Here is a 142,037-nt window from a genome sequence, read left to right on the forward strand (position 1 = left end):
TTCCATGTGTTAGATTACCGTTACCAGATTTATGTGGGGAATTATATCCTACATCGCTTTGCTATCTATCTTGACTTAATTCTATTATTTTGACCATGTTAAAAAAGGAATCCATGAGGATCAAGCCATGAAATAGGCACAGGTATTTCCGTATGCAGTCAGTATTCAAGTTACTGGAGATGTAACCATTCCGCAAGGGACTAGTAACTTTGTTTTAGCCATACATTTTAACAAAGGTCAGAGATTGAGAAATCCTGATACATTAATCTTCTTATGCAACCGGACTCAGCAGCTAGGTATCACCCACGCCAATAGTAAGCTTTTGTCAAAACCCTATTTTTGTTGTTGTAAACAACATAGAACCTCATGATGTTGCCTTATCCAAAGGTACTGTTGTAGGTTTGGCATTGGATTCAGAATGTTATACTTTTGGGTTCCAAAATCAGGTTATCGGTCTCATCCCTCTCAATACCTGACAAAAGAAAAGATAGTGGAACAAACTTTTTATCATATACCAGAAGGTTTATTCACTATCCTATCTATCTATCCTTTCAGTATAGTTGAAGGTTCATACAGGATTGAAGAATCTATCATCTTTTACCATCCGCTTAATGAGCAGGAGTCACAAGAATATCATGACCAAAAGGAAAAAGTAAGTCCATGCGGGAGGGATCTAACCTCTAAACTTGAAGAATCCTTTGAAATAGGTCAACCTGAAATCTTTCCTCGATTTCGGGAAAGGGTGGGAGAGCAGATATCCTTGGCTGATGGTTACTTTAATGACAGTGAACGTCAACAGTTAAGGGAAATCCTAATGGAATTCCAAGAGATCTTTGCCAAAGATTCCTATGAGTGGGTTTACTAACCTTCATGTCACTAGAATCCAGACTGATCCCAGTCTGCCACCTGTCTGTATCAAGCAGTATAGACTTGCACAGTTCGTATAATAACCCCATCCTAGGAATTCTAAAGCCTAATGGTCAATGGTGTTTATGTGCTGACCTAAGACATCTAAATAAACATGTATATATATACCTGGCTGTCCTGTGCCATGCATAGACCAATACAAGAATCCAAAATACTCACTGCCTTAGATTTTTCCCAGGAATGCTGGACTATTCCGGTACACAAGGAGGACCACTTTATATTGACCTTCACATTTGGGAAACATCAATATACTTTGACCCGGATGCCTTTTGGTTACATAAATTCTGGACATGAATTTGTGGTGTTCATGCATAATGTAATGCCTAATGCATTCGAAAGGGGGACCTTAACCTATGTGGATGATATCTTACTCAAAAGTACTTCTTTTGACAGACATCTTGGAGATCAGACATGTCCTTAATCAGTTAAGAGAGGCAGGAGTTAAACCTTCATTACAGAAAACCCAATGGTGTAGTACCAGAGTCAACTTCCTTGGACATGAGGTAACTGCTGAAGGATTAAATCCACAGAAGAAGAAAGTTGAAGCTGTTCTAAATGCCAAGACTTCTAGCAGGGCCGGCCCTACAATGGGGCCGACTGGGGCAATTGCCCCAGGCGGCACTTCAGAAGGGGCGGCACTTTGCCGCCCCAAGCGTTTTTTTTTTTGTTTTTTTTGAAGCGGAGGAGAGAGAGAGGGGCACCGAGTGATTTTCGCTTACCCGCTCGGCGCCCCTCTCTCTCCTCTGCGGCGAGTTTACCTGTTCGGGCTCGGTGCCGGCTTGTAATGCAGAGCGCCGGAAGTGACGCGAATTTCCGGCGCTCAGCATTACAAGCCGGCACCGTGGCAGCACAGGGAGACTCGCCGCAGGACTGTTTAAGGGTAAGTACCGGGGGGGTAGATAATGCCGCCCCCCCCCCCGGCGTCGGCGGGGGGCGGCATTTTAAACTTCGCCCCAGGCGGCGTTAAGTCTTCGGCCGGCCCTGACTTCTAGCAATGTCAGGTCGTTCCTAAGAATGACCAATTATTCCCATAAGCTTATTGTTAACTATACAGAAATAACAAAACATATTTTAAATAAAGATGAAAGTTGGAACTGGGGGGGAAGCCCAGGACAAAGCTGTAGAAGACTTGAGGAGAAAACTCACTCAGGTACTCAGGTACCCTGCTTAGCATATCTGGAGGCAGGTAAGCCTTTCTATCTGGAAACAGGGTTTACTAATTTAAGCATAAGTGCAGTTTCGTATCAAAAAACGAACAAGGCTATTGCATATGCTAGCAGATCTAGATGTGTCCGTAAAAATCGAAATCAAGTAAAAATGTCTGTGTGTTTCTGTATGGGGTCCTGTCCGTTATTTATGCGTATGGGTGTGTTCTAATGTGAGACATCCGGGGGGAGGAGCTGTGTAACGTAGTGTCGTGTCTGTGGATCCAGGGCTTCCTGACATTACGTTGTGTAGGAGTGTAACATTTCACCCTTCGCTGGCTGGACTTGTTCAAACTTTGAGTTGCTCATTTTCGTTCCCAACCTCTAGTGGCTGCTCTTGTCACTCTGAACCACTCAGAGTGATTATCATCTCCAGCTGCAGTTTATTACCTGATCAAGGCAGCCTTTATAAACCTGCCCAGCCCTTCAGCCTGGGCCTTGACATTGACGTTTGAGGACTACCTGTTTGGTTCCTGATTTGTTCCTGCTTTGACTAAAGAGCGAGTGTATTTTATACAGGAGATCTGGTCAGAGGTGTCAGCAGGGTACGGCCCTCGGCCTCCCGGCATCGGCCCCTGTAATGGGGTCTTAAGCCGGGAGCTGCTATTGGGGGTCCCGTCAGAGCTGGCATCGGGAACGGGTAGCGATCGAAGAGATGGCGGTTCCTAATTTTCCTAACACAGTACGTATGTATATTGAAGATGAGGAGCGTCGTCGTTTCATCACGTTGGAGGAAGTCCAGGTTCAAATCGTTGAAGGTCTGCTTCAGATGCCCAGAGAGGAGATTTTCTGCCTGCAGGATTTCAGCTATCGTGGTTTTTTTGATATTACCTTCAAAACTATTTGGGGAGCGCGGAACTTGATGGAGCGCAGTTTGAATCATGCGGACCACATCTTGCTGAGAGGTATTGTTTTTCGTCCTTCACTTGCGGTAAGGAAAGCATGCATTACAGTACATATGTATAATCCTTTTGTACCGAGCGATGCGATTTGCGCGTTTCTTAGTCGCTATGCATCTAAGGTGGAGAACCCAGAATATGTACGGAATCCGTTTGGAGTATATAATGGCCGAAGAAGGTTCTGGGTAACCTTAAAGCCTGATGAAAAAGGCTACGGAGGGATGATACATCCGCCGCAGAATTTGTCGATCGGGGGAATCAGGGATACCTTTTTTATCCCAGCAGTCCCATATACTGCCGTAAATGCTTTCAGTTTGGACATGCTAGCGAACACTGTATCGAGGAGCAAAATTTTTGCCGTAATTGTGGCCAGAAGGGGCATATGGCATTTGAGTGCCCAAAACCCCGCAAATGTGATATATGCGGAGACATCGGGCATAGGGCTTGGTCATGCCCGGTGTTGAAAGAACAGCGAAAGAAGGCTGCAGAGAGACAGGAGGCAGATGATAAGAGGAGGGAGGCTGAGCTGTCTGCTTATGTGGAAAAACTGGTGGAGCAAGGAGCCCCTGTGTCCGGAGCATCTGTCAGATCGCTGCCGGAAGATAGACCTTCGGTTCCTGTGGTGCCTGATGAAGTGGCTGAAGATGTTGTTGTGGATCCGGTGCAGAGTGGTGTTGCTGTCGTTGAGAGTACACCTTTGATTTTCGAAAGGGAAATTGTGCAACAGCAGGAAGTTTCCATGTTGGAAGCACCTTAAGATCCTTCACTTAATGTGTCAGATCTGCCAGATATTGGCAGTATGGAACAGGAACCAAGGGGGGTGGAAGTTAGATCTGTAGAAGATGCGATGTTGGATCCAGGGGAAGGATGTAGTGTGGAAAAAAGAGTTCGGGAGGTAGGAAAACGTTCTTTGTCTGATTCCCCCCGGTTAGGTGAAGTAGTGGTGAGCGATGGGAGTTTCTCTCCGCTTTCAGGGAGGTTCTCTCCGCTCTCAGTGTGTTCGGAAGACCTGGGCTTTCAAGGAGGCTTTTTCAGCCGTGGTGTCGTGGATTCTGTAAAGAATTCTTTGGGACTGGTGGAGGAGACATTGGTGGAGAAAGGAGCTAAAAAGTTCCGATCTGGGACGTGAGGTGTGTGGTATGGAGGGTACTAATGTCACACACTGGGTAAGCAGGTTAGCGAGGGGCCTCGGTGCAGGGATAGGGTTGTCTGTTTGTACACTGCGATTCATGGTGCAAGGTAGACAGGCACACGGCAGACAGAAGTGCGGGACTGGAACTGGCAAGGCTGATGCTGAAATAGAAGCCCACCGGCAGGGCACACGACTGGAAGCTCACTGGCAGAGCACAGGACTGGACATGCTGCTGGAAGCCCTCAGGCTGGGCACACGACCAGAAGCCCACTCGCAGGGCACACAGGTACAAAAGGAAGCCAGGAATAATTCAGGAACAGGACCAGGGCAAAACAGTCCTATTACTACAATGCCAAGGTCCAGTTTGCAGGAAGCTACAGCCCTTTATACTGCAGGGCAGCAGGTAACGAGGCCAGGTGACAACAAAAGGAGGAGAGCAGAAACACAGGCAGAGCTGCCACTAGAGGCTGAACAAGGAACAGTCTAAAAACCTAAATGCACAATACAGGAGCCAGGAAACCAGGGCAGAATGTCACAACTAATGATTATTAAGTTATGAGGTCTCTCTGTATCGCATCCCTCAATGTCAGGAGCATTAAGAGGGCTGCAAGACGTGTTGTGATTTTTCAGACATTAGTGGATCAAAAAGCTGATGTGTTTTGTCTGCAAGAATGCAACTTGTCTGAACCTCTGCAGGGCCAACTTTGGACCTTGGGTCCTTCTGTATTCTCTTTCGGGGTTAGACGGCGTTGTGGGGTGGCTGTTTTATTTCGGAGTTTTGATTTTCAGGTGGTTAGGGTAGTTGAGGTAGAATGTGGAAGGGTGGTGGTAGTTTTCTTTATGTATGGGGGTTTAAGTTAATTAATGTGTACGCACCGGTAGATAGGAAAGAGAGGGTGACGTTGTTTCAACATGTTAAACTGTGGTTACCAGGGAGGGAATTGGTGTTTTTGGTGGGTGATTTTAATTGTGTTCTTAAGAATGAGGATAGGGTGGGTCGTAGGAGAGGTGCGAATTTGGATGGGTCCAGTAGGGAGTTGGGTCAAATGGTGGAGGATTTTGGGTTGATTGATTCAGTTCGGTTGCATAAGTCGTCTGAGACGTTTTTTTCTTTTTTTGTAGTGAGGATGGGAGTGTATGTTCTAGGATTGATTTTATTTTCTTTTCAAAGTATTTGAGTGGGGTGGAAATGGTTGGTGTGCTTTTGCCTTTTACAGATCATGCTTGTTTATTATGTAAGGTGGAATTTGCGGTGAAAGTTGTGTTGGGTCGTGGGCAATGGAAGTTAAATGTGCTATTGATGGAAGATGAATGGGTGGTTAAATGTTTTGAAAGATTTTTCTTGGGGTTGCGGAGGAAGAAAAGGTGTTTTATGTCGATTGGTAGGTGGTGGGAGTTTGTTAAAGTACAGGTGAGGTTGTTTTTTGTGAGAATGGGGCGGGTTAGGGCAAAGAATGAAAGGAGAGAATTGATGATGTGGCAGAATCGATTGGAATATTTGAGGAAATTGAGGGGGTTTGGTTTGGATGTAAAGAATGAGTTGATAGAAGCAAGACAGCAGGTGAATCAGTATGTTGAGAGGAAAGGTAGGAAGATAATGTTTCAAGCTAGGGTGAAAGTGTTAGAGGAGGATGAGAAATGTACGAGATTTTTTTTTTTCAAGAAAGCGTTTGGTGGTAAAAGTTTGATGGAAAATGTGTTAAATAGGGATGGTGTAGTTGTGGAAGGGTCGGGGGTTGTGGATGTGGTGTTGGATTTTTACAAGGATTTGTATGTAGAGAAAGCAAGAGATTTGAAAGTGGAGGATGAGATTTTGGATGGTGTGGAACAGGGTGTAGATAGTGTGGATGCAGGGGATTTGGTGAGGGAAGTGACGAAAGATTAATTAGAAAGGGTGGTGAAGTGTATGGCTAAAGGGAAGACGCCTGGATGTGATGGGTTACCTGTTGAGTTTTATTGTAAATTTTGGGATTTAATTGGAGATGGTTTTACGGAAGTTTGTGTGGAAGTGTTGCATAAGAATGAGTTGCTTGCTTCAATGAAAGAGGGCGTGATTGTGTTATTGTTTAAGAAAGGAGATAAAAGAGATTTGAGGAATTGGAGACCGATAACGTTGTTGAATGTGGATTATAAGGTGGTGGCGAAAGTGTTGGCAAATCGGTTGAGGATGATTGTTAGTAGTTTGGTTGGAGAAGAACAGGTGTGTGCGGTTCCTGGGAGACAGATTAGTGACAGTTTGATTGTGTTGCGTGATGCTTTGTGGTACTGTATGAATAGGAAGTTGGAAGTGGCTATTGCGACGATTGATTTTGAGAAGGCGTATGATAGGGTGGTACATGGGTTTTTGTTTAGAATATTGGAGAAGTTAGGGATACCTGTAGAAATGTTGCGGTGGTTGCAAAGTTTGTACGATGGAATTAGTAGTAAAGTGATGGTGAATGGTTGTTTGACGGAGAGTTTTTGTGTAAGGTCAGGGGTGAGACAAGGTTGTCCGTTATCACCGATTTTGTTTATCTGTGTGATTGAACCTTTGTTAAAGATGATTAGATGTGATAAAGTAGTAAGAGGAGTAGAAATACCAGGTAGTGGGGGGAGGAGTTTGAAAGTTTTAGGTTATATGGATGATGTTACGGTGGTGTGTAGAACGCAAGCTGGGTTGCGAAGGGTTAAGTTGTTGGTAGAAGGGTTTTGTATGGGGAGCGGGTTTAGAATAAATTGGGATAAATGTGCTTGTAAAGCGTTTGGTGCTTGGAGAGAATTGGAGTTGTGTGGATGGCCAGTGAGGAGTGACGCGATTGAGGTGTTGGGGGTTAAATTCAATGAGAAGTTGGATGGATGTGATAGTTGGGATAAGGTGATAGGGAAGGTGAATCAAAAGTTGGGGTTTTGGTCATCTAGGACTTTGTCCTTTTCTGGAAGGGTGTTAATTGTGAAAGTTGTGATAGTTCCTCTGTTATTGTATTTAAATGTGATTTTTCCTGTCGGGGTGCGAGTGATTAAGATGTTGGTGAGACGTTTATTTTTTTGGAATTCTAGGATGGAGCGGTTGAGAAGACAGAAAGTGACTTTCAAGGTAGAGAATGGGGGTATGGATATGCCAGAGATTGAGCGTTTTTTGATGGTGCAGTATATACGGGTATGTAAGAAGGATGCAATGGTGGGTTGTATGTTGAGATATACGGCGGGTGGCTTGTTGAGGAAGTATGGTTTGTATGAATTGGATCATAAGAAACCAGTATGCTTTAAGGTACCTTGGTTTTATGAGAGAATTGAGCTTGGAATTAGAAGGTATGAGTTGCAAGATGTGACAGTGTCTATGTGGGAAGAAAAGAGGTGTGTGTTGAAGATGATTAGGGATCGTGAGTTGGTTGTTTGTTTGGATGGTTTGACTGAAGGTCAAAGCAAGCAGGTGTGGAAGATGTTGTCTGGTAGAGAGTTGGTTAATAGACAGAGAAATGTGGGTTGGATGGCGGTGCATGGGTGTTTGCCAACTAGGGAGTTTCACAGAGTGAGGAAGTTGTGTGTTTCAGAAGTTTCTCCTAGGGAAGGGTGTTATAGAGTGGAAAATGTGGTACATGTGTTTTGGGCTTGTGAGTATGCTGTGCAAGTGTGGCAAAGAATGGGGAGGTTTGTGAAGGAATTAGTAGGGGTGGAGGGAGTGGGGTTCGAGGAAGTGTTTTTTGGATTATGTGATTTAGAGAAGAGGCGTCTGTTTTGGATGTTGATAAGCTGTGTGAAGGAATCTTTGTGGGATGTGAGGAATTTGTTAATATTTAAGAAAGATTTGGTTGAGGTTGATGGTTGTGTAAGAATGATTCGGGGTCGGATGTATGTGTATTTTTTGAGAGATTTACGGAGGTTGGGGGAGGTTGATGCGGAAGGGGTTTGGAAAACCAAGAAATGGAGGGATTGGGGTGGGGGTTGAGGGATGGATTCGGGTGTGGGTGTGGTTGGTGTGGTGATAGATTGGAATCGGGTGGTGATGTGGGTGGTTGATAGGGTTGCTAAGGGTTTGGTTTTTTTTTTGTATATATAATTGTACATATGGTTTTATGTTGCACTATGTGGTGTGGGATTCTATGGGAAAAATATACCATGAGGATGTTGTCTCTAATGCCGTCCGGAGTATCATCTGAGGGATGTGCGTTGACTGAGTGATATTATAAAAAAAAAAAAAATCTGCTCCTGTTTTGGTTCCTGTATTGTTCCTGAGTTGCGGCCAGTTCCTGCCGTGTGTGCCCCATCCAGAGGGCTTCCTGCCGTGTGTGCCCCATCCAGAGGGCTTCCAGCCAAGAGACTTTCCTTGTTTATATGTTGTTGTACCATCTGCAATACAACTGTTATCAGCATCCTCTGTGATTAATTTCCTGTGCCTGTCTGTACCAACCCCAAGCCATCATGCATCGTGGGGTACAGACAGAGCCCCTCATATCCCCTGCACCTGGGCTCCTATTAGACCTGCTCACCCGGTCCGTGACAAGGTGACACCAGGTTGCGTAGTTGCAAACTCATCTAAAGAAGGGAGGGGAGTGGATGATTGCGCCCTCAAACCTCCCTCCCAGGCAGTCACGAAGAATCATCTAGGGGCGTCTCCCCAGTTGGCTACCCTGCACAGATGGATTCGCGCGTAGCTCCACCAGAGTTGATTTCAAGGGACAATTGCTTTTGCTTTATAAAGTTTATGACGAGGGATATTGGCGACCACTATTATGTGTATACATAGATGGTTGCTCATTTCATACCACAGTTGGTAATGAACGGAAACTGGTAGGAGGTATTGGAATTGCCTGGATTAACCAAATATATCTGTAGGAAACAATATTGGTCCCCGAAGTAGTCAGATAGCTGAACTCTGTGCAGTATATAAGACCATCCAAATGGCAACTGAATATGGCATTAAATAATTTATCATAGTTCACAACACTTTTGTGGAATATCTACCTAGCTGGAAATGTAACCAAATGCTGGAAAATAACAATAAACCTGTCACGCATGGTAAAATTGATGAACTAGTAAACAAAGTTAGGTTAACCATTTAAAACCAGAAAAACCAAAAGTAATTCTAAGATACAAAGTATTGATAAAGAAGGCGATGACTTGACTAACTCATTAGCAAAACGGGCAGCTGTCACTGGAGATCTTTTTAACATTGATGATCTTACTGGACCACTTCATATTGAAGCAATAACTAGACGGCAAGCTAGAAATAAAGTGGACCTTAAGATTGCACAATTTAGTCAAGAATTTCCTAACAAGGATTTAATCACTACTGTAGTCAAAAGAACGATCCAATTATTGGTCGGTTCTATGAGTATCTAAAAGATCCTACTGTCAATCCTATTACTGATGATGATTATAAATATAATGAGGACTTGAGAATCTTAATGCAACATAAATTTCAATTTAGTTTGATGGATAAAGTGCTGATCAGAACATCCAAACATGGTACACAATAATGGATAGTTCCTAATGTTGCATATGCACCCACTTCTGGTCATCGTGTGGATAAGATCACCTATGAGATACTGTGATTATGCCTACTGGCCACATATGCTAAGATATGTGCAAACCTATTGTCGAGGATGTTTGATTTGTCCGCAATTCCAACCTCATGCTCAAACCCGTCGTGCACCACCTCAGAAATGGGGAATGCCTACCTTGGTCTGATATACAAATTTGATTTTTTAGGACCTGTAACTAGATCCTCAAGCGATAACAAGTATATGCTTACATGTATGTTCACAAAATGGGTAGAATGTATTCCATGTAAAGAGAACACTTGTTCTGTGTGTGCCGCATTATTAATTAATCATGCATTTTCCAGAATTCGCCTTCCTCAAAGGATCGAGTCAGATCGTGGAAGTCACTTTACAAGTGAAATGATGACAAAAATTTGAAAGATCATAGGTGTAAAGCGCAAGCTACATATCACCTACCGTGCAGCCCCTGGCATAGGGGTAGAGCCTAATAACCAGTCCATAGTTAAAATACCCAAAAAGTATGTGAAAGAGTCTGGTAAGGAATTAGAGCTACACCTAGTACTGCTACAAAAATGTCAATTGATGGTAGGAAGATGGTTTTACCTATGGTTTTTACCTATGCTATATCGTACATCTGATCATAATTTGATCAATGCTGCAACAACCCACCAATGTTGAAAATCTGCATAAACACCTCTAACATGCATTTAATCTCCTTTTTAATTTTGGTGTGATCTGAAAACAATAGGATTAGAGATAAAATATAGGATGTCTCTTTAAATTCATATTGTGGGTGTGATAGAGTGCCAGAATTTTGTGTATGTGATAGAATATTGGTTTTGCCTAATTTATCTAATTTATATCCCTAACACTTCCCTCCCAGACATGAGCTTGAAGGAGGGCTGCATCTTCTTGGTCTTCCTCATAGTGCAAGGAGGAGGACCACTGTAAACTTCAGGAAGAGGCAAGAGCCACAAGGCTTCAAACATCTCTCCCACTAAAAAGCCGGGATCCAGCTGATCCAAACTGTGAATCAGTGTCTGTATCTATTTACACCATGCAAAATCATTCAATGCTTTAAAAAAAACATAATATGCCCATGTGCACACAAAGAAGTGCAATCAGCCGGTATAAATGTTTTGTCCTTACCTGGAACAGAAGGGCCAGGGAAGTGAAAATAAGCTGTGTGGCATCAGGGTGATCTTCATGCACTTATTTGCTCCACACAGTGATGAGCCCCAATCAAAACTGTGAGTGCGCCCAGGAAACTGCACTGGGGGCTTGAAGAAGGCTCCTCAGGCTTCCTCGGCCTTAAGGCCAGAGGATTAAGTTTCCCCCGTCACAGGTACTCACTTGATCTTAGCCAAAAGACCGAGAAGCGATGGAATTCACAGATGTGTCACATATATTAAAAGAGGAGAAGGAAACATTAATGAACTATAAGCAGACTAAGAATAAGGTAGATGACTGCAAATATAAAGCTAACCTAAGGCTAGGTTTCCACTTGGGTTTTTGTCCTGCGTTTTTTTTCTTGATGAAAAACGCCAAGAAAACTGCCACTGCATTTACCTGCGTTTTGGCGTTTTTTTCTGGAGTTTTTTCTGGCGTTTTAGCCTTTCTGTGGAAATTGCTATTTTTGACCTTAGGCAGTTTTTCCAGCCTTTACAAGTTAGAAGTTTCACCCAGATGAAAGGGATTAGGATAAATGGCAAGTATCTGCCCCCTCCTGATGTCATTTACTTGGTAGAGTTCTACTTAAACGCCCCGGCGGACCCTTCTGTTTCTTTTCTGTGGTTTGTCCGCTCCTCTAGGAAGATTGGCCCCAAATGATGGTGCAAATTGTTTGCTGTTGCTTTTGGCACGCAGGATCCAGTTGGGTATGTTTGTTTGTAATGGCATGTTTGTTCCAAATGGTGTAAGGCTAGGTTTCCACTTGGTTTTTTTTAGCTAAAAACGCCCATAAAAACGCCAATAGCGCCACCTGGCGTTTTTTTTGTGAAAAAACGCAGCAGCCAGATGTTAGCTGTTCTTCAATAGGAAATCGCAGAATGCCATATCCACTTGGCGTTTTTTTGTTTGGCGTTTTTTCAGTCCTCTTTGGCGTTTTTCTGCTTTTTTGGGCTCTGTGGCAGTTTTTCTAAATCGCAGCATGTTGACACTCTGGCGTTTTTTGCAAGGAAATCTTGGCGTTTTTCTCCAATAGAAGTCTATGGGAGAGAAAAAACGCCATGAAAAAGCCATGTGGGTTTATTGCCTTGGCGTTTTTTATGGCGTTTTTTCCACGGTTACAATGCAGAGGATGGACCCGGTATCTGTGTGTCCTACGAGAAATAGGCTGGAAACAAACAGTTTCACACAAAACAAAGTTCATATTGAATTCTACACCATTTGGAACAAACATGCCAATACAAACAAACATACGCGACGCATCAACTGGATCCTGCGTGCCAAAAGCAACAGCAAACAATTTGCACCATCATTTGGGGCCAATCTTCCTAGAGAAGCAGACATTCGGAATAAAGCATGCCTTACAAACCACAGAAAAGTGACAAAAGGGTCCGCCGGGGCGTTTAAGTAGAACTCTACCAAGTAAATGACATCAGGGGGCAGATACTTGCCATTTATCCTAATCCCTTTCATCCGGGTGAAACTTCTAACTTGTAAAGGCTGGAAAAACTGCCTAAGGTCAAAAAAAGCAATTTCCACAGAAAGGCTAAAACGCCAGAAAAAACTCCAGAAAAAAACGCCAAAATGCAGTGGCAGTTTTCTTGGCGTTTTTCATCAAGAAAAAAAACACAGGACAAAAACCCAAGTGGAAACCTAGCCTAAAGGAGATAAATAACAAAAAAGAATCGAACCAAGTCTAGAAAATAGGAAAAAATGTTAAATAAATGAATAAAGGATAACTTCCCTTTTTTTTCACTATGTTGGATACACAGCTGCAACCCTTAGAAACTATCTCCGGGTGTCGTTGTAGTATCTCCTAAAGGAGATAAAGTCTGTTATAATATGAGTGTAAACGTGGAGGAGAAAATAGCTTAGATAATAAAAGACCTCCTGGTCTTGCTACCTGTGGTGTAGCAGCACTTGAGTGTTGTGCACTCTATGCACCCACCTCAGAAATCCCCAAGACCAGCACACGTTTGGACTGCACCTTCTACAGTACAATGTAAATTATTACTTTAATTTTTTATTCTTTTTATTTACATTTAAACATATTTACAAAATCAAGTCAGTGCAGTTCAAGCATTATACAGTTTGATGTAGTTTGACAGGTTATAAACAAATACGTGTAGTCCATATCTTATTGCACTGTACTTAATGTTAAGTGTGATATTTCTCTATGTTAGAAACATTGCCAAGACATCATACTGCTGCGTGAGAGATCTTGACAGCCTGGACTAACCCTGTTAGCAAGTTACATAAAGAATGCGTGATTGGGCATTCCCTTCTGGGAGATGTCTGTCTAGACCTCTACTGATCAATCATATGTATTGCAATCGTCAATGAGCACTAAAAATAATAAAATAAGCAATAAAGTAAGCTAAGTGATGTAATTGTGACATCACTGGCATAGAAACATATTTTCCATATGGCACCAATAACGGCAAAAAATAATAATAAACCTTACATCCCATTGCCCTTTCTCTTTAACTCTTTTAACTTAGAAAGACAGATGTTCTAGTGCTTTGAAAAGTTCCCTGTCTTCCACTGTAGGTTTAGGTAAGTAGTAAGCTTTTTGTAGTAAGGACATTCCCATCACTATGTCTAAATAAATAAAAGGTATCATTACCGTATTTGCTCGATTATAAGACGAGGTTTTTTTCAGAGCAAATGCTCTGAAAAATACCCCTCGTCTTCTAATCGGGGTCGTCTTCTAATCAGACCTCAAATAGAGGTCTGATTAGGAGACTAAGATCCAGATCCCCCGCACCGCTGCAGGGGACCTGGATCCTCCTGTCTCACCCGACTCCCCCCCCCCCATCATACACACACTTACCGGTGCTTCCTGCTGTGTTGCCGGGGCAGCGGGTTGACGTCTACGCGATCCGCGTAGACAACGTCCGCTGCAGCCGGAAGGAGGTGTGGCTAGCAGCGGGGGTTGTCTGCGTCCGTCGCATAGACCTTCCCCGACTGTCAGAGATCAGAGTTCCCCGCACCGGTGCGGGGAACTCTGATCTCTGACAGCCGGGGAAAGTATACGCGACGGACGCATACAAACCCCCGCTGCTAGCCACACCTCCTTCTGGCTGCAGCAGAAGGCGACGTCAACCCGCTGCCCCGGCTGGAAGCACCGGTAAAAGAGGGGGGAGAGCGGGGGAAGGGGGGGGGGAGAGTGTGTGTGTGTGTTAGTTAGTTAGTTAAATGGGGGTATAGGGTGTGTGTGTTAAATGGGGGCATAGGGCATTTCTGGAGTGGCGTTAAGGGGGCATTTAATAGAGCACTCTGCCTCCTGAAATGCCTTATACCTCCCTATATGCCACTCTGCCCCATAATATGCCTTTTAACCCCCTAAATGGCAGAGTGGCATATAGTGGTATAAGGCATTTCTGGAGGCAGAGTGCTCTATACAATGCCTTTTAACTCCCTTAATGCCACTCTGCCTCCTGAAATGCCTTATACCTCCCTATATGCCACTCTGCCCCATAATATGCATTTTAACCCCCTAAATGCCAGAATGGGATATAGGGGTATAAGGCATTTCTGGAGGCAGAGTGGCACATAGGGGGTCAAAAGGCATACCATGGGGCACAGTGGCATATAGAGGGTTAAAAGGCATATCATGGGCCACAGTGCCATATTGGAGTGGCAAGCCTGGGGGCAGATGTGCGTAACTGGGGGACAGGTTGGAAAATACAAGAAATAAAAACAAAAAAAATCTTTTTCTCAATCATAGCTTTTATTAAAAAAAATAGTTTACATGAATTAACATTTACTGGTAAAACTTTTTTCCTTTGGGGTCGTCTTATATTCAGGCTTTTTCTTTTTTTCCTAAGTTAATATTCAGATTTTGGGGGGTCGTCTTATAATCAGGGTCGTCTTATAATCGAGCAAATACGGTAATACTTTTGGGGTCCATTGATGGTGGAATTATCTGCAAAGCAAATATGTGTAATGTTATGTCTTGAAAACTGAGGCTTAATAAGCCTAGTGAGATTACCTTACTAAATGTAATTCAAAATTTGTAGAAATAGTGTTTCAGATATCCTAAAGTGCTAAAAGTTCAGGGAGGTGGCTTCAAGATATTGCACAGTCGCTAATGCAAATAGCTGTTCTACTTATTTTGCAAACTTTCATTTTGCTGGAAGTCTCAACCTTGTAGCAGTCTGTGTCTGTAACATAGTAACATAGTTCATAAGTTTGAAAAAAGACCAAAGTCCATCAAGTTCAACCTATATACCTATTGTGTGCCTACTGTGTTGATCCAGAGGAAGGCAAAAAACCCTAATGAAGCAGATGCCAATTGCCCCATACCAGGGGGAAAATTCCTTCCCGACTCCAAATATGGCAATCAGAATAAATGCCTGGATCAACGTTCTGTCCCTATTAATCTAATATCCATAACTTGTAATATTATTGCTTTCAAGAAACACGTCCAGGCTCCTTTTGAACTCTTTTATTGAGTTTACCATTACCTCTCTGGCAGAGAGTTCCATAATCTCACCGCTCTTACTGTAAAGAACCCCCGTCTGTGCTGGTGTAGAAACCTTCTTTCCTCCAGCCGTAGAGGATGTCCCCTTCTTATAGATACAGTCCTGGGTATAAATAGGTCCTGGGAGTGATCTCTGTACTGCCCCCTTATATATTTATACATAGTTATTAAGTCCCCCCCTAAGCCGTCTTTTTTCCAAACTAAATAACCCTAATTCTGATAATCTTTCTGGGTACTATAGTCCTCCCATTCCCCTTATTACTCTGGTTGCCCGTCTTTGAACCCTCTCCAGCTCCACTATATCTTTCTTGTACACTGGTGCCCAGTACTGTACACAGTATTCCATGTGTGGAATAACTAGTGACTTGTACAATGGTAGAATTATTTCCTTGTCGTGGGCATCTATGCCCCTTTTGATGCACCGTCTCAACCTTGAATCAGTCTTCTGATTCAAACTCTTTGACTCAAAATATGAAAGAAAAGTTGGCCATTGGTGCAGCAGATGATCCAAACCTTTTACTAAAAAAGGCCAGCGTGTAGGGCAATGCTTTCTAATGTTTGACTTGAACAGCCAACATTGTAGATATGAGGGGCTAGTGCTTTCACTCTTGACAGAGTTGTTTTTGCCAATCATCCCATTGCAGTTGTCACTGCTAAATCCTACACTGATAGACCATTCAAGGCCTTTGTTATGTATGGATGATGGAATGCAGTTGAATATGTTTTCAGCTTTGGCATTATTGCACACTGGCATGTCTAGAACTCCAACTGCTACTTTTTACACATGATATCATTGCTTTCGTCAACCAAAATACTGTATGGCCTATTTTCTGTCCTGATTAACTTGTACAGATCCCCTGAACATTCAGGTTCCAGTGCCATGTTCACAATAGCTACTGTCTTGGGTTATGAGCAGGCATCGATTTTTACTATTATGTGTAAAAAGTGAGGAGACCAGTAGGAGGAGTGGAACAGTGAACAGAAAAAGTGGTAAGCTCTGATCACTTTCCTGTTTGGTGTGGAATCACAGCTGCAGCCCTTATACAACACTCTCCGGGTGTTGAAGAATTTCAGCAAAAGGTACGATAGGGGGCGCTCGTGTATTCCGTTCCGTGTAAATGAAATGAAAAAATACAAAAGAAAAATAAAAATAAATAGTGCAGGTGTACACGAATATGATGTGCCCCGCGTATTGCAGATTTTACACTCACAGTGTTTATGTTGATCAATGCGTCAAACGGGTGTACTCTCGGGGTCCGCGTGTGGGGTATGTCACCGAAAATGAGACAAAGGAAGAACCAATAGTGTATATAGTATAAAACACTAGAGGCGCAACAAGTGGAGTAATACTTACACTAACAACAGTGTCAAGGTGCCCGTAGTGGTTGGTGACGTTTGGTCACATGTGTATCCTCCTCTGTTTGGTGGATCCGATAGTAAATATAAGTGGGAGTGTGGTGTATCCAACAGCCACTGTCCACATAGAGATGTATGGTAAAAAATATATTTATTCCGAGGTAACAGAAAGCTGGATCTATACCAGATGCAACTTAAAAAATGAACAACTTAAAATAAATAAAATCAAAAAACAATAAAAAGGTATTAATACAGATAAAAATAATAAGATAAGTCCAAAAAAGTCACTCAACGCGTTTCGCCATAGCAGGCTTCATCAGGAGTATTTTCTACTCGTGTGAGCTGGTCCTTTTAAACTGTTCGGCGCCATCTGCTGTCTGTGTTTGGCGTCTGACGTCAGGACGTCTGTTTCCGGGTTACTTTCTTCATTTGCATGTAGAGGTCGCTGTTCTCCCTCAGAAGTTGTGTTGTGCCATAGGATAAGAGGTAAGTAAAGAGACAGTGTTTTTATGGTGATAATAATCTGTTTTCTCTTTGCAGGTCGCTGGATGAAAAGCAACAACCCCAGACCGGAGGTGAATTGCCGGACCGAGGATGGAGGGATAGCGGCAGCGTCGGCGTGTGGAGCAGGATCACCGGGCGGGGGGGGGGGGTGTCGGAAACATTTTCCTGAATAGCTTGCCTGTGGGCTTACATACCTGGAATGGCAGGTTATGCTCAACAATGAAAGATGTTAAGTACACTTCAGCTCCGTCAGATTTTGGTTTTCTGCTGAAAAGAAATTAACTTCCTAATACGTAGTGGTCCCTAAAAGAAATAAAAGCATAAGGTGTATCCTTATTATATTTTCTTATGTAATAGAAAACATACATACTTTGTTTTTGTGATTTAATCTAATAGAAGTCTGGTATATGCAGAAAATGTGACTGTGACAGAACGACCTGTCATACAGGGGCCCAAGGTACTCAGAGATGGCTCCAGCCTGGCTGCCAAACAGGCAGGAACTCCATTGTTAAACTAATCCCATTAACAGGATGGCTACCAGGGGGATATTCAGTAGCTAAAGACGATTAAAGGTTGGGTTGTCTACCTGTTTATCAATGTTAATTTATGTTAATGAAGTTCTGTGGCTATATCAGTCTGTTTTACAACAATAAACTGTTCATTCCTGCTGTACTCAATTCAAGGTAGTTGTGTGTCTACTTATTGGGTACACATAGCAGGGTTCCAAGGTGCGCATTCTGGCTGGTGCTGGAAGTGATTCCGGGACAAGAGGAGGATACATGTGGATGATCTCTGGGAGTTACTAAAGCTCTCTTGGTGACATTAACCTTGTCTTTGGTGGTCATTAACCTTACCTGTGCCCTGGTCCTCCTCTGTGGTAGACGGTCTCGGGAGAGCGAGTGACCCAGCGCACGTCCTTATTTAACACAAAAGAGAAACATCAGTTCCAGGATGTCTGTTGGGTTTTTGCGGGTGTCAGGGAGACGCTATGAAAATGTGGAAGACTCCCGGAACTTCCGGGAGAGATGGGATGTCTGGTGTTTGGTATATTCTACAATATATTCTACGTGACCGGCCTCTCTTCTTCAGAAATGTGTCTAATGAGAGCTTTGACTGATAGTATTGTCTTTTCGCTTCCACAGTAGGAGGTATGAGATTATGCGGATAAAGCATCTTTGCCTTTACCCTGGGTTTTTTTGTTTCGCCATATAAAATGTGTTTTTGATAAGAGTTAATGTTTCCTTCGGAACATGAATTGTCGGAACATGAAGTCTCTGAATAAAAAGAATGTGAGGGATCATATTAATTTTAATGGTGGCTATTCTTCCGACACACAAGATGGTCAATGGTCTCCACAATTCTAGGTCTTTCTTGACCTCTGACCACAGTTTAGGGTGATTTCAAGATAATACATTTTGAGGGTCCTTAGTAAGCTTTATCCTGTTGACATAGTTTTTCAGTCAAATTGTGTCTTGCTGGAGTTGTTTTTGCAATAGGACACTTCTGAGAATATTTTCTCCAGGAGCTGTGGAATAGAGTTTTGTGGGTTTGAGAGGGCCACTATAACATCATCTGCAGAAGGGCCAATTGCCGCCCCCTGTGACAACCTCACCTGTTCAACTTAAATAATGGAGTGGATGTTGTTCATGCAATTGGCCAGGAGTCTTACATAGAGGATGGCATCAATATTTAATAGAAAGATCTCACTAAAGTTTGCTGAAATGTTTGAGGTCTTCCCAGGTTTTGGGAGTGTGATATTTGCGAACTTCCAGTAATTCCCCTGGGTTGTTGACCAAAAAAAAATACAAATACATCTCAAGTGGGGTATGAGTGTTGGTTTGAAAGTGTGATAATAACAATTTGTGAAACCGTCAGGGCCCAGAGTTTTGGAGTTTTAGAGAGCAAGTACAGAATCTTGGATTGATTTTGCCTGCATTTCAGCCTATTCACTAGTATTTTCTCTGCTTTGTTATTTTGAGAGTAGACTTTTATGTAATATTGGCCTAATTCTTGCTATTTGTTCTTCTATCCCTTTTTTTGATCTGTAACATGTGTGCTTCTCTCTGTTGCATGTTTTGTTGAAGGTAAAGTTTCATACATTACTGCAATTTAATGTTAAGGTCATCTAGTTGCTGTGTTCTTAAATTTTTTGAAGGTGGGCACCTCTCTGAATGAGTAGTGCTCTTATGACAGCTTTGTGTGGGGGCCAGAGGGACTCAGCCAGCCTCTCCCTCAGTTCAGCCTTGAAATTCAGATTTTTCAGTAGCAAATCATTCAAGAGCCAAGCCTGTGACAATTAACACTTCTACCAGGGCATGGTCTGACCAAGTGATATTGCCCAACGGGATTTTTGCACATTTTGTAAGAGGAGTTGCTCTAAATATTTAAATGCTTCTATCACACCTCCCTCTCTCTTCTTTTCCCCAGGCTATACCGGGCTAAGTCTTTCTGGAACTGGCTCCCTATATGTGACAGATAGGCACATTATCTATGGTTCAGTGGCTTGAACCATCAGAATATTTAACAAAGGTTGCGGTGTGTTAGATTCAGGTAATCCAATTAAGCCTCTTCAAAAATTGCAGTGGTGAAGTCTGATTACCCCAGAGAAACATAAAGAAAACCAAAGTCCTACTCTAGCTGGAAATGGATACCAAGGTAAAGATTGGTGTTCACTCATTAATGGTATCCAGACCCAGAACTTACACCTAAGGTACTAATTGGCTAATTACACTGTTGTGCTTGCTCTTGTAATGCAATGCTATCCTGCTATTCACACCTATGCTGGTAATATAACAAGTTTGCAGACGTGAGACTGAAAACATAGACACGAATTAGCTTAGCGTGCTAAAACAGGATTTAACAAATAGTTCTTAAATCATTAGCATTCTAGTAAGTTATAATTATTGTCTTATTTATATAGTGCAAACAATTTACGCAGTGCTTCTTACAATACATAAATTGTATATGCCAAAAGAATTGTCAGAATTGCAGTGGTAAGTATCAAAGGTAGTCCAAGAATGGAAAAGCGGTGAACCAGCACCAGGATCATGGGCAGCCAATGCTCATTGGTGAGCAAAGACTGGCCCATGTGGTCAAATCCAACAGATCAAATTGATGAAAAACTTAATGCTGGCTCTGATAGAAAGGTGTCAGAACACACAGTGCAACTCAGTTTGTTGCCCATGGGGCTATGTATCTGTAGACCAGTCAGGGGCGAAAGCGTCTACAATGGGCACGTGAGCATAAGAACTGGATCACAGAGCAATGGATGAAAGTGGCCTGGTCTGATGAATCACGATTTCTTTTACATCACGTGGATGGCCAGGTGGGTGCGCACTGCTTATCTGGAGAACACATGGCACCAGGATGCATCCATAGAGGCCTCACCTTGCAACTTACAGGACTTAAAGGATCTGCTGCTTACATATTGGTGTTGGATACCACAGCACACCTTCAGAGGTCTAGTGGAGTCCATGCCTTGACGGGTCAGGGCTGTTTTTGCAGCAAAAGGGGGACATACACAATATTAGGCAGGTGGTCATAATATTATGGCTGATTGGTGTATTTTTCTGAGTGGATATGTGAAGGAAACAAAAAAGTTATTGATTAGTATTCAGCAACATTTCCCGAGTATAGCAATGCCCCGCATGTAGTAGTTGAGGTTTTTTCTTCTACTTCTTCATATTTCTTGCAGGTATCAGGATAAATATCCAGATTATCCTTTTCTTGTACACATGGCAGGGTTTTTGCTGAAGTTTTTTCCCTGGGTGTTGGGGCAATTTTTGAATTGTTTTTCGTATCGCTTCTTCTCTGGGTTTGGTGGCTTTTTTTTGTGTCTCTCCTTCCTTGCATGATAGACTTGACAGTGTCATTGAAGGGGGTTAACGCTGCGTGATCACTCTCGTGGAGTGACTGGGCAGTGTGGGGACCGAAGAAACAGTCACTTCTGGCCCTGAAGCTGCAGATGTGCCTTGATAGCCAGGAAATGTCCTGGCGATTGTCGACATAACCCTGCACGATTGATCCTGTGGGAGCAATCAAAGGCTCATGGAGGCTCCTCCTCACTGTTGCTGGTCTGCCTGGACCTGTAGGCAGACAGCTTCAGCAGTGCCCCTCCCCCTGAAAGACACGTATTAGCCCCTAAAATGGCATTAAAGGGGTTAATACTGCTCCTGCGATCGGGCACCAGGGGAATTTTGGGGCTGGTCCTCATGAGCAATCCCTGACAGCCCCTTTCCCTGAAACTGCCGTGATTGCTGGTAAATTGGCGATTGTGAGGTTGCTATTGCTGGACCACCTGGACAAACTTTTTTTTTTCCATGCCTTGATTTGTGTTTGTTTCATCAATGATATGTACAATCAATGGTAACATTTTAGTGTATTTCTAATTATATATTTATATCAGACCATTTACTAGATATGACCATGTGGTGGAGCTCTTAATTTGCACAAACACTATGGAAATATATTATTTCATTTAATTCACTTTAATGCATAGGATAAAATTTTAAATTCCACGGTGTCCCCCTTACAGATGCTTGTGGACATTCTGCAGAACCCTCATAATACATTTACCCCTTTCTCCACTCCCCAGATATTTGTGTTCAGCAGCCAATCAGTGGCTTACAGGTTGTGCATACTTACAATGTAGAAAGATAATTTTCCCAGAGTATTCAAATTCACTAGAGTGTCAGTTTATGTGATGTTTAACTTATTTCAATGTGTATATATATATATATATATATATATATATAATATAATATATATAGACCATACAGTGTATGGTGGACTATTAGCACAAGGTGTAATTTATCGTTTTATGGGTGCTTCTTGCCCTACCTGGACATCGTGCATAGCACAGAGGCACAGGGACATTTTTTAAAGGTCACATGTTAAAAGAAAAGGAGTTACAGAAGTTCAGGGCCGTCTTTTATGCGGGGCAATGAGCCTGCAACAACAACAGTCCCCAGCTTACCTCTATGTTCATACCTGGTAACTTGTGGGCTCCGGCTAACTGTAGCCTTCCCTTGTGGGATGCTGCCAGGACTGCCCACCAACATCAGTTGGCATTCCTGCTGACATTGCGGAAAAACCCAATATTTAAAGGGGAACCCGCAACCCGGAGAACCAGCGCTTCTTCCGGTATTCTCCGGTCCCCAGGTATGTATATGTTGCTTGCACACTGTGAGAGTCATCTCTCTTCAGGGGCGTAGCTAGAAACCTCAGGGACCTGATGCAAAAATTGCCCCTGGGGCCCCCAACAGGTGGTCAATGCTATCATTGCCCCCAAATAACTTGTCTGTGTCTTCTTTGCCCCCCCCCTTCCAACATGCACTCTGGCACACATATGTAAACACACTTACACAAAGTACACATTCAAACACACACTCCGTCTCGCCTCACATACATGCTCACACACACACAATTACACATCCATGCTCACATTCAAACATACAAACAAACAACCCCCCCTTACCTCTCCTGCAACTTGCTATCAGTATCTGTAACTAGGGCTGCAACTAACGATTATTTTAATAATCGATTAGTTGGCCGATTATTTTTTCGATTAATTAATCGGATAAAAAAATGACATTTTTTTATTTAAAATAATGTAATAAAAAACTTTCAATTTACACTTTCATCTGTTTATTGCAATGGCCTCTCTCTCTATTCACCTTCTTATATTACTGACATAATAATAAAAGCTACAAGAACTCAAAACACAGGTTTTAATACAAAGTTATTAGTAAATATTAATTCATATGTTAACTACCGTATTTGCTCGATTATAAGACGACCCCCCAAAATCTGAATATTAATTTAGGAAAAAAAGAAAAAGCCTGAATATAAGACGACCCTATAGGAAAAAAGTTTTACCAGTAAATGTTAATTCATGTAAACTATTACATTTTTTAATAAAAGCTATGATTGAGAAAAATATTTTTTTGTTTTTACTTCCTTGTATTTTCCAACCTGCCCCCCAGTTACGCACATCTGCCCCCAGGCTTGCCACTCCAATATGGCACTGTGGCCCATGACATGCCTTTTAACCCTCTATATGCCACTGTGCCCCATGATATGCCTTTTAACCCCCTACGTGCCACTCTGCCTCCAGAAATGCCTTATACCCCTATATGCCACTCTGGCATTTAGGGGGTTAAAAGGCATATTATGGGGCAGAGTGGCATATAGGGAGGTATATGGCATTTCAGGAGGCAGAGTGGCATTCAGGGGGTTAAAAGGCATTTCATAGAGCACTCTGCCTACAGAAATGCCCTATGCCCCCATTTAACACTCCCCCCCACCCCACACACACACTTACTGGTGCTTCCAATTTCCTGCTGTATACCGGGGCAGCAGTCTTCCTTACACTGCAGCCGGATGGAGGCGTGGCTAGCAGCTGGGGTTGTCTGCGTCCATCGCGTAGATCTTCCCCGACTGTCAGAGAGCAGACCGGCACCGGTGCGGGGAACTCTGATCTCTGACAGTCGGGGAAGATCTGCGCGATGGACGCAGACAACCCCCGCTGCTAGCCACACCTCCATCCGGCTGCAGCGGAAGTTGTCTATGCGGATCGCGTGGACGTCAACCCGCTGCCCCGGTATACAGCAGGAAATTGGAAGCACCGGTAAGTGTGTGTGGGGTGGGGGTGGGGGTTTAAATGGGGGGGGGGGGGGTAGACAGAAGGATCCGGGTCCCCTGCAGCGGTGCGGGTGATCTGTATCTTAGTCTCATAGTCAGACCACTATTTGAGGTCTGATTATAAGACGACCCCGATTAGAAGACAAGGGGTATTTTTCTGAAAAAAATCTCGTCTTATAATCGAGCAAGTACGGTATTTTTCATATTTAATAAAAACTGAGAAAAAAGCCTTGTTTATATTTTCTTTTATTTACCAAACTGCCCCCAGTTATGCACATCTGATCCCCAGCTTGCCACTCTGCCCCATATATGCCGTATACCTCTTATATGCCAGAGATTCCACTGTGCCCCTGATATGCCACTGTGCCCTCGATATGCCTTATACTCCTTATATGCCAGTGATATCCAACTGAGCCCCCTGATATACCTTTTACCCCAGATATGTCTTATGCCCCCCTGATATGCCTTATAACTTCCAATATGCCACTCGCCCCCATTTATGCCTTATACCTCCCTATATGCCACTGTGCAACCTGATATGCCACTCCGCTCCCCATAAATGCTCTGCACCATGATATGCCACTCTGAAATTAATTATACCCCCCATACACCACTCTGCCTCCTCCCCCCTCCCATACTCCGCTCTATGAAGCTGCAGGGAAAGTGCCTGTCAGTAACGGAGGTTCACAAAACACCAGGGAGTCGGGAGAGAGGCAGAGTGGCGTATGGGAGGGGGAGGAGTCAGAGGGGTGTATGGGAGGGTGGCTCCCATACACCCCTCTGACTCCTCCCCCCCTCCCCACGATATGTCACCCTGCTGTTTTCCTGCTTCCCCATGGTGTTAAAAGGGAAGTTTGCTGGCCCAGGGTCCAATAAATATTAAAGCGTCCCTGACAAAGTTCAAAATAAATTTTGTATTCATTACCAAATTATGTTTCGTTTCTACACTATTTGTGCTGCTACAACATAAAACACCTAAATTCTAAAAATCCCACTAGCCATACAACCTTATTTTGCTGTCTACTTGGTAACACAGTTATACAAATACACCTAGTACAATATAGTACAATATCGCTGTCTCTGTTCTATCCCATTGTTCTTTAGTGATGAATTATAACTCGTGGTCAGCATTAGCAATACACCAATGATCGAACAGAACCATTTCTTAGTTAGCACACTCATCGCGGGAGGCGGAAGTGGAAGGTAGTCGCAGATCACATGGTGTATGGCAGGCGGTGCTGTCATGTGACGGTCACATGATGCTGTGTTGGGCTGGTTGTGCAGCTGCTCAGGGAATCTGCTCTGTGTTCGGCCGCATCATGAGACCCCGGGGACCCGCGGTGTTAGCACTTATCCTTTTTATCACGGGAATTACCGGCAGCTATGGGCAAACCGGAAATGGAGCCCCGAGCGAGCTCTGCGGGTGAGTGGGGGTCTCTGTAACCTAAAAAATACTGACATATGCAGATACTTCCTCTCTCAGCGGCACTGTCATCTGCGACTATCTCAAACCAATGACCCAATAACCAGCCTTAAAGTCTATAGGGGTGTCTATGATAAAAGCTATAGTACCGAGCTATGCCTATACACGCTGCTAATGTATCTATTATTTAACCGTATTATTTGTGTTTACATGTATATCAGACTACACCTTGTACAATAAAATACATATATCGTATAGCCGAGTATAAAGTACTTATGCTTAAAACAAGCTTTTTATATCTAATATTTAACTAATCCAGGTTACATGGTTTATATACTTACATGATGTCACAACACAACTGGTGCATCAACTAAATTAACCATTTGCTTCCTGCGTTAATGTAATTTAATCACAAGAATTTGCATCCATCAAATAGTCTTCTTATGCGTGTACTACCTATATTTCTTTTACATATAGGATTCTATCTTTTAAATCGCTTTTTCCCACCTATGTTTTAGTATTTATCATTGTATATTTATTGAACAATTTTTCCTTCATGTGCTTTGAATTATGTTATCATTTAATTTGCGGGGCACACCCTGAATTTGCTGTGATCAGGACTAATCGTGTGTATATGTGTGTATATATATATCACACACACACATACACAAACACACGTAGTGCACATTTAAAGCTTATTGATTGAGATGTTGCATTAATGTCATATTGCATATTATTATGCATGCACACACACACACACACAATCAGTAATTAACATTATAATGTTGCATATTCTGCTGTAAACCTAATGATACGTTTTCTGTCATGTGGTCAGTACAAACCTGTATATTACATTACATTTATTTATATATTTATATATAGCGCCAGCAGATTCCATAGCGTTATTCCAACAGAGTCAGTACAATAATTTAAAACCACCCACAATAACAAAGCTGATACAAAAGTAGGAGAGGGCCTTGCTCTCATGAGTTTACAATCCAGTATAAATATAGCAGCTAAGGCTGATGGTTTACACGTCCTTAATGTCACGGGTAAAGAGTCTTCAGAATAATACAATCATATGACCACATGCAGTCAACAGACAGAATGCAAACACAGAGCCAACTATTGCCAGCTGCACATTTAGTGACAGTGTCCACGTTATTGACATAACTATTGGCATGTAGTCATGCACCTGGTACTGTAACCCGGTAGTGTATACTGTCATTTACACTACTGTTTAAAATTTTGCGGTAACTTAGCTAAAAAAGACAATTTCTGGGTGTGTACCATATTTGCAAATGGGTTTTCTAATCACGTATCCTTTTAAAAGTAAACGTGGATTAACTAACACAATCGTGTTGTTGGAACACAGGAGTGATAAAGGGCCTCTGCACGCCTATGAATATTCTCCATTAAAAATCAGCCTTTCTAGGTACAATAGTCATTTACAACAACATCTATACTTTATTTCGGATCCATTCGATAATATTTTAATGGCCAAAATGTCCTTTTCTTTCAAAAACAACGGTAGACTTTTGAACGGTAGTGTATACATTAATATTGGTGTTTGGTCTGTAGCATCTCACTAAAGTCATCGCTTATATTTCATTATACATTCTCACTGTGTTATTTGTTTACATGGCCTCTGGTATTTTACCAAAATATTCTGCTTTTGCCAATTATGTAGAAACCCATCTGACTAGCAAAGTCAATGTTGTGGGTATGGAGAACACTTATTTTTATGATATTAAAGGATAGTGTGTGTATATATGTCAATCCAAAAATTTACACTTTGTGTTTGTATTGTTTATGTTTAATGAGAGTTTGTACTATTCTCAAATCTTACTATTGATCACCATAACTAAGTTACAACCCATAGTTGTATTGAAAGCTCAGTATTTATGCATTTTGCAAGACCTCAGGTCACATGATGCACAGCAAAAGTTGACTAATTATTGCAATTCAGACTGTTTTTAGAAGCTGTTTAAGCTGTGCTTCCCTGGAGTTCAATGGGCTAGATGTGGTATTTCTCTTATTAATATAGTCTTTCTTTATTATAGTGCTGACATACAGCGCTGTGTACAGTGTAGAGCCACTTAGATGTGTCATTAAGGTGTGACAATCCCTACTTGCTTGTTTTTAGGTGTTTTGGCTTTTCCTTAAGATGCTGTGACAACCCTAAACATGCGAGTGATCTAATCTCCTGTAGCTGTTGTAATTTTAATGAAGGGAGTATGGGGAAATGCCATTACAGTGCCGCCATATTTTCAGCAGTGGCGTTTATTGCACTCCCCTAGACATCCAACTGGTTTGAGCTTCAGGATGGCATTCATGGAAGGCTGCTTAAAGGTGCAGTTTTGCTAAATAAGTAATTTCAGCCTTATCGCCTATATTGTATTTATTAATGTAACATTTTGTTTTCTTAGTGCCGCAAAAGAAACAGTACGATACTGTTAGCTTTTTAGTAAACACATTGTATATGACAGCTTTAAAAGTGCTTCATGTATGTTTTGTCAAGAATAGCTTATCCCATTATGTAACATAACTCTTCTGTCTTCTTTGCTTGTGGTAAAAAATAAAATAATATGGTTAAAGGTACAAAGAGAGCTTTATAAGTTCTGCCATAACGCAAAGAATGAGGCTTGTGGGAAGTGGATGGTACCCAGGTATGATGTCATCAATCACTGTGACCACTTCCATTCCAAGCAAAATGCTAAGTGTAACTAGAAAGAAAGAGCACACTTTTCAGCGCTTTGTGTTTCTTTTGACCTTATAAGTAGTAGTAAGTAGCACATACAATCGATGTTTTACAATTCTACCCATATGTAATTTGCAACATTTGCAATGCCCAGCACTGGGGCATCATTGTACGTTGGGTATCACTATGTAGTGTCATCCATCCCTGGCAAATTGAAGGCCGAGCATGAGCCTCCTGGCGGCAAAGCCCTGCAATGCCATGTGCCTTCTGCATTACACCACATCCCCATGGGGTGCAATATTTAACCTAAACCTGCCAGCTACGAGGTCAGCGGTACTTTTCATGTTACTTGCATTCTTATTTGAGGACACAATAGAAAGAAAATTGTGGCTCTGAATATCGTTTTGTTTGGACACCGCAGTTTTCTTACTGGTGGTATCTCTTTTTATGGTTTACATGAAATAAAAAATCTTTTTTTATCCCAAGACACAAATGCTTGTGTCTTGGGATGTGAGGACAAGTACACGTAAAATTACATTACATTCGCAGCTTGCTTACGTTTCCATTAACTACTCATCATCTCCTTGTTGGCATCACTGTAGTTTATGAGCACACTCACAGATGAATGAACCTTTTGCGGGAGCGTTTGTATTTTGTATTTCTTTTTTTTTTTTTTGTAGGAAGGCCTGAGTAATTTATGGTTGAATCAGAAAGATTTCTTCTTTTACGATTTTATCTCACAGGTATAACAATCCATTATGTGTGGCAAACTCGGCTCTTTTTTCCTTTCAAGAGAAGTTAGCTGAGGTTTGCTATTCATATTTCCTCTCTTAATGGCTTGAAGCATCTACAATTTATGGTTTAGTGAATAACTCTGTTGCTTGGCTTTTAATGGTAGTTGCTGTACCATACACACAACTCGCTGAATTGCAGCCGAGTACAAGCGTTAAACTATTAGGCAACACTGTCTTTTCCGTCAACCCACCAGAGATGTGAATTTAAATGGAAATGCAGCTCTCTGTAAAATAGAGCAGTTCCCTATGCAGCGGCGCTTGTGGCTGATTCATCTTTCATGTACAAACAGCAGTTAGCTCATTTCACACTGAACCACATTAGCTAATGAGAGCAGCAGCTCGTGATCATGTTGTATGTCAATTCCCTTCCACTTTGAGTAGAGGATTGAGCATAGTTTCCTTTTAGGTTTATTGCTTGAAGTAAAATTCTTGTAAGTTACTTTATTGTGTATTATTTGACAGTGTTCTTTAAAGGGATGCCATCAATTAGGTTTGATGGCAAGGTATCCCACTCACACCTTACATGGTGTATCCATAGTGCTGAAAGCACAACTCGGAGAAATGTTCTTGACTAAGGGGAATTAAGTAGACTTAATTCTGATGGGAATTAAATAGACTAAATCTGATGGGTTTTACAGTGTAAGGATACATGTTTGTCTTGCACCATGCCGTTCTTGCTATATACACACACACGCACACATATATATATATATATATATATATATATATATATATATATATATATGGTGTAATGTCCTTTGGATTTGCACTACTGGGCATTGGCCCACCTCGCGTTTGCCCGGCCTGGCCGTTATGATTTTATGAGAGAGCTGTTAAAAAGTGTTGTACATATCACAGTCTATGCCGACATTGTTTGCCATGAGCCTTTATAGCCACCCACAGACAGATATTTAGTTATTGCTGGTGTAGAACAAACACAATCACATGACCGAAGGCATACTTCATTCTGGAACCAGACGATGCCTTATAATTTTTAGCGCTTCCTGATTTTTTTCTTACTATGAAGACATATTTGGACTCATTGGAGTATGTTTTGGGAATATTTCTTGTTCTGGGAACATTTCTCTTATACCTTCTTTACGCCAGCAGTCTCTGGCTGTGTCTTGTCTGCTACTAAATATAGCATGTTGATAAATGACCTAACATCTCCAGAAAAGATTCAGTAAGAGGCCTGAGATCTTTCTATTCTTCTTCTTATTATCTTTTATTTATATAGCCCCGACAATTTACGCAGCCCTTCTTACAATAGGGCAGGGGCGACCTTGAGGTGCGGCCCGCGGGACCTCGAGGTGCGGCCCGCGGGACCTCGAGGTGCGGCCCGCGGGACCTCGAGGTGCGGCCCGCGGGACCTCGAGGTGCGGCCCGCGGGACCTCGAGGTGCGGCCCGCGGGACCTCGAGGTGCGGCCCGCGGGACCTCGAGGTGCGGCCCGCGGGACCTCGAGGTGCGGCCCGCGGGACCTCGAGGTGCGGCCCGCGTGAGATAGGCAGCCAGGATCACAAGAGCCCTGCTGCTTACTTGTGGGAGGGTCTATTCTCTGCTCCAGTCCCACCTCCTCTGTGGGGAGAACGAGGGAGGCCGCGCCCCCTGCTGAAGTCTGTGATCGGCATTGAGAGAGCTGTAGTGCAGGTAAGGGGGTGGGGAGGGTGTTTGAATGAGTATGTCTGATTGAGGGAATGAATCTGTGAATGAATGAATTTGTGTGTGTGTGTGATAGCATGGATGTGTAAGTGCTGGAACCTAGGCATGATGGGACTGTGATTGCTGTTAACAATCCCACTCCTATCATGCCAAGTCAGCCAGTACATGCTGAAACCTAGCTAGCTGCCCCCTTGTGTATTGATGCTGCCAGCAGTATGGGGTCTGCACTTGCAGCCACCCTGTACCAGCATGTACTGGCGGACTTGGGATGATAGGAGTGTGATTGCTAACAGCAATCTGCTAACAGCAATCACAGTCCCATCATGCCTAGGTTCCAGCATTTACTGGTTGCCTGGGTATAAAAAGAGTGTGTTTGCTGTTAGCAATCCCACTCCTATCATGCCAAGTCAGCCAGTACATGCTGAAACCTGGCTAGCTGCCTCCCTTGTGTATTGATGCTGCCAGCAGTATGGGGTCTGCACTTGCAGCCACCCTGTACCAGCATGTACTGGCTGACTTGGGATGATAGGAGTGTGATTGCTAACAGCTATCAGCAATCTGCTAACAGCAATCACAGTCCCATCATGCCTAGGTTCCAGCATTTACTGGTTGCCTGGGTATAAAAAGAGTGTGTTTGCCGTTAGCAATCACACTCCTATCATGCCAAGTCATATTGTTGCGTAGTTATGCTAAAAACTGTAAAGGCGACGGTTCTACTTGTTATCATATCTGGGAACTATCCTGTGTTTGATCCGGAGTCTCCTGGTGAAGCTCAACTTCTCCAGGTCTCTAGGTCACTTTCTTCTTTCCCTGGGCGGTGTTTGACCACGCCCACATGCTTATGTAAGACTGAGGCTAGCTCTGCCCCATATATAGCTAGCCTTGCCTCTACGTATGGCTAGTCCCACACCCTCATAATCCCCCCCAGAAGAATGAGTGAGAGTTCCAGGAAGCCTATCTTGTGTTGAGCCTGACCAGAATATATAGCAAAGATGGCATTTGGCTCTTTGCTATGTGATGAGTAGTGCATGTGCTCTTAGAACCCATAATTCTTCCTCCTTTTTTTTTTTTAAATGTTTTTTTAAATTCTGTCCATATTTTTTTTTTTACATACTATGTAAATATACTTCTGGACAATATAAAAATGACTGAATATTTGACGTACTAAAATGATCTGCCTAAATGTAGCTTAATCAATCATCCTTGTCCTATAGTTCGTTATATTAAAAAAACTAAAACGTGTTTGAACAGCTAAAAGGGAATGTTTTTTTTCCCTCAATTCAGAATCCATGCTAAAGACAACTACCATTGATTAATAAACCACTTTTATGTAAAGAATGATGTATTCATGAAAGACAGCGTTTGTTGTAGCCCGTTTAAGCTGTTTGTGTCATCTCCCCAAATACCTTTTATTGGAACATTTTAATTTGTATGTTCGTACTGTCTCTATTGCAAAGTGTTGACACACAAATCAGCCTTTTAGTGGGGTGTGTGCGAATGTGAGCTTGCTTGATAACTGCACCACAAAACTTGGTATCCTATATAAAACTAATCCACTTTGTTTCAGCTGTCCCTAATAAAACATAGCAAAATCTGACAGGTTAAGTCTTTTATCTTTCTCATGTACCCGTCCCAGCCATTCCCAGAAAAGCATTTTTATTATGCGCCACCAAATTTGCGCAACTATTTGGCTACCATGGACTATAAAGATTGTAAAGCTTTACCTAATGGTCTTAGTCTGTCAATTCTAGTTTTCTAATTTCAATGTATGTGCTCTAAGAAACACTGCACAAGTTTTTGGTGGTATATACATAAGATACAATAAACTTTTAATGAGAAGAATAAGAAGAATCTGTTTTTTTTTTTCTCTCTCTCTGTTTTTGCAGGTAAACAGTGAATTATTGTACGCCACACTGCTTGCTTTAACGTCTAGATTTCTTGTTTGTATGAATTCCAAAGAATTGACTATATATATATATATATATATATATATATATAATACTTTGTGTCTTATTGACATTACCAGTTATTTCTTTATGATGCAGGCTTATAACCTCTTTTAATATAGTGGTTGAAATACTACCTGTCAAATATGTGTTTTAAAGAGAAATAGGGAAGTGAAAAGATTGTACCCTATCTGTCTGTTGTTGCACAAGGACATTATATGTTTTGCAAGGTTGCCTCCGTTACTGTTTGTGACTTTTTTATGCTGCAGCATAATTCTTCTCCATTTCTAGTTAAATGTTTATTGGAATCCATGTTGCGTGAGTGAGTAAAATAGCTATATATTGTTGGACAGCTATTGGTTGTTTGCCGACAAAAGAATGCCTGTATCAATTTGTATGGAGCAAATTGTAGCGGCAAAATAGACTCCAACATGTGTTAAAAACTTTAAAATAAGAAACAAAACATAAACCACAGCTTCCTGCCTCCTAGGTTGTCTAACAATTCTGGCCACAGGGGAAGCGGCCAATCAGTGGCTCCTGTAAAAAAATAAAAACAAAAAAACAAACAAAAAAAGAGAATGTAGCTTCAATCTAAGTAAAGCAACAATGTGTTTGCTTCACTGCTGCTTCAAATGTCACTGAGTTGTAAAAAAAAATCTACTACTCCAAAGGAATCATCTTCTTTCAGGCTGTGGCACTGCAGGGGTTAAGCATTGAGCAGGATGCAAACCCCTTTGTTATTTAATGGTATTTTCTTACCAATTAACACAAATCAGGGGCATTTTATGGGAATTCAGATGCCATTTGCTAAAGACTGTAATGACTTAAGGAGAAGAAAATAGGAAAATGATTCAGATCAGCGGTTGCTGTGCGGATTACATAAGTATTCTGTAAGCCATGTGAAAGAACACATTGCCATGGTACCGGCAACTTGAGTATTTATAATTAACGCTTCATTATCGAGTCAAGAAATGCCGGTTGCTTTGGTTAACGCATTATGGCTAAATTGGTTTCACTTCAATAGTGTTTCTTCTATCACAGAGGTCGTGTGACTCTAGAAAAAGTCATTTTAGGGTTAGTAATCAGACTTATCTTGTCCATATACATTGCCAGATGCTACTTTTCTATATTCTTCTCAGAAAGATAAAGAATAACAATAGATATTTGACTACTAACTCTTATTTTTACACGCTATATAAATGTAATGGAATTTACGCATTAAAAAGTCTATACATATATAGATATATACATCTATACATATATTTATCTTTATAATTTTATAACAATGTAATGTGACTATACATTAGTAGAGTATATAGGTGTACCATAAGGTATACAGTATTCCTTATGGTACACCTCTTAAGGTCTACTAGTGCAAAAGAATAACCAATCCACCCATCGCACAATGACGGAACGACAAAGACAATACAATAAAGATGCTCTGACATATTACTCTAGAGGGAGAAGGAATAGTAGTATGTTTCTTTGTGAAATAATGATACTGTATGTAAGTTCATTTTGTTAAGCTAAACCTTAATAAGGAGGCAACTCATAGGGATACCAGACCCTTTATAGGAACTTGCAAGGAAGTGCTTTGGAATCCTACTTAACACCCTGCTTTATTAACTATAAGACTTCTGAAATATGAGAAATACACACTATTAAATTCACAGCTAGTAATGCTGTTTCTACTGTTGGTGTAATTAAATTCACAGCATGTTAAGGGTGATAATTCAATGCAAAAGGAAAAAAAACACCTTTCCCACGCAATGCATTTTTTATTTAGATGTTTTAGGGCTCAATTCTGTGACCCATCTAACAGATGGTATAAAGTAAGAATGCTTTTCAAAAATAGACACCCTATTTTTATCATTTAACAAACTGTAAAGTAAGTGAAGAGAAGAAAAATGTAAAATCAAATCAATATTTGGTGTGGCCATCCTTTGCCTTCTAAAGAAAACATCAATTCTTCTAGGTACACTTACACAAAGACAGGTGTTTTGTAGGTATATAGTTAGGGGTATGATTAAACAATAAAATCAAACAGGTGCTATTGATCATCAATTTAATATGTAGTTTGTAACACAATCATTAGCAGAAAAAGCTGTGAAGGAGGAATAAAACTGGGGAGGAACAGCCAAACTCACTAGGTGAGGTTACTGAAGTTACTGAAGACAGTTTAATGTCAAGTTATACGCCATGAGAAAACAACAAGGCTTTACTGCGTCTCTTTGAGGCAGAAATACAAGGCAAACAGACACATCACGCTTACTTCCCTAAACAATCGAAAGATGTCCAGCTCAGCATTGGCAGAAGACAGTGAGACCCTGGTATACCCATCTACTCTCCAGAGATGTCTGGTTGGAAGTGGTCATCATGGAAGATTGGTGACCAAAAAAAGCCCTACCTCCGACTTGGCCAAGCAACTCAACTAATTAGGAAAACACAGGAACTGGGGTGTCCTTATTGTTTTCAAGTAGCCAATCACTGTTGCTAAAATGGGATTATGGAGGGGGTTGTTGTACTTTAATTTTTAATGCATATTAAAGTACTTTTAACATGTGTTTTTTTGCTGGTTCATCAGCATAGGTCACTAGACTGGCTTTACCTGTTATCTGAGCTATACTACTATTTTTTTAATGTTTGTGTTTAAAACTTGTTTTACTACTTTGCTGAACTTTGAAGTTGCTTTTTGTGTCATGGAAACACCTGCACTTTTAAAAACAAAGTCCTAGCAATTGTATAGCACGCTAAAGCATATATTGCATATAACTGAATTATATATTTGTGTGTGTGTGTATATATATAATCTTATCAATGCAAGAAAAAGTTTGATAGATAAAGAAGGTTGATAGAGAAAACCAAAACTGATTACAGAGAACGGGCAAATTATTTGTTTGCTCAGATCGGAGATCCAATAAACCTCTGAACACAAAGGTTTACTAGCTATTGTGTGTGCTATGTATACACCGTAGATACGTGGAGCTTGTCTGAGTAGCAATGCTGCCTCATTTTATTGCATTGTACAAAAGAACTGCTCGTTTAGGATTGGGCTGACCAAGGGTAACATGAATTGTTACCCTAAAGGGAGACATTTAGCCCAACACTTAAAATAGGAGATGACATTGTTTTAAATACCTGAAACTTAATCTGTCTAAATGGAATTTATCTCCACTCCAGTATCTGAATTATCTGTCTCCTTTAACAACAGGACTATCTCTCCAATTAACCTGATGCCTTGGGGTTATCGTCAACTGAAACCTCTTTCATCCTTCTCTAGAGCCTCTTCTCTTGTATCTACCCATTGCTCATCAAATCGCAAAACACACTTCTTCAGGGAAGCATACTATTTTTGCAGCTAGATTTTATCGGCCTCTAATACAAGACCCCACACTATCTCTCCCCTTTCTCCATACATTATGTTTCTCCTCATTCCATTCCCTCTCGAGTGCAAGCTTGGAAGCAGGACCCTCTAGCCAATCTGTCAATTCTAGTATTGTAAAAAGCACTGTGTACATTGTTGGTGCTATTTAACTCAAATAGGTCTGACTATGAGACTAAGATCCAGATCCCCCGCAGCGATGCAGGGGACCTGGATCCTCCTGTGTTATGCCCACCCCCAATTTACCGGTGCATCCGAGTACCCGGTGCTTAGTCCGGGCAGCGTGTAGAGCTCTATCGCACCGGTAAGTTTGGAGGAGGGAGTTTTAAACGGGGGGGCATAAGGCATTTCTGGAGGCAGAGTGGTCTGTGAAATGCCTTTTAACCCCCTTAATGCCACTCTGCCTCCAGAAATGCCTTTTAACCCTCTATATGCCACTCTGCCTCCTGAAATGTTTTATACCTCCCTATATGCCACTCTGCCCCATAATATGCCTTTTAACCCCCTAAATGCCAGAGTGGCATATAGGGGTATAAGGCAATTCTGGAGGAAGAGTGGCACATAGGGGTCAAAAGGCATATCATGGGGCACAGTGGCATTTAGAGGGTTAAAAAGCGTATCATGGGGCACAGTGGCATATAGCGGGTATAAGGCATTTCTGGGGCAGAGTGGCAAGCCTGGGGGCAGATGTGCATAACTGGGGGGGCAGGTTGTGAAAAAAGGAAATAAAATAGGAAAAAACCAAAATATTTTTTCTCAATCATAGCTTTTATTAACAAACAATTGTTCACATAGTTTACATGAATTAACATTTACTGGTAAAACTTTTTTTCCTATAGGGTCGTCTTATATTCAGGCTTTTTCTTTTTTTCCTAAATTAATATTCAGATTTTGGGGGGTCGTCTTATATTCGAGCAAATACGGTAATAAAATACAATGGATATACGCATTTTTTATGCAGATCCTCTATAATTATAAGCTATTATTCCCTATGAGCGTAATGCGACTTTTATTATGTCCTTTTTTTAGTACGGTCCATTGATGTTTTTCGATAAGGACATGCCTAAGCGGGGGTGCAGAATACGGATAGCTTATTGAGCTGCTTATGTAATACGTTTGGAGAAGACTCTGATGTTAATGCGGCTGGACCCCATTATACAAGGGGCGGCAAAATTAGTTTTTACCTAGGGTGACAAAATTCCTTCCACAAGCCCTGTTAATTGTTTAGATGACATATAATGCAACGTTTAGTATTTCAAAAGTCTACTTGTGACTTTTTGAGATGTTATGATTGAATATAGGCCGCACTTTTTCCCCCCACTTTAAGTCTTTAAAGTGGGGGTGCGGCCTATATTCGGGGTCTATCGCCCGACGCCCGGGACATGCAGTTTTGGGTGCCGGGCAGGCAGCAGGGTTAGGATACAGATCCCCCGCAGGGTGCAGGGGACCCGTATCCTACTCTCTGATACGCTCAGACAGCCTCCCCTGCCAGCACTTCCCACGGGGGGAGTACCGGCACGGGAGATTGTTTAAGCGCATCGTGCAGACGTTCACCGGCAGCGTGGCAGCATATCTCGGGGAGGGAGGAGGAGGACAGTGGCAGCATATCTCGGGGGGGGGGGGAGGACAGTGGCAGCATATCTTGGGGGGGACAGTGGCAGCATATCTTGGGGGGACAGAGTGGCAGCATATCTCGGGTGGGGGAGAGTGGCAGCATATCTCGGGGGGGGGGGGAGACAGAGTGGCAGCATGTCTATTAAAAAAAAAATTTCTTTAAAAAAAGCACCAAACTAAAAAGGTGCGGCCTTTATACGGGGGCGGCATATATCCGAGCCAATACGGTCATTTTCATTATATTTGTACTGTCACTCTGGCCACCTCTTGGTTTTTTTTGTAACCTGTTGCATTAGTTATAATGAGCATGCCATCAGTGATTTGTTACACATGACATCATTCTTTACCAAAACCTTCTTATTCTTTTATGAAAAACATCTTATTTTGCATTTTTGTCATGTATGTTGTCAGGGAAATAAAAATGTTACTTTGTGCCTGTAATGAAATTAACGGATATCTTCCTTTTCCTCTGTCATTTTTGACAGGTACACTTGGGAGGCGATTGATACAAAAGAACATGTTCACTATCGAATTAATGTGTGTGGCAATCTGCCTGCAGAACACTGTGGAGGCAGCCCGGCTGCTGTTTGCGCTCACAATATTGGCAAAAACACCTTTGAGATAGTTGGTAAGTCCTCAATTAATCAAGTTATTTCAAAAAGTGTTATGTTTTAGCAGGTATGTCAACCTGTGAATGTTACCATCCTGTACACTAAATAAACCCATGCAATGGTGTTTACAGATTAAAATGAGCAATCTCATTTTCTGATTGCCATATTTGGAGTCGGGAAGGAATTTTCCCCCTGGTATGGGGCAATTGGCATCTGCTTCATAAGGGTTTTTTGCCTTCCTCTGGATCAACACAGTAGGGACACAATATGTATATAGGTTGAACTTGATGGACTTTGGTCTTTTTTCAACCTTATGAACTATGTTACTATGTTACTATGTAATCTATATATACGCTATATGGGCAAAAGTATTGAGACATACCTCTTAAATATTCAGGTGTTTCAATCAGACCCATTGCAACATCCGAACAAAATTAAGCACCTAGCCATGCAGTGTGCATTTACAAACATTTGTGAGAATTAACCCCTTCAATCCTAATTTATATAGATTTTCCATACTTTCCCAGCACCAGGGAGCATACTATAAGGTGTACATTGGCTTAACGGGTTTGGGGGTTGTGAACGGGGACAGGAGGATTATACTGGCTAGATGTTATGCTAGGGCAATGGGATATAGGGTTTTTCAATTTTTTTTTTACATTTTTTTTTTTATATATATATTTTTTTTTTTAAAAATATATATATTTTTTTTACACAAAAATGGTTAGAGGTCCTCTTAGGGACCTCCTGAACATGCCAGTGATGTCACAATGACATCAGCTCACATTATTATTTTTTATTATTATTTATATTATTATTTTAATGATTTTTTTTATTATATTTTAAATGAATTAACAGGGTTTTTTTTCTGCTTCTCCGTTTCAGGATGGGAGGGGGGGTGAGAGACATGGTTTCTCACTCCCCTCCCCGCGATCCCCCTGCACCGATCACACTGTGATCTCTATGCAGGTCCTCACAGACGTGCATAGAGATCGCAGCGTCTGTGCCTCATCGGAGGAGAGGATATCTCGCAGTTTGAAATGTAACAGCTTTCCATCTTTCAGTTTTTTATTGTTAATGCCATCCTGTGAATGACCGCAACGTCATTTACAGGATGGCACTTGTGGTTCTTCTTCGGAGCAATCACAAGGCTATCGGGGTAGGGGGGTTGTGTTGCTACATGCCTCAATATAGAGGCATGTCAGCAACACAGTTTATGCTTAGGAAGCGATTCTGATCGCTTCCTAAACTGTTTTAGCCCGCGATCTTTGATGATCGGTGCGGTGACGGCCATTTTTCTTCCGGGGAGGCTTCCGTGGATGCTGCAAAGCCACCGATCGCGGCGAAAAAATGGGAGGTGCAGCTATTTCACGGCAGCCCGTACATGTACGTGGATTGTCGTTAAGGGGATAATTGCCGCTGTCTCTGTAAGGTAACATTACATCTAAGCCTATGAACTTCTAGTTTTAGATTATTTTCTTACATTTCTACTCTGAAATAAACTATACAATTAGGAGCAGACTTCTTAATTTCCTGTTTTCGGGAGTCTTCATTCATTCCATAAAGTTATACCGTATTTGCTCGATTATAAGACGAGGTTTTTTTCAGAGCAAATGCTCTGAAAAATACCCCTCGTCTTCTAATCGGGGTCGTCTTCTAATCAGACCTCAAATAGCACCGCTGCAGGGGACCTGGATCCATCATACACACACTTACCGGTGCTTCCTGCTGTATTGCCGGGGCAGCGGGTTGACGTCTAGACAACGTCCACTGCAGCCGGAAGGAGGTGTGGCTAGCAGCGGGGGTTGTCTGCGTCCGTCGCGCAAACCTTCCCCGACTGTCAGAGATCAGAGTTCCCCGCACCGGTGCGGGGAACTCTGATCTCTGACAGCCGGGGAAAGTATACGCGACGGACGGATACAAACCCCCGCTGCCAACTCCACCTCCTTCCGGCTGCAGCAGAAGGCGACGTCAACCCGCTGCCCCGGCTGGAAGCACCGGTAAGAGAGGGCTGAGAGGGGAGGGGAGGGGAGAGTGTGTGTGTGTGTGTGTGTTAGTTAAATGGGGGTATAGGGTGTGTGTGTGTGTGTGTGTGTGTGTTAAATGGGGGCATAGGGCATTTCTGGAGTGGCGTTAAGGGGGCATTTAATAGAGCACTCTGCCTCCTGAAATGCCTTATACACCTATATGCCACTCTGCCCCATAATATGCATTTTAACCCCCTAAATGCCAGAGTGGCATATAGGGGTATAAGGCATTTCTGGAGGCAGAGTGTTCTATACAATGCCTTTTAACTCCCTTAATGCCACTCTGCCTCCTGAAATGCCTTATACCTCCCTATATGCCACTCTGCCCCATAATATGCATTTTAACCCCCTAAATGCCAGAATGGGATATAGGGGTATAAGGCATTTCTGGAGGCAGAGTGGCATATAGGGGTATAAGGCATTTCTGGAGGCAGAGTGGCACATAGGGGGTCAAAAGGCATACCATGGGGCACAGTGGCATATAGAGGGTTAAAAGGCATATCATGGGCCACAGTGCCATATTGGAGTGGCAAGCCTGGGGGCAGATGTGCGTAACTGGGGGACAGGTTGGAAAATACAAGAAATAAAAACAAAAAAAATATTTTTCTCAATCATAGCTTTTATAAAAAAAAATAGTTTACATGAATTAACATTTACTGGTAAAACTTTTTTCCTTTAGGGTCGTCTTATATTCAGGCTTTTTCTTTTTTTCCTAAGTTAATATTCAGATTTTGGGGGGTCGTCTTATAATCAGGGTCGTCTTATAATCGAGCAAATACGGTATATCCCCAGTTAAGTTGCTGGTTATTGTTGATTGGTTCAGGCATCCTTTCTAAGGTAAGGGCAAGGAGAATAGAGACATTGGGCAGAGGAAATTGAATAGATAATGCTGGATATGCCACATTGAGACATTACATTTATTTTTCAAGGTAAAATTACCAAAATATGTCTTAAACACAAGAAAGCAATGCCAAGTAATGTTTTATAGAAATGTAACATTGTTTTTGCTGACTGTGCATATTTATTCCCCCATTATATGTATGTATGATACAAAATATATTTTGTTTTACAGGCGAGTCACCTGCACAGGTTACAAATAACCTCATTGTGTTTAACACGACTCGACAATGTTCACTCGCTTCTCATCATATTCAAAGCAGCATCAATTTAATCTGTGGGAAAACATTGGTGAGTTCTCAACAGTATCGCACTATTTTCAAGTAAGGGTTTAGGCAGCACAGGTAGCTAGCTGGATGCCATACGGTTTTCTAAACTGGATATGTTTTCAGAGAATAACATATTTTTATGTATAGTTTTAAAAATGTGGGTTTTTTTTATATGGCTTTAAATAAAAGTTTAAAAGTCATGTATATCAAATGTATGGATGTGTTTCTATACATAAAACCAATGTGTTCTCTTCACTTGTTATTTTACACAGAAGGAAAACATGTTTGCTTTGTGTGTAGCTATAGTGTGCCCATTTGTGTATAGGCAGGAAACACAACCAAAATGAGGATCGTAAGAAATTAGATTTACTTTTTTCAGATTTTTTTCAAAAGCCAGAAATAACTGACCAAAATAAAATGCCACGTTATCTTCCTTGATACTTGTTTATTTGATGTAAGTAGATGTTCTTCCCTCTTATTTCTTATAACTTTGCATTAATCTTCTTAAAAAAGCCAGGATCAGGAAATTTGTTGAAACTAGATGTATATTTATTCTGTACTGACTGTTTTGCGTTACAGGGTACGCCTGAATTTGTGACCTCTGAAGAATGTGTGATTTACTTTGAGTGGCGAACCTTTGTTGCCTGCAAGAAGGACATATTTAAACCAGCTAAAGAGGTGTGTACGTTTATTTGATTAATTTTAATGTTAGTGGCTAGAGAGCTAGGTGGTTAGAGAGCTTTGCTATCTATATATGAGCATTAAACACAGATTCATGGGAATTTTAGTCCAGTAATGGCTCTGGGTCTGCATACACCCACCAACCAGCCCTGATGTAGGATAAGACACTGCTGCTAGGGTGGGATCTTTGTCTTCTGGAGGCTACCATTTATATCGTTCATGTGTTTTTGTGTTTCTGGTTTTTTGGTTTTTTTTCAGTTCCATGATGATACACAATACTGAGTCTGTTCTGCCATAGACTTTTATTAGTTAGACTTGGTGGGTGAATAAGACCAAGTCCCTCTACTGTTTACCATAAGGCAGTATGATAAAGAGTCAGGGTGTTCATCTAGTGGATTGTTCTACAATAACAGACATAGAACACATAAGAATAGCTAATAGCTTCCTGAAACCATTATATTATCCCAAAACTAGAACTGTTAAGTGTAAAATCATGGTTATTTCTAAAGCTGCACATTTTATTTATTTTTTTATCACTTGAAATTTATTGAGATCAGACATAAAAGAGAACACACATAGTATCCGTACATCCGAGAAGCGAACAGAAAAAAGAAAAAATAACATATATGAAGCTGCACATTTTTGTACACTCTCGTTGGTCGTATCATTGGTAATTTCAATATAACTCTTTTCACGTATGTGGCTTTCTTTTAAGCCCTTGGGTTATCTTGATTCGCACCAAAGAAGTGGAACGGCATTATAAACACTGGACAAATGTGTAAAAGGTTATTTGTTAAGAAGAATTGTTAGTTTAGAATAATTGCTCTGACAACTGCGTCTGTGTTTTTGGTTAGGTGCCCTGCTATACTTTTGATGAAGACTTTAAGAAACACGATCTAAATCCGTTGATTAAGGTTTCTGGTGTATATCGTGTCGACGACTGGGACAGTGATGCTGACCTGTATATAAATATCTGTCGAACAATTGGTAAGTACCTTGGTGTAAGCCTGTTCGCTCAAGCTAACAATAAAATGTGTGGCACTAAGTTTGTGTTTAAATGCAGGCTTGTACGAATTTTTAAAATAAGACACAAGGAGTTTGACTGCCCATCTAGTCAGCCCATTTTACCTGCTTTAAAAACTCAGACCTTAATCCGTCCTTGGTCTGCTCTTTTATTCAGGATAGCTTGATGTCTATCCAGTCCATGTTTAATTTCCCTCACTGTAGTCTATACAATTTGCCGTGAGGCCATTTATGTATCGCATTCTTAGTAAAGTAAAACTGCCTTACATTACATCTAAGCATCTGGCCCTCTAGCTTTAGGCTAGGGCCTCTTGTTCTAATATTTCGACTTTAATTTTTAGGAGCCACAAAGGAATATGTCCATAGCGATTGTTATAAAGTAGGTTAGATTAGGTTACCGTTTTAGGAGTTTGATGTTGAGTATCATTTTTTCCCGTGCGGACAAGAGAAGACTTGATGATTAAAATTTCAGAATAATCACTCTGCAATGGAAAAATAAACCCAAGTCATCCCCTTAATAATCGAAGTAGCACTGTAATGTGGTGGACAAATAACAAGTAGCATCACGTGGCCAAGAGTCTGCTTTTTATGGAGCTTTGTAGCCCGTAGACTTGTGATTTTGTTTGCCCTGCAAATCAGACGATAGGTTAAGGCAGCATTGAATAAGTTGCTGTGTATATTTCACTGGTGTACACGTTTATTATTTTTCTAAAGTTATGGGGGGGGGGAATTTACCATCTTGCAAGATGGTTTTATTTTGCTACTCCTGATCTTCCACTCAACCACATGGCAAACCAGGCATATTGAAGGTTATACATTGGATCACTTTTCCTCATTATGTCAGTGCCTTGTCATTGCTGCTGTAGACAGAGCCGATCGGTAAAGGTGCCGTCGGTATGAATAAGCTCTGTTTTGTCCTCATATTCAGAAGCCTTATAATTTAATGTATGCCCCAACATTTTGTTTCTTAACAGGTATGTCAAAGGGAGAAACCTCCTCTTGTCCTGCTGGAAGTGCTGCCTGTCTCATTAAGAATGGCAAGGCTTATGATGTTGGCCGACCCAAGGAGGCGCTTAAAGCAAATGTCAAAGACAGGTACCAGTTTGCCATGAATGTCAAATATTTAATTTGAGAATTTTTTATCACGCATGGTAGATTAAGATGTAATTTTGAAACTCCAATGATCAAATGTTAATTGAAGTGTTTAGTCGTACTAAATTGCATATTTCCCATATGATATCAGGGAAGGAAGTGTTGCATGTGAAACATTACTTGGAACCTAAAAGAATTTTGATACTCGCTCATTTTCCTGTTTTAGGTCTAATAGTCAGTGGTTGTATAGTTAAAAATATGGACTCATGATGTTATAGCTTTTTTGTTTCAAACTGCATATGATTATTATGTTTGATTATGGGTTTTCTAAATTAAAAGTGTCCTCCAGTAAACTGGACAATTCTGTACCACTGCCGGACATAATGGAGATGCTGCTGAGGAGACGGGGATTATCCGTAGTAATCTGACTTGTTCAGTCAGTGAGTTCTGTATGGTTTTTTTTTTTTCAATGCACATGTATTTTCTTTATTTCTCTACCTAGACTTATTCTACATTATGTTACCGAAGACACTGATTTAAGCAAACCAGATTTTTGTAACGGCCACCAGCCTGCTGTAGCCATAACGTTTATCTGTCCTTCAGATCGTACAGAGGTAAGTTTAGCATTCCACTTTATTCTTGTGTACCCTAATCCGAGATGCCTGTGTTTAGCATGATAGCCTTTGTGTGCTTATTTCATCATTTTAGAAGACAGGCCCAAGGTTGACTGCAAACACCAACTGCCGCTATGAGGTTGAATGGATAACAGAGTACGCGTGTCACCGAGATTACCTGGAAAGCAATAGCTGTACGCTTACAAGCACACTCCGCAATATTTCTATTGACTTGTCCCCACTCAAACAGAAAGCAGGTAAATATCCACATTTTCAGGGTGGGGTTGTATTGGTTGAAAATAGTTAGGTTTTGGTTGTTCCCATATCAAAAAACATATATACATGGCCTGGTCCCTCTCTCTACACTTTTTTCAATAGAATTTTAGTTGCGTAAACATTTAGCTGCTGGAACAGATCTGCCACTACTTCCAAATATATATAGTTTTACAGAAAATGCTGGTGTGTGTGTGTGTGTGTGTATCCGTATCTCTCTTCTCCCCCCCCCCTCCCCCCCTCTCTCTCTCTCTCTTTCCCCCTCTCTCTCTCTCTTTCCCCCCTCTCTCTCTCTTCCACCCCCTCTCTCTCTCTTCCACCCCCTCTCTCTCTCTTTCCCCCCCTCTCTCTCTTTCCCCCCCCTCTCTCTCTCTTTCCCCCTCTCTCTCTCTTTCCCCCCCTCTCTCTCTCTTTCCCCCCCCTCTCTCTCTCTTTCCCCCCCTCTCTCTCTTTCCCCCCCCTCTCTCTCTTTCCCCCCCTCTCTCTCTCTTCCCCCCCTCTCTCTCTTTCCCCCCCTCTCTCTTTCCCCCTCTGTCTCTTCCCCCCTCTATATAATATATATATATTTATATTATTGACAGTTCCTCTTTTAAGCTCCAGAAGCCAAAAACCCTCAATATTCTGATTGTTTAAAACAATGCAATCTTTTTCCACCTGGCAGGAGATGTCTCTTCATACTCTGCCAAAGATTCGAGTGGTGAATACATGTATTACCTGAACGTGTGTGGTGAGACAAAGGCTGGTGCTTGTGAAGGGGATGGTGTTGCTTCCTGCCAAGTCAAAAGTAACAGCAAGAAGGCAGCAGGTTCATACAAGAATCAGACCCTCAGGTACGTTTCTATGCTGTCAAATATGCCATTTTATATATGACACTACTTCTAGTGAACAATGTATTGAAGAAACAAATACAGTACATTTCACATGACTTCTGGCTTTATTTATAATAACGTCCCTTAAGACTAATATTTACACCTTCTGTCTGTCATGCCAGACATTTTTTTTTATGTCTTATACATTTAATGCAAATAGGGTTGTTTTGGGAATCCTGTGTTTGTGAGGTGAGCTGTTGAGAGGATCTAACACTTCTTTTACTAATAGAGATTCTGTATTGCAAAGCCAAAAGTGAGATATGGCTACAATAATTAAACACAACACTTGCCCCAAGTATGAAGTTGCCACCTCTACTGGGGAAGAAATGCACTGTTGTGGCTTCAATATAACTGGTATTGGCATGTTTTGCTTTGTTAAGCTTGACATTGGTAGCTGTTGTAACATATGGTATAATACTGAAATGTAGGGCACAGTGGACATTCATTCTTCTCTGTTCCAGGTATTCAGATGGTGATCTTACGTTGACATATCCTGGTGGGCAAGCATGCAGCTCTGGTTTTCAGCGAATGACAATCATTAACTTTGAATGCAATGAAACGGCAGGTGAGAGACGTTTCCTCTTCCTCCTCGCTGCTTTGAGTTGGCTGTCGTTGGGATTGTTTCGCTTGTAAAAATAGAAGTGTTTTTATATCCTGTTTTGTGTAGAAAGCTCCTTTTTTAGGGTCCTGGTATACAATTAAAGTAACTACTATGACTTTGCACTACATTCCCTTTAAAAAATAGACTCCTAGTTCCTTGGTGTGGAAAGCTGTAGGGCTGGTGGCAGTATTGGACGCCACTTAGTTCAATCGTGCCACTAAGGCAGGCTGCGTATGTGTCACGGTTATAGAAAATTAGTTTAGAATAATGCTGTGATGACCAAATCCATAATATCAGTTACTCTGTTTGAATATGGATTTATATCTGCATGTGTTCAATAGCAATACAACCCTTTGTTGCAAATGACAAGTGTGTGTTTTTGTTACTTTTAAAGTGAATGAAGGAAAAGGTGTTCCAGAATTTGTTGCAGAAGTTGACTGTACCTATTTCTTCACTTGGGAGACCAAATATGCATGTGTTAAAGAAAAAGAAGACCTTATGTGCCAAGTCACAGACAACAAAAAACGATATGACCTTTCTGACTTAATACGCAACCCAGGTAAGCGGGTGTTATTCCCTTTACTCTGTAAACTGTGTTTGTGTACGGCTGTCAGTTTACATTGGGTTTTCAGATGCCATGAAACACATGTATAGCAATGTATATTCACTGACAGGCAGGGATTTAAGGACATCACATAAAGCTTCTGACGACATTGATTTCCCTGCCCTTTCAAAAGTTGTTAGCAATATATAAATTGTCTTTGAACGTATATAATTGTGTGTTAAGCTGCAGGAAAACTGCAGTTTGAAATTCTGACATACAGAATGTTGTAAACTTAATATAACCACAATGCACGTGTAGTGGGGAGAGAAACGTTCAGTGCTTGAATAAAATAGAGGGATGTATACAATAAAAGGATACACAGGGCATCCAGTTCTGGATCAGAATTTTTGTGTTGGTGCGTGGTAGTTTGGTTCGAAAATTGTGTGTTTTTGAGGCTGCTTTGATGCCTTTCCATGCCTTAGAACCACATTGTATTCTTGCTGCTGTTAAGTTGAGCTTGTCTGCTCATATCTGTTTTAGAATCTGTGACCGACAAAAACTGGGAAGCTGTTTCTGCAAGAAAAACCCACTTTTTCATCAATGTCTGTCACAATGTGTTACAGCAAGGGGATGCAGCTGGTTGCGAGGAAGATGCAGCCATATGTGCCGTAGGTAAGGATGAGTTTATATGGACTACAGCTTCCTCTTCTTGTGCAAGGATAAATTGTGCTTTAAGAACATAGTGTTTGCTAAAAGGATATGTGTTTAAATGTGGTTTTATTCATTTTATCATGCATGTTTAGTTATGCCAAATCTATCAGTACTTAAAGCCTTCTCATGCTCTGCATATTGTTTCTGGGTGAAACATTCAGCACAACAGGTCCCTCATTACATTACATTACATTACATTTATTTATAAAGCACCGGCCGATTCCGCAGCGCTGTTACATTCATTAGAGTCCCTCAGAGTTTAGTCCTGAACCCTGCTATTAGGGGTACAAGCATTGGGAGCACACAAACATAGAAGCCCCAGTGGAATTGCCGGCAGCAGCGGAGCCCACCGGCTGCCAGAGAGAATGACCCGGGTCCCCTGCAGCTCTGCGGCACATCCTCCTCTCTGGCAGCCGGTGAACGTTGCGCAATGTGCGCAGACAACCTCCGCTGTGCTGGCCAAAACTTCCGCTGGGGTTCTATGGTGGAACACCGGAAGGTCACGTCACACTGGTGCTCCATCGTAGAAGCCCCGGCGGAAGTGGAGGACAGTAGCATAGGATGTCTGTGCGCATCGCGCAGACGTCCACCGGCTGTCAGAGAGGAGGATCCGGGTCCCCTGCAGCGCTGCGGGGGGATCTGGATCTTAGTGTTATTAAATGCTCAGAAAAAACCCTCATCTTAAATTCGATAAAATCGATTCAACTAATCGATAATAAAATCTGTTGGCAACGATTTTCATTATCGATTATTATCTATTTTATCGATTTAGTTGTTGCAGCCCTAAAAAGTATTATTTAGAATATCTCCCAGTGACATTAAACTGTCCCTTAAATGAATAGACAACAAAAGAATAGTTGGAGAAAAAAATATCCTTAGGTTGATTAGACAGGCTAGACCATTTGTATCCAGATTAACTGGTCTTTCTTTTTGGCAAATGCTGGGTCTAATGCTTCCCTGGTACCCATTCTTTGCATGTTTTTCTTTTTTGTCATCTAGATTCTAAAGGGAAGAAAAATTTGGGGAAGTTTATGTCTCCCCCTAAGAAGGTTGGTGATCATATTCAGCTTGTATACACAGAAGGGTCTTCCTGCGGACAAAACAAAACGATTCAAACAAACATCGCGCTTGTGTGTCGTCCAGGTATTTCACATTGTTTTATATCTTATGGTGTACTACCCATATTAAGGGGCTGAACCCCAATCAAAAATTCTAGTCGCTTATGAAATAGAGCATGAAACTAAATAACTTCATTCCACAGCTTTACCTATGGTTCAGTGTGTTCAAGTTTCCATCTTAGGTCCTTTAGACATGATGTATGTTCTCAGTATTCTTCTGCTTGTTTTTAGGGGATCTGGAGAGTCCTCCTGTTCTCAAGGACACAGATCGAGACGGTTGTCTCTATGAATTTGAATGGCATACAGCTGCTGCTTGTGTTCTGTCCAAGGCAGAAGGAACTGATTGCAGAGTTTTTGACTCTCAAGCAGGTGAGGAATTTAATTTAGCTTTTTCTTTCATACCACTATACTAATGCTAGAACATATCTTTTAAAGTGAATATGTCCCAAGGTGTAAAAAAATCTGCTGGCACTCTATAAATAAAACGTAATGTGATCATTCTTCCACCAGCCCTACCTGGGAACTCTGTGCGTTTACCAAATCACTCTCCTCTTTCCCTGCGGCATAGGAGTGATGTTTAGCTGCGCCCACTCCACACCAAAGTTCCCTCTCATAGCCAACACATTTAATGCTATTTATTGCTAACCCTACCTTTGTGTATGGCTAGCCCTACCCCCGTTGCACAGCCACTCCATCGGCAGAGCCTTGGGAAGCCTACCATGTTTCGTTACGACCCAGGATTCAAGTCTCCAGCCATTGTTCAATTCACCCATGATGTATGCAGTTATCACACTTTCCTCTTTCTTATTACAAGAATTTCCGAGTTTTTTTTTTTTAATTTTACATTAAGATTTGAAAATTGCTGATTGGATCTTTTTAAGCTCTGATTCTTCACGATAATTAGTCATTCTGTGCTCCCACACATAAGTGCCTTTAGCTTATGATCAACTTTTTGTCCCACTTGTTTGTTTTTATTGTGGTTTATTGATATTATTTGATGACCCTTTTTTTTATTTTTATTCAAACTTGATGCAATTTATTTTAGTTTGTGGCCATGAATTCCGTACTCTATTAGTAAAGGTAACAGTTAATGGCCTGATTTCCTGCTGTTAAAGAAAAAAAATAATAATAAATTAAAAATGACCAGCCATGAAGAAGTCTGATTTTTAAAAAATTATAAAACACATTTTTTTACATTTGCTTTTTGTTTCCAGGATTTTCCTTTGACCTGTCACCTTTGACGAGAAAAAGTGGGAAATACATTATTAGCGCTGCAGACTATGACTTTTATATCAATGTGTGTGGCAGTGTAATACAAGCACCTTGTGAAGACAACTCTGGGATTTGCCAAATTGCAAAAACGTAAGAAGCCAGCAGAATAGTCAACTTTATGTAGATTGGAACTAAACACTGTAATCCTATTAGCTTTTAAATGCTGCCTGATTGTATGGCACAAGGGACTTTATTAAAGGAACAGCTATCTCATGTTTCTGGTACTTTAAATGAAAATTGCGGTTTTCCCACCGCTCCCCAATCTTCATAGCTTCCAATGGCCTGGTGATAAAGTTGCACAAAAAATGTTAATATGCTATCTAGTCCTTTTCAACATACATTCCCCAAGTAGAACTTCTTGCCAGCCTTCTCCTGCTATGTTCTGTAGAGTGCCTCTGTTTGAAACACTCTGCAAAACTGATGGCTTCACAAGTTTCAAGTTAATGGTACTCATGGATGGCTACTGGGGGGCTCAAGCCTGACCCCCAAGCATGATGTATTCCCCTCAAGTCAGCTCCAGTGCTGGCTCTGCTGAACACAGCACGTAGGGGTCTGTTTGTGTACAGTATTCACATTGGTTTCAATTTGAGTACTCTCCTGCCACTGATGGGCTGCTTAAGCTGTCAATCAGCGACAGGAATACTGCCATTGATTTCATCGAAAGTTCATCAGTGAACCCAACCATGCCCTGTCTACACCATATGAGGCGGTTAGATACCCTCTGGAGCCGGGTCTGTTTAAAAAAAAAAAAAAAAGAGAGGCTTAGCAACTCTACAAAAATACTTTTAAAATAACGAGTTGACATCTGCCAGTTATCTTTTTCATGTATTCTTCTTATTATTATTTCTGCAGTAAGGATGATCACTGGAACCTTGGTGTCGCAAATTCGAAGCTATCTTACTACGATGGAATTATCCAGCTCAGCTACAAGGATGGCACACCATACAACAATGAAAAGAAAACTCCTCGTTCTTCTCTCATTACGTTCCTATGTGACAGGCAGGCAGATATAGGGCAGCCTGAATATCAGGTAAAAATAGACTCTAGTTTAATTATTACTAACTTGTTATTGCTTTTGTGGGGGGAGGGGAGTATTGAGAGCACATTTAAATGCTTTATTCATTGTTTTTACAGACAGAAGATAACCAGACATACAACTTTAAATGGTACACTAAATATGCCTGCCCTGAGATACCTGTGGAATGTGTTGTTGTGGATGAACATACAGATGAGCAATATGACCTATCTGGGTGAGAGTTTGTTTTTTACAATCTCACCCCTAACACTGTTTGTTTAGATGTTGAAATATAAATTACTGTTATGATGTTAGGCTGTAAGTCTCAATCTCATGATTTTAGACTTTATGGATTTGTTGTCCGGGAGACCCAAAGCTCAAGAGTTTTTCTCAGTGGAGCACACAGAGCTATTCATCTAACTATACCTAAATTGGTCAATTTTGCTTTGTTGTCTTCAAAGGAACACTCCAGCCACCATATGTACTTAAATTCACATTTTATCTTTGTGGTCCCTTTACATTATCATGGTGTTTCCATTGCGTGGGGGATTCTGCACAATGTCCCCATATATATTTGCTCCTCTCCCCACCCTTAACTGTTTTCTGTTTGAAAGATGTGCTTTGACGAATACATCTCCTTGCACTTGATATACTTACCTTTTGGTCAGATGCAGTGCTGGCTCTGCAGACCTCTATGCAGGGGCGTACCTAGAGTATTTGGCACCCGGGGCGGATCCTGTATGTGGCACCCCCCCCACACACACACTTTAAAACTGCATAGCTTCTACCGTTATATACCGGCGCAGACACTGAAGGTGGTACAGCATTACTGTTACAATCATATACTGAGGCAGACATTGACGGGGGTACAGCATAACACTTATCACTATATACTGAGGCAGAAATTGACGGTGGTACAGCATAACACCTACCACTATATATTGAGGCAGACAATGACGGTGGTACAGCATAACACCTACCACTATATATTGAGGCAGACAATGACGGTGGTACAGCGTAATCCCTATCACTATACATTGAACCAGACATTGACAATAGTGCAGCATAACCCCAATCACTATATACTAAGCCAAACATTGATGTGGTGAAGTCCTACCACTTCATTAGTAGTAGGGATGCACCAAAACGAATTCTGGACTGAAACCGAAAATGCAGCATTTACCTGGCCGAAACTGAATATGACCCCCCCCACACCATAAAAAAAATCTAACACTTATTTAAAGTAAGGTAACACACCAAAATAGGACAAAACAATTAAATAACAATATTAATATTATATATATATATATATATATATATATATATATATAATTAACAGCAATCACATTCCTATCATGCCCAGGTATACCCAGATTCCAGGAGGCACTCGCAGACTTGGCATGATAGGAGTATGATTGCCCTATCTACCCCTTCTCACTCCCTTCTGCCCTATCTATCCCTTCTCACTCCCTATCTACCCCCTATCCCCCGTCTCACTCCCTTCTCCTTATCTACCCTCTCCCTCTTTGAAGTTCACTTACCTTTCAGGAGTCCTGCGGTGAGGGTGCAAGGCCTCTGTCTCCCAGCTCTGCCACTGATGGGAGTTATGATGTACTTTAGAGCATAATTATATAATGAAAAATACATTGGAAATGGTACAGCATAACACCCATCACTCTCACACACTTACCAATCCACACACTTACCAATCCACTCTCACTGTCACTCTCGCTGAATGCTTTCCTACCTTTCCTCTTTTCTCCTTACAGCTACTTTTCCTGCTCGTTGCTCCTCTTCTTCAGTTCTTCTGTCTTCTTCCGGTTCAGAGGGCACGGACAGCGGTGAGCGCGGCTTCAGTGTTGTGCGCTGGGATCTGACAACAAACCCCGGCGCACAGCAGCTGTTGCCGCGCGGATCGCAAGGGAGCGGTATCGTAAGGTCTTTAACAGACCTCCGGCTCCCTTGAGTGATTTTAAGCCGGGTTCAAGGGAGATCCTTGAACCGGCTTAAAATCACTCAAGGGAGCCGGAGGTCTGTTAAAGACCTCGGAATACCTCTCCCTTGCAAGCCTGCTCCTCCAGCGGCGGACATTACTGTCCATCTCTGGAGGGGTGCCGGCAAGTTGGTACCCCCCTGATGAGCGGCACCCGGTGCGGACCGCCCCTCCCCGCCCCCCGCTAGGTACGCTACTGCCTCTATGTACATATGCTCTCATTAATATCAATAGGAGTGCTTTGCTGGCACTAATGGGCTGCTTAAAACAACTACTTAGAGTATGAATTGAGGAGGGAGGAAGCAACAGAAGTGCTTTTTGATTTATTTTCACTCTTGAATCATGTATATTATACTACCTTCAAAGTAATATGTATTATTCTTTAGCTGGCCTGTCTCTTTAAGGTTTATTTTTTTGTAACTTAATTATTTTGAGCAAAATGAGCAGATCATAAAATCTATAAATTAAAGCTACTGACCCCTAACTATATGTCATGTATTTAAATTGTAAAAATCAGAAGTCGGGGGGGCATGCCCAGCCAATTAGCCTAAATATTAAAGGGCCAAAGCGCTCTTTGTCCTGTCTGATGCCCATACCCTAAAATGAACAGTATGCAAAGAGCCAAAAAAGGATCACAGAATCAAGCACTGCTTTAAAGTCCTGGTATTCTTGTACAATAAATTAATCCAATAATTCTAATAAAATCATGTTATTGTGTGTTACCTATTATATGAGTTGGGATACTGCAATGGTGTCATACTCTGTTCTCTAATGCTTCTTAGGTTATCTAAGGCACTAGGAGATCATGATACAAACTGGTTTGCAATGGACACCTCCACCACAAAGCACAAGAAATATTACGTCAATGTGTGCCGATCACTGCTCTCAGTGCCAGGATGTGACCATTTTGCCTCGGCCTGTCAGATGGAGTACAAGACTGAAGGTGTACGTAATTTTTTTTATTTTATTTTTGTTTCCTGAAAGATTATTTCCCAGTATGTTTGCATTTCAGTAGTAGAAAATTAGTAAAAACAGACCATTTAATTCAGGAGCCTTACATCCCTATGAATAAGGGCCTGTACTTTGTTTTACATTTGTTTTACATACTACTAGACACAAGTAATCAGAAAATAAAAACCTATAAACTCATATAAATTTTAATTTAGGAGGTGCCATGTAGAAACTCTTATATGGAAAAACCGTAAGCTCTCCCCGAACCCTCTTTTTGAGAGATATGCAGTTAGAAGGTGTCTGAGAAAGAAACAGAGAAGGCAGAAGGACTGATTCACTAAACAAGTTTTTGTAAAAGCAGAGGCATACATAGAGAAGCAGAGAGAGCTTTAAAGAAACGACTTGCATCTCAGTGGTATCTCAATGGAGTCCACTGCTTTTGACCACTTTACTACCTGGAAAAAAATTCTGATGTCAACTCAGAACTTTTGCTATTTAATTTGCTTAATTGACACTGTTATTTTCTAAGGCCAAGAACAATTTGTAAAGTTTTTTTGATTTGTTTTGCAGGTGAACTTTTCTTTTTAAATTCATAAAATGTAGCCTGGTTGAGTCACTGGTCTTTACATTTTCCCCCCATAGTGCTTCACTCACCCTATTTTCTGCACTATGCTATGTAAGCATTTCATTGATAGTTCACTTTACTTTTATTGTCAATATTTCAATGCCGGTAGATTGAGTGCTGAATTTTTGCTCTGCATTATGGTTTTCCAAGTAAGAAAACAAGTCGTTAAAGTAATTTTGTACTGCAATTTGCGCTTCTTGTCTTTCCACTTCGATTAAGTGCATTCTAAATTGCAGGATTCGTCCTATGAGGTAGCAGCCATTAGTAATTTAGGGGTTGCAGAGAAAGGCCCCATTATTGAAAGCCGTGGCCGAATACTTCTAGAGTACTCAAATGGATCTGAATGTACCAATGGACAAGGCGAAAAGTCCTTTTATTCAACAAGGATACATCTTATTTGTGCAGAGAGAGCTATTGTAAGTATATGCGATTGTCCATTAAAGTTTTGTAGTGCGATTAGATCCTTAAAATGGCATAGATATTATATTATAGAGTTTTATATATATTTATATATATATATATATATTTGTGTTTGTTTATAATAAACTGCCCACTTAAAACCTGTATGTTTATATTTGTTTTCTAGTCAAGCAGCCCAAAGTTTATCTCTAATCAGGATTGTGTGGTCACATTTGTTTGGGAAACAGAAGCTGCCTGCCCGGTTATGTCGACAAAAACTGGGAATCAGGTAGGAATAGTCGCCCGTTAGTGATGTGAAAGGAAGAATCCGCCGTGCTGTTCTGTGTGTACATATGACATTTGCAGCTTTTTATTCCATGCGGTGCAGATAAGCCATTAAACCACTAGGGGGTCTTCAAAGATAAGTAGAAAATGCTACATAAAATGTATTAACAAAGCAACAATATAATATAGTGTGCATTTCAAGGGTATAAAATTACCTTTATGAAATAAACGGAAATACCATGTTTCTCTCTGTAAATGTAAAAACAAAAGAAAACACTTGTGTGTGCCATTGTTACTAAAGAACAGGGTGAGCCCATCTGCCCCTTGGCCCCCCCTTGCTAGCTCACATCTGCATTGATACACATCTACACATACACAGTCACACTAACATATACAAACACTCATGTTGGCACACATTTACATGATGAGGGCAATGCTATAACACCTACTTGTGCATAATGGGGATTATAGTACACAACCTCTAGAGTGCCAGAGGTTACTTTACTGACCAGCACAAGAGATGAATAATTTGGGAAATGGGAAATTTGTTCTATTTTTTTAATTTTCTGCAGCTCTAGTAATAACTATAATATATATACGTCTGTGTGTATGTAAAAATGTATTTGTCATTTATCTACCTTTCTCAATATAATCTCTGTAAAGGCGGAAAATTTCTTGTGCCTGATATAGATGTTGCGCTGCATATGGTACATACTGCATACTAAGGATATGTTTGTGATTTAATCTCTGCCATAAAAACTAGGTGGAAATAAATTATGCTAATTATGTGGGTTGGGTAGAGTGGGTGGAGATTTGGGACAGTGGGTGTGGTAAATTTTCAAGCTGTGCTGCAAAGTGTCCCTGGAATTTGTTGGCAACTATGAATAAAACTCTGCAAATACAACAAGACAGATTGGGTCTTTGATAACCATAATATGTGCTTTGATTCCCATAATATGTGCTTTGATTCAATAGTGGTTATTGCTCGTAAAAGTACTGGAAAGCTTTGTCGCACTCTAAGGGGGGTGTAAAAGGCAAATCCAGACAGTTGCTGTGTTTGCGCCTCAAGCTTGGAAAAGCTTGGTTGAAACCTTTTTCGTGGTATAGTAGAATGGATATTTTGGGGATGGGCTGTTAAATGTACATTTCTTCTCTTTAGACATGCTCTGTGGAGGACCCACACACTGGCTTTATTTTCAACCTCCAACCACTGAAAAATGATTCAGGATATGTTGTTTCTGGAAATGGGAAAACTTTTAAGGTAAAACAAAACCCATTAATTGTCTTTATTTTTATTAACTTATTTAGATAGCATGCTACTGAAACTTAATGGACAGCCTAGGTTCTCACCTGCTGCAAACTTCTTCTGATTCTGTGTTTATCACTCTTCAACCAGTAAGGTTTATATATCCACATTAAACAAGGACATCTAGAAAGCCAACATTGTTCCTCATCTTAAAATAACTTCTCGGCCCCAGTGTTGAGGTGAGAGAGCTGGGCGTGAACGGTTTCAGGACATATCCTCCATAAACACACGTCCTTGTGAGACCCAACAAGGCATGCATAAGGGCAAGGAAAAATAATGAAAGTAGCTTCAATCTTCATTTATTCTTCATTTTTCAGCTTAATATCTGCGGCCCTGTAAAAGAGTGTGGTTCGGTCAATGGCAAAGCCGCAGCTGGATGTGAATATGAAAAAGAAGTAGCTACAAGACCAGTAAAAATTGATCAGTCTCTGGAGTTGTCTGCTGGAGGCCAGATAACCCTTACATATCGCGGGGAACTTACAGCTTCATCAGGTGAATAAAAAAAGGTTTTCAATTTTTTTATGCAAACAAAAATCTAAGCACATTTATTTACACCATTCACACATTTAAAAATGTAATTTAAGGTTAATCATTAGAACGGTTTTCTTTGGTGCTCCAGTCGATTTGGTATTGTTTCACTAAATGGATTTGTTAGTAAATTCATTGGGTACTGATGCTTAAAATCTTTTTAGGGTATTTCCAGTATAAAGAGTTTTGCTGTCTAAACATGGCTCTGAGCAGAGCCATCGGTTAGTGAAGGACTCTGTAGCCCCTCGTAACTGCTCCAGTAGCGTACCCCAGCGACTCACATATTGAATTGTGGAGTTTTTACATAGGATAAAAAGTGACCATCACCTGGAAAGAGTTACATTTTTGAATCGGTATTTTCCCACAATATATATATGGGACACCTGACAATGATCTCTTATTTGTACTGATCACCAGTAATCTAGCCTCCTCATGCCCTGCATAGCGAGATGCTTCATAATTTGACAGATTAGCATTTCTGGTGGCATGAATTGGCCTTCAAAAGAAAACTATAATCATTTTGTTTTGTGTTTTACAGGGCAATGGGACACATACACTATACAATTTGTTTGCAGTGAGAACCTTTTCCCTGGTGAGCTTTCGTTCCGAATGGAAGCGATTAACAGTAATAATTATGATTCTTACTTTGAATTCAAAACTGCCTTGGCCTGTCTTCCGAAACAAGTCAACTGTGACGTCACAGGTAAACCCAGGGGGGGAAAAAGAGAGTCTAATTCATAGACAAGAAATTAAATGTATTGAATTTGCCTCTACTTTATGTTGTAGATTCTGCTGGAAATGAGTATGACTTGAGTGACTTGGTTAAAGATGGAGAACCATGGGTGGCTATTGACACTTCGGACAAAGCAAATACAAGAGATTTTTATCTCAATGTCTGTCAGCGTATACCGTATGTCCGTGGATGTCCAGGCAAGTTTTTTTACATTTTCATCTCTTCCCAGGTCAGGTAAATGTACTACAATATTTACACGCATAAATTGTATATTAGAATGACCTTGTTTCTTCACAAGCAGCTTTATGAATATTATTTGATATATGTAACGCATTGTACCGTTTACTGTATAAGATTATGATTTAATTGTCCCCCAGGTGGTGAAATCGGATCATGCATGAAGACGGCAGAAAATAAATTTTTAAATCTTGGATATATCCAAATGAGCCCACAAGCTTCTGTTGATGGATCTCTTAGTATTGTTTACATGAATGGTGACAAATGTACAGACAAACAGCGCTACTCTACCCGGATCATCTTTCAATGTGATCACAGCATAGTAAGACTTCAGTTCTATAATAACCACAAATCCGCAAGCTGAGTTATTCACTAATCCACCGGTCTGGTGTGATGTGTAATACACAACAAAAATGCTATTTGTCATATGACTAGCTTGGTTTGAGTGCCTTTTGTCAGTGGATTTTGGTTTAGGGACATCCCATGTGAGTTTATTAAGAGATGTAGGCAGAGTGTAGAAAATAAGCAACTACAAGCAGGTGGGTAAAACCTTCTAATGTCCATGAGTCTCATACATTAAAAAAATAAATAGTTCTTACATAATGTTTTCCTGCAGTAGTTGCATATTAGCCATTTCCATGCAGGGACAGACTTGCCTACCGGGAAACTGGGAGATTTGCTGGTGGGCCCATTGGTCCAGGAACTGGTGTAGCAGCACTGGGGCCGGGGCAGCTCCACGGCCTCCTAATGTTATTAATGTCGTACCAACCACAGTTGTAGGGCCCCCTGCAGGCAATCTCTCTTCTACTGCCCAGAGGAAGCTGGAATGCAGCTAGGTCACGCAACGTAACGTGACCCCTCTGCATGCTGGCTTCTCCTGGCCGGTAGAAGAGAATTTGCTTGCACAGTGCGTGAGCTCCACAGAGAAAGCTGTAGGTAAGGGGATGCGGAAGGGCGTATGAATGAGTGAGCGAGTAAATGAATTAATTAGCGTGTTAGCATGGTTGTACTTTGGGGTAGAGATTGCACAGGCAGGCTTTTTGGGGGCAAAGATTGCACAGGCAAGCTGGGGGCAAAGATGGTACAGGTAGGGTGTTTGGGGGCAAAGATGGCACAGGCAGGCTGCTTGGGGTCAAAGATGGCACAGGCAGGCTGTTGGTTGGGAAGTCAGGGAGACGGGGGTCTGTTCACTTGCTACTTATTAGGGCTTTTAGGGATTTTAATAATGTGATATTCTGTTATCGTTAAGGAACAATTTAATATAATTAAAAAATGTATAGCTATTTGGATGACAAATATTGTGACTCAGGTATGTATAAGATGTGTGGCGTGTGGGTATAAGAGCTCGACCATGCGATAAAATATGTGGGGCTGCTTTTCATTTCCAATCCCGACCTGTTTCCATGCGTTCTAGCGCTGTTATTTTACCCAAGTCTACTAGACAAGCACTCCGACTCCTTATAATACTGCCCATTGTAAACAGAATGTCACAATCAAGCCTGATGCTGTGCCTAATGAAAACCAGTGGAGGAACAGACTTTATTAGCATTGCCATAAGGCGCAATGCCAGGTCAATTTAGTGTTTGAGCAGGAAAGCTTACACAAGATATCGCAGGAGGTCTGCAGTTAAAGGATGTTTCTGAAAATAAAATAAAAACAGGTTTTATTTGTTTTAAAACTAAACTTTATTATTCTATATTTACTGCTTAAATAAAAATTAGTTTTTCCACAGGACTTCTCCTTTAAGAAGTGTACTCTGTGGTTTATTATCGATAGTCTTCATAAGTCACATTAGGTTTTGTTAGGACCATAATCATGAGGAATATAGTATCTGCACGATGTGCTCAAATGCACTGAAGTACTCTTGTTCTTTATCTTTGATAACTATGAGGATTATAGTAAAATGTTTGAAAATGCTTAGATATTGACATATTTGCTTTGTTCCTCAGGGTTCCCCTGTTTTCCAGCAACAAGATGGTTGTGAGTATGTCTTCTTTTGGCGGACTCCAGAGGCTTGTCCTGTTTCAAGGGCAGAGGGTAAGTTTAAAAAAAAGTGTGTGTGTGTGTAAGTTTAAATTTTATAGTATAAATGCATAATATTTGCTAACTGTGCCTACTCTTGTTAATTTATTTGATTTATTTGCATTGTTCCACAGGTGACAACTGCCAAGTAAGGCACCCGAAGTATGGCCATATCTATGACTTAAAGGCTCTCGGTGACAAAGACATTGAAGTAAAATCAAATGATTTCACTTACCAGTTTAGGGTCTGTGGTGGGATTACTTCTTCTCCGTGCGTGGTCAAAGCCAATGGAACAGCCGTATCTTCATGTCAGGTTAAGGGCACCGATGCCAAGATAGCAGGTAACACTGTCTTTATTGTCTACATAGTGAGGCAGCACATTTAATCAAAAAGACTTAGACATGAATTGAACTCTTGTTAGACAAATAGTTTAGTAGATCCATCATTTTATTATTTCATATTAAGGTTTAGTTATAGTAAAACAAGCTTCTTGTTTCTATGGCAAAAACCTATGAATGCCTACTTTTGCATCCCACGACAATTGTTCCATCAAAATATGTGAGAGGCAAAAGTACTATGAATGATATTTCTAGTGTTATATTTAGTGACCAATTGTTATATTCAGCAGAGTGGATCAGGTTCTCAGCTCTTTCAGCAAGGTATAGACAGATTTAGTTGGAAACCTTTTCTTAAGTCCCTACTTTTAAAGCTGGTGTGATTTTGACATTGATCTAGTTGTCAGTTTGTCCCCTTTATATTCGGTAGGTCGATCTCAGTTATTTTTACTGTTCCCCGTGTGTAACGTTTTAACCCCTTTGCTGTTTACCAAGGATCCAAATACAGAAAGTTGTTTTTTGTCTTTTTCTATCAGGTTTGGTGAACCAAAAGCTCACATTTGAAAACGGACTTATTTCAATAAATTATACAGGGGGAGATGTATGTCACAACATATATCATCGTTCAACTGCTATCCTGTTCTATTGTGATGGCGAAAACAAACAGGTTGGTTTTGTCACCTAAAAATGTATACAGTTGTGGATCAACACAAATTATCCAGCATTAAGTAAATATTAAAATCAAAGTTATAGGGCTGCAACTAACGATTATTTTAATAATCGATTAGTTGGCCGATTATTTTTTCGATTAATCGGATAAAAAATTCAATTTTTTTGAAATTTAAAATAATGTAATAAAAAACGTACAATTTACACTTTCATCTCTTTATAGCAATGGCCTCTCTATTCACCTTCTTATTTTACTGACATAATAATAAAAGCTACAAGAGCCCAAACACAGTGTTTCTCAAACTAGGTTTTAATAAGTTATTAGTAAATATTAATTCATATGCTAACTATTTTTCATATTTAATAAAAACTATGAGAAAAAAGCCTTGTTTATATTTTCTTTTATTTACCAAACTGCCCCCAGTTATGCACATCTGACCCCCAGCTTGCCACTCTGCCCCCATATATGCCTTATACCTCTTAAATGCCAGATGCCACTGTGCCCCAGATATGCCTTATACTCCTTATATGCCAGTGATATGCAACTGAGACCCCTGATATATCTTTTACTCCCAGATATGTTTTATCCCCCCCTGATATGCCTAATATCGATATGCCTTATACCCCCTATATGCCCTGAAATTCATAATACCCCCCATACACCACTATAACTCACCCATACAGCACTCTGGCTCCTCCCCCTCCCATACACCACTCTGGCTCCTCCCCCTCCCATACACCACATTGGCTCCTACCATACTCCACTCTGCCTCCTCTCCCTCCCATACACCACTTTGGCTCCTCCCCCTCCTATACTCCACTCTGCCTCCTCCCCCCTCCCATACTCCACTCTGCCTCCTGTCAGCAACGGAGGTTCAGAGGACACGAGGGAGCCGGGTAGAGAGGCAGAGTGGGAGGGGGAGGAGCCAGAGTGGTGTATGGGAGGGTGGCTCCCATACACCCCTCTGACTCCTCCCCCCTCCCATACACCGCTCTGCCTCTCTACCCGGCTCTGTTACTGACAAGCACTTTCACTGCAGCTTCATAGAAGCCTCAGCGTAAGTGAAGGGCAGTAACGGAGGCTGTCTGTGCAATGCAGACCCCCACCAGTTGACAGGATGATTCTCTGTCAGCCGGTGGGGGTCTGCGCGATGCGCACAGACAGCCTCCATTACTGCCCTTCACTTACGCTGAGGCTTCTATGAAGCTGCAGTGAAAGTGCCTGTCAGTAACGGAGGTTCAAAGCACCAGGGAGTCGGGAGAGAGGCAGAGCGGTGTATGGGAGGGGGAGGAGGCAGAGCGGTGTATGGGAGGGGGAGGAGGCAGAGCAGTGTATAGGAGGGGGGAGAGAGACGGAAGTGAGAGACCGGCCGACAGTGAAGGGAATCCAGGTCCCCTGCAGCGTTGCGGGGGATCTGGATTCTTGTGTTATAATCTGATCTGTTTGAGGTCGGATTATAGAAGGAGAGGATTTTTTCAGAGCATTTGCTGTGAAAAAAACCTCTTTTTATAATTGATAAAAATCGATTCGACTAATCAATAATTAAAATCGTTGATAACGATTTTCATTATCGATTATTATCGATTTTATCGATTAGTTGTTTCAGCCCTACAAAGTTATGTATATTACTCAAAGGTTGGGTAGGGACCTGGCCAAAGGCAGCACCCTAGCTACTCCACTATCACTTACCTTCATGTCATTATCCTCTATGCTACACTGGATTGTAGGAAAGCCTCCATATAGTCCTCCATATAGGCTGGATACAATGGAGGTCACTGATCTCCCCATCTGGCCCATGGAGCAGGGAGTTTGCGCCTGGTTGTGCGGCAGTGGTTGCCTCTACTCTGGTACTAGTCGGCCTTGGCCAGAATACTCCACTGGATATCAGCTTTACAGAGAATTAATGACTCCCTTTTCAACCAAATATTTCCCAAGCAATTACAGAAATGGGAAACCAAATAGCATACACTTCCATGAGTCGTAATAATTTTAATAATGCTACTTTGTGCAGAGCTATTATTATTATTGTTTTATATAGCACCACCAAATTCCGTAGGGCTGTACAATGGGTAGACCGGACATAACAAGTAGTATATAACATAACAAATTGACTTACAGAAACAACAGGTGAGGAGGGCCCTGCTCAAACGGCGTTACCCTGCTCTCTGACGCTACCTCTCCTGCTGCTCTCACTTATGGTGGCCTTCACTTCAGCCACACTCCCAGACCTGGAGACAAACAGTGAGGTGGTGTTGGTATTCTCCTCTCTCCTCGCTGCACATTTCAGTGTCTACCACCAATTCCCTCTCTGTCTTTCTCATCTTTCGAAGTACACTCTGTCCGCCTTTTCTCCCCAATTGCTCTCCGTGTTGCAGTGATCTAACTCGCATTTCTTTTATCACTTTGCTGCCTGGCTTTCCCACTTTCTTTCCTCCACCATCCCTACACTAATCCTAGGAGACTTCAATATACCTATTGATGACCCATCCTCACCTGCTGCTTCCAAACTACTTTCACTCTCCTCCTCCCTCGGTCTCTCACAATGGACTAACTCCCCAACGCACCGTGGTGGTCACCAAATAGATCTAGTTTTCTCCCACATTTGTTCCATTTCTCAATTCTCTAACTCTCCCATCTGTATGTCTGATCACAGCCTGCTCACATTTAATCTCTACATACCACACACACACCCTCCCTACCTAAGAAACCACCACAAACCTACCGTAATATCAGCAACCTAAACACTCCACAGCTCTCAGATACACTATGGCCACTCCTCTCAGATATATCCTCCTCCTCCTGTCCTGACACAGCCACAGATCAGTATAACCATACACTAGCCTCAGCCCTAGATATGGTTGCCCCTGTAACTGTACGCAATCCCCCACGCCGTCCATCTCAGCCATGGCATTCCAAGCAGACACGCCTCCTTCAAAGGTGTTCACGTACCGCTGAGCGCCAGTGGAGGAAGTCTCGTACACCTGAAGACTTCGTTCACTACAAATTCATGCTCCGCTCCTATACATCGGCCCTCCATCTCTCCAAAGAAACATTCATCACCACTCTTTCCCATAACCCTAAACATCTGTTCTCCACATTTAACACCCTTCTCAGACCCACAGCACCTCCCTTGCCCTCCAACTTCTCTGCCCAAGAGCTTGCCACCTACTTCAAAAACAAAATTGACATCATTAGGGATAACATCCCCCATAGTGTCAATCATATGGTACCTCAACCTCCCTCTTCACCTCAATCGATCCTTACCTGCTTTAGCCCAGTTACACCCCTCGACGTTTCCAATGTCCTGTTGTCTTCCCACCTCACCACCTGTCCCCTCGAATCTGCACCTTCACATCTCCTGCCACCTCTCTCTAGTGTCCTTACCCCAAGCCTAACCCACACCTTTAATCTCTCCTTGTCCTCTGGTGTATTCCCATCCTCATTCAAACATGCCATCATCTCCCCCATCCTAAAGAAACCTTCACTTGATCCCACATCCCCATCAAACTACCGTCCAGTTTCACTTCTCCCGCTAGCTTACAAACTGCTGGAACGATTAACCTACAATCAACTGACAAACTTTCTCTCTTCAAACTCTCTACTTGACCCTCTGCAATCTGGCTTCCGTCCACAGCATTCAACAGAGACTGCACTGATTCCTCACAGCTAAAACAAAAGGCCAATTTGGTCTCACTGGTTGTTCTCTGGGACCTCTCAGCCGCCTTCGACACAGTCGACCACTCTCTTCTCCTACAAACCCTCCGTGCTCATGGCATCCGTGACATGGCTTTTTCATGGCTTAAGTCCTACCTTTCTAACCGTACTTTTAGTGTCTCATTTACTGGAACTTGCTCCTCTCCCTTACCGCTATCTACTTGTGTTCCTCAAGGCTCAGTTCTTGGGCCTCTGCTATTCTCCATGTACACTTCTTCACTTGGAAAACTTATTTCTTCCTTTGGTTTCCAGTACCACCTATATGCAGATGACACCCTACTCTATATTTCTGCTCCTGACCTTTCCCCCTCTCTTCTAACTCACCTCACTGACTGTCTATCAGGAATTGCATCATGGATGGCGTCAAGTTACCTAAAGCTCAACATCTCTAAGACCGAATTCATGGTAATCCCACCATCTGCTATGTCCACTTTTCCTGACATCTATATTACTGTTGATAACTCCACTATCCATCCAACAGACCAGGTTCGCTGCCTTGGTGTCACCCTCGACTCTGCTCTCTCCTTCATCCCTCACATCCAGTCCCTCACCAAATCCTGCCGCCTCCACCTGAAAAACCTCTCCCGAATCCGCCCTTTCCTCACACAAGATACCACCAAGTTACTAATCCACTCCCTTGTGATATCCAGCCTGGATTATTGCAACTCCCTACTAACCGGTCTCCCCCTCTCCCGCCTTTCACCGCTTCAATCTATCCTCAACACTGCAGCTAGATTAATCTTTCTCTGCCGCCGCTCCTCATCTGCTGCTCCACCATGCCAATCACTTCACTGGCTCCCCATACCCTTCAGAATCAAATTTAAACTTCTAACCTTGACCTATAGAGCCCTCAACAACTCAGCACCCCCTTACATCTCTACCCTCCTATCCAAATACATCCCTAACCGCCCTCTTCGTTCCTGTCACGACTTGCTGCTTTCTTCTACTGTTGTTACCTCTTCCCACTCCCGTATTCAGGATTTCACCCGTGCCGCTCCCCTCCTGTGGAATCCCCGTTCAGTCAGACTTTCTGCCTTGTACGCGACTTTCAAAACCTCTCTGAAAACCCACTTGTTCAGGGAAGCGTACAACATTGCATTACAGTACTCCCAACCATCATCCTAATCACATCCATCGGAACAAATGGCTTCAACACATCATCTCAACCAGATCAACTCATCCCCATCCAAGCAGTCCTCTCCTATTGTCTCACTCCCCTCAACCACTGACTAGATTGTAAGCTCGCAAGAGCAGGGCCCTCTTCTCCTTTGCACCAGTTTGTTATTGTATGTGTTATTGTATGTGTTTATAAATTGTTCTAATGAATGTAACAGCGCTGCGGAATCGGCCGGCGCTTTATAAATAAATGTAATGTAAACGAGCTTAGAGTTATGATACATATTAAAGGAACTTTGGGTTACCTGACAGTTCTATTTTGTCTTTTTGAGGTGATGTAATAATAATCGCTCAAAATATTTTCGCCTAAAAGCTGCTGTTAAATAAAAAGCACACTCATCTTTTAATCACTCTAGAAACCAGTGCGCTATAATTTATTTGCATTTAAACTTTAAGGACATTTGTCTTTTTACCTTGAGCAGAATTCTGCTTTTACCGAGTGAAGTAATTAATTGCCTTTGACAGAGAATGAAAGCTGGGTATTAACAAGCCTTCATCTAATTCATGTTTTGTTTTGCTGTTTTTTCTCAGCCAGTGTTTTTGAAGGAAACGCCAGACTGCACATATATGTTTGAGTGGCGTACTCCCCTTGCATGTCTGCCTTTCAAACCTGTTGACTGTTCAGTGAGGTAATGCACTCAATCTGTTCCTCCTTGTGACGGCTAAAACATCCACACATGTTTAAAATGTATAAAAATAAAAAATATGTAAAGATACAATTCAGGAATGTCTATAAAGTTGACCACTATTTTCATTGACAGATTGTTGCGTGTGTGTTATAAATCCACTTTTATGCAAGTCTTGTTACACAATGCACTACCCATACAAGGGCTAAGTCTCACTCTGGCTCAGTTTTATACACAAACCAAGCCAACTCTCTATTCCCATGTAAGTGAGGACTCACTGCCAGAATGGTAGGGAGGACCTAAGCTCATCCCTTTTGTGTTCTAGCCTGCTGTCACCACCCTTCTGCCGAGCTAGGCATCATATTAAATCCTCCAATAGTCGGTCCCTCTTTTGTGTAGAATAGTGGAATTGATAGTTGTTTAGTTGTTATGTAAAGTAATATTTAAAAGTTAGGTGTCCACATTATGTGTGTAACTTCCTTTTTTTTAAAGAACTACATGTTTTTTTCCCTCCCATTGACTTATCTCTTCCCGATTGCTAAATTCCATATTGTTTGGCTCAGCCAGCCTTTGGAAACCGATTACATAATTCTTATTTTGTCATGTTAAGACACAGATCTGGGCTTCTCTGAGGAGGGCTTTTAAAGTAAATCTTTTAAATCTGGACAAAAACAAAGTTGGTCCGCTAAATGTTGGACATTAGCGCTCCAAAACAAAGTATCCACTTAAAATTGGAGAGTTTTGGAATTAAATAATAATGGAATAACCTTTTGTAAATATTTTTTTTTTCAGGGACACATCTGGAAATTCTTACGACCTTTCATCATTATCAAGATATAATGAAAACTGGGAGGTGGAGCTTCCATTAGGCTCCACCAAAAAGTACCGTTTGAATGTATGCAAACCTCTAGTTGAGGGGACAGGTGAGAACCATTATTTTAAGTAATGATGCATAAAATCGTGCCTTTTTCTTTGGCAGCGTAAACATTTTACAGATAATGGTAATATTTCCCTGTGCCAACAGAGCAAAAAGAAGGGGCTGATTTATGTCATGGTAATTCTGTTTAGTTTTTTTAAAAACAGTTATAGTTTTTGCATAATTTTGTTGGATTCATTTAATATCCCTAGATGAGCAATCATAAGGTATGAAAATAGTTTACAAAAAATAATTTAGCTTATAAAAGTCATCTTAGTGCATAACTAAGATCTCGTTAGATCCCTGTCACCTTGCCGAGTAGTCCTCCAGATATTGTGTATTGTACTGTGTTAGTTTTCGTATGTTTTATGGAAGAATTACCGGTGGGATTGTATACAACAGATAAATGATATCTTTGCCTGTTTATACAATACTGTAGGGGACTGAATTGTAAGATTTTATGTTTTTGTTAAAAGATAAATGAAAAAAAATAATTTAGTTAGGTGACTGTATGTAAGCAGTTAGTATGTGTTCTAGCCTACTTATCATAGTCCAGTTTATAGAATGGCTAATTTTTAATCACCCAGCTCAACCCTCTGACTAACAAAAGTCTGTGGAGGAAGAGATGACTTAGCACCGCCATAAAGAATCGGCTCAGTGTAGTGACTGTGCTGGGAAAGTTGCCCAAAATATGACATGGCTGTCAACAATGGCAGCCTCCAGATCTGCAGATGAAGGAAGTTTATTGGAACAAAAGGAGATAAAACCAAGTTTTTGTCAGTGTTAACTCTATTTTATGCTCAAGGAGAAACATTTTAATTATATTGGTGTTATATACCATTAATGTTACATCTGCTTCTCTCAAAACACCCTACCTTACTTTAGCACTGCTCTATGAATATAAATGCCGCACATTTTACAATATGGTTCCTTAAACTTGGTTTAATTTTCTCTCTTTTGCCCAGGACCCGCTTCATGTCCAGATGGTGCAGCTGCCTGCCTCTTGGAGGGATCAAATTCCACAAATCTTGGGGAACTTGTAGATGGATTAAGGTGGGAAAAGGATGTCCTGGTCCTAAAGTATACAAATGGAGATCTGTGTCCTGATGGAAAAAGGAGGAAAACAACCACGATACGTTTCAAATGTGACGAAGAAATTCTTGTAAGTATTTTATGTGCTCAAGTAGCTGTAAAACACAGCCTAATGTATCCGTTTGTCTTAGTCTGTCAATTCTAGTTTTCATACCCTTTGATGTATGTGGTGCATACATTGTTAATTGGAACAGTTTAGGTAGAATGTAAATATTGATAATAGAATTGGTGTATCAGTGATAGATGTATGTAATCTACAGCACAAATGTTGCCTGTTTATTAAGAAAAGTGGATATACCCGTGTTAGCCATATAGGAAAACTGAGACTTGAGTTGAAGTTGACACATTATATATGCCAACACAGAAACAAGAGTTGCCCTTTAGTAAGCCTTTGAGATGTCTGAGGTCTCATCTACTCTGATACTATCTTTGTAGGACAGCAGGCCTCAGTTCATCACAGCTTTGGAGGATTGTGAATACACCTTCATGTGGGTTACCGCCTTAGCATGTCCTTTGAAGATCACATCACATGACAAATGCAGAGTGACAAACCCTGCCTCAGGTTAGTAGCTGGTTGGCTAGTGGAATTTTGTGTTGTGCAGCCTTGATTCTTCTAGTAATGTTGAACTATACCTGCCATTGTGTCCAAACAATCACTTCCTGGCTGAGGAAGACTGTATTCTATGCGTTGCTGGAATTTTTTTCCTTCTTCTTTTTCAAAGTCAACAGGATTCACTTTAACAACCAATATATTGCTGCCTTTTCTTTCCATACCTTTCCAGCTGTCAGTGGGTTGTGGGTGTGTTATGTATATAGTGCCATCAGATTCTGTAGCACTGTTACAATCAGAATCAGTGAAACAATTTTAACACACACAAACTGGTACAAAAGAAAAATAGGACCCTGCTCTTGTGAGTTTACGATCTAGTCATCTCAGTATTCCCGTGTTCTATTACTTTAGGTCACACCTTTGATCTTTCTTCATTGACTACTAATGATGGATATGTGATTAAAGATAGAAAGCGTTCTGTTCAGCTGAATGTCTGCAGTGCAGTCAAAAGTTCTTGTGACGCCGGAGTAGGTAAGAACCGTGCATGGTTTTTTAAACTTCTGTCAGTTACTTAATTTTACTGATTTTCTAAGAAACTTATGGTGCTTTTTTCGATTTCTTAAAAATGCATTTTTCTGAAAGCATTTCTGCTCAATTCTTGATATTATAGACTTGAAAACAAGTGCTTCCTGGGTGTTTTATTTCACAGCTTTTGGTGGTTTCGTGGAGACAATGTATTTTGCTGTACTGTCACAATAATCCTCACCAATAAATACATTTTACCCCCTTAATGACAATACCCGTACATGTACGAGCTCAAAATGCATTGTTTTCAATAGGTTTAGGGACTGCCTTTTGTCCTTAAGGGGTTAAAAAAAAAAACCTAAAAATGTAAATCCCCAAATTAATAGACTGTTCAGAAAATATCAATAATCCCTAAAATGCCATTATTTTATTTTTAAGTATTCACAGCAGCTATTGAAATTACTCAATAAAATAAATAGGTATTGTTGGGTATTTGTTTGGACTAAATATTTTAAATGTCTCAGTGACCAAAGATCCAACAAAACTACAGTTTCTATGTCTCGTTTTGTTGTTACTTATACAAAGCATACGTACAGCACCAATTGATGACATGTAAAAACAGGACAATGGAAGGTAGGTGCTGTATGCTCTTGATTCTTGAACCAACAGAGGAGAAAGAGTAGGCATGGTGGAGGACATACGGTAGAGGGTGACCTTGCCCTTATTCCCTTCTACAACAGCAAGGTGAAGCATTCTGGTAGGTATCGTTCTGCCTACCGCCAAACACTGATTTGTCATCAGACTTACAGATGGTGAAGTGTGATTCATAACTCCAGAGTACACATTTTCAGTGCTCCGGATGCCGGTGGCAGTGTGCTTTATACCAGTTCAGCCGATGCTTTGCGCATGGTGATCAGGGGCTTGTGTGCAGTTGCTGTGAGCGGAACCCCATTTCTTGAAGCTCCTGACGCACAGAGTTTGTGCCGATGTTGCTTCCAGAGGCAGTTTGAAACTCTGTAGTGAGTGATGCTACATAGGACAGGTGTTCTTTTACACACTATGTGCATCAGCATTCTGCAACACCGCTCCGTGAATGTGTGGTCTACAGCTTCATGGTTGAACTGTTGTGAAGTGAAAGCATCTACGAGTAACAATGATAGCCCTTACAGTGGACTTGTTCAGACCTAGCAGGCAGACATTTCATGGACTGATTTGTGGCAAAGGTGGAATCCTATGACACAGCTGCACCCATTGTGACTTTAAATGTGGCACTAACACCTAAATGCAATGATTAGGGTTTGTGCCCACATACATTTTGTCTCATGTACCCACTACATCATACAAGAATTCCAGAGCGATCCTCTGATAGTTCTGTCACCTGATTAAAAGGCATATTCATGGCACTCTTTAAATCAAATCTTGGAGATGCATTGTGTAAAATAAGTATTCTCTAATCATCTTTTTAAAACTTACAGTGCTGTGCGTATTATTGGTAAGAAAAATAAAGGTGGACTTCTGTTTCCTTCTTTTTGATCGCATCACATTTTCTTTCTAACTGATGATAGGATAAAGGTAAATTATTTTTGTTTTTGATTTCTTTCCACGGGCAGGTGTGTGCATCACTGAAGGGGACAACCACATCAACGCTGGAAAGTCTCAGGATAAAATCACCTACGTGGATCAGGTTTTGAATCTAGTTTATCGTGATGGTGACCCATGCAGTGCCAACCCCAATCTGAAGCACAGAAGTGTTTTTAGCTTTGTGTGTGCAATGGATACCAAGCTAGGCAGTCAATCAGTCCTTGTGTCATTTGATGAGCAAACCTGCACATGGTACTTTTCTTGGCGCACATCTCTGGCGTGTGAACAGGAGGTATGGGAATTTCAATGTATATTGTTTGTCCTCCATGTTCAGGGGTGCAGCCCCAATTGCACCAAAATCACTTCTTTTCCTACAGTTTTTGGGAAAGCATTGCTATAGTTTAAAAAAAAAATCATCATTTTACAGTCAGAGACATAGAGGGATTCTTAAATATAGTGAGACCGAATGGTTTATATATAAACACCAACATTTCTTTGGACTTGTAAGACTTTCAAGGCATAAGCAATATATTTCTGTAGTAGGTAAGATTACATTGCATTTAAAGGACAGGGTAATGCATACCCAAGTTATGTAAACACCACTTGTCAGTATGGACACAAGGATGCTCATACATAATGTGTTTCATGCTGAATGAGCTAAGTTCTAAAGTTGTTACAACTAACCACATGCAACAAAAAACACTTTTTTTTCTTTAACAGGCAAAGTGCTCCGTGTGGAACGGTACATCTCTCATTGATCTAAGTCCTCTGAATCACATGGGTTATTATAAAACACAGAAGACTGGTAATGGAGAAGACAAGTTTGATTTCTATGTCAGTATATGCCAACCTCTTAACCAAATTGCAGGTGTGCAGTGCCCTCCAGGAGCAGCAGTATGCATGGATCATCATAAAGGACAACCAGTTGTAAGTAGATTTTTAGATATGCAAAATAAGGGAATTCAGTACAGCTGTTTGTTTCAGAATGTAGGATGTTTTATTTTGTTTTCATAGTACTTGCATTATAGTACCTTTGTTGCTGACATCACTGGTTGGAATTTCCCAGACCAGTCCCATGCGATTTGGATCAAGATCTGTACACAATCTGATCTGTGATCAGATCCCCTCTTAGACGTCTCTTTTCAAGTGAAAACAAGTTCAGTTTTTCTAGTCTTTTTTCATAACTAAAATTCTCCATTCCTCTAATTAACTTTGTAGCCCGCCTCTGCACTCGCTATAGCTCTATAACATCCTTCTAAAAAAAACTGGTGCCCAAAATTGCACGGTATATACAAGGTGAGGCCTCACCATTGCTTTATAAAGAGGTAAAATTATCGTGATTTAATACTCCTCTTTATGCATGCCAATACCTTACTGGCTTTTGCAACCGCTGGCTGGCACTGCACTTTGTCTATGGTCTATAATTATACTGAAGTCCTTCTTGTTTGCAATGCCCTTAAGAGTGTAAGTTGCATGCTTATTTTTCGTACCATTACCTTACACTTCTCTATATTGAATCTGCCACTTATTAGCCCAGTCCCCTAGTTTATCCAAATCATTCTGAAGAGATGCTACATCCTGGTCAGACTTTATAATCTTACCTCATTTTGTGTCATCAGCAAACAGACAAGTGACTTCCAATATCTATTTCAAGATCATTAATAAATAAGTTAAAGAGAACTGGACCCAAGACAGAACCCTGAGGCACCCCACTTACCACAGTTGTACAGCTTTAAAAACTTTTACTTGAGTCCGCCATTCCAAAGAGTGATTTAAGGTTTCCGTAGTGCTGAATTGCCAATCGGCAGGTAGTGGCACTTCTTTGTTATATACAGAGGAAAAAAGGCATTTAGTATTGCTGCCCTTTCCTGATCCTCGCTAATTAACTTACCATCTCCAGATTTCAAAACACCTACATTGTCACTCCTAAAGTTTGTGGCATTAATGTACTTAAAAAATATTTTTGCATTTGTTTTGCTCTCCTTGGCTATCATCTTCTCATTGTTAAATTTAGCCAGTCTAATAGCCCTTTTGCAAGTTCTGTTGGCATCTTTATATATATGATGCCATTGAGCCCTCTGACTTGTGCATGTGATTGTAAGGGATATAACTAAACAAACAGACAAAAAAACAAACACAAACAAAATATACATATGATCGCATTATAAATAGACAAACAACTGAAATTGGATAAACAAGCCGTGGTCTTTTATTTAGCTTGTAATACAATTACCAATAAACCATAACTTATTCATATATACAAATGATTTGTAACATATTAACACTCTTGGTCCAAACCCAGCGTGCAACAAACTTTAACAATAATCCAGGCCATCCGCCCTAAAGCCAGAAGGCATACTGAACCACCAGTTCACCTATTTATTTATTTATATAATTAAATATAATTGAATATATTATTTTTATAATAAAAAGGGCAACCTTAACCCCAATAAAATCCATGACAATTAAAAAGAATCAAACACTATACGGCAAAGAAGTTCCTCCATCTTCTCCTTTGGGGTTGTTTCCCGCTGCTGTCAGTGGGAACTCCTACCGACGTCACGGGACCGCCCCCTGATGTCAGTGGGCAGTCCTGGCCGCGTCCCGCAAGGGAAGTTCTCAGGTATGGTAATCTGACATGCAGAATCCTTTATATGAGGCATTAACTCTGGTTTAACATAAAAACACACACCCCCTCCTTTCTCAATGCCTCTCTACCTCCTGAACAGTATATAGCCTTTTAAATTAACTTCCAGTCATGGGTTTCCGTAATGCCAATTATATCAAAATGTTCCACATATGCAAGTATCTCTAGTTCTCCCATTTTGTTAGCCAGGCTTCATGCATTAGCTAGTAGATAATTTAGTTTGCCATCAGTTATTTTCTCATGAAAACAATCTGCATCAGGTGCAACCTTATTCTTTATGCTACTACTATCTTTAACCCCACTAACCACCCTTCTATCTACGCGAATATCCTCCCCTCTTGGTATAAATGCTGTATCTGGAATATCTAGAACAGCATAATTTGTAGTTATGGATACCTCCCCCATTACAAGGCTCTGGCCATTTAAATGTTCTGTATTTATGGAACAAAAGGTAACCTTTGGGCTGAGTACAGCTCCATTGTTGTTGTCCATAACATCAGTCACCTGCCTACAATCTGAGCTTCCCACCCCTTCTCCACCTTCATTGGTTCTATATAAGGTATACTCCCTCTGTTTACTTCCTATAATATTTAATTTTCTTGGTGCCTCCCCCCCCCATTACCTAGTTTAAATACTCCTCCAACCTTCTGGCCATCCTAACCCCTAGCACGGCAGACCCTCTTACATTCAGGTGCAATCCGTCATGACTGTAAAGATTGTACTCAAGTACAAAAACAGCCCAGTGCTCTAAGAACCCAAAACCCTTCTCCTTACACCAAGTCTTCAGCCATATATTAACCTCCCTGATCTCCCGCTGTCTTTCTGCAGTTGTGCATGGCACAGGTAATATTTCAGAAAATATTACCTCGGAGGTCCTTTTGCTTGCTACCCAATTCCCTGAACTCACTCTTTAGGACCCTCCATTTCCCACTAACTTTGTCATTGGTGCCAACATGAACGAAGACAGCCATCTCCAGCCCCGGCCAATAATCTGTCCACACGATCAGCAACATGCCAAGCCCGAGCACCTGGAAGACAGCAAACTGTCCAGTTAATGTGATCTAAGAACACTCTAATAATTGTACTCTCCACATTGAAATACGGCTGTATGAGATTTACAGAATATAAATTGCTCTCTTGTCAGTGACATACTATCAGAAACTCCAAATTGTTAATATTAAATTATAATTTATAATTATGTATTATCTTACCTGTTCCAAATAATTGCAAGTATTAGCAACCGTTGCAAAGTCCATACATACGTTTTAGAAATCTGGAATCATTGCCCTGATGCTAGATTTTTCATTACAGGATCTTATGTGAATGCGTGAGCACCTGCTAAATATTATGCTTTTTTTTTGTTGCCTTCACAGGATGTGGGACATGTATCCAGCCCTCCTCAGTTTAACCCAGCCACTCAGAATGTTCTAATTACTCTTGATAGTCCAACAGCATGTGATATAAACCCACAGATGAACTATTCTTCCATCATCATATTTCATTGTAAAGCAGGGACTGATTTGGTAAGTCCAGAGCGTGGCAAAAAATGTACTTGTGTTTTGCTAGGCCAACTATACTATACTTCTTCTAGCTGGGCCTAAAAATTATTGCTATTGTTTGATTGCTGTTTAGACTGATGGACTGAAAACAAATTAGGGCTCTTCTGGTGATATGTTTTCTGCAAGATCCATAGGTTTCTGAACGATGACATGTATTCTAGAGACAAAATTTACCATGGATTATGAAGGCATCCTGGTTGAGTGTTTTCTTTTGAAAAGGGACAATTTGGCCCTTTTAATAATGAATTGTTAAATCAAAGGGTGATCTTGAACTTCTTCTTGCTCGTTCAAGAGTGCATTTTGCGAGCAAAATGTGCTAGGTGAGTGAGTTTATTCAATCTCACAGTATAGTGAATAAACTCAACTTTTTTTTTTTATTATAAAGTACTGTGTAACTAGGGTACATTTACCCAATAAACTTGGTAGAAATATAATATCCTTTTTTATAGAAAACCGGTCACAAACGCTGCTAAAAAAAATTCACTTTTTTTGTTTTTGTTTTTCAGGGAAAGCCGAAAATTGTAGAAATGGGTGCCTGTAACTTTGTATTTGAGTGGGAAACCCCAGTAGTGTGCCCAGATGAAGTGATTAATTCAGGGTGTTCTTTAACAGATGAGCGCCTCAAGTACACGTTTAACTTGACCAGCCTTTCTGGGGTTGATTACAGGGTAAGAAAAGCATTTGTCGTATTCCAGAAATGTTGCTAGTAAGATCATAGATCACTTACCCACCCAAGCACATTCATAAAGGTAATGAATACCAGATGTATACATTTTACACGGCTGATTTATATTTAGCATATGTATGTGGTCCTTACAAAGGAATACCAATAATCGGCAAAAAAAAGAAAAGTGTGTATGTATGCAGGTCCGTTTGCATTAAGTTAGAATTTAAGAAAAAAATTCTTGGGTAGTAATGTCTGGTCCACATCTATATCTTCATATGCATTTTACTACAGTAAATGGTATCAAAACGTGTTCATAAATGGGGAAAGACCACATACTGTAAATGAAGAATCGGAAGTATTCGTAGTCATCTGTCCTCCTGGATGTAACACCTTTACCATCCTGGTCTTTGCAGGCTTCTGGTCCCAGCACCTATTACATTGGCATATGCTCAGCAGCACCAAACGTGCCAATTGGTAAATGCAATGGAGCTGTCTGCCTTACATCAGCAAATGAAGTTGTCTCTTTTGGCAGCGTAAAAACCATGAAAATGAACTATCAGCATCAAGAAAAGACTCTAGTACTGCAGTACATGGGGGGAGACCCCTGCCCACCAGGTAAAAATCTGCTCAGATAAAGCTCAGTAATACCAAATTGTCATCAAAATGGTTAGTTTTCCATATATGTTTTAAATCAAGTTAGGATTACAAGAAGTATATTTTTATATTATATTTTAAATACATCTTGATATTTGCTTTTAAACATTACTTGGCAAACATCATAAGATAAGTTTTAAATACCAGAATTGCAGCAACCCCATAGACAGTCTTTGGGCTATGGGTTCAAGTAAGCAGGGGATTGGGGATTACTCTAGCCTTGGTGTAGAGTTAATCTAAATTTTATTAAAGACAGGAGGTGAATATTTGCATTACATCTTTACTACAAAACCTCCAGCAGCAAAGAAATGGTTAACAGAAAAAACAACCAACCAACCAATCAGGAACAGAACAGAGTCCATAAGTAACTCCTCAGAACCTCCAACTTCCTCTTCTTTGATGTTCTAAAGAGGTAGCACAAACAGAAACATTAGTCGAACTCGAAACAAACCATGGACCACACGAACCGAACTTCTGAGAATAATCTGGAAGAACCTCCCAGTGTAATCAAGCTGTGTGTGAAACAAAGAAAAAAAACATTGTTTTTACATAAAAGCGTAACCTTTTTTTTTTCCGTAGAAAATCTCATAGTGAAACATACAGATAATCAAAAAAACAGCGGGCCATAGGAAGGGAGAAAACAGGGAAATAATGGCAAGACAGGAGGCTTCATATATTGCCGTTTTAAAGCTTCTCCATTAACGCAAAGAAGCATGCGCACAAGGATGGTAATAAAATGTACGAAAGGTTGATTCCCTGGACCAATTTGCTGCGGAAAAAATATACGATAGAGAGCTGCCCAAGTCAAAAGCCGCTGTAGCCGCACCCCTTACCGAGTGTGCCCCAAAGGATCCATCCACTTAATCCACCTGGCAACCATAAGAGCCTACAAAAGTTTGAAAGGAGAAACATAAGAAATCGGCAAAGGGCTCAGACAACGACCGCATATTCTCCGTGGCAGAGGTGACGTCCAGGGAAATAGGCAGTGGCGTCGCTATAGGGGGGCAAGGGCAATTGCCCCCCCAAGGTTAATCCTTGCCCCCCCTGTTGCCCCCTGCCGATTTTTTAAAAAAGTCGCAATGAGACTTTAAATCCCGTCTTTTTTTTAATGCGGAGGAGAGAGAGGGGTGCCTAGCAACCGCTCGGCGCCCCCCATTCTCCTCCACAAGGCCTCTACCTCCGTCGCGGTGCCGGCATTTCATCCTGAGCGCCGAAATAGGACGTCATATTTCGGCGCTCAGCAGTGAAGCAGCGGCCACCGCAGCAGAGAACAAAGACAGAAGCCTCGTGCTCCTGTCGCTGGACCTAAAGGTGAGAGAACTACAAAGGGGGAGGGTAGATAGTGAGTAGGGAGAGGGGTTAGAAAGTGATAAGGGAGGGAGAGGGGGTTAGAAAGTGATAAGGGAGGGAGAGGGGGTTAGAAAGTGATAAGGGAGGGGCGTCCAACATGCGGCCTGCGAGCCAAATGCGGCCCGCGAGACCTCTAGGTGTAGCCCGCATAAGATCGCCAGCCAGTGCAACCGATCTTACGTGGGCCGCACCTCGAGCATGTACTGGCTGACTTGGCATGATAGGAGTGTGATTGCTAACAGCAATCACAGTCCCATCATGCCTAGGTTCCAGCACTTCACATCCGACCAGTAAATGCTGGAACCTTGGCTTGATGGGACTGTGATTGCTGTTAGCAATTACACTCCTATCATGCCAAGTCAGCCAGTACATGCTGAAACCTAGCTAGCTGCCCCCCTTGTGTATTGATGCTGCCAGCAGTATGGGGTCTACACATCACTTACAGCCACCCTGTACCAGCATGTACTGGCTGACTTGGCATGATAGGAGTGTGATTGCTAACAGCAACCACAGCAACATCATGCCTAGGTACCAGCATTTACTGGGTATGATAGGAGTGTGATTGCAGTGTGGACGCCAGGGCTGGCTTGGGGTATGCAACCTGTGATCTATGCGTGTAATTTAGGGGGTTTTAAATATACCTTTTAATGACGTGTTTTTTTGTGAATTCCAATTGATCTATACCTGCAAAGCTGGGGTTGTGTGTTTTTCTGTAGATCCATATCTGCTATGCTATCTTTCCATACATTATTTATGTATACCTGCAAATACAGGGTTAATATGTCTTATTCAGTTGATTAATACCTGCAATGCTGTTTCCATGTATTTATTTGATCTATACCTGCAATGCTACGATTCATATACTATTGTATAACTGCAAATACAGGATTTGTATGTCTGATTCTGTTTATTTGAGATCACAAGTGAATTTGAGTTGATCTATACATGCAAAGCTTGGTTTGTGTGTTAATGTGTTGATCTATACCTGCTATCGGCAACTGGGGCTAATGTTAATATATATGGGCAGCAGGGGCATCAATACACAAGGGGCAAAAACACTAAGGGGGGTATAAACGACAATGCAGTGTGAAAAATCCATCCTGATGTAGACGTCTGTGACGTAGATTGTGTCCTGCTGTTTGTGTGTTTTTGGTTATCAGTGTAGCAGAGCCTGTCCTCGGTGTGTGTGTATAGGTGTTGGTGTGGCAGAGCCTGTCCTGGTGTGTGTTCGGTTGTCAGTGTGTCAGAGCCTGTCCTGGTGTGTGTGTGTGTTTGGATGTGGGTGTGGCAGAGCCTGTCCTGGTGTGTGTGTTTGGTTGTTGGTGTGGCAGAGCCTGTCCTGGTGTGTGTGTCTGGGTGTCGGTGTGACAGAGCCTGTCCTGGTGTGTGTGTCTGGGTGTCGGTGTGGCAGAGCCTGTCCTGGTGTGTGTGTCTGGGTGTCGGTGTGGCAGAGCCTGTCCTGGTGTGTGTGTCTGGGTGTCGGTGTGGCAGAGCCTGTCCTGGTGTGTGTGTCTGGGTGTCGGTGTGACAGAGCCTGTCCTGGTGTGTGTGTCTGGGTGTCGGTGTGACAGACCCTGTCCTGGTGTGTGTGTCTGGGTGTCGGTGTGACAGAGCCTGTCCTGGTGTGTGTGTCTGGGTGTCGGTGTCACAGAGCCTGTCCTGGTGTGTGTGTCTGGGTGTCGGTGTGACAGAGTCATCCTGTTGTGTGTGTGTGTCTGTGTGGCAGAGCCTGTCCTAGTGTGTGTGTGTGTGTGTGTGTGTTTGGTTGTCGGTGTGGCAGAGCCTGTCCTGGTGTGTGTGTCTGTGTCACAGAGCCTGTCCTGGTGTGTGTGTCTGGGTGTCTGTGTGGCAGAGCCTGTCCTGGTGTGTGTGTTTGGTTGTCGGTGTGGCAGAGCCTGTCCTGGTGTGTGTGTCTGGGTGTCGGTGTGACAGAGCCTGTCCTGGTGTGTTTTTGGGTGTTGGTTTGGCAGAGCCTGTCCTGGTGTGAGCCTGTCCTGGTATGTGTGTTTGGTCATCTGTTTCCTGGCACTTAACTTACAGTAGGAATTATTTAATTTATATTTATCCAGAGATAAAATGCCCTCCTGAAGTTGTAGTGACTTCAGGTGACTAAACGTTCAAGGCCCTGAAATCATTTAGTGGCAAAGTTATTTATTGCATTATAATATTTATTTCAAGGATTAGTCGCACTCAATTGTGGCTTCAGGCTTCCCATGTTGAATGATCAAGTATTATTTTAGCCCAATAACAAAAGTATAATTCCATAGCACATTACTTTTGGAAATTATTAATGCCCCCCCCAGTTTGACTGTGGTATCTTGTGTGCCCCCCCCTATATATTGTTTCTAGAGTCGCCACTGGAAATAGGGATACGACACCGTAGAAGAAAAACATTGAAATCAATACCCTAACGACATCTGGGGAAAGGAAGGAGACCAAACAAAGCAAGAGAGCCAGCTTTGCTGGAAGTTAGCGTAACAACAAGGCATCAGTATCCGGCCATCATTCTAAAGAACGGAGAGCATTAGAAACCTCCCAAAAAGTTGCATACCTCGAAGAAGGAGGTCTAGAAACCCGCATCCCCCTGAGGAGATGACAAACAGTCTGATCTTTCCAGTCACTCATCCCCATGTCCGGAACATGCACAGCTGAACCGATGTGATTTCCCTAGTGAAAAAAGTTGCGCTAAGAAATTCAAAACCATCACCGCTGGTGCCGAAAAGGGATCCACGTGTTGTTCTAAACACCAGCTCCCCTGAAGGTAAGATCTTCTAGTGCCCGGTGCTCAAGAGTCTCAGAGAAGGTCTCTAGCCTCCACTAATTAGCCTGACGAATTCCAGGATCCCCTGAAACCATCCAGGCTGCCAATGGCTGATTGAGGAGCACCAGCTTGCCCTCCGGGTCAGGGAGGAGATCCTGAGACATAGGGAGCAAAAGCGGGTCGGCACATGGCAGTTCCAGTAGCAGAGGAAACCAGGGTTGTGTCTTCCAGAATGGAGTGATCAACAGCAACGTGACCCGCTCACATCTGCTCACCTGGTGTAGAGCCCGGAGGATCATCGAGAATGGGGAAAAGCATACGCCCCTGAGGTTGGCCACACCTGGAGAAACGGGTCCACTGCAAGAGACAGTGGATCCAGCACAGTGGATGCGAACAGGTCTAGCCGCAACGGACCCCAAGCTTGATCTAGAGCTCTGAAGACGTGGGGTTGTAAACGCCAATCGCTGGTGTCTCTCAAGTTTCTGGAGAACCAGTCCACCACCAGGTTCTCCTTCCCCGGAATGTACTCCGCTCTGATTGAAAAATTGTTGTCCAGGCAGTATTGATACAGGTCTGCGGTCAGATCTGACAGGAGACTTGATCTCGAAACAAAATTTATTTGATCTCCTGCTGATTTTGTACATTTACCCACTGACAAAGACATGATCAGTCTATGATTTAAATGGTAGGTTTATTTGAACAGTGAGAGACAGAATACCAACAAAAAATCCAGAATAACACATTTCAAATAAGTCATAAATTGATTTGCATCCCCTGTCAATCAGCAAGATGTCTGGCTCCCAGGTGTCTTATACAGGTAACGAGCTGAGATTAGGAGCACACTCTTATAGGGAATGCTCCTAATCTCAGTTTGTTACCTGTAAAAAAATAAAAATAAACACCTGTCCACATGTCCACAGAAGCAATTAATCAGATTCCAAAATCTCTACCGTGGCCAAGACCAAAGAGCTGTCCAAGGATGTCAGGGACAAAGATAAAGTGCAATGTGCCACACAGTAAAAATAAATCAAACACCCACAGTGTAAATGCAGCTATTCTAGACACTCCTCTCAGTGTCCAAATAATACAAATCTCAAGGCAATGGATAGCGCAGGGTCATATGTGGGGAAAAAATCAAATCATAGTGTAATACATAAATACATAAAATGAGTGTAAATAATAAGATGCACTCACAAGGTTCATGAGGTATTTCTGTATAAAGAAGTGTACAAAATAGTGCAGCATATCAAGGTAAACACTGTGCCTGCTGTGGTAAAGCAGCCAAACCAGATCCCTTGCCAATTTGCTCCTGATGAAGCTGGAAACGTCTACATCCGGCGAAATGCATAAAGGGGCTTGATTTTCTATTTTAATCCGGTTTGATTCAGAGGAGAACTGTATAAAAGTGTTGTGGTCAGATGAGACCAAAATCTAGCTATTTGGCATCAACTCAACTTACCGAGGAGGAATGCTGCCTATGACCCAAAGAACACCATCCTCACCATCAAACATGGAGGTGGAAACATTATGCTTTGGGTGTGTTTTTCTGCTTAGGGGACAGGACAACTTCACTGCATCAAAGGGACAATGGATGGGGCCATGTACCATCAAATCTTGGGTGAGAACCTCCTTCCCTCAGCCAGGGCATTGAAAATGGGTCGTGGATGGGTATTACAGCATGACAATGGCCCAAAACACACGGCCAAGGCAACAAAGGAGTGGCTCAAGAAGAAGCACATTAAGGTCCTGGAGTGGCCTAGCCAGTCTCCAGACCTTAATCCCATAGAAAATCTGTGGAGGGAGCTAAAGGTTCGAGTTGACAATAGAGGATCTGCAAAGAGGAGTGGGACAAAATCCATCATGAGATGTGTGCAAACCTGGTGGTCAAGTACAAGAAACGTCTGACCTCTGTGATTGCCAAGACAGGTTTTGCCACCAAGTACTAAGTCATGTTTTGCAAAGGGGTCAAATACTTATTTCACTGAGTAAAATGCAGATCAATTTATAACATTCGAAATGTATTATTCTGGCTTTTTTTGTTCTGTCTCTCACAGTTCAAATAAACCTACCATTAAAATTATAGACTGATCATGTCTTTGTCAGTGGACAAATGTACAAAATCATCAGGGAATCAAATAATTTTTTATTAATTCCAAACAATTTATATGGAAGCCTTGTTTCGCCTCTGTCTTATGCAACCCCCTCTCAAAGATTTTAGTTTGTTTTACAATTGTTCACGTTATAGGTCACATTAAAGGTGTAAAAAGTTGTGACATGATTTCTTTGTCTCATTCTTTAACATCGCAAGAGCCTGGTGTTCTTAGGGGTTTGTAGACGTTTTATATCCACTGTATGGCCGCATTTGCGTTACCCAGAAGACAGACCATGCGTGGCACCGAGGTAGGGGTCCACCTGGGTGCTTTCAGACATGGCCTTGTCAGCCATGGACAGTATCTGAGTCAAGGGGCCCGCTACATCCAGCATCTTTCCCACTCCTAGTCATAAAAGTGACAAACGTGGAGTCTAATTCATGCATACTTGTCACCTTGTCCAGGAGCGTAGGAAACGGGCACTCTGCATGCAGCTTTTGGCGAGCCTCTTTCTCCAGTGGCAGCAGCAGCCAGAACCGGAGGACCTCCGCAATATGGGACAATGGTGTCCATTCGGAGGACTTTGGGTGCCTTAAGGTTTGTGGGTAGAACATAGGGAGACCAGCGGAATCCAGAATTTCCTTCGAAGATCCCTTGGAGGTGGAAGGAATGCAATCCACGACCATCTCGTGGACGTAGGAGGGCTGCGCCACAGGTGACCCCTGTCTTGAAACCTCAGCGGAGCATTCGTCGATCACCTCATTTTCCTCCTCAAGATCCTCCGCTTCAACTCTGGACGTTGACGGGTGTGAGGGAGCTAAGGACGAACCTTTAACCCTTTTTTTGGGGGGGCCTTGCCCTTAAGCCATGGCTTGGCATCTGTCCATTGACACTTGCAAGGACGGCCGTTTCGCTGCGACTCCTCAGAGTCTGATCCTTCCAAACGTGGAGATCTGTTGGTGGGCGGAGATCTTGGGCCAGAGCAGCTGATAGGGACTTGACCAATGCAGACTTCAGCCATGCCTGGAGCGCAGCAGGCATAGGTAACTCGTATCTGCAAAACATGTATAGAGAGAGAAAATTGGTTTCTGATCACAGCGCAAGGGTCACTTGAAGGCGCCAAAGAGGGTCACTCAGACAATGACAAAGTCTAGCCTAACGTGTGTAGCACACTAATATGGAGGGTGCCCATCTGGAGGCTAGCAGCAAAGAGGAAGTTGGAGGTTCTGAGGAGTTACTTTTTATGGACTCTGTTCTGTTCCTGATTGGTTGGTTGTTTTGTTCTGTTAACCATTCTTTGCTGCTGGAGGTTTTGTAGTAAAGAAGTAATGCAAATATGAAGCCTCCTGTCTTGTATACTATTAAGTGTTCGCTAATAGTGTCATATATTAGAATCAACCTAGGTTTAATTTGCCATTAACTAACTGTCATGTTACAGTGCCAGATCACATTGGGCCTCTTGGTATTATGCAGGCAGTACCGAGGTACACTTAGCTAGGATCAATTTATGGTTTCTCCCTTAAACCTTATAAAACAGACTTCAGGTTCGCTCACAGCTAGATAATGTCAGAGATTATGTATATTGCTTAAGCCTAGCATTATATATGACCTATTTATGTGATTTCAGTGACTGAGAAAGGTGAGCTGTGTGTCCTTCCATTTAAGTCCAAAGGAAAAACCTATAATACATGCACCAGTGAGGAGCGTGGACGAGCATGGTGTGCAACAACCTCTGAGTATGACAAGGATGGGAAATGGGGCTATTGTGTTAACTGTAAGTGCCATGATCATCATCTTTTAATAGATGATGTGAACCAAATGTGTGATTTTTGCGTTTGATAGAAATTAACAGTTAAATATGAATTTAACTTTGGAGGATTGGTAAAATCCCCATAATATTGGTTTACCATTTGCAGGAGAGTTGGTCAGACACAATTTATGTAGTGTTCTTATTGCCATAGTAACCTAATCATTGACTGCTATGGGATAACATCACCTAACCCCCATTCTGTTATGTAGTGGTGTCAACTTGTTTTACTTTAAGTTGGGAATTCCTGTCAGTACATCTATTAGACTATGGGTTCCAGCTGTATCTTATCCCAATCTACTAGACAAATATCCTAGCTCCTGATTATACTGCCTTGCCATAAGCAATAGAATGTCTCAATACCAATCACCCAGCCTGACACTCTGCCTAGCGAAAGTCTAAGGCGGTACAGACTTCATTAGCATAACCGTATAGAATCATCAGAATGGTGCTCGAGAAGGGAGTCAGCCAAAATAATACATGACCAGCATCAATGGCAGCCTCCAGGTCTGCAAATACAGGATATTTATTAATACAAAACAAGATAACACCAGGTTTTTGTCAATGCTAACCTACATTACTGTATGCAGCCTTGGGTTTTATGTTTAAAAAAAAATGTTTTAAGAAAAAAAATATATTTCTAGGCATGTCCCCTTAATTAGTTTTAGAGAACTGTTATGTAAGTAGTGTAATTGCACAGTGTCCAGATATTTCTTTAATTTCTTTCAAAAGGGAGTTTATCATTCATCTTTTCAGTATAATATTGCAAATGCTGGAACACAGGCTTAGAGCTAGCACCAGAACATGCAATTGAGCCAGTAATTAAATACCCACGTTATCACAGTGGAGCACAATTTGTAACTTGTTCATAGTGTTAACAATTTGTGTTTGACATATATTCATCTTTTTCAGCATCTGAAAGAAGACAATCAACCATCTTGTTTAAATGTGATGAAAGCTCTGGAAACGGGAGCCCTGTGCTATCAAGTGAATCTTTGGGCTGTTCAGCTACCTTTGAATGGAAGACTCAAGTTGTTTGTCTTCCAAGAATGGTAGCATGCAAGTTCACAGAGCAGCAAAACACCTATGATCTAAGGATGCTCTCCTCCCTGACAGGTTCCTGGTCATTTGTTCATGAAGGCAGTTTGTAAGTAACTATAGAAACACACATTGTTACTGTAAACAGCCATCATAGTGAAGAGGGACATATGTGATCTGAAGGGCTAATCCAGTTTTTTGTTTGTGGACCGACCAGGGGTAGATCTTTATGTATATGTGGTTACATTAAAATGTTTGAACTAACTCATCTCACTTTTTACCTTAACCAAATCTATGTGTTTCAGCTGTTTGCACCGAATTAATGTGTTATTCTGTTTACAGATTACAATAAGGCATGCATGCATGTAAATAGCTCCAAAAAACATACTGATTGGCAGACAAAAAGCAAAACCTATATGAAGATACCTAAATGCATTATTTCAGTTATAGTAACCTGTAATAGGTTCACTTAAAGACTCAAGCATTTACAATCCCATTACGTTTCCATTTTTATTTATAAGGATTTAATACATTGATACACTGCAGTTAAAAAATAGAAAGTGTATCAATTACATTATAAAGGAAGTTACATATGTAATGAGGTTGGAGTGCATGGCTCTTGAATTTTAAAACGAGTCTTTAAGTCTTTCATGTTTTTCTTTAAAGCAAAAAAAAGATGGCTGGATAGGCAATGTGAACAGAGTTTTTATTATGCAGGCGGTCTGACATGACACGTGTCAATTTTTGTACATAGTTACTACCTGAACCTTTGCCAGCGGGTGAATCACGGTCCCCCTGGTTGCTCTGCAAGTGCTAGTGTGTGCAGAAAAAGCCAACATGGAGATGTTAAGGTCCTGGGACAAGTTCACACACAGACATTCCGTGTAGAAGGTAAATGTAGCCCATGTTCATCTACAGATTTGGATCACACATGTCAGAAAAGCCATCCCAGTGATCCCAATGTTCTATAGGGCATGTCTGAACAATGTCTGCTTCACTGGAAGTAAATGCTTCAAACAGGATAGTGGACTTTCTCCTTGGGGTAATCCAGTTTTCACTGTACAGCCTAAATGTGAAGACTGTATGTCTTTTGGCAATGCACTATTTTCATTACACTGTAGACTTAATGCGTTGTTTGCTTCTATTCTGTCCTGTTTTCTTACTTGGCACTCAAACTCGGTTAGATTTTCCTAGAGCTCTGTTTGCCATAATGTAATTTAAGCAACCGGAAGTTGGAGGGCAGATGTGCCTTAAAGGAGATATTCCACATAGAGGACCTCTTAAAATCCCCCAGATAAATTCTGCATCATGCAGAGAGAAGTAAAAGAAAGCAATCTGTCATTTTGTGTCTCTCTCTAATGCTCCCTGCCGCTTAAAAACTTTGTTTAAAATTTATTGAAATGCACCAGTTTAGAGGACTGCATTGGGAGGCGGGTCCCGTGGGGGCGCGGGCGGTCTTGCTGGGGCTGCGGGCGGGAGTGGGCGGTCAGGCACTGTACCTGCGGGTCCAGGTAATCCCGCGCAGTCCCGCAAGGCTGCCTTCTCGCTGCTCCATTACAGTGTCTCCTATCTTGCTCCGCCCAGGAACAAGGAGGAGTCACGTCACGTGATGTCACTTCCGGTGACTCCGCCTTGTTCCTGGGCGGAGCAAGAGAAGAGACACGGTGAGGGAACAACAGCAAAATTGTATGTTATTTAAAATAGTGGACAGCGCCTTTAAAAAGAGATTAAGGCGTTTATTTTAGAATTATTTATTACATTGAATTCTCAAAAAAAAAATGTAAATTATTTAAAATGATTGTAAATAATCCATTATGTGCATGTATGCATTCAGAATATCCTGAAACCAATACATCTAGGGGTAATAGAGAGCAAACGCCTGTAGCATATAAACATTGTGTATTAATTGTCCAATCTACTGTATTGCATTGATTACATTTTTGTTAAACTTTTTAGTCTTAAATCATTTAAAGAATAATAGAATCCAGGTTCATGTTTTTATATTTGAGTGTTAGATTTCACTTTATACAGCAGAATATGATGATTCCTCTGCCTTGTAGACTCCTTTTTAATTTTTCTTTATTTTTTATGGCTCCATAAGGTAACACTGTTTTCGTGAGATATTCAAATGGAGATCAGTGTAAAGGTGGCAAAAATCTTTCTACCACTTTAGAACTAAAATGTTCACATACAGTCGGCATACCAACCCTCCAAAGGTAAGTTTAAAAGTAATGCTTGGTATGTAATTACTGATTGAGGCTTCCAAATATAAGGTCACTCTATGGTCTAACTTCCCCCCATTTTCCACATGGCATCACTTAGAGGTGGAGAGGCCCCTGAGCTCCAGCTCTGAGCCATGTGCAATCTCTGAACTTTGCAGTTGTACACCAGAAATAAATTCTTACATACATACAGACATTTGCAACGGCCAAACTACTGGAGTGGTGTTGGGTTTTCTGTTACTCTAGTTTTGCCATGCTAAGCCAGGCATCCAGAAATAACATCGCTATTACCTGTCTCGTCTGGGATGTTAGGTTTTCTTTCCCAACTTTTCCAGCCAAATATCATGTTTGTAAGTGATTTGCATTTGGTTCAGTATTTATTAGATGAATTAATTAAATTTGCCTTGTGTTCTAGATTTGATGAAGACGCTTGTGAGTATCACATTATGTGGCAAACAAGAGCAGCCTGTGCCATAACCCCAAAGAAAGTGGAGATGGTAAATGGCATAATTCATGTAAAAGATGGAATAAATGTTAACCTAACCAACATTTATTTCAAGTAAGTGAAATCTTGGGTTATTTTTCTAGATTTTAGTTTAATTTTGATTTCTTTTCTATATAATCAAGGTTTGTGTGACACAAAATGTTTCGACACATTTTAGTACTAAAGGAAAATCCATGAGTATTAGTAAAATAAAAAAAGAAAATACAGCTTCTAGGCAACAGCTGCTGTGTCCATGTTGTAGCTTGTTCAACAGAAACCATTTCCATCAAAATGTTTACATATATTAAAATTATCAATATCCTAATGTCTTCCACTCTTGCTTGCATACAGGACTAGTTGTGTTGTTTACATATTATTATTATCTTTTATTTACAAACCGATACATTAGGTAGATACAATACAAACAGCCAATGTTATATATTATACTTTTCTCCTGCTATTAGGTAGTTTTTGAAACCACTCTTTAGTCACAACAGAAACAAACCCTTCACTGAGCCTGTACAGTAATCTTTCTGGTGCAACAACTGTGTGGTCATTTGGTTGTCCTTAGGTTATTAGTCATAGTGCAGAAATATTGTAGGGTACCCTCCTCGTAAATAGTAACACTAAAATCCATTTGCTTGAGGCGGATTAAAGTGTCCCAAACCCTAATACCCCCCACAAGCTTAAACAATTGAAGCTGCAATGATTTATTTCCTCGATACTTTTGCAAATAAAACTAGACTCGTTAAATTGGTTATTTTTGAGCTTGAAACTTTAATAACAATAGTGAAACTGATTGTGGTGTTTTGTGCAGATCATATAATGCTACAGGCGATGTACTTCGGAATGAAGCTAATGATCAGTATGTGTACGAAATTAAACTTTCTGGGACAGGAAACTCACCTCAACAGACATGCAATGGAGCCAGTGTGTGCCAGATAAAAACCAATGGCAACTTCGCCAGGGCAGTGGGTTCTTCAGAAACGGTAAAATACTACCTTAATGGTGAGTACTTAACCTTGTGAGGCAAACAGTGCTTATGGCAGCGCCAAATCTTTCTATTTTATCTGACCTATCTGTGCATTTTATTTCAGATGATGACTTGGATGTTGTATTCACTTCAAAATCAAAGTGCGGTAAAGATAAGTCAAAGAACGCAACCTCCACCATTATCTTCCATTGCAGCTTAATGGTGGGAGAGGGAAATCCAGAATTCTTTCATGAAACAACAGATTGCCAATACATCTTCACCTGGTACACATCGGCAGTCTGTCCTTTGGTGTAAGTGAACATTTAAGAACTTGTACACTATGACGTTTGTGTTGGGAAAGGCACAATAGTACCGTGCCATAATCATTCCAATATAGTGTCAAGTTAGATGTACAGAATTAAACCAATGTTCTGTTGCTGCTAAGTTATCTTTGTTTTTTTTGTTGTTTGTTTTTTATCTTTGTTGTTTGTAACTGCTCTGACCCACAATGACATTTTGGTCCTTTAGTGGAGCACAGCAATCTGGTTGCTCCCCATGTTTATATTTAATACATTTCAGAATTGCATAGGAAGCTCTCAAAAGTAGTATGCCAGACAAGATTATTTTTAAATATTTATTTAAAAAATATATATATAAAAAATATATATATATTTCTCAATTTTAGTTTTTCTGCAAAATCGCCTTGTATGCATTTGCCCCTTTCCCCACCCTCGGCAGTTTGCCCTGCACGACTCTGCATCTCCTGACATTAGACTAACTTAACATCAGTCAGTTCCAGTACTGAAGTGTAGTGGTGGAGTGTCGGAGTGGGTCTAATGAGACACACCATTTAAATATGTGGAAAGCGTTCCTATTGATTTCAATGGTAACTCTTGCCATTGAGTGGCTGCTTCAAGCAGTGTGCAGAGCTTTAGCTTCTATGAAAGGTAGGCAATTTTTCTTTGAAGTTTAATGAATGCATTAACGTTTTCACAGAGGTACTTTTAATATTTCCTGGGACACTAAATTGCCAGTTTTTTTTCCCTAAAATTAACAATGCTGAATTCTCTATGGGCACAATTAATTACATCCCAGGCTCTCCGGTCTTTTGTTGACCTACAATGAATTTTGTTAATTTTGTTTTAATTTAAAACAACCTTTGCTGTGGGCTGTGTTTTTTTTATGTATGTCATATACATGTTAATTTCCTACTTTTATTTGCATGGCAGACCACAAGGTGTAGACACTGTTAACAGCCCTGAAGACACAGATAACAATTTCCAGGGTCTTTCTGGGAGAAGCCAAGCTGTAGGTGCCATATTGAGTGTACTACTGGTGATTCTTGTTGCTTGTTTGGTCGTGTTGCTGCTTCACAAGAAGGAACGAAGGTAAATAGTTAATGCTATAAACATGACATTAATGAAATATGTGAGAAGTAGAAGCAAGCTTCAATGGCGTTTCCTCATTTGGTACATATTATTATTAACTACGGATTAAAGTTTTGCTGGATTCTCTCAAGCTGAACCACCATAATAATTGTATTCTCAAACATTGCCTTTTTGATTAAATTATTTTTTAGAGTTTTATAAGCGTTCTCTGCATAAAACTAGTCCGCATCCTGATCCATTGAGTTCATCTGCATTTGTCTCCACTTATTTATTATCACATATCACATAGCACATTGTTCGTTTCCAGTCTATGGTACTAAGATTTTGTTAACCATTCTTCATTTTTGGCAATCCTTTTCCTACGGTTACTCGAGAGCTCTTTGACATGGCCAAGCAGCCTTCTGGGGGACTTCATGTCATTCCTGCTACCATTAAATTATTCATATTGTAGTGGTAGCCCAAACTGCAGATTGTCCTCTCTGTCCGTGGTAGTGGACCTTGTTCCTATAACCCAGTTAAGTGCTAATAACAAGTTCCACTTCTTATGTGGTTTGTTAATATAACTTTTAAGATGGATTAAAAAGTGATTGTGTTATGATTTGTTGATAATGTCCTAACATGCAGCTGCTAAAATATGGTGTGAGAGCATTTTAACAAATATTAAAATATTAGTGTACAATTTATTTTTGTTGATGTATATTTTTGTTTGTAGGGACGCTATAATGTACAAGATATCCAGCTGCTGCAGGAGAAGTTCAAATGTATCTTACAAATACAGCAAGGTAATGAATGTCACACACCGCTTCACCGATCTTTAGTTCTCTGTATTATTTTTTTAACATAGGTTATTTAGAAAAAAAATCTGTAGACAAAAAATGACAAAGTGGATCTATCCCTTTCCTGTCCTTTACAGTTTATAGTTCAGTATACTAAATAAACCTATATAGTGGAGAAAAAAAAAAAAATATATATATGTGTGTGTGTATATAATCTATATATAGTAATGTAAATGTACACAGCCATCTTCCTGTTTACATGATTTATGGAAGCCGGTTGATTAAGGTTATCAAGACATGAGTTTTTTTAGTATTTCAGGCATTCATGTTAACATAACCAGCCAGGAGTTAAGGGTACTCCGAGAAAGAAGGATTTATGTATTTTACTCATCTAGAAACGTCTAGCGCTGAAATTGAACCCCTTTGCCTCCTCTTAATGATGCAGATCAATACAGAAGATGATGCAGATGAAAATGAAACTGATTGGCTCATGGAAGAAGTGTCCTCTAACCACACAAAACCCCATCATGAGAATGGACACGTCAGATGTACTAAACCTGGAGCCTTTACTTCGCTGCACATTGATGATCTGGACAGTGAAGATGAAGTTTTGACAGTACCAGAAGTCAGAGTTAATTCTACAAGGAGCAAAGAGAAGAATTCTAACAGGCCAAATAACCAGTACCGTTCTGGTAGTGATGAGAACTTGATAGGGGTGTTAAATGGAATGAAAGACAAGAAAGGAAAAACCCGGTCCAGCCAAAGTGTAAAAGGGGACGGCATGAATGTAGCTTCTTTTCATGATGACAGTGATGAGGACCTGCTTAACATCTAGAGACGTCGGTTACCTTTCCTTTATTCCTTTGTGCCTAAAAAATAAAAAAAACTTTGAATGGACAAAGCTACCGCAACCAAAAATATGTAACTAAACATGAGTTTTCCTGCGGGAGATGGGGTTTGTATTTTATGTGTTTATTTTGCTTACTTTTGACTTTATTGGAAAGAAAAATATTATTAAAGAAAGGGAAAAGGCCTTCAATTTACCATGATGAATAGTGGCTTAAATTCCCTTGCACAGCTCATTGGTGTTTTTTTTTGTTGAAGATTCTTGAAATGATCAGCTTGAAAGATTTTGGACAATTCAGTAATCTGTGGAGAACCCGATGGCCATATGTTGCTGTATGTTTCTTACCTTATCATGAGAGCTGGCGTCTTCTTGTATTATTGACTGTACCTTCTAATTCTAAAAAAAAACAGAATCAAGTTTTTTTAATTCTTTGCTAGGAGTGACACAACAATCAATTTAACTACTGGGATTTTTCCAATTCCTCCTTATTTATTCACTTGAAGTACACACAACTCAGGTTGGCTGAATAAACAGCAGCAAGTTCTTCCTGCCGGCAGGGTCTTCTTCAAAAATCATATTAATTGTATGGGACTGATCCAAGAATCCAAAGTAAATGCACTCTTCTTGTACAACAGGTACTTGAGCTTGAGTCAGGCCTTGCATTGTTTGATAATAATTTAAGCTTGCATTGTTTGATAATAATGACCTTGTGTTAGCATTTGAAGCATTACATGAAGAATTAACATATGCTACAAAAATATGTCTGTGTATATATATATATGTATGTATTGTATGTGTATATATAGTCTGGAATCTGCTGCTCTGCGCAACATCAAACTGTAAAACAAAGGTATTGAAATGCATATGTATTGGAAAATATGTTTAAAAACTTGAATTGGATTAGCGTACACCTTAATGGGACAGTGTTTTTGTCCCTGTCAGCTTGTCTGGAAGTTTGGCTATATTTTAGCTGACAAACCAGTGAAAGCTGTATTATCCCACTGTATGTTTAAATACAATATTTACATTAGCCTTAATTTGCACACATGGGGGACCTTTGTTAGGCAGTCAGCAGGGGGGGCAAGATGCAGTGGACTTGATACATTTTCCCTTGCCACTTAGGCCAATGGGCTCCCCCCACAGCAAAATGTCTCCCACCTCTATTTTGTTTTAATTAAATCCGTTTTAGAGATGACGTAGTCTTATGCCACTTTTTATCACTTGAAATTGGCTTGTTCAATGGTCCTTAAAGAATGTTGTGTAGTTCACAGATTCTGCTAGTTTACAATAGTAATGTAATGAAAGTTTATGTAGCACTCCAAGCTAAACAAGTCTCGAATGACCTGTAAATGCAAAAAAAAAAAAATAGGCAAGCATATGAAAGTGGAGCCCTTTTTTTAAGGTCTCCATGTTTTCCACTCATATATCCTAAATTACACTTTAAAGGGTATATATTTCCTCATTTGACAAATCTTGTTAACACATCTATTATTTCTAGTTATTTATTTTGCTTTGTTTGAATGTTAAAGGGACATTAGAGATTTTTTGGTATTAATGGCAGACACACATTTGATGAATACGAGGTGTAGAACGTATTATAACCGGTACTTGTGTGATTCAGAAGTATACATAACCTTAGCGAAAGAGAGATCTGTCATTTAAGCCTGAGTAATTATGTTCAAAATAAGTAATGTAATAAAAATCCACCTATGGGAGCAGTTGTTTTCCGTTCTCAGGTTATGTATGATTATTAATTTATCTAATTTAATGAACACCCTCCCTTATTAAGTTGTCCAGACAGCCTTTGCAAGGAAAAGAGAGAGTACACCCAAGGAACTAATTGGACGTGCTAGCTTTATCAACTTTAGCCAGGGCATATTCAGGCCTGGTATTTTACCTTTAAGAGGGACCATCTACAATGGAGTAGCAATCTTTGGCACCAGTCTCTCATCACATACACCTGTGCATTGTGTAGACTGCAGAAATGTATGGATGGTCGTTCTGATGGAAGCTAGCACAGAACATATGTTATACGTGGTACAGGTATCTGTACTAATGGGCCATTCCTAGATCTACAGCATCCATAATCCACTGCTTTTATCGCAGCTTTCCTGAGTTAAATGAGCCCTAACTAAATATCTCCAAAATAATGAAACTGACAAAAGGTATAGGATATATATTTAATTATATTATAGTCCACTAAGGCGACTGTTCCCCTTTAAGGTTTCTGGGAAAATGTGATTGTGGTTGCTCTTAATGTATAACACATTATTAATGGTACAGCTTTTTTTTTTTTTTTAGGAGGCTTATTCAGCTGCAATTTAAATGCAATTAAGCAATTTCTCACAGGTTCTACCATGAAACGGAAACCGCATTTTATCAATTTAAATGCATATATCCTACAAATTATGTAAACAAATTTAACCAGAAAAGTATTTACTTACTTACTTTAGCATAAATGCTGTGCAAGACAAACACGTTTTGGTACTGCTTAAACATACCTGTTTCGTCAAGAAAGTTTATAAAAAAAACACTTTTGGGTGAGCAACACATTTTAAATATGCGGGTGTATGCCCAAAAACACGGTACATCACATGATGGTCCATTCTTGTACGTTCCAGATCATTTCTTTGGGTTTATTGAAACAATTTGTTTTCATTTATGTCATGCTTGATCCAAATGTAATATAAAACCATTGAGCAAATTCATTAAAAGCAAAGTTGAAATGAACTAGCTTTTTTGTGTCAGGAGATGTGTATCCTACCAATGAACATTTACTTGTACATCACTATTGGAACTATTACACCAAAGATTGGCCCTTATGTGGTCTGCCAGAGGACCAAAATGTCTGCTTCCTATATTTTTCCACCACTTCCACTGGCTCTGCACCAACCGGTGCATCAGTGATACTAATTTAGATTGGCCAAGAAATTGATTGTCCGAGCTGGTGAAGATATGCTCTCTGCCCGTTTATGTAAGGTTGTTAATGCAAGCATTGGTCCCCTCAGTCAGGAGTAGGTGTCTCTAACTTCTGCTAGGAGATGAACCAGGAAAAAAAATATTGGTATAAATGTATAGCAACTTTCAACCAACCCTTCCAGCCTTTTTGTTTGCACATAACCCTTATTATAACTGGTTCTAAAACTGTCTGCAAACCGATATAGTCCATATAAGGGTGATTAAGAGATCTGTGTAACTTGAAACGTGTAAGGCGTTATATTATTATGACACTATCACCCCTGAGTTACTGTGGCTTTCTACAATAAAATAATCACTTTCAGTAACCTCACTATGTGCTGCCTGCTTTCATCTGATTGTTTATTTATGAAGTTATATGGCTGAGATGCCAATGGCTGACAGCGCTAAGACAGTTACATTACCTAGCAATGTGTCAAGTGGATATCAGCGTGAACAGAAAGGGTTAATATGCGTTTTTAAATTCAGAGCTGGGCCTGTCAAACTGCCGCTGGAGGCAACATGACCACAAGCACTGTGAGTCATAAAATGGTTTTCCACGCCAGAACAGCTGCATACAAGCCAAAGATCATTATGTGCCATGCAGGGCTGTCTTTAACGCGGTCAAAAGGGACAGCAGCCCCTTGAGCCCACAGCAACTGTGGTCGCAGGGGTCCCCCTGATCATTCCACATGGGCCCAATGCTTGCCTCTGTGTTGCATGCGCTGCGTAACCAACATCTCTTGTACCACCCAGGAACCCAGCAGAGTCACGTGACCCTCCTGTGTTCCTGCTTCCTCAGGTTGCTAAAAGAGAAGCTGTTTGTACAGAGTGCAAGCATTGCTGAAGGAAGTGTGAGAGCCACAGACAAATTTGCAGTTCAGGTAAGGAGGTGGGAGAAGATGTATGAATGAGTAATTAAGTGAATATTTGTGAAAAGATGTGTGAATGAATGAGTATTTATGTGATATCATGGTTGTGTAAGTGAGAGGCAATGATAGCACAGACATATGCTGTATTAGGACCCAGAGGGCAAGTCCTATGCATCCAATTTGGGCGCTAGGCAGGTCCTGTGGATGTATTCTAGATCCTGGGACACGTCCTGTGTGCAATCTGGGTGCCAGGGGTGGCTTTTGGGGTTTACAACCTGTAAGCTATGTCTGCAATTTAGGGTCTGCATGCATTATTTATTTGATGTATACCTTCAACGCTGTTTGCTTGTGATTTTTCACTTGATCTATAGATGCAAGGCTGGGTTCGTGTGTTATGTAGTTGCTCTGTACCGGCAATGATATGTTTCTCATGTTATTAATACCTGCAAATCCAGGGTTTGTATGTCTTATTCATTTGCGCTATACCTGCAATGCTGTGTTTCTATGTGTTTATTTGATCTATACCTGAGCTACATGACTGAGAAAAAGAGAGGTGCAGCAAACTGAAGGAGGGGACACCAAAGGAGTGACCCTCTCAGGGTGCATGAACACCTAAAGCTGGCCCTGGTTACGACTGACACGTCCGTTTCAGGTCACTCGGCCCTGCCCACGCAATTAATTTGCTATGCAATCTGCTTAGTATTGCACTCCTCCCCTATGTTTGCTCAGGGTCCAATCAATATTAAAGGAGGCCTAGTGCAAATGACATAACCACTGTATTCTGGAGCAGTGGAAACGTGTTCTCTGGAGTGATGAATCATGCTTCTGGAAGTCTGATGGACGAATCTGGGTTTTTGAGGATGCCAGTAAAATGCATAGTGCCTAATGTAATGTTTAGTGGAGTGATAATGAAGTGATAATGGTCTTGGGCTGTTTGTCCAGGTTTAAGCTAGGCCACTCATTTTCAGTGAAGGGTAATGTTAATGCTACATCATATAAAACCGTTTAAGACAATTGTATGCTTTCAATTTTACGGCACTAGTTTGGGGAAAACTTTTGCCTGTCCCAGCATGACCTCACCCCTTGTACAGAAAGCAAAGTCCATAAAGACATAGTTTGACAAACTTGGCGTGTAGGAACTGAACTCCAGTCCAGACCTAAACCCCATGTAACGCATTTAGAATGACACAGAATATGGATTATGAATCAGGCCTTCTTATCCAACATCAGTGCCAAAGATCGCAAACTTTTTTTTTGTCCTGAATAGGCACAAATTAACACAGGCACACTCCAAAATCTTATGGAAAGCCTTCCTAGAAGAGTAGAGGCTGTTACAGCCACAAAGGGGAGGCCAACTCCTTAATAATGTCCATGGTTTTGGAATGGGATGTTCAGCAATCTAATGTAAGTGTGATGATCAGGTGCCCACAAACTTTTGTCATATACAGTGGATATAAAAAGTCTATTTTTCACCATTAATGTGACCTATAACGTGAATAATTCAACTGCAAAACAAACTGAAATGGGGGGGGACACAAAAACTCACAATAACCTGGTAGCGTAAGTGTACACACCCTCTTATAACTGGGACTGTGGCTGTGTTCAGAATTAACCAAGCACATTCAAACTCATGTTAAATAGAAGTCATCACACACATGCCATTATTTAAAGTGACTCTGATTAATCACAAATAAAGTTCAGCTAGTACGATTTACCCTACACACAGTTGCTTGGAACCTTCCCAGCTGAAAGAGCACTAAACGGCTTGTAATAGTGCGGAGACGGGGTAAACCAATGAACACATTCTCTAATGATATTTTTGTTTAGCGTTCATTTTCATTTGTTTTATTGGGGCCCTCGAATTCACAAATCTAACCACAAAAGTAACCAAGTAGCATTTCTCGCTATTGACCTTACTGATCCCTGAAGAAAATAAATCAGGCATGACTGTTGGGAAGAATAATTGTACTTGAGATTGCATGGGTGGGGACATCCACACTGGCATAAAGCAGACAAATGTGAAGCTTTACTGTAGTCCATAGTAATGATAAACAGAAGGGTGATTTGCTCTGGTACATTTGTTAAACATTTTACAAGTTAACCTTTTTCATGATTAATCTAACAAATGTAGAGGATACTCATTAATACAGGCAAAAGTAATCTAAACATGAATTAAATGGAAAGAATGTTTTAAGTGTGTCTTGAAGAGCTTTCCAACCTATATTTGAGCGGTTTCTTCTGCGATCTGATGTCACAGGTTCAGTGAGAACCACGGGTGAGCCTGTCCATTACATGAGAATGGATGTTTCTTAGCCAGGGGGGGCTGATACCAGCACAGGAGACAGGCAGGCGATAGTCTGTAGTGTTTCTCATGGAGATATTATACAGGTGTATATGAATAAAGAAAACTTAAAATAAAATAGGGCGACTGTTCCAAACCGTCTTTTTGGGACTGAGTAAAGTCAGAAGCTTAATTTTTTTTTTTTTTCAGTGACATAACTGATGAGTAGCATTTTCTATGTATCTTAGAGGCTTACAATTTCAAGCAAGTTCACGTAATTACAAAATATAAGTAGTAACAAACCAGTTTTTTTTTCCAAAGGCTAGTGAGACAAGGCCTGAAAATGCTGTTGTTTTAAGCTGCATTTTAATAAGAAATACTTTTGTACTTACTTTTCACCTACAATAGAGAAACCTAGCGACGTTGCTTTTTTGATCCATCCTATAATTGTGAAGCAGAATTCTCCAAGCGTTGGATTGTTCATCCACTAATAGGGAACGTGAGCTGGGTTTAGACCATTGTGCGACATGTTAGGTTTACCTCACTGATATTGTGTTGTCGCAATAATAATAGTTGTCGCACCTACAATAGAGAAACAGGGTAAAACCATATTCTTAGTCATAAATGTTTTCTCCCTCTTTGACATGACCTAACATTAAACCAAGCTAAGGGTGGCCTGGCCTTACCTCTTTCGTGTCCTGGAACGTCTGAGACTTGGCCGTCACTTTCTCGGTTGGGTTAGGGCCCTATATCATGACCCTACAGCGTTGATTAAGGTTAACGGGCTCGTGTCACGCCAGGTCACTCTGTCGAATGGCACTAGGCAGGTCTGCCCACTCTCGCCTCTGCCCTTGGCAAATGCTATCCGGGCAAACGCTTCCATCTCGGGCGTTTCTGTGGCTGGGGTTCAACATAAACTGGCGGTTTACGCAGATGATATGCTGTGTATCAATACTGACCCTATGGCTTCCCTCTCCCACTTGCTACAAGAGTTGCGAACCTTTGGTTCGCTCTCCAATTATAAAATCAATCTCGCTAAATCGGAGATGCTGTGTTGCAATGTCCCGGCGGACTTGCTGGCGGATTTGTCGCATCATTTTCCGTTCAGGGTGTGTGCCCGTGCCCTTACTTACCTGGTTTGCAGATTCCTGGGGACCTTTCCCTTCTTTTTTCGCTGAACTTTGCCCCTTTACTTACCTCTGTTTCGTCCGACCTGCGGAGGTGGGATTACACACACGTCTCTTGGTTCGGTAGGGTGGCCGTTGTTAAAATGAATATTCTCCCCAGATTCCTATACCTCTTCCAGACCCTGCCCATTTTTCTCCCTCGTTCGTTTTTTAAGACCTGTCACCGGGTTTTTCGCTCTTATGTTTGGTGCTCTCGGTCCCCTAGACTCTCCCATGCCCACTTAATTAGACCAAAACTCAAAGGGGGTTTGGGGTTGCCGGATTTGGAGAAATATTGGCAGGTGGCCCACCTCCGCAGGATTGTGGAGTGGTCCCTTACGGCCCCTAAACAATGGCTGGAGATTGAGGAGTCGTTGGTGGGTATCTCTCTTTCTTGCCTTCCTTGGTTGCTAGATCCCAAAAAGCATTTTGTGGCTGGGGTGTCGCTTGCTGTCGGCGCTACTCTGCGAGTGTTTACCAGGATTTTGAAGGAGGGTGGTTTGTCCTCTAATCCTGGTCCCCTCTATCCGATTGTCCCTAACCCTGACTTTCCTCTCAGTATGTCTGTCCACCGGTCCCCTTTGCAGCCCTCCCTCCCGTGGCGTGTTTTGCGGTTTCACACCGCATATGTGGGTGGCAGGTTTGTATCCGCCGAGATTTTTTATGGTAAACAATCCCTATCTCCGGCCGAACTCCTGTTTTATATTCAGGCCCGCCACTTTGTGTTGTCTATCCCCCAAGACTCCCCTTTTGTCCCGGTCGTTGTCTGCTTTCGAGACACTTTGCACCTCCCCTAAAGAAGCCCCGCACCTGCTTTCTGTACTCTATGCTGTTGGACTCTGCCTCCAGATCGAAACCCTATTTTTTGAGCTTGTGGGAGGGGGATCTTTCGGTTGCGCCATCCCCCCAAGACTGGGATTGGGTTTTTTTTGCCACTCATCGGGGCTCCATCTCCAGCAGAATACAGGAGTGTTCATACAAGCTTTTAACGAGGTGGTATAGGACTCCCGTGGACCTTCACAGGTTCTTCCCCTCAGTCTCTGACGTTTGTTGGAGGTGCGGTTCCGACAGGGGGACGTTGTACCACATATGGTGGCTGTGTCCAGCGATTCAACCCTTCTGGCAGGTGGTGTTACGGGTAGTGGAGCGTGTGGGTGGCATGGATCTGTTGGCTAAGCCAGAAGCAGCCCTGTTGCATCTTACCTCGCTCTCACCGCAGGCTTATAAACGCACACTCACCGTACATCTCCTCAATGCGGCCAAGGCCGTGATACCCGTATTTTGGCGTACCCCCACCCCTCCTTCGATCCCGTTGTGGCTCCAGAGGATGCAGTTTCTTGAACACATGGGGGACTTGGTGTGGTCATCCAGGGGTAGAGGTTACCAGCATGCCCGGCGTTGGTTTTGGTGGCATGAATTTGTTGCCTCCGCGGACTTTAGGGTCATTCTGGGTCAGTGCCTTCCAGCTACTCCTCCCCCCAGTTCTCCTCCCTAGTGTCTGTTCCCTTTCCATTCTCTCGGTCTTCATGTGTTCTAGATAACAGCAGGTCAGTTCCACATTGTTTCTGCTGTCCCACTGTGCTATGGTTTTGTCGCCTCCTCGCTTTAGGCGCATATACTTACCCGGAGCAACTGATTGCGGAGCTGTTTGGTTTGGTTTGAATTTGTTTTCTCTCTGTATTTTTTCTTTTCCTTGGCTCCGTTTCTTCGATGTCCTCAACTCATATTGCCACCTTTTCTTATGCCTTGTTTTACGCACCGCTCTACCTCTGGTTGCTGAGCTGGACATGCCAGGTGGCACCCCTGCTTTTCTCTATTCAGAATCGGAGAACTCCTGTTACGGTCTAGTCTGTATCATTTGCACCACTTTAATGTTTTTACTGTGAACCTTTGTACCTTTGCGTGGTGCGCTACTTACTGTCATTTATTGTATATGCTTGTGTATCGTACATGTTCTCTGTATTTTACACTGTTTAATAAACGGAGAATGATTAATTAAACCAAGCTAAGACCTTTACAAGAGTGGTTTCATGGAAGCGCAAACACAACACTATTTTTGCTCAACATAAACTTTTGGAACCTTTGGCGTTTTTACCTTTCAACAGATTAACATGCATAGTTAAAGATGTTTATAACCTACAAAAATGAGAATACCACAATGTAGCTACTTCTATTTATGAATAAGGTAGTATGAATATACAAACAAGGGAGTCTAGAAACTAGCTCATCTACTTTTTTGGAATGCTCACAATTATGAAGATCATTTTGTGAAAAAAAACCAAAGAGATCATAATTATCATGAAATTAAACATATTTTAGTAATATAAATGAAATAAAATATATTGATTAAAACAATGAGAACATCAAAGTCCCAGATCCTATGAAACGGGTACATTTGTTATACAGTTTAGTTGAAGGTATAAAGGAACCCATATTGATAACCCATATTGCCCAAGGGCCCAATGGAGACTCAGACCTGATAAAGCACTCTCAGATTAATGTATGATTTCAAGACCTGTTTTTCCTGTTACTCTTTATCCAGAAATGGTTGAAAAGCTTTTGAAGTCTGCCCAGTCAAATTTAACCCACTATTTTTTCTTTACTGTGCTCATTTGTTCTTTTCTACATTAAACTCACCAGTTTAGCCATTGATGAAGCAAGTTCACCTCAGCCAAACATCTTGTAACTGGTGAGCCATTAATATACTTAGACATAAAGGAAACAAATTCAAGTCTTGGGCGCTACAAACTCTACAGCTTAAGTTGGACTATTTCAAGCAAAGATGACAAGTTTCGATGACACCCTGGAGCACATTGGAAAATTTGGCTTGTTCCAGAAGCAGATATTTTTTCTGATGTGCATGATTTCTGTTGTATTTTGCCCAATCTATGTGGGTATTGTTTTTCTAGGGTTTGTGCCTCCATACAGATGTGTGGAACCTGGACTTGTGGACCTACAGAGGAAATGTGGATGGAGTTTAGAAGAAGAGCTTAATTATACATTTCCAAGACCGGAAGGCAGCACAGACTTCACTTATACCAGTCAGTGTGTCCGGTATGATGTTGACTGGAACAAGACATCTCTCAGTTGTATAGATCCCTTATTTGATATTACAACACCTAGCAGTGATGGGTTGTCGGTTACTGACTGTAAGGATGGATGGATTTATGGTACTACAGGATCGTCTATTGTTACAGAGGTACATTGTAATTTTGTATACTACCATTGATGTGTAAAATATATAGCTAGATTATTTCCTTTAGATGATAGCCATTTGTCCATAAGGGAAATATTTATTGGCACTAAAACATCTGCTAGAAAGCAATTAAGTTCTAAAGGGCTGTCATTCTTTCGCAATGTGTGTATAGACTTACTTGGCTAGCCTCCAAAAAAGCCTTACATAGAAACTCCAAATTTTGGTACAAATGGCCATACAATGTTTAATCAAATACATTAACAGGATTAAGAATAACCAGTACACTAAACAATATAGCATACAATCATTTAAATTGTATTGTTTTAAATATGACAGAACTGTTCCTACAGAGCATATCTGTAAGTTGAAAAAGTATGAGGCAGAATTACTGTGTATCCTCCAAAAAAGATAAGAGTAAAAATATGAGTCTACCATGATATAACTTGAGATCAGGTCTACAATTATTCAAATCTCTATAAGTAAAGTAAAAATAAGGATGGAATGAAAATTGATTCCATAAAAGTTTTGAAAATATATATTGTTTACTATTTAAAAATCAAATGTGTATATTGTGACCTATGTTTCATGGAAAACACGCATTTGTGGATGCAGTTTAACCTAGTATGTGCTGATTCATGGAAGATGGATTTGTTTCAATCGTTCGTAAATCTTGGATTCTTTTTTGGATCATTGTTCATCGGATACATTGCTGACAGGTACGTACCCAATGTGTACTATACCATAACGTAGGTATCTGCTAACCACAAGTATATACTCATGTGTGTTGGCATGCTGATGATGCTGCTTTGGTAGATTGAATCTGTAGCATAATGCTAAGAAGGCTGCACAATGCCTTTCTGATTGGCACATGCTGTGTCTAACTTGTGCATTGCCTGTCCTCATATTTATAAACAAATATTATCTTCAATTATATTTTTTATTATAAAAAAAGGTTAAAGTGGGTGTGAGTTCCCTTTAGGGAAGAATTGACCTTAACAGGTAGAGGCATCTCAGGACAGGAGCACTTGAAATCATTGCCAAATAATGCCTTTGCCAACATCTGTGGGGTGCATTTGCATCAGGATTATTTATCCTATTAAATGTATAAACTTTATCATTTGTTAAAGCTTGTAATTGTCTAGTTTTACATGTAATTAGGATAGGTCAGAATACTTTTACTGTCATTTATTATGGGTTAAATAATGAACCAGCTGTTGCTGCCATATTGACAAGATACAAAATGCAGTCCACTTGTAGGATTCGGCTTTTTGTTTATCCTCCTTTCAATAACATTATGTGAACATCCTAACGATGATAATAATTATGTTTGTGTTTCCCTCCAGATTTGGCCGTAAACCTTGTCTATTAATCACTCTTTTTACCACTGCTGTTTCTGGTGTTCTCGTGGCCTTTGCTCCAACGTACCCTTTGGTAGTATTTTTCCGCTTTATTCAAGGGTTAGTCAGCAAAGGCTCCTGGTTGTCAGGCTATATTCTTGGTAAGTGTCCCTGGCAAAACACAGAAATTAAATATAAGCTTTTCTTTATTGCCAGTTTTGAAATGTTACTCATTCTTGTGCTTACTCTTCAGGCTGTAATGGTGATTGTGAGTAAATGTGAAAGGTTCAGAGTACATTGCATATCATTATGATTAAATTAATGTGCACAGACCATAAAGTGGTTAAAAAGACAACACCATAATATTTTTATTTATTTATTTAAATACTTTATGGAATTTGGATAAGAGAAAAAATGTTTATTATTAATTTATACTGTTTGCTTTGTAGCACAGAAAATAATATAATTTAGGTTGACAAGTCACATGACAACCTATGGAAAGTAAGTGGAGATTTAGAATGCCCTATGCAATAAACATTGCTGATCCTATCTTTTCATCCCACCATACAACTATGTACGCCCTTTTATTGTTTTTCTTTTTTACAATTGCGTAAAATACTGGTAATAGCCTAACATGATAGGATTAGATCTTTAAAGAGGGATTTGTTTAAACCAAATTAATATTAAAAATATATAATAATGTGTGGTTAAGGATTATTTATTTTCTTAAGATCATGTCTGTGTTGATTCTAGCATGTTAACTTGGGTGATAGGTAGAGCTGGAGAAAAAAATATGCCTGTGTCTGAAAATAGGCAAAAACGTATTGCCCTTGGGAACTTTAGTGATAGGTACAAGTTACACATTGCCTGATATCCCTGTTAATGGAGGAAATGTCCCCTCATGTCTATCTTCGTGGATCGTTCATTCACAGAACCTTAGTTTCAGATTGGGAGCCTTCTCAATGATCCCCTTAGCTAAAACACTCAACTCTTTGGTGTAAGAACTTCCACTGAGTAGGAAATGCTTTACTTTAAAATAAAAACTTTTATATAAATGTTATAAATATAAAAATGTGTCTATTTTATGAATCTTACTGTAATTATTGAATAACATTTACTGTATGAATAGATATATATATTTACACTGTTATGCTATCAATAACCACTAACTATCGAGTGTAAAGTCAGAGTCCACACTCCTTGTTTTCTGCAATTAACAATATTTATTAAGAGAGGCTAAACAAACTTATACATATACATACATATACATACATACATACATATACATACATATACATATACATATTACAAATTACTATAAGTTAGTATATGCTGTTACCAAACTATCTATTCATTGATTGAATGGAAATAACAAAGAAACAGCAGGATAAGCCTGTAAACACGTGATACAATTACCACTCCCTTGTGATCATCTCCACGCAGACTCAGAGAGAGAGAGAGAGAGAGAGTTGACAGGACTTTATAAACACAATAAGTCCTCCTTGTGCTGGACACTCCCCTGGTAACCTATCTTCTCCAGTGACCCTTAGAGACCAAGGTGATAGAAAAGGGAAAGGACATTGACATTGCCAAAAATGGAGAAGCCATGTGCGAAAAACTACACTTTAGGAAAGTGTTGTATTAAACTAATTTTTAGACATGTTAAGGAACAGTCGATTGTTATTATGCCCTGATATATAAAACCATAGAGTTCAAAGAGGGTGTACTTTCTTTTTTACACAACTGTACGTGCTGTATCATGTAAAGAGAAGTTAAATATATATATGTTACATTTTATTTTTCTCCTCAATGCTCCCTATGACTTATAAATACATTAACATGTTTATTAAGATATTGGTTGCTTAGCAGCAGAGCTGTCATTCTTACAAAACCCCCTAGGTATAAAATCTCAGCAGTCTTACAATCACTCCTAGTCCTCTTTAAAATAAAAGACCTCCACCCGCGGATAGGCCCCTACTGTGCAGTGGCGTCGCTACAGGGGGGCAATTTCCCCCCCCCTAGGTTATTCCTTGCCCCCCCTGTTGACCCCCCGCCGAATTTGGAACCACCCAACGGATTGCCCAGGACACTCCCGCAATGGGACTTTAAGTCCCGGGCAGCCTCAAACGCCTTTTTTTTTTTTATGCGGAGGAGAGAGAGGGGCGCCTAGCAACCGCTCGGCCCCCCTCAGTCTCCTCCACCAGGCCTCTACCTCCATCGCGGTGCCAGCGTTTCACGGTGAGTGCCAGAATATGACATCGTATTCATATTCCGGCGCTCAGCATGAAGCAGTGCGCACCGCGACAGAGCAGGAAGACAGAAGCCTCGTTTTCCTGCCGCAGGACTTAAAGGTGAGTGAACTACAAAGAGGGAGGGGTAGATAGTGAGTAGGGAAAGAAGAGGGAGACGGGTTAGAAAGTGATAAGGGAGGCAGAAGGGGTAGAAAGTGATAAGGGAGTGAGAAGGGGTAAAAAGTGATAAGGGAGGGAAAAGGGGTAGAAAGGGATGAGGGAGGGAGAAGGGGTAGAAAGGGATGAGGGAGGGAGAGGGGGTAGAAAATGATAAGGGAGGGAGAGGGCGTACATAGTGAGAAAGAGGGTAGTAAGAATATTGAAATAAGTAAAGTGTGAATGAGTGAGTATGAATTAATGTGTGGAAGAGTTGTCTGAATGAGGGAGAGCATAAGTTAATATGTGGATGAATTGTCTGAATGAGGGAGAGCATGAGTTAATATGTGGATGAATTGTCTGAATGAGGGAGAGCATGAGCTAATATGTGGATGAATTGTCTGAATGAGGGAGAGCATGAGTTAATATGTGGATGAATTGTCTGAATGAGGGAGAGCATGAGCTAATATGTGGATGAGTTGTCTGAATGAGGGAGAGCATGAGTTAATGTGTTTGTGTATATCATAAATGTATAATTGTGGAAGGGCAAAGATGGCACTAGTAGGGTATTTGAGCCTTGGGGACCAAGATGGCACAGGCAGGGTGTATATGGGGCAGCAGGGACTAATATTAATATATATCGGCAACTGGGGCTAATAATATATTTATCAGCAGCAGGATCTAATATTTATATATATCGGCAGCAGGGTATAATATTAGCGAAACTGCCAGTTCAGCTGTAATTTTGAAATCATGTTTCAATCAGTCTATACATCAAAGAGATAAGTACTCATTATGTAGTTAAAAATGCATGTCCATCACATAAATCAATAATAAAGGGAGGGGCATTAATAGAAATAGTGGTGGCTGGAGGCGATCATACAAGGGTGTGGGGGCACCACATTAATCTATACTAAAAGGGTGCTGGCTGGAGCATCAATACACAAGCGGCAAAAACACTAAGGGGGTATAAATGACAATGCAGTGTGAAAAATCCATCCTGATGTAGATGTCTGTGATATAGATCGTGTCCTGCTGTTTGTGTGTTTTTGGTTATCAGTGTAGCAGAGCCTGCCCTGGAGTGTGTTTGGGTGTTGGTGTGGCAGAGCCTGTCTTGGTGTGTGTGTGTTCGGGTGTCAGTGTGGCAGAGCCTGTCCTGGTGTGTGTGTGTTTGGATGTGGGTGTGGCAGAGGCTGTCCTGGGGTGTGTTTTTGGTTATCAGTGTAGCAGAGCCTGTCCTGGGGTGTGTGTTTGGGTGTTGGTGTGGCAGAGCCTGTCCTGGTGTGTGTTTGGGTGTTGGTGTGGCAGAGCCTGTCCTGGTGTGTGTGTGTTCGGGTGTCAGTGTGACAGAGCCTGTCCTGGTGTGTGTGTGTGTTTGGATGTGGGTGTGGCAGAGACTGTCCTGGGGTGTGTGTTTGGGTGTCCGTGTGGCAGATCCTGTCCTGTGTGTGTGTGTGTGTGTGTGTGTTTGGGTGTCCGTGTGGCAGAGCCTGTCCTGGTGTGTTTTTGGGTGTTGGTTTGGCAGAGCCTGTCCTGGTGTGAGCCTGTCCTGGTGTGTGTGTTTGGTCATCTGTTTCCTGGCACTTAACTTACAAAAGGGATTATTTAATTTATACTTATCCAGAGATAAAATGTCCTCCTGAAGTTTTTGTGGACAAAACGTTCAAGGCCCTGAAATCATTTAGTGAAAAAGTTAAGGTATTGTGTTATTTACTCTATAATATTTATTTCAAGGATTAGTCGTACTAAATTGTGGCTTCAGGCTTCCCATGTTGAATGATCGAGTATTATGTTAGTCCAATAACAAAAGTATCATTCCAAAGCACATTACTTTTGGCAATATATATATATATGTGTGTGTTTTTTTTCAGTGGTATAATTTAATGGTGGAAATTATTAATGCCCCCCCAGTTTGACTGTGGTATCTTGTGTGCCCCCGATATATTGTTTCTAGAGTCGCCACTGCTTCTGTGATGTCAGAAATTGGCAGACAGCCAGAGTAGAGTGGTACAGAGGGAAGAAATAAAAAGGCACTGCACTACAGAAAAAGTGAAATATTTGAAAACAGCAATATGTTGTTTTTTTTAACATGTATACAAGTGTATATTACATAATAATTGAAATGTTTAGGAAAGTTGGTTAATTACCATTAATGGTAAGTGTCCTGTTCCACATTATTTTTCCCAGGCTGTAGATGGTATACATTTCCTAACCATTTTTTTTATATTTAAGTTGCAGAATTTGTTGGCTTGTGCCACAGAAGAACAGTAGGCATTGTATATCAGGCGGCTTTTACTGTTGGACTTCTAATACTTTCAGGAGTCGCATATGGAATTACGAATTGGAGATGGCTGCAGCTGGCAATCACATTACCAAATTTCTTATTCTTGACATATTACTGGTAAATATATGTCTTTTTTATTAAGAAAATAAGTACTTTAATGTCAAGTGTATTGGTCAGAAAAATTTACTTATTTATTTATTTTTAATTTGTCATAGTCAACAGCATTATGCTTTGAACGGGCTGGTACAGATTTCTGCTGGTGCTTCTTGGTCTTTTGAATAAATATGAGTGAATAAAGAAGAAATGATTGGGTGCTAGATGACTTTGGTTTTCCAAGACCTCATTAAAGCCCTGCTTTCCATTATTCTTCACACACCATCTTCCCTTCTGCATTGGGTCTTGATCTGACCAAACCCCATCTTCAAAGAATAACTGCTGTTATTTTTACTAAACTTGGCCGCCGGCAAACTCTTCGTAGGGGAAAAAAATCTTCGTATTCCGCGAATATTCGCCCGTTCCTGTGTTTGGTTCGGGCGAATATTCATGTACATTCTTCGTGTTCCTTTTTTTCTTCTTTTTTTCCGTTTTTTGTAGAAGGGGTTAATACGGGGTTAGCGCGGTACGGACTACGCAGCAACCTTCATTGGTTAATGGCAGACGAGCCCCCGGCTGGTGACCAATAGAGTCGCTTGTCAGTGGCGTCGCTACAGGGGGGGCAAGGGTTATTCCTTGCCCCCCTGTTGCCCCCCCGCCGAATTTGGATCCAGATGTCCCGGATTCAATCCGGGACAGTGCACCTCACTGAACGGGGCTGTCATCACCCACGAACGTTATTGAGCCGCGCTGGCCAGCTGACTCAAATCTATTTCGGATCGACTGGGGTGTATTCTTAAAATGCCGCCCCTGTCGATTTGAAATTGAATTGAGTCAGCCGGCGCCGCTCAATAACATTCGTGGGCGGCGTCAGCACGGCTCAATTACCTTTGTGGGGCGGTGCCAGCCCCGTTCAGTGAAGTGGGTGGAGAAAGTTGGCAGCGGGAATTCAGCAGAGTCCACTGTCAGGCCGCGTGTCTTCAGTCAGGTAAGTTGACAAACTGGGGGCATGGTTGGCAGTGGGAGGCTGGGACAAAGATGGCTATGGGAAACTGGTGAGAAACTCTGTCCCCGGTTTCCCATAGGCATCTTTGTCACTAAATAGCTCCCCATGGTCCCATGTTTAGTGACAGAGATGCCTATGGGAAACTGGGGGCAAAGGCAAACTCTGTCCCCAGTTTCCCATAGGCATCTTTGTCAGTAAATAGCTTACCATGTTCCCATGTTTAGTGACAAAGATGCCTATGGGAAACTGGGGGCAAAGGCAAACTCTGTCCCCAGTTTCCCATAGGCATCTTTGTCACTAAATAGCTCCCCATGGTCCCATGTTTAGTGACAAAGATGCCTATGGGAAACTGGGGGCAAAGGCAAACTCTGTCCCCAGTTTCCCATAGGCATCATTGTCACTAAATAGCTCCCCATGGTCCCATGTTTAGTGACAAAGATGCCTATAGGAAACTGGTGGCAAAGGCAAACTCTGTCCCCAGTTTCCCATAGGCATCTTTGTCAGTAAATAGCTTACCATGGTCCCATGTTTAGTGACAAAGATGCCTATGGGAAACTGGGGGCAAAGGAAAACACTGTCCCCAGTTTCCCATAGGCATCTTTGATCCCATGTTTAGTGACAAAGATGCCTATGGGAAACTGGGGGCAAAGGCAAACTCTGTCCCCAGTTTCCCATAGGCATCTTTGTCAGTAAATAACTTGCCATGGTCCCGTGTTTAGTGACAAAGATGCCTATGGGAAACTGGGGGCAAAGGCAAACTCTGTCCCCAGTTTCCCATAGGCATCTTTGTCAGTAAATAGCTTACCATGGTCCCATGTTTAGTGACAAAGATGCCTATAGGAAACTGGGGGCAAAGGAAAACACTGCCCCTAGTTTCCCATAGGCATCTTTGGTCCCATGTTTAGTGACAAAGATGCCTATGGGAAACTGGGGACAGAGTTTGCCTTTGCCCCCAGTTTCCCTTATGCATTCCAGGTATGCTGGAAAAATGCAATAACTCAATTATGCAACCATTGTGAATAATATGATATTGTAGAATGAAGCTATTTACACAAAACCATGTTGAATCCATTGCCTTATGTCCAGCTGAGCTTTCTGTGTGTAATTGTTTTGTTGTGTTTTATTGTGTGAGCTCTAAATACCAAGTGGGGGTTTATCTATGCCTTTAATGCTGTGTTTTTATGTGAATTCCAATTGATCTATACCCACAAAGCTGTGCTTTTGTGTTATTCTATAGATCCATATCTGCTATGTTATGTTTCTATACATTATTTATGTATACCTGCAAATACAGGGTTTGTATGTCATATTTAGTTGATCATTACCTGCAGTGCTGTTTCCATGTATTTATTTGATCTATACCCTCAGTGCTGAGTTTACATGTGATTTGCAGTCGATCTATACCTGCAATGCTATGTTTCCATACATTATAATTGTATACCTGCAGGATTTGTATGTCTGATTCTGTTTTATTTGATCTATACCCTCAATGCTGAGTTCACAAGTGAATTTCAATTGATCTATACATGCAAAGCTGGGCTTGTATGTTAATGTGTGGATCTATACCTGCTATAGGCAGCAGGGTCTAATATATATATCTATCTATATATCTATCTATATATATATATATATATCTATATATATATCTATATATATATATATATCGGCGGCAGGGCCTAATATTACTATATATAATAAATAATATATTAAAGAAACTGCCAGTTCAGCTGTAATTTTGAAATCATATTTCAATTTCAAGTGATAAGTACTTATTATGATAGTTAAAAATGCATGTCTAACGCATATATGTGATGGGGCCATCACATAAATCAATAATAAAGGGAGGGGCTCGCTGGGGGCATTAATACAAATAGTGCTGGCTGGAGGAGATCATACAAGGGTGTGGGGGCACCACATTAATCTATACTAAAAAGGGTTCTGGCTGAGGCATCAATACACAAGGGGCAAAAACACTAAGAGGGGTATCAACAACAATTCAGTGTGGAATTTCCATCCTGGTGTAGATGTCTGTGTCATAGATTGTGTCCTGCTGTTTGTGTATTTTGGTTATCAGTGTAGCAGAGCCTGTCCTGGTGTGTGTCTGGGTGTCAGTGTGGCAGAGCCTGTCCTGGTGTGTGTTTGGGTGTCATTGTGGCAGAGCCTGTCCTGGTGTGTGTGTTTGGGTGTCATTGTGGCAGAGTCTGTCCTGGTGTGTGTTTGGGTGTCATTGTGGCAGAGATTGTCCTGGTTTGTGTGTGTTTGGGTGTCGGTGTGGCAGAGCCTGTCCTGGGGTGTGTGTTTGGGTGTCGGTGTGGCAGAGCCTGTCCTGGTTTGGTTGTCGGTGTGACAGAGCCTGTCCTGCTGTGTGTGTCTGGATGTTGGTGTGGCAGAGCCTGTCCTGGTGCATGTGTCTGGATGTTGGTGTGGCTGAGCCTGTCCTGGTGTGTGTGTTTGGTAGTTGGTGTGGCAGAGACTGTCCTGGTGTGTTTGTCTAGGTGGCGGTATGGCAGAGCTATATCCAGAGATAAAACGCCCTCCTGAATTTGTAGTGACTTCAGGGGACAAAACTTTCAAGGCCCAGAAATCATTTAGTGGAAAAGTTAAGGTATTGTGTTATTTATTTGTGGCTTCAGGCTTTCCATGTTGAAGTATTAGTCCAATAACAAAAGTATCATATATATATATATATATATATATATATATATATATATATATATATATATATATATATGATTTTTTCAGTGGTATGATTTAATGGTGGAAATTATTAATGCCCCCCCAGTTTTGACTGTGGTATCTTTTGTGCTCCCCCTATACATTGTTTCTAGAGTCGCCACTGTCGCTTGTACAGACTTTTAAAATCCTGGTCCAGCAACTTGGCCGGCAGAGACCACTGGTCTCCCTGCTCCAACAGTTAAAGGTCCGTACAAGCGACTTTATTGGGCGTTCATATGGACTTTTAACTGTTGGAACAGGGAGACCAGTGGTCTCCGCCGGCCAAGTTGCACCAAGTTAACCCCTGACGGCGAACCTACCGATTTCCGCTCCGGTTATCTACGCAGCATCGCAGGGGTTAACGGGAGCGGAAATCCGTAGGTTGGCTATCAGGAGTTAAAAAGGCTGTGCGGGTGAGCCTATTGGACGCCTGCAGGGTCCATTTGGTTGATGCCAGAGGAGGACCCTGCAGGCGACCAATAGAGTCGCCCCTTAACCCCTGACGGCGAACCTATGGATTTCCGCTTCCGTCAACCCCTGCGATGCTGCATAGATAAGGTAGACTAGATGGGGAAGGTACCAGAGAGATTAGTAGAGGAAGACAAAGACGAAGATTCTTCGTGTTGTGTGTCTTTGTCTACGTTTTGCCGCTGCCACCGTTGTTTCTTCGTTTTTCCGGTTTGAACAACGAGAACGCACTATTTGTGTTCGTTTTCATGTTTGCCCGAAAACGAATGCACAAGTCTAATTTTTACCAAGGTTTTTGTAACCGAAAAACAGGAGCGCAAAATGAAACATTTTTTTTCCTTTTTTTCTTTTAACCCCTTCAGGACCGGCGTTCTCGTACTGCGTCTTCCCTTGAAGACTGCAGTTTTATTTAAATATTTTAATTCCGTGCTCCTGATTCGCTTCAAAGCGATCACGTGCACAGAAATGAGGGGGAGTGGCTGCTAGTGGCAGCGGTCAGTAGTAGCCAGCCCCTCGCGATCCCATTGTTCAGTGCGACGCGGGACCGTTTATTGGCGATGACGTACCTGGTACGTCCCGGTCTGGCGGTGACGTATGACCAGGAAGTACCGGGTATGTCCCGGTCCTGAAGAGGGGTTAAACTTCTGTATAGCGGCCTGCATTCAAGTTGATGGTAATAAATTAGCAGTCATTATTGACTGTGGAAGAACATCACATGCTAGATCCAAAGTAACTTCAACTTCAACAATTAGTGGAACTGTTTTGAATTTTAAACCCCAAAAGGCACCTGCCTGTGTCCAGTGGCACATTGTGTTAGCTAATCTAAATTAAGGCTTAAAAGGCTAATTGATAATTAGAAAGAATGTTTGCAATTATGTTGGACAGCTAAGTGACCTCAAACTTTTGAACTGTAGTGTATATCTGCATGAAACATATTCCCTATCCTCACCCACATCAACCTTTGTTAATGATAATACAAGTATTAACTGTTAAAAAAAACAAGTCATTTAAGGTTTCTTTTACGCAGTATGTTATTGGATATAAAAGAGCCAATTGATGTTTCACCTTTCTAGTGTCCACATTGATACCAAAATTTTCCTGCTATAGGTGTGTCCCAGAATCCCCCCGGTGGCTTCTATCACAAAAACGCAAAAATGAAGCAAAAATAATCATCCAACATATAGCAAAAACCAATGGAAAAACAGTACCTGAGACATTAGAGGTAAATAAGCATTTTATTTCCCAATCATTTCCAATTTTCATCATGCTGCACTTGTAAATGACCATTTGCATTTTCAGAGTTTGCACTGAGATTATCTGAGTGTTTTTTTTTTTTCTTTCTTATTACTGTTATACATTTTTTAATTAATTTCTAATGAGCAAGAAGAACACATCAAAAAACATTTCTATTATGTTTCCAGTTTGGGATGAAAAATGTAAATCATACGGGGGATCAACAAACACCCTTTCTAGTGTACATTACAGTGGAAAATGACAACCAAATATCTCTAGGTCAAAAAACCAAAACTTTCTGACTTCATGATGCATTATGAACGCCCAAACTCATTGAAGTTATTCTACAAAAAGGTTTTACTAATCTGTGAGACAGCTTCCAAAAAATCACACCATAATTTAAACAGTTTAAATGTTGAACTCTACTGCAAACTTCCATGTTAAAGTATCACTAAACTTTATTTCTTACTCTTATGTTGAAAGATTTGTGCAATTATTCCGAGTCCAAGAAAAACTCCCATTAACTTACTTACCTATGTTGACTTTCTCCCATGTGGCCACAAAGTCAAAACCTCAAGTAAGGGGTGAGTTCTCTTAACTCCTTAAGGAAGCAACTGTGAGAACCTTATTATTATACTTTTATTATAATAAACATTTAGTGGTACTTTAATGAAAAAAAACTAACATAAATGGTCACAATTAAAAAAACATGTAGCAACTACATGACTAATACCGTATTTGCTCGATTATAAGATGACCCTGATTATAAGACGACCCCCCAAAATCTGAATATTAATTTATGAAAAAAGAAAAAGCCTGAATATAAGACCACCCTATAGGAAAAAAGTTTTACCAGTAAATGTTAATTCATGTAAACTATGTGAACATATTTTTTAATAAAAGCTATGATTGAGAAAAATATTTTGTGTTTCTTTCCTTTTTTTTCAACCTGCCCCCCCAGTTATGCACATCTGCCCCCTGGCTTGCCACTCTGCCCCAGAAATGCCTTATATCCCCTATATGCCACTGTGCCCCATGATATGCCTTTTAACCCTCTAAATGCCACTGTGCCCCATGATATGCCTTATACCCCTATATGCCACTCTGGCATTTAGGGGGTTAAAAGGCATATTATGGGGCAGAGTGGCATATAGGGAGATATAAGGCATTGCAGGAGGCAGAGTGGCGTATAGAGGGTTAAAAGGCATTTCTGGAGGTAGAGTGGCATTAAGGGGGTTAAACGGCATTTCATAGAGCACTCTGCCTCCACGGGGAACTCTGATCTCTGACAGCCGGGGAATGTCTGCGCGATGGACGCAGACAACCCCCGCTGCTAACCGCACCTCCTCCCGGATGCAGCGGAAGTTGTGTATGCGAATCGCGTAGAGCTCTACACGCTGCCCGGTGCTTAGTCCTGGCAGCGTGTAGAGCTCTACGCGAATCGCGTAGAGCTCTACACACAGCACGGACTAAGCACCGGGGACTCAGAAGTACCGGTAAGTTGGGGGGTGGGGGAGACAGGAGGATCCAGGTCCCCTGCATCGCTGCGGGGATCTGGATCTTAGTCTCATAGTCAGACCTAGTTTGAGGTCTGATTATAAGATGACCCCGATTATAAGACGAGGGGTATTTTTCAGAGCATTTGCTCTGGAAAAAACCTTGTCTTATAATCGAGCAAATACGGTAATTGTAAAAAGGTAGTGATTACATTTTTCAGAAACAAGTTTACAAGTAACTTGAAGGCATTGTGAAAAATACTGATAAAATTTGCACAAAACCAATTTGAAAGTGGCATCTGTTCCGTGCACCATGGTGAATGTTTACTACGGAGTAATTGTTTTTTTGAATGCAAAATTTAGATTTGTATTTCATGTGTCACATTATACACCACAGCTATAATATAATGTATAATGCAGTGTTTTAACCACAGAGTCTAACTGAAGATGATGAAGCCGTTGAAAAACAGACGCCTTCTTTCTTGGCCTTGTTCAGGACCCCTCAGATTAGGAAGCACACCTTTATTTTGATGTATATCTGGTAAGTGTGAATGTTATGTTTTATATTTCTTTCCGCGTTTAATGTCATTTGTTTTAGCACACAGAACCATACTTACCAGTTGGCCTGGGAGCCTCTTGTTTGGACAAAGCTTCAGGAAGGGTTGTTTATTGCAGTCTCCTAATCTTGACGTTTTGAGAAACAAAACGGTCTCTACTGAGTGCCCAGCCTGTAATTATATTACCCATGCATTTTATATATCATCTTTGCCTTGTTATCATATAGAGAAAAGAGAAAAATACATATAGATAAATATTGTCCTCAATGTGTATGATTTTTTTATTTATTAATAAAATACCAATTAAAGTATATTATACGTATTGAATGCATATGTATTGGTTTCTTTTCTTTCTTTACAGTTATGATATATGGCTAAAGCCAAAGCCTATCATTCAACTATATCAAGTTGTTACATATTTTATCCTGGCTATATAAAGCTCCGCACCAGTGCACAAATCACTTTTTGTACATTTTACTTGTGATTTATTTTGCCTTTTTATAAAAAATAAAACCTCTTCAACAAAAACATATTAAATAACAACTTAAATACAAAATGTAATTAACACATGAAACCCTTCTCAAATAAGGCAATTTATTTTCCTGTTTGATTAAGTGGTAACGTGTATTACCTTGGACAAGATAAAATACTATTATTATATTTTACTTATATAGCTCCAAGAGCAATGCTATAGGCTGTTGAACACAAAATAAAACATAAGTAAACAATGACAGAAGATCTAGAGGATTCTGGTTGTTAGACCTTACAATCTAAATATAATACATTTTGCCCCCTATTTACGGTATTTCAAAACACACATCTACCAATTTTAATCGACATAAGGGCATTTTCCCTACATCCATATAGGCAAAAGATGAGCAGCAGTGATGTGTCCCAAAATATACAGGACATATGGGGCCTTCTTTGCTACACAACTGTTTTCATTCCTTTCATAGTGTGATTTATTTCATATAACACAAGGTCTCTTGATAATGAATACATTAGTTTTTCTAATTAATGCATCCTTTCATGTGCTTGCAGGTTTACATGTGCTGTTGTGTATCAGGGCTTAATCATGCATATGGGATCTACCAGTGGAAATCTTTATTTTGACTTTTCCATTTCTGCCCTGGTTGAATTCCCTTCTGCTCTGATAATAATCCTTACAGTGGAGCGCATTGGTCGTCGATATCCGTGGGCAATTGCATGCATTGTAACTGGAATTGCCTGTTTGGTGTCTGCCTTCATCCCAAATGGTAAATTAGAATGAATGAATATTTGCTTGACATGTTTGCAATGCAATGTGCACATTCTCATCACAATCAGAAAAGGTTATGGCATGTCATCCCATATAAACTTAAAACCTAAGTTCAGTATGTCCTGTTTCCATGAGATACACTTTACAGGACTGCCTGGTCCCTTGAACCCAGCTGCTAGGTGGGGAATGCTTTAGGAGCACATGCATATGTGCATGTGTGCATTCACAGAGACCCTGGAATTATAACTAACAGATGACAGGTGTTAGGTTATAGACTGCTTTTGTTTTTACCTAAGCTAACTATGCAGCCCTTCTGCCACAAACTTCTATTTGCCAGTTGGGTAAGCAGGCTCCTCAATGCACCGATGTTCAATGGTCTGGTTACAAGGGAGATTTCTGACCACTTCAACCAGCCCATTTAGGCTATGGAGGAGTCTTGTACACAGAGCCAGTCATCCTTAAGAGGCAGAACATCAGGATATATTATATCCTGCCACTCAACCGTAAAGGGCGGTGACTTGGAGTATTGCCTTGGGTCAGGCCCAGGGCAGCACCCAACAGTAATATTTCTCTAGCAACAAAGTAAAAGAACTAGCAGCTAGGATTTTATTAAAGCAGGGATCAGCCAAGCAAATGGCCTCCAACTGCCTTTTAAGGTTATGTTCCAAAGAATGTTTTATTTCTTTTTAATTTAGTAGGCACTGCTTGTAGGGATTATTTGGGAGAGGACTAGGATGTAAGATGCAGGACTCAGAGAAAAGGAAAGACGAACAGTGTAGAAAAATATACATTTTCTTGTTGCTTTTTTTCTTTTTACATGCAAGTCCTTTATTTCCTTTCAGCAAATAAAATTGTAACTTTACTTAGGTTATACTCACTGCTAAAAATGAAGAAAGTTTGTATCTTTCACAAAATTAGCTTCCAATGACAGGGAATCTAACCAATTCAAAAATAAATTCACAGGAAAAAAAATTACTGGGTTTAGGCTTTTTTTAAACTTATTCATGAGTAATTAAATTTGTTAACGTTTGTATCTTGTAGTTTCTGCTTACATCATTTTTGTATTTTTATGGTTCCAGAACTACATTGGCTAAAAGTAACACTATCCTGCGTGAGCAGAATGGGTATAACACTCTCCTATGAAATGATTTGCCTGGTGAATGCAGAGCTATATCCTACTTTTATCAGGTATTTAATCAAAAGTATGTACAGGCTGCTCAAAAAAGTTTAGGGTTATCAGTCACTAACATGAACTCATTTGATATACAGATCACAGTTTAAGTGAACTCAACTGTAATCTAGCATTGGGTTGCTATGAAAAGAACAACAACTTGACTTAATATACAAGTTCCAAATAGGCCCCACCTCAACAAAATCTACTCATAAAGATCAGACAAGTTGATCTGGAACTCCATGAATATCTTTAGAACTAACAGACTCAACCATCAGCTCAGCCACTGACTTGACTTTTTCTTTTTGGATAAACAAGCTGTTGTTTGAGTTAGCTTAGTGAAGTAGTTTATAGTTAAGTCAGTCAACTCTGGTAAAAACTTTAAGATTAGCAAATAGACCTGTCCATTTGTCTGTGTAGCTACAGTATACATTTATCTATTACTTTTAAGCTGACATGTTTTTCATATTTTAAATCTCGATTATCTTATTTTAAATCTGTTATCTAGTATTGGAAGTAAGAAAATTATTTTTATTGCTATATTGTTAAAGTATTGGTACCAAGTAAAATATCATTTTTTCTGATTCATAAATATTTGTTAGATGATAAGGGTTTATATTTTAAGAAAATGTCATCTCTCGTGAATTTTGTTCATCTCCAACATGGAAAATATATATTAAACATAACTATGCCAGCTTAATGACTGTGTTCCTTAAATGCCCCTACTCTAGTGCCTTTTAGTAATAGCGGTATATGTGTATTCTTTTTTTTTTAGGAACCTGGGCATAATGGTTTGTTCATCTATGTGTGATCTTGGTGGTACCATAACACCTTTCATAGTTTACCGACTGGCAAATATATTGGTAGAACTACCACTTATAGTGTTTGGTAAGGAGTTTTCACAACTGAAAAAATATTTGTTCTTCACCACTCCAATATAATTTAACTACTTTGCTAGCAGGTGCAAGGTCATCATTTCATCCCCTACTTATATTTGTATGGAACAATGCAGCATTAAAGGGACACTCCAGCCACCATATGCACAATAATGGATATGAGGGCTGTGTGGTCCCTTTATATTTTTATGGTGTCCACTTTGCAAATGCATGGGGGTTTCTCCAGAATCTCCCATATGCACTTGCCTCTTCCCACTGCCCCCCCCCACAGCTATTTTGAGTAAATGGGGTATACTCACCTCCAGTCAACTCTTTGGTTTTGCTGTGGGTAGAAACAACCATTTTCTATGGCAGCATTTGAAGCTTTGTCAAGATTTGTCAGACCATCAAGAAAGAGGACAGCTACAGAACTGCAGCTACTACCTCAGGTAAGTATCTTAATAATCATTCTTTTTTTGTGGGGCTGTCAGGGACTAATTATGTAATGCAGTTAGCCTCATTCTGTCTAAAAAGCTTTAGGTTATGCCTATGTTAAAAAAATAGATACAACTGGCCTGTGGGCCACTACATGAATGGCATTGGTGTATGAAAACTTGTGTAAGACTATTATATATACCATACTAGTTCATGTAAACTGAAATTGTTAGCTATGTCTTCAAACAATGAATGAATCATAGTCACAATAAAAGTGTATGTCTTTGTTTTTCCTAAGTGACAGTGTAAAATAATATGCATAATTTGAGCTGCTTTAGAAATCTAGATCAGGCCCGTTAAATAAGCTTTCTTACATTGTGGGATCAAGTATTGATAAAATATGTGATCATACTTGGGAACGCTGTTTATAGTAGTACTATAAATTACCAAGCCTCAAAAGCAGCCTTTGATCTCTGGGTGAGCATGTGTGATGTTTATCTACACTCCCTTCATGCCCAGTTCCACCACAACTTTCCAGCAATTTGCGGGTAGCAATGCCACCTCAACACAGTTAGCCATGTCCACAGTGGCCTGACTATACAAGGAAGGCTACTGGATAGACATACCCACAGGGTTTCCAAGTATGATTCCATGTACTGGGGGGTAACAGTTTTTATTTTCACACCTCACTTTTTGCTTTTCAGCATATTCTCTTTGTAGGCAAAACATCAGTCTGTGTGGAGTGATTTCCTAAAACTATTTAATTGTATGTTTTTAGCTGTGCTGTCAGTAATATCTGGCATACTTGTTCTGTTACTTCCTGAAACAAAAGGAATGGCTCTTCCAGAAACAATCGAAGAAGTAGAAGGAATGCACAAGTAAGCTGAAAAGTTCACTTTCATAGTGTTATCTTGTGAAAAATATGTGATATCTACTTTGTATGAAATACCTCATTGTACATGACCATAAACCATATGTGCATTTAATGTGTTACTTAATGATCTGAAAGTCTCTAAAACATGTGTAATGCAAATACCACCCAAGAGTAGCTGACCAAACTTATATCCTCCACTTTATATACTTACTGGAAGAGGAAGAAAAAAGGTTTTTGCTTGTAACGATACACATGAATAATAATGAACTCACGTATACATATATTTTTCTTTTAGACCAGCGAAAGCAAGCAAACTGAAAGTTGCCTACTTAGAAGTTGAAACCATGGACCGTATCTAGATAACTGAGCTACTATATTGCATGTGGTATTTTTATGAGTGTTAATCAATTAAATACAATTTCTTTTTACTAGCACAGACTGATTATTACATATGAGTTAAAGATGTTAACCCATTATCTCTCTGCTGATGTACTGTATCATCACATTTATGAACACATGTGTCATACTTTACTCTGATTAAAAGTGCAGTTTTGCCTTTTAATCATCTTCTGAATTTATTCCTACCACTCAAATTAATTTAAATCTTTCAAATGTAATCGTACAAAACTGTCCTCACACATAGGAAATTGTTACTTGCAACAACTTATTTTGCCCTATGCTGATAGGCTCATTTGGGCTGCTGGTATATCACAGCTGGTTTCCCTCTTGAATAGAGGTAACTTAATTCCTGATATCCATATCTTATGAGAACTAATCATATTAATCAGCTCCCTTATGAGAACCATTTGTTTGCCACCATTAGTAAGTCTCTAAAATATAAGTCTTAAGATGAGCTCATTTAAGTTCCCAGGTGTTTGATTTTAAACTAATAATAATATAACACCAGTCATAAGGCAGACACTGTGGTATATATCATATTTACACGATTATAAGACAACCCTGATTATAAGATGACCGGCCAAAATTTTTAAATTAAGTTAGGAAAAAAAGAAAAAGCCTGTGTATAAGACTACCCTATACGCGCATCGCACAGACCTCCACTGGCTGGCAGAGGGGAGGATCCAGGTCCTCTGCAGCCCTGGTAAATTTTAAATTGGAACTGCAACCCCCCGTGCAGCTGTAACAGCCTGGTCTCTTCTTGAAAGGCTTTCAACAAGCCTTTGGAGTGGGTTTGTTGGAATATGTGCCCATTCAGCCAAACGAGCATTTGTCAAGAGGGCATGGTTCACAATCAGCCTCAAAGGTGTTAAATGGTATTGAGGTCAGGGCTCTGTGCAGGTCATTAGAGTTTCTCCACACCAAACATGCTTTTATGGACCTTGCTTTGTGTACAGGGGAACAGTTATGCTAAAATAGGAAAGGGTCTTCACCAAAACTGATGCAACAAAGTTGACCCCAACCCCATTGAGCACCTTTGGGATGAACTGAGACTGTGAGAAAGGCCTTCTTATCCATCAATAGTGCCTGACCTTACATTACAAATGCTCTACTGGATGAATGTGGGGCCAACTAAATATTAATGTTTATGTATTTATATTGCAAAGTCATAAAAGTCCATGTTGGTATAATGTCCATATATTGTAGTTGGTTGAGGAATGGGGTAAATGCATATGCAACGTCCCTCTCTGCCAGTATGGAATGCTGGGAGATATGGTAAGGAGTGACCTCATCACAATGTACCCATAAAAGGCCACCGCAAGTGAAATATTAACACTGCCACTTATTTTTAATGGTTTTAATTTAAATAGAGAAGACACTCTAAATACAAAGAATCGACTGTCTGTATGATTGGTTACAGCAAGCACTATGAATGATTTTATGAATACACTGGATTGACTTATCATGGGCAATTCAATCTTTAAGGATGGCCAGAAGTTGCAGCTTTTCCACCCGTCAGCACAGACATCTCATATTTTTTCCCTCTCTAGTGTACTGTGCACCACCTGCTGAAAGTGCTCTATGACAGCCTTCCAGCAGAAGTGGTAGAGTCCAATACAGTGAGGGAATTTAAACATACATTTAGCTATCTTGAACCTAAGATAAGACCAAGGACCAAGTCTTTACCCTCAGGAAAAATGGAACGACTAGATAGGCCAAATGGCCTGCCATGTCTCTATATGCCAGTGTCCAGCAACAGGCAACAAGCAGACCACATAAGTAGAGATGTCTGTGCCAGTAGCAGCACAAACCTCTACTCAGGTGCAACTATGCTGGGTGAGGTGAACACACAGGCTTGTCCCAGGCTTGTTTATATTTAAAGATGGACTTGTTTATGGGTATACAATGTAAAACTTGTTGATGCAAATCAATCAAAGGAAGCAAGGCTACATGTGGAGACTCTGGGTCAAACCTTGGAAATTCTCATGTATAATTCCAGCCCATGGAGTTATTAAGGAGGTTCTAGGTTGAACTTGATGGACTTTGGTCTTTTTCAACCTTATGAACTATGTTACTATGTAAGGAACTTTCAGCGTTTTGTGCGTTTATATACAGTTAGGTCTGGAAATATTTGGACACTGGCACAATTTTCATAATTCTGGTTCTGTACGCCACCACAATGCTTTTTAAATGAAATAACAAAGATTTAATTGAAGTGCACACTTTCAGCTTTAATTCAGGGGGCTTGAACAAAAATATCATATAAAACGTTTTAATTGCACAGTACACTTATTTGAAGGGCTCAAATGTAACTGGACAAATCAACACAATCATAAATACTGTAAAATGTTAATTCTTAATACTTTGTCAAAAATCCTTTGCAGGCAATGACTGCTTGAAGTCTGGAACGCTTTGTTAGGCCTTTACTGTGTTTGTGGGTCTTTCTGCCTTAAGTTTTGTCTTCAGCAAGTAAAATGCATGCTCGATCGGGTTGAGATCAGGTGATTTACTCGGCCACTGCAGAATATTCTTCACCTTAAAAAACTCCTGGGTTGGTTTCGCAGTATGTTTTGGGTCATTGTCCATCTGTAAAGTGAAGCTCTGTCCAATCAACTTCGCTGAATTAGGCTGTATCTGAGCAGACAATATATCTTGTCATAGAAGTCTCTGTGCCCTGGACTCCTGGAGGGGCCAGCCTTCTCCATATAGACTATGGGCCCTGGCCTTGGAAGGGGTTCTGTTTTTTGGGGTCCATTGGGACTTCTTCCCACTGGTATAGAGTGCCACGTTTCCCCAATTACCAGAGAGCTCAGACACAGATTTTGGGTAGCTGCATTTTGGGAGGTGGTTAGGGTAGTATTTGCACCAAGAACTGATATCCAGTTTTAAACTGGTTTAGACCAGAAGTCAGGAAGCTGCCTGTGTTTACCATCTATGTTTAGTCATCTTGTATGACTACAATAACCCCGCATTGGGCTGAGGTGGGTAGCGTTCAAATACTGAGCAGTGTGCAGAGGAGGGCCTAATTGAGAACCCTGTGTATTTTGCTGTGACTATTGTATGTAAATTACCCCCTTGTAATTTTTCAATACCGGTGTATTTCCCATCAAACTCAGTTCCTGATTTTACCCTCAAGCATCTAGTCTCAGCTGATGAATTTTGAGGAAAAGGAGTTCAGAATTCATCTGGCTGCTTCTGTTACATCATCCATAAACACTAGTGACCTAGTGCCATTGGAAGCAATGCATGCCCATGCCATCATACTGCCTCCATTGTGTTTTACAGATGTATGCTTCGGATCATGAGCCGTTCCAAGCCTTCCCCATACTTTTTTCGTGCCATCTGTCACAGTAAACCTCTGAGGCCCCATGGGGGTATGTTTGAATTTGGGAGGGGGGCACTGCCGGGATCCAGGAAAGACTCCTTACCTGTCTGCCCAGCCCCCACTTATGTCTAGGCAGCTAGTAACCATGTTGATGTCCACCAACAATCGGAACTACATCGCTCCAGACACCTGTTGTCCCACCACGTCTCTCTCTTGAGGTTACATTAAGTGTTGAGTGGGCAACACTCAGTGGTAGTTACGGAGAGGGAGCTCATTTGGGAGCCCTGGTTTTATTACCAATCTTTAGGACCAGGGTTTATCCAGCCACAGCTATGGAACTTTGGCTCGACTACCGTGCGGACTATTCCTGGGGAAGTTTCCAACGCCGTTGCTCCGGATCCTGTTGTTGGATCACGTCGCTTTTTGGACCATAACATTCTCGGAGCCTGAGCTCTCTATTGGTACCTCAGGATTGACACTGCTCCCTTGGGAAATAGTGACTCTTTGGCAGGTGGGCATTGCTGGCCATAGAACTGTATAGCGGCGCCAGGCGGTGGTTGAAGAGATTATACTCCTAATTCTATTTTAATTCTAGTCCCTTCAGCAATTGAGTTTCCAGCGGCAAGGAAGATATCTACAGGAAATTTGAATCAACTCCAGACCTTTCACCTGCTTAACTAATGAAGGAATAGAGAAGGAGCGGAGCTGCTAAGTCCTAGTAAAGGTCTCCATCACACTCTCATTCTGGCACGGGTTGATTTAAGTTTCCTCTGCCCAAAGAATGCTGTTCCAGAACTGGGCTGGCCTTTATGGTGTGTTTCTGGCCTATTCTTGAGGATAATGAATGGTTTGTTGGCTTGGATAATGAGATCCCTACCTCCTGGAGAGTGTTTTTCACTTGCTACATGTTGTGAAGGGGTTTTTCTTTACCATAGAAAGGGTCCTACGATCATCCACCACTGTTGTTTTCAATGGATGTCCAGGCCTTTTGGTTTTGCCAGTGCATTCTTTTTTTTTCTCAGATGTTCATGCTATCTCTCAGATTTTTTTTTTTGCATTCTAAGGATGGCCTGTTTCACTTGCATTGAGAGCTTCATTGACCGCATGTTGTGGGTTTACAGAAACAGCTTTGAAATTTGAATCAACTCCAGACCTTTCACCTGCTTAACTAATGAAGGAATAGAGAAGGAATAAAGAAGGAATAGAGAAGGAATAGAGAAGGAATAAAGAAGGAATAGCTCACCCCTGTCCATGAAACAGCTTTTGAGTGAATTGTCCAATTACTTTTGGTCCATTGAAAAATAGTGGGGCTCCATATTAAAGAGCTGTGATTCTTAAACCCTTCCTCAGATTTGAATGTGAATACCCTCATATTAAAGCTGAGAGACTGCACTTTAAGCCCATACCCTCAAACAGACAAAAAAAAAAACTTGTGTTAGTGTCCAAATATTTCTGGATTTAACTGTAAATTAAAGCCATTAAGGATATCTTGTCATGTTGAAGTTAGTGTACTAATTGCTTTCTTCAATCTTACTTGCTTATGTAATGCATATGACCACAAAATATAAACTGCATTTTAAAAACAGGTGTAAATTAATAAAAATAAGGTTTATTGCAGCAAATGAAACTGAACACTGGTAACTTTTAAGATATGTCTAAATTTAACACCTTTGTAACTAAATGCAGCCTTCTAACACCATTCCTACAACCTAAATCCTTCCTAGAAAAAATTATTTAATCATGTAAAATATTTTCTCATTCATGAATTGTCTAGGGACACAAAGGCAAGCATGTTATGTGATGAATAGCCAATCCCCATAAAAAACACACAGGGTTAATACAAAAGCTTCCAGTTCCTGGAATATCACATGATGCTGAGCTATGCACTATTTGTTAGACAGAAAGTACAGGGCAGCATAGGGTAGTGGACCTGATCTGGTATCACTCATTCTTCCTCTTTCCAGTAAAACTGTGACCATTATGTGGCAACTCTTTAACTGATATGACTACCATCCCTTTACATGTTCAGTAGGAGGTGGCATAATTACAATGATTTAGATTATGAGGATTTGTTTATACAAATTTCTTCTGAACGATGGCAGAGGCATGGACTTTACTGGTTCAGTTAGTCCAGATCGATTTTGGAACTTTAAATTTACGAATGCAACTGGATTGATAATCGGATTAAATGGGTCGACCAAACAACACAACTCCTGGACTGAGGTTGGTGAGTAACTAACTGGCTTCTCAACTGATTGTGACTGAATGAGCAATTTTGGTACAAAGTAGCAAAAGTGGAGAAATTGACAGGGGTTACTGTTGAGACTGCATCATTTTTACCACTTTGTACAAGCCTCCCCTTTACACATAGCTCCTAACATGTATCACGCTAATTATAGTTACATGGTATTTGTATCCTGTGAAAAAAACTATAAAACCATTGAAATTGTGTTTTAAGATAACTAAAAAATGTTAAATATATGGTAAGCACACACAATTAGGTTAGCATGAAAACCTGAGTTTCAGATTTATTGTTGGCATTTCTAGAAATTACATTTTTTTAATTAATGGCTCACAATCTGCATTGGTAACAGTTAACAACATTAATTAAAGATCAACATTAAGTTTATTAGAAATTAGCACTATGTTAGATATTTAAATATATTAGCTAGCTGTTTCGAGAAGTAGGATTGCTGCACACCCCTACAGCCCAGCAGAATTCAAAATATGTCACAATCAAAAAAACCTTTTATGTTGTCATAATGATAAGAAAATGATAGCATTATGATGTCACAAGCATAACACCACTTTATGAAAACATAATAATAAGAGAATGATAGCATTATTTTGTCACAATCAAAACACCCCTTTATGATGTCACAATGATAACACAATGACATTATGTTGTCACAATCAAGACTCCTTTATAATGTTGTAATGATAAGACAATGATAGAATTATGATGTCACAATCCAAATACCCTTTTATAAGGATAGGACATTGATGGGATTATTGTGACATTCTACTCTGTGTACTTTTACCGAGTTTACTAATAAATGTTATATATATGGTAAACACACACAATTAGGTTAGCATGACAACTTGATTTTCAGATTTATTTTCAGCATTTCTAGAAATTAAATTTTTTCAATTAATGGTTCACAATCTGCATTGGTAACAGTTAACAACATTAAATAAACATCAACACTAAGTTTATTAGAAATTAGCACTATGTTAGATATTTAAATATGATATTAGCTAGCTGTTTCTAGAAGTAGGATTGCTGCACACACCTACAGCCCAGCAGTATTCAAAATATATACAGTGATATAATTAAAGTAATTCAGTGCACTTATTTTACATACTCCTGACAAAAAAAATAGGCATGCAGTATGTAGAAGTCATGAGTGCGCGCTTATAAATGATAGATATAGCAAACTTAAACAGAAGTCTCACGAATCCCATTGCAGGTCAAATGTCTAGGATGTCATTCCTAACATGTCATTTCACTACAGAAAAACTGAAAATATTATAGAAGCACCATACTCTAAACAAGTGTTGCATTTACAATTAAACATGTTTCCCCTATCCTAATTGTATAAATTATATGCAGCCTTATTGTTATATTATTATCATAAAATACGCCCTTGAATAGATCATACATGACATTTACAGTATATCTAAAATTCTTTGGAACAATAGAAATAAATCTTTGTACAATACAATACAAATACAAATATGTGTACAATATGCACACATTCGTAAACAAAATATATGGATATTATGTATGAAAGCACCATTTTTTTTATTCATATGTTGACTGCCTCCAGGTATCTGCACAATTGGGCACACGCTTGCATTTTCAATATACACATACTTAAAGACTTCATACCTTGATATTGCATATGCATGACTGCACATGATATTTTTAGTAGACAACAGATCGAAATTCCACTTTGACATCCTATTGTATTTACCGCTTATTTTAAGTTTTATTTAAACCCACATTATGTTTTGGAAATATGGTGTAGATTTATTAACGGTATACAATCGCTGTTTATATAGGAGCATTATGGAATATCTTAGTGATCAAACTTGGTTAATTGTAACCAGAATGATAAATAGTCAATCATTGACACCACAGCTACTGAAACATTTGATCTATTAGTATAGTTGATTTCACAAAGACTTTCTAAGAACTGTTAAAATGAACAGAGATGGCTGTCTCTATCTCCGTATTAGGTTGTAGGCCAGCAAATTGTAATTATCCCAACTGTTGTACTCTGACCTTATAATTATGCTGGCCTTTCTGCTGACTGAGTTTACTGGGGATTATTGAGCTCACCACATGTATGGTGTATTGTTTTGCTTTTAGTTTTTTTTGTCTCGAGAGAGTAAATTGATTGGGGCCTCTGAGATAAAAAGAGAAATGTGCAGTGCTGAGAGTTTTTTGACAGCAAGGGTCATGAGAGAGCCATCACACTGGGGTGGATCTGATGACAACAAATTGGCAATGATGGACATGAATTACTCCAGAAGTATCCCGAGATAACGTCTTCTAAGTGATGTCTTTAAATTACATCAAGAACTTCTATGAAGGATGTGTGAGTATAGGGTGATGGATGAGATGTTTAGTGGGTTTGTTAAGATCAGGCCTACGTATTGGCTGAATACTGGTAAAAACACATCAGGCAAATTGGTTTAGCTATTGTTTTTTCGCTTCTAACTGAATAATCTGGAAAACCAGAATTATCTCTGTTATCACGAGAAGCTTGACTGTTGAAATAGATAGGGCCTTTTCAGTGATTAAAAGATTTAGGTTTCTGGTTGTTAATGTGCACAGCTCTATTCCGAAATAATTCTAAATATCTGCCTTGTTATTTATTTGCTGCCAGAAATCTAGAGCTTTCTGTTAACTCATAGTTTATAACAAGGGATTAATCGGGCATTTTGTTTACTGCTGATTTGCTACAACTCAGCTACAATGATCAGATCCCTCTAGAGCTACCAATAGATAGCAGATGTTTCTGTGGTGTTTCTAGAAATGAAAAGGAAAATTGCTTCAATTAATGTCAGAGAAGTGTGGTTCATCTAGTCTACATGGCAGCTTTGCACACATGGTGTTATGTCAACACAAAGAGGAGAACTGGGTCCACATTATTTATGGTACGCACACTATCAATTCTTTTAAGGATTCAGGATATAGTACAATTGCACAGATCTGAGTACAGTGACTAAAATGGTTAAAAGGTGGTCGGTTTATGAAACCCTTTGAATTCTCACTTGTATTTTTTATTTTTTTTCCACTAGCTCAGACCTCCCACAGTGATTGGTCAGTTCCATACCTTATTCTTTGGTTCTGTACGCATGTTCTTTCTTGGAGTGCTTGGCTTTGCAGTATATGGGAATGAGGCCCTGCATTTCAGCTGTGACCCAGACAAGAGGGAAGTGAACCTATTCTGTTACAATCAGTTTCGACCGATAACTCCTCAGGTGAGGTTCAGCAGAAAGTACTATTGTAAACTTGTTGATCGGTTACACTTGTTTTTATATAAATATGCTGTTCTGTCCAACCTTGTCCTTTACCCAACCTGCTACTGTATAAATCTGTACAAAAAGATGACTAATGAAGGCACCACTCTTAAGACGTGGATTCCTTAAATGTGGGCGACCAATAAAAATTCTACTTGATTGCAAGTGTAGTGTAGAGAAGAAGAAACAAAGGCAGAATCCTGAGGTGGAATAAAATAGAATTTTGTGTGTGGGAGCGTAACTGCGAGGAAGCACTTTGCCAATTTTTATTACTGTCAGGCTGGCTGACATGATTAGTGATGTTACATTAGTGTAGAGAGTCACATGTGTCAGGTGACCCGACTGCCTCGCTTGAAATTGGGCTCTGGCTATGCCCATGGGAACATTTTATCTTAGATAAACCTTGTTCCATGTGCATTCTATTATTATTAACCATTATTTATTTAGCAATAACAACCCTAGCATGGCAGAATATTTTATCAATAACATAACAGATGCACAGACCCTGCCTGTCAGCAATCTAGCATTTTGAAACATACAATGGTAGACTTATTAGGACTCCCCTTGTGAGCTTACATTTTATATAGGTAATTAAGACAAAGGGGGAAGTAAAAAGAGGCAATGGTAAACCAAAGCAGTATTTAAGGTTAACTGGTTGCAAGATGTAAAATTTACTCACAAAATAAAACAGAGGTTTGGTTAGAGCTTGCTGCAAGATGGTAGCTTTTACCCCTTAAGATATCCAGCTGTATAGCATGGTATAAACAATTCAGGATAAAAAAATATCAGTAAGTAAAGTATCTGCTTAAATATATGCAAATACATACATCAAATAAACATGAGGCTATAGTACTGTATTTTGCCGAAAGCAAGCAATTTCACGTGCCACGTCAAGGAACCTCGTGGGAGTGTTAAGTGTTACTTATCTAACATAAAATCTCTGGATTTACACAATAGAGTTTGACAAGATAAGTCTAAATTTGATAGGCTATGGCTTTACAGCTACTTAATGGTCCCAAACAGCAGGGGCGGATAAACAATGGGACACTTGCTGCTTGCCTGCTACACTGCAATGTATTAACCTGCACTGCAGTGCATGCATACAGTATTTTTTGTGGCGGATGATGTGGGAGGTCAGTTGGGGGCCTACTTAATGCAGGGTAACCTCTCCTGCAGCAGGAGTATCTACAGAAACACAGATAGATTCCATTATGGGCATCAGTGATGAATCAGTGTCCTACTTCCTGTCATGTGACAGGATCTGACAGTAAGAAGGTATTTTTGTAGTCACTTGTTACGGTTAGTAAGAGTGGAGGCTACATGGCTCTCTGCTGTAAGGAAAAGGCAAGGGTCATAGTTAATGTGTGAGGATCTTCCAGCCATCAACCTGCATCTACTGGAAGGGAGATACTCTCTAGGGAGAGATCACTATATACTGAAGCAGACATTGACAGGGTACAGCATTACACCTATCACTATATACTGAGGCAGACATTGACTGGGGTACAGCATAACACCTATCACTATATACTGAGGCAGACAATGACAGTGGTACAGCATAAACGCTCACTATATACTGAGGCAGCCATTAACGGTGGTACAGCGTAACCCCTATCACTATATACTAAGCCAAACATTGATGTGGTGTAGGCCTACCACTTCAGTGTCTTGCTTAGTAGTAGGGATGCACTGAAATGAAAATTCGGGACCGAAACCAAAAATTCTGCATTTACTTGTACAAAACCCCCCACCATAAAAAAAATCTCACACTTTTATTAAAAGTAAGTAATACACCAAAATTGGACAAAAAAAAATCAATAACAATATTAATATATATATGAGTGTTAACAGCAATCACACTCCTATCATGCCCAGGCATACCCAGATTCCAGCATGTACTAGCTGACTTGGCATGATAGGAGTGCAGCAATCACACTCCTATCATGCCCAGGTTCTAGCATGTACTGGTTGCCTGGGCATGATAGGAGTGTGCTTGCTGTTAGCAATCATATATATATATATGAGCCCGTACATGTACAGGCTTTGTCATTAAGGGGTTAATATTGTTGTTATTATTATTGTTCACATGTGAACTCAGCACTGGAGGCATAGAATCAGACTTAAAAATCCTGTATTTGCAGGTATACAATAATAATGCATGGAAACATAGCATCGCAGGTATAGATCAATTGGAAATCACATAAAAACTCAGCAATAAAGGTATAGATGACAGGTTGCACAACCCAAACAAGCCAGCATGAGTCAACTTTGTCCCCAAACAGTCCGGCCTGTGTCATCTTTGTCCCATAAGCACCCTGCCTGTGTCATCTTGCTCCCCAAGGCTCAAACATCCTGCTTGTGCCATCTTTGCCTTTCCACAAATCAATTATACATCTAAGATACACACAAACACTTTCAAAGTCACTCACTAATACACACTTTCATTCACATAATTAATTCACACAATCATTTATCTCCCTCATTCACACAATTCATCCACACATTAATTCTTTCATTCTCACTCAGTCACACAATGCATTCACACATTCATTCATTCTCTCACTCCTTCTCACTACTTACTATACTTACTACCCTCTCCCTCCCTTCTCACCATCTACCCCCCCTCCCTTCTCACCAATGTTCCCTCTAATTTTTCTTAGGTGGTGTGCGCAGAAAATTTCTCTTGCGAAAAATTTTTCCCAGAGCCAAAATTTTGTGCGCACAATATGCTTCTGCAAATGTTACCTTTAAATTGTTATTCCATATTTTTGGTACAGCTCGCTCATGGTTAATAACACTACATTATAGTGTGATAATGTAGTATTAGTTACACAACAGTATTACTTACTGTAATGTAATATAATGTGAAATTCTCACTGCATAAGTAAATTATGAGTGAATCATGAGCGGAGGATAAAAAAAAATTGTGAACTAGTATTTGGCACCTGGGGCGGATCCTGTACGTGGGACCCCCACACACACACTTTAAAACTGCATAGCTTCTATCGTTAGGCAAACATTGACAGGGGTACAGCATAACTGTTATCATTATTTACTAAGGCAGACATTGACGGTGGTACAACATAACTCCTATCACTATATACTGAGACAGACATCGACGCTGTTACAGCATAACTGCTATCATTATATACTGAGGCAAACATTGACGGTGGTACAGCATAACTGCTATCATTATATACTGAGGCAAACATTGACGGTGGTACAGCATAACTGCTAACATTATATAGTGAGGCAAACATTGACAGTGGTACAGCATAACTGCTATCATTATATACTGAGGCAAACACTGACAGTGGTACAGCAGAACATGTATCACTATATACTGAGGCACACACTGACGGTGGTACAGCATAACACCTATCACTATATACAGAGGCACACATTGACCGTGGTACAAGATAACACCTATCACTATACATTGAGCCAGACATTGACAATAATGCAGCATAACCCCAATCACTATATACTAAGCCAAACATTGATGTGGTGTAGGCGTACCACTTTAGTGTCTGGCCTAGTATCTATCTATCTATCTATCTATCTATATTTATATATCTATATATATATATACACTATATATGTCTATATATGTCAGGCACGTACCGTCCGGGGTATGGGACATACCTCCCGGGGAAGACCGCGTCGGCTCGCGGCAGGCTCCTGGTCCCTGGTACCAGACCGGGCATCGTGTCCCCGCGTGGACGCGGGGAGCTGGGGAACACGTCGGCGACGTGGTCTGGGTCCCCATGAAGGGGACGGCGCTTCGGCACGCCCTCTGATTCCTTCTCCTCCTGCTGTCTGTGTGCAGGAGGGGAGGAGTGAGGGCAGAGGATTCCCCTGGAGGGGCGGCACCTCTAGTGAAAAGATGAGGTTGGGGGTGGTACGGAGGGTGGAGGATCTAGACGTGACGTCAGGTCTGAGATCTCTATAAAACCTCCAAGCTCCCTTATGTCGGTGCTCAGATATTCTGAGACGCTCTGTGCCCTACACAGCGTTCCCAGTACTGTGCTCCTTTCCTTGATTTAACCCTGATTGTCCCTATCTGTTACCTGACCATTGCCTGTGACCTGACTACGCTTATTGTTTGCTGCCTAAACCTGATCTCTGCCTGTGACCTGACAACGTTTATTGATTGCTGCCTGAACCTGATCTCTGCCTGTGACCTAACCACGTTTATTGATTGCTGCCTGAACCTGATCTCTGCCTGTGACCTGACTCCGCTATCTGATTTGCTCCTGCACCTGATTTATTCGCTCATGCCCTATCTCCACTATTATTCTGGACTGTTCCTCATATCCTCCGGTGGTCCTGCATTCTGGGCTCCTTCTCCTTTGCTAACACAGACACTTGCTGGTGTCTGACAATATAGGGATGCACCGAAATGAAAATTCTGTACCTGAAAATTTAGCATTCACTTGACTGAGATGGAAAATACCCCCCCACACACCTTTAAAAACAAAAACAAAAAAAAACAATAAAAAAAACCAATAACAATATATATATATATATATATATATATTATTAACAGCAATCACACTCCTATCATGCCCAGGTTCTAGCATGTACTGGTTGCTTGGGCATGATAGGAGTGGGATTGCTGTTAGCAATCATATATATATATTGTTATCGAATTTTTCTGTCCAATTTTGGTGTGTTACTTACCTTTTAATAAAGGTGTGGTTAACACACCAAAATTGAACAAAAAAAAATATAATTGCTAACAGCAGCCTCACTCCTATCATGCTCAGGCACCCAGTACATGCTGGAACCTGAGCATGATAGGGATATGATTACACCCTCCCTATGCCATGCTATCCCCCCCACACACACTTACACATCCATGCTATCACACACACACACACACTCATTCACAAACATTCAGTTTAAACTACAGCATAACACCCATCACTCTCACACACTTACTAATTCACTCTCACAGAATGTTTTCCTACCTTTTCTCTGTCACTGTCACTTTTCCTCCTCTTCGTTCTTCCTCTTCTGTGTCCTTTCCTTCCAGTACAGTGGAGGCGGTGGACGTGGCTTCAGTGATGCGCACTGGGATATGACATCAAATCCCGACGCACAGCATCAGTTGCCGCGCGCATCGCAAGGGAGCAGGATTTTTTTTAAGACGGTTAGAGGGAGATCCTTGATCTCCCCAACCGAGCTTGCTCCTCTAGTGGCGGACATTACTGTCTGTCTCTGGAGGGGTGCCGTGTGCACAACCAGTAGCGGACCACCCCCCCCCTTCGGTATGCTACTGGTTGTGTGCACAATTTTTGTTCGTGTGCGCTCCCTTTGAAAGCTATGTGGGCGTGCACAAGCGCACAGCTTAGAGGGAACACTGCTTCTCACTATCTACCCCCCCTCTCCCTCCCTTCTATCTACCCCCCCTCTCCCTCCCTTCTATCTACCCCCCCTCTCCCTCCCTTCTATCTACCCCCCCTCTCCCTCCCTTCTATCTACCCCCCCTCTCCCTCCCTTCTATCTACCCCCCCTCTCCCTCCCTTCTATCTACCCCCCCTCTCCCTCCCTTCTATCTACCCCCCTCTCCCTCCCTTCTATCTACCCCCCCTCTCCCTCCCTTCTATCTACCCCCCCTCTCCCTCCCTTCTATCTACCCCCCCCTCTCCCTCCCTTCTATCTACCCCCCTCTCCCTCCCTTCTATCTACCCCCCTCTCCCTCCCTTCTATCTACCCCCCTCTCCCTCCCTTCTATCTACCCCCCTCTCCCTCCCTTCTATCTACCCCCCTCTCCCTCCCTTCTATCAACCCTCTCCTCCTTTGTAGTTAAAGGCAAACAGGTTTTGGACTTACCATCCAGAAGTCGTGCGGTGAGAGCGCAACGCCTCAGTCTCCCTGCTCTGCCGCGGTGTGCACTGCTTCACTGCTGACCGCCGGAATATTACGTCATATTCCGGCGCTCAGCATGACATGCCGGCACCGCGACGGAGTTAGAGGCCTCCTGGAGGAGACTGAGGGGCGCCGGGCAATCCAGGACATGTGGTCACACTTGGTGGCACCCCCCTGATGAGCAGCACCCGGGACGGGCAGCCCCCCCGCCCCCCGACAGGTACGCTACTGATACTAACACTGAGGTAACGTCTGACAGGCATTGTAAGCTTGCAAGAGCAGGGCCCACTTCTGGTCTGTACCTGTATGTCTTATTGTATATGAATGTTATTGTCAACTTCATATACTGTCAATATTAATTATTCACTCTCCTCTATTGAAATATTGCTATGGAATTTGCTGCAGCTCTATATATGAAATGTAATGTAAAAACCAGACAGTGTAAAAAAAAAAGAACAATCTGGATTATTCTGTTTAAACCTCAAATAACTCCAATAAATCTCTTTACAGGTTTTTTGGGCACTGCAGCTTGTGACAGTACTAGTCCCGGGAGCCGTTTTCCATCTTTATGCAGCTTGTAAAAGTATAGAACAAGAAGACATTCTCCAGAAACCTGTCTACACTGTCTTTTATATTATCTCCGTATTGTTACGGATAACCTTGGAGGTGGTGGCCTTTTGGCTACAGAGTCACCTTTTTGGCTTTCAAGTTAATGCAATCTTCAAATGTGACGCTGGATCCCTTGATAAAAAGTACAATTTAACCAGGTGTATGGTTCCTGAGCACTTTGAGAAGACCATTTTCTTAATTGCCATGTACACATTTACCGGAATTACAATCGTATTATGCGTTGGTGAAATTTTTGAGATTCTGTACAGACGGTTAGGCTTTCTAAATAACGAGTGACCTGGTGGTCTTTTATAACTTCCAAATTTATGGTGAAAAAGTTCTGATTTGTAAACATGGACTGTTTACAAAATACCTCTGCAATTTTACTGCAGGATTTTATGTAGGATAAATGTTTGTAGCTTTATATCCATAAACATGTTATAAATTATGGAAATTATTTTTTTTCCAGATGAGATAGATGAATGCTCTAATGTATTTATATGTAAATATGTAAATATTTAGTTTAAGACTACATCGTAAGGGAGAAAGCTATCACAAATTATAATTTTCATTTCACAATCAAGTAGTATTTATAGTTTTTTTTATATAGTATTTTATAGATTGACATATTAAAGAGTGAAACTACAAAGGTCGATTGCTGTGAGTAGAGTAGTACTACTCAGTTTGCTTTTTGTCCACAGTGGATAATTTAGTTCATTAAAGAGACACTTCAGTGTCTTACACAGCTCCACCAATCAAGAGTAAATATTAAAGTGCTTAGCAAGCACTTAAATATGCATTCATCTACTTAATAATAAATATAATAAAATTGATCACTTTCCTTTAGGAGAAGCTGCAGCACCACATCTCCAGTGCACCACCCTCTCCAAGGTCAAGTTTTTCATGCCACCGCTGGCGGCATTTGCAATTGAGATAAAACAAATAGTTAAATGGACAACTCAGCTCTAATATGTTTTAAAGTGCATGGCTGGAATGCCTCATTAAAGAGTTTTTTTAAAAACAGTTGTGTTATATAGTAAAATACCAAAGCCTCTAGTGCATGAATATACATGCTGAGTGGCTGCTGAGTGCGTGCATATACAAATACTTGGCGGATGCAATGTTTCTTTCTAATCTTTGGAAAATAGGAATTGAGCATGACTGTCCCTTTAAATGTCACAAGTATATTGGCTTCAGCCAGAAAGTTCCAAAGGGCTCCTAGTTTAAATAGCATTGAAGAATTGTTTAAGCATGTAGCTTGCCAAATATTTTAATGTTACCACCCCCTCATTTTTGCCTAGACTATGGATTATTGGGGGACCAAAAATCATGCTGGAGTTGCTTGTTTTATGAAAATATAGAAATTCTGCAAGTCATGAACCAGTAACTACATGATTAGTTTTTTTTATTAAGAATGTGAATACAGTTTGATTTATAGTTTAGTATACTCACTAACAGCAACAGTTTTATGTTGTTTTAACGTAGAACGTTTGAAACATGATGCATCAGATGTGTACATTTTTACAAAGTATTCTCTTTTTTTTGTATCTACTTTCTGTAATATTTGTGCTAATTCCTAATGGCAAGGACATGTTCATATCCCATCTCAAAGCAATGGTTTTGTGATGGGCCCAAGACCATACCCTGAATCAGTATACTTAAACTTATATACAGCATCATTTAGTACATACAGTATACACTTTTATTATTTCATAGAACTTATTTCTATACAAAAACATATGTGTCTTTAATGGTTTCACCTTGGTTTTGATGTAAAGTGAGCTATATGGTGTACATCTCTAAACTGTTTACAGTTTATCAAATATCCATCCAGCTTGTTTAAAAAAAAAAAAGGGTATCTCTTCTTTCAAATTAAAAATAGTAATCTCAGGAACTATCTTTCTATGTGTCTTGTTAAAATGCTATTGGTTGAACACACCGTTTATATAATTCATATGTCAACTAATATCTTGTTCAAAATGTAAAATAAAAAAAACATTCCTATATATATATCTTTCATGGTGTATCTTTACAAAAAGAGACATATTACTATCTATGTTCTATTTCACACTCATCAAGAAAAAAGAATGAGGTTGCTAAACCTAATTTTAGGGGTGTGTTAAGAATTAACCATGTGGACAGAGATGGTTCTGGGCACTAGGAGTGAGAAGCGGGATCTGAATTTGGAATATGGTAAAACAAAGGATAGCTTTAGATTATGGATACCTCTATGCCTGTCCCATGCATGTTTAAATTCCTATACTGTTTAAGCCTCTACCACTTCTGATGGGATGCTGTTTTACCACACTCTCTGTAAAGTAAAATTTCCTTACATTACATCTAAACATCTGACCCTTATGTCTCTAAATGTTTAAATGTTTCTATCATCTCTAATTTAATCCAAGCTATACGTATTGAGCTGTAAAGTGAGACAGTATATTATCCCTTTCTGGTATAATGCCTCCAATTATACAACCCAGCACCCTAATTGCTTTTTCCTATGCTTCATTGCATTGTCTTCTTAACTTTAAGTCCTCAGAAGTAATTACTCCCAAGTCCCTCTTGTCTGTTGTCACAGAACAGTGCCCTTAATGCTATATTCTACCTTTTTACATCCCGAGTGCATGATTTTATATTTATCAACATTAAAACTGTAGCATGCCACCTTCCTGACTATTCTTCTATTTCACTGGTTATTTGGCTTCGAACCCTGGGAATGTCAACCCTGTTTTAGACCTTTGTATCATCTGCCATACCTTCCCATTAAGACCTTTTGTAATATCGCTAATAAACATGTTAAAAACTAACTACCACTAAATGTTACCAATGCAGTACGTTTGAGGATCTTATCTCCTACAGTATGGACATGTATGCACATCACTGTAAATCAACTCTGTGTCACAGATATACCTTATTTTTATTCATTAGTAACATATTCTGACATGGGCGTAGGAACCCTTGAAAATCTGGGGGGACAGCATTTTTACTGGCAGGGTATATTCTTGTTCAGTAAACTGGGAATTGTTCATGGCAAATTTTGTATAAATCTATATGTGTGTGTATCTGTATGTGCAATTTCCTCACCAAAAAAAAAGTATCAGGTTCTGTTTTAACAGAAAAGTAACATTTTTATGCATTCTGTCTTCAAGGCATCCAGCCCCTCCTTTGTTTTCTCCTCAATCCTGCCCCGAGTCTATTTTTCTATAAGCAATTTGAGCTTTGCTGTGAGCTGTAGTTTTTGCTGCTTGCGTTACCATAGTAACATGCAAATCAAGCAGCAACAGGAGCAGAATCCTCGTGGTGAGACTCGGTGAAGGGGAAGCGGAGCACAGCAATGTAAGTTTAATTGCGCCAGTGCCTGCTGCATCTGTAAAACGATATATGCTTAATTTATCAGGGGGATCCCCTCGGTTCCTACGCCCATGATTCTAGCCTAGGCCAACAGGGGTTGGTAGTCTGCTTCTATGCTGTGCCACTGGTGAATATGTCCTAGTTACAAGTGCTCCCCAAACGGTCCATTTATACTACAGGGTGCATATCGAGGCACTGGGAACCTTTAACAGAGAAGCTCCGCAGTGATGACAGAGGCCACAGATGGGGCGGTTGAGGGTCCTGCCCTGTGTCACATCCAGGCCAGCGTGCGTAAATATATCACTACATTGGGTAACCTGGATTTAGTAGTACTTTAGGAGCTCTGGACCTTGTAAGTTCAAAAGTCTGATTTTAATTTGTAGTGTTGGAGTATTACCTGTGTAGAGTTATTTAGGTTCATTATATACTATTCATAATGTGAGGCTGTATATTCACATCCTTGCTCATTTATTCTGTTAGAACATGGTAATCAATAAACACATTAGTGTAGTGGTTCCTCAGAGAAAGAGGTTACTCAAAAAGTGGGAACCCACATTGGGACCAAACACGTAATATTTGGCAAAAGATTAACATTAACATGTTAAATGTCAAAATGCCAAGCAATCACACACAAATAGCTAGTTCACACAGCCACAAGGCACCAAAGCATATATTAAAATGGAAAACATTGATTAACCCCTTCGTGACAAAGGCTGATTTTACTTTTTGTACCCTTCGTGACAATGGCCGTTTTAACATTTCTGCCCTGCTCGTGTTTAGCTGTAATTTTCTTCGTTCCCGTTTACTGAACCCACACACATTAGATATTGTTTTTTTCAGGACAAGAAGGGCTTTCTTTAGATGACATTGTTTTGATTGTATCATATTATTTACTATTAAAAAAAAAGTATAAAATATGGTGAAAAATTTAGAAAAAAATGACTGTTTCTAACTTTTAGTTGAAAAATCTTTTACTCATCTATAAAAGGTAATAAATAGATTCTACTATTTGTCCTGAGTTTAGAAATACCCAATGTTTTTATGTTTTTTTTGCTTTTTTCTGCACGTTATGGAGCAATAAGTACAGGTAGCGTTTTGCTATTTCAAAGCCATTTTTTCCAAATCTGGTAATTCTTCCCCCCATGTGCCATTTCGGGTATCTTTGAAGCCGGCCAATGCAATTTACCCCATCAAATCATATATTTTTGAAAACTAGACAGCCCAGGGTATTTCAAATGCTGGTATTTTATAACTTTCCAAGCACTTATTCTACCATCAACCTTTGGATTTTTTTGGATTTGTTTTTTCACACATATTTTACTTTAGGTATGAATAAACAGGTTCTGGTATATGTCACTATCATAAAACACCCCAATATGTGTTTAGCAACATCTCCTGAGTACAGCGATACCTCACATGAATGATTTTGCCTGGCTGTTTGGGGGCAAAAGGGCCACATTTGGGGCATGCACATTTTTCAATGTTGAACTTTGGCATTTGGGGATCAACTGCCCATGCCCTATTTGGTACATCTTTGAGCCGGGGCATTTCAGTGTGCCCAATAAAGCTATATATTTTTGAAAACTAGACACCCCAGGGTATTTCAAATGCTAGTATTTTAACTCTTTCCATGCACCATATCTACCACCAATCTTTGTCAAACTTTGTGGTAGTCATTTTTTTGCATTTGTTTTGTCACACACATTTTACTTCAGGTATGAATTAAAAAGTTCTCGTATATGTCACTATCACAAAACACCCCAATATGTGTTCAGCAACATCTCCTGAGCGCAGTGATACCCCACATGAATGATTTTGCCTGGGT

General features: G+C 40.7%; 3 protein-coding genes across 3 annotated transcripts; all 3 read left to right on the top strand.

The window, feature by feature from the left end:
* Positions 1-3,878: 3,878 nt before the first annotated feature.
* On the top strand, positions 3,879-92,451 carry LOC149289862 (cation-independent mannose-6-phosphate receptor-like). The gene is made up of 53 exons (XM_089490132.1): positions 3,879-4,156; positions 5,871-6,024; positions 6,235-6,425; positions 7,200-7,496; positions 37,805-37,967; positions 41,047-41,145; positions 41,703-41,801; positions 42,659-42,791; positions 43,802-43,922; positions 44,422-44,533; positions 44,628-44,790; positions 45,468-45,636; positions 46,137-46,240; positions 46,671-46,835; positions 47,361-47,492; positions 48,531-48,674; positions 48,881-49,018; positions 49,864-50,011; positions 50,774-50,951; positions 51,056-51,171; positions 53,712-53,874; positions 54,742-54,921; positions 55,092-55,193; positions 56,349-56,450; positions 56,813-56,987; positions 57,562-57,726; positions 57,810-57,953; positions 58,134-58,315; positions 59,943-60,030; positions 60,150-60,356; positions 60,887-61,017; positions 66,442-66,539; positions 67,329-67,459; positions 68,418-68,614; positions 68,980-69,106; positions 69,506-69,625; positions 71,230-71,492; positions 71,921-72,127; positions 75,221-75,370; positions 75,913-76,089; positions 76,487-76,688; positions 84,556-84,702; positions 85,648-85,882; positions 86,528-86,664; positions 87,875-87,989; positions 88,411-88,554; positions 89,297-89,487; positions 89,577-89,763; positions 89,991-90,009; positions 90,260-90,279; positions 90,709-90,840; positions 91,553-91,622; positions 92,062-92,451. Exons 1-53 carry the CDS (start codon positions 3,879-3,881, stop codon positions 92,449-92,451), a joined length of 8,202 nt encoding a protein of 2,733 aa, XP_089346258.1.
* Positions 92,452-102,519: 10,068 nt separating this feature from the next.
* On the top strand, positions 102,520-121,130 carry LOC149289863 (solute carrier family 22 member 2-like). The gene is made up of 10 exons (XM_089490124.1): positions 102,520-102,936; positions 103,546-103,649; positions 104,277-104,431; positions 108,890-109,058; positions 114,331-114,445; positions 116,387-116,493; positions 117,551-117,765; positions 118,847-118,955; positions 119,714-119,826; positions 121,027-121,130. Exons 1-10 carry the CDS (start codon positions 102,520-102,522, stop codon positions 121,128-121,130), a joined length of 1,608 nt encoding a protein of 535 aa, XP_089346250.1.
* A 5,904-nt stretch (positions 121,131-127,034) lies between these two features.
* On the top strand, positions 127,035-137,158 carry LOC149289864 (gap junction epsilon-1 protein-like). The gene is made up of 3 exons (XM_089490108.1): positions 127,035-127,073; positions 130,157-130,339; positions 136,763-137,158. The coding sequence occupies exons 1-3, from the start codon at positions 127,035-127,037 to the stop codon at positions 137,156-137,158; spliced, it is 618 nt and encodes a 205-aa protein (XP_089346234.1).
* Positions 137,159-142,037: the final 4,879 nt, after the last annotated feature.

This window comes from Sceloporus occidentalis, unplaced genomic scaffold, assembly GCF_023333645.1.
Source record: "Sceloporus occidentalis isolate IW3139 unplaced genomic scaffold, rSceOcc1.0.p SCAF_42, whole genome shotgun sequence".
In the NCBI taxonomy this organism is placed as follows: domain Eukaryota; kingdom Metazoa; phylum Chordata; class Lepidosauria; order Squamata; family Phrynosomatidae; genus Sceloporus; species Sceloporus occidentalis.

Excerpts from the sequence above, each read along its gene's own strand:
- LOC149289862 (XM_089490132.1), top strand. The coding sequence starts at position 3,879 with ATGTTGGATCCAGGGGAAGGATGTAGTGTGGAAAAAAGAGTTCGGGAG. Across the intron at positions 49,019-49,863 it reads AGTTTTTGACTCTCAAGCAG|GATTTTCCTTTGACCTGTCA; the intron begins GTGAGGAATTTA and ends TTTTGTTTCCAG. Across the intron at positions 56,451-56,812 it reads GAAATGGGAAAACTTTTAAG|CTTAATATCTGCGGCCCTGT; the intron begins GTAAAACAAAAC and ends TTCATTTTTCAG.
- LOC149289863 (XM_089490124.1), top strand. The coding sequence starts at position 102,520 with ATGACAAGTTTCGATGACACCCTGGAGCACATTGGAAAATTTGGCTTG. Across the intron at positions 117,766-118,846 it reads GTCTGCCTTCATCCCAAATG|AACTACATTGGCTAAAAGTA; the intron begins GTAAATTAGAAT and ends TTATGGTTCCAG. Across the intron at positions 118,956-119,713 it reads CTATATCCTACTTTTATCAG|GAACCTGGGCATAATGGTTT; the intron begins GTATTTAATCAA and ends TTTTTTTTTTAG.
- LOC149289864 (XM_089490108.1), top strand. The coding sequence starts at position 127,035 with ATGGGTCGACCAAACAACACAACTCCTGGACTGAGGTTG. Across the intron at positions 127,074-130,156 it reads CAACTCCTGGACTGAGGTTG|CTCAGACCTCCCACAGTGAT; the intron begins GTGAGTAACTAA and ends TTTTTCCACTAG. Across the intron at positions 130,340-136,762 it reads TTCGACCGATAACTCCTCAG|GTTTTTTGGGCACTGCAGCT; the intron begins GTGAGGTTCAGC and ends ATCTCTTTACAG.